The following is a 144179-nucleotide window of genomic DNA, read 5'->3' on the forward strand; positions in this document are numbered from 1 at the left end:
AGATCAAACTCATAGCTCCAAGCCCTTCTATAATCAGAATTAATCTAGTCACGAGGGTGGCACCTCATGACTTAAACACCTCCCAACATGACCCATCTCCCAACACTGTTGCATTGGAGATTAAGTTTCCAACACATGAACTTTGGGGGATACATTCAAACCATAGCAGAATCCCAGCTCTATCATCCACTAGTTGTGGGATCTTGTGCAAAGCACTTACCTTTGTACCTCAGTGGTAATCTATAAAATGGGCACAGCCAAAACCTTACAAGATTGGGAGGCCTAAATGAAGCGCTGTGCAAGTGCGGGGGTGAGCAGCAGATTCTATATGTGGACTTGCTCTCCTCTATTCCAAACCCACCCAAGTTCTACCTGTCCTTCTAGGACTAGGGGTAGCCTCTTCCTCCTCCTCCCTTTTCCCCAGAAGCTTTCTTTATAAAACTGTGGCAACCCAGAGCTTTCTCTGGCCCTTGCCCGTGCTCGCCTGGTATTACACTTGGTGACACCAGTTTTGCTCTGGAGATGCCTCCGGTCTGGTGGGAGGGGCCAGACCCATGTCCCACAGCCACTCTCCTCCTGGACCAGTGTGATCACTTATCTACATCCGCATGGGGCAGAGGCAGGAATCTTAGTCCCCTTGGAAAGTGATTAGAAGGATGCTCATACAAGCTCTGTCCTCAGCACTGCTGCAGGAGAGCCTCATTCACTGCCTCAGAGATAAACCTATCTTCACAGAGCACACTCAGTCCCCCCACCCCCAGGGAAGGAGCAGCCCCAGCATATATCCTCACCTGTTCTTTCCTGCAAGAGAAGGCCAGGGACAAAGAAGATGTCTCATGCCATCTAAGAAATGCTTTGTTCCCTGCATCTTTTCTAAATCGACTGTTGGAGCATCCCGGGCTGTGTGTGGGGAAGCCCGCATGGCCTAAGGTCAGGAAGCTCAGCCAGGTGAGCACACATTGTTCCTGCAGGTGAGCCAGAAATGCTAAGTCTGCAAGAGTCAAGTAACAGGCTGGTGAAACAACGCGGACACTGAGTGTCATGGGCTCCTCCACTGCACCACAGATAAGAGAAACTGAAGAAAAAACAGTTTGCTATCCTTCTCCTTTAGGTACTATTTTATAGAGCATTTGCCATATGCCTGGCAAGATGCTAAATGCTATATGCATGACTTCATTTTATCCCCATTAAAAACAAACAAAAAAATCCTCCTCAAATTCAAAAAAACTGAGGCGAGTGCCGAGAACATCCAAGTTACACAGATGACGAGCTGGGGCCCACGGAGGTGAAGTTTAACATCACAAACCCAATAAATGACAGATCTGGGATTTGAACCCAGGGCTCCATTTACAGCCTAAAAGAAGAAATTTACTTTCTGGAAAAGAAACAATGAGAGACTGATGCAGAAGGAGAGAGGATGATGGGGCTTATAAAAAATAATTAATTTTATAAATTCTAAAATCATCTCAAATTTCTAAAAAATTTGCAAGTATGAAGAACATTATTTTCCTTTGAACCATTTGAGAGTAAACTGACATGATGCCCCATCACCTCCGAGATAGTTCAGTGTGTCTTCAGTACAAGCAGGGACATTTTCCTGCTTCTCCACAGCACAACCACAGAAATCAGAAAATTAACATCGGTATCTTACTCCCAGCTAATCTTCAGGCCACATCTGAGTTGCGCAAATTGTCCCAACAATGTCTTTTATAACAAAAACATCCAATCCAGAATCAGGTTTTATGTTAAGTTGTCATGTGTCTTTGGTCTCCTTTAATCTGGAATTGCTTTTGTCTTACTATAGTAGGGTGAAGAAAAATCAAGGCTTTGGAGGTCACTGGCTCTTCAAGGGTTGCGTGGAGAAGCAGATGGAGGGAGGGCCCTGGTGGCCGTGGGCACCAGGTCACATGACCAGAGAGGGCCACCTCTGGAGATTCAGAATGGTCCAGAGCAGAGAACAGCGTGGGCATGGTTCGAGGTCCCTGCTTACACTTTCCCCTCAGCACTAGGTAACTCTGGAAGAAGTTAAATCTCTGACAAAGACCATCCATGTGGTTGACTGGGACACACAGGCAGAACTGCTTCTGGAAAATGAATTTCACCCACTGTTTATCGATTTTAGTCTTCTGTTTATTCCTACTGAAACAAAATGAACTTCCGTCTCTGAAATCTGATTCTTTTCTCTCTAAAAGAAGCAATGAGAAAGTAGCTTTTCACCTAAATAGAGAGACTTTGGGCTGAGTCTAACTCAGGAGAACTGCTTAAATTGTACCCTTTCTCCCCTCAACACAGAGATCAGGCCAGATACGGTCATAAGTGCTGGTAAAACATTTATTTCAAAAATTCATTTGGTGTTCAGGTGATAAACATGAATTAAGAGCCAATATCTTTTTTAAGCTTTAAAAGACAAAAGTGAGATACAATTTCATACATGCAGACTTCTGAAATACAGAATAATGTTGAAATACAGAGTAATGTTATAAAATAGCAGCTAAAAGAAAAGCTATGAATGTTACTCTTTATTCCAGTAGGTATGATTTCCCCCGTACTTGTTCATGTGCTTTTAGTACTACTGAGCATTTCGTGTACGCGAGGCACTCAGGGCCACGAGTTCTAGCTTCTCGCATTAGATCTCTAGAAGGCCTCCCGTGCAGATGCCAACAGGACTGTGTGCAGCCCTGTGCCCGTGGCCTGCGTATCTGTCGGCTCTTCCCTGTGGGCTAAGAGCACTCCTTGTCTGGAGCTTAGCTTCCCCCCTCCGAGAAGTCATTTGCCCTGATGCCAAAGGACAATACTCATTCAACTCATCACTGGGGCTGGTAGCATATCAGAGCTGAATCTTCCATCAAGTGGCTTTAGGTTTTAGGTTTTAGGTAACATCTCATTGTCCTTAAGGAATGATAATGCCATGAGGGATTTTCTCCAGGAGAAAATGGAATGTTTCTGATCGATCATCAACTGTCACTGCAGTCAGTGGGATTTATTGATTCCTAAGGTCTCAGGATTGAGTCAGTCTAAGTAAGGCAGCCATCCTGTCAGCCCGCTCTAGGCCAGAGAACATGGTTTTTCCCCACCAGAACTCAATGTGTCCAGAGAAGGTAAATTCACCTAACTTAATAGCTTGCTTTGGTTCATTAGCACAATAATTTCTTTCCAACAAATAAAGTTAATGCAAAAATGGAAAACTGATTTATGGTAATGCTCTCAGCAATTTAAAATGCCATTTCAAAAATTATATATGAGAAGATTTTCAGAAGAAAAGAATCATGAAGTAGCCGAGAACTCTATCCTCAATCGCTAGCACAGTACTTGGCTCATCGCTGGTCTTCAGTGGAGTTTTATTGCAAGAGTCACAGGAGCAACAGCCTGTTGGGACGTACAAGCCAAATTCAGGATAGCCCAGTGCTCCCCATCCTGGCTCTGGAGAAGAGGAGCCTGCAGGGAGCTCATAACCCAGCAGGCTAAGGCTCAGCACAGACCTTGCTGGCTGTCCTGTGGCAGGAGGCACAGTTGGGATCCTTCAACAACTATCTGGTTAGTTGACCAGAGTAACGTCTGGTGAACTTCGCTCTGTCTAATGCAAGTAGATCAGAAGCGACACTGATGATCTTAACCAAGACCTGTGCAAAGTCAGTCTGGGCTGATCTTCATCTTCTGTACTAGAGGAGACCCAAGTCCACTGCCAATACCCACTGCTCACCACTTCCTGCTACTGGAACATGAGTGTGTGCTTGCCATGATCTCATATACGTCACATGCCTAACTATACCCTTCACACTCACCCATCTCTTTCACATGTTCTAGTAGGTATTTCATCATTTCCCCTAGTTGAGCCTATTCAACAGTGTAACTCAATTAAAATCAATTAAATTTAGATTTTCTTTTATGTGCAGGGATCCTCCCTACCAAAATAAACCATATGGCACCACTGGGTTGCCTGTGCAAACACGAGACCCTGTTTAGATCACCGTGTTCCCTGAGTCTTGGAAAAATGTGTTGTTCAACCTATGGAATGATTCATCGAGTGTGTTTACATCAGACTGTAACATGGGGGCTTGGAGCTTGTAGTTTTTAAGTTGAGAGGTTCTCAGTTTTTCCTTTTCTATTATGAAATATCAAACGTTAGCATTTACGCACTAAATATAGTACACTACTGCCTCCATGTACTGGCAGTAGGTACCTGTTCCCTTGTGTTAGGATTTATATTTTGGACAGATCATCCTTTAGCCAGTCAGCAACCATGTCTGCCATTTCCTGGTAAAAATGGAGGATAAAATCATGAGGTATATTTTTCTCACAGAGTTGAATATCTCCTTCTGGAAAATCTTTCTTGATGTCTTCATAGTACTCTTTTGGACACCACAAATCTGTAGCACCATAGTAAAATATAAGCTGAAAGACAATACAGAAACATTTTATTAGAACACACCTTTCCCTCCCAACACGGCTATGACACCAGCAGCCAGCAGTGCTTTGAGGACAGCACCTGTGCCACCCTGTAAGCTACTCCCAAGGTTGTCTCCAGAGTATGACTCTCCCGAGGCAGCAAGCCTTCCTGGTGTCCCTCCTGTGCTAGCTCACCTATAATTCCCTCAAAGGACTCACTAGCAAAGTTGTGTGCACTGACGTTGGGATGGACACTGGACAGAAGGCAGGTGAGTGAGGATGAGGAAGAGAGTTATTGAGACATGGTCACTGAGTGACTAGTGACCATTTAAGAAACATAATAGTTTCCAAACAGGCATATGGTAAACATAGGAGACATGTCTGTTGAATGAATACAAAGGCGGATCAGACAGACTCAGGCTTTTCAATGTAGCTGATAAAATGTGATCAGTATCCCAAGGGAGTTCATGACATTTCTACGAAAAGGCTCCACGCAGCAGGAAAGTATGTTGATTCAGTGGGGAGGTGTTATAAGTAGACTTCAGGTGACAGCAAACAGACTGAATGGAGACAGAGCCTCTTTGAGGCATTACTAAGACCCTCACTGGATATCCACCTACACCTGCATGGAATGAATGTATATATCATCTAGCTCTAGGCTGCCGTGCTTCACCGAAAAACTGCTATGTGTTAGTTCTTCTGTATTTCTAAAGAAAAGAGCATCAAAGTGGCATCCTATATTCAGAAGGGTACATAGTGGTAATTTCTACAAAAAATAAGAACTAAATTTTAACACATCAACTGCCATGTGAGTGGTACTTAACTCACACTAGTTTTTAGCCTGGGGTCTCGTGAAGCTTTTGACTTTGCTTGGGGAACTGGCATGAAAAATGATGGGAATAATGGGTGGTGGGAGAGAAGACGGGAGAGGCAGACAGGGGTCGGGTCACAGACTGCTGTCTTCTGTGCATGCTAAGGAGGTTGCACTTCATGCTGAAGTCCACAGGAGCTAACAGGACACTTTACACAATGCAGTGATGTGATCAGGTCCCTAGGTTAGGAAAATTACTCTGGCTACAACAGGAAGAGAGATTGGAGGGGATCAAGTGGCGTGGGGAGGACGGTGCAGGAATAGGTGTTATTGCTCACCAGATAGTTTTACTGCATCAATCATTAAATCCATGATCTGAATACAGGTCAGGTGAGATTGTGCTTATAAAAACACTGGCCTTTATTATAATAACATTATGACTTAACTAATATCTAAAGAGATGGTTAGTTAAAAAAAACCTTTTAAAGAGGAAAATATTTAATGTAATATTCCAGAGAATAAATTATTAACAACTAAACCTTGGGTGGCAGATGTATTCTGAATCACTTCAGAGATTTTCCTGGTTGTTACCTGGGGTTCCAGTTTTGAATGCTACAGAAGATCTGCAGCTTACAGATTTATCACTTAATACATTCTTTCCTTTCTCCTATTTTTGCTCACTATAATCATTTCTGGGCACTCCAAAGCCCCTAAAACCAAAAATCATTTTGTCATGGATCTTAGCAGAGTAAGAACCATTTTTGCTTCCTGGAGAATGAGAGTGCCCAGCAGTTGCCTGGTTCTTCTTCCTGGTCTCAGCTCTTTCTACAGCTCTAAAATTCTGCGACCTCATAACCAGCGGCTGAATATTCTGGCCAGTTATGGAAAAATACATTTCCCAGGATCTCTCAGCAACTACCCTGCTAGAACTTCCCCTTGAAATACCGTTGAGAGTACAAGCTAATTACCTACCAATAGGGCTAATGAGTTTAGGCTCTCTCTAAACCACTCCCTATGCTGACCACAGGAATCCTTTAAACTATATTCAGTAAATAGCGTATGGAACAGTCACTGCGCACAGCTGTTCAGCACGGCCTCGCAGCACGAAAGGCCGTGGAGAAGTCTGGGAAGTGAGCCTTGGGTTCGTGCCCGTCAGGTCTGCTCCTCTGCCCCAGTGCCTGCTCTTGCCTCCAGACACTTGGATACTGTGAGAGCCACTCTGGGACCCTCACACTAGCACAAGCTATAGTGTGAAGTCTTGTGAAAACTACAATACAGGGACTCAGCTGGAAGGAAAGCAAGGCAGAAAAGACCTCCTCTAATAGTCTCCTTCACAAGAAGAACATCACTGTACGCACCTGCTGTTGCTTTCTGCCTGACATTTCAAAGACTATTTCCATGAAGAACTTGCCATTTCCTTTTTATTGAGGCAATTACAACTTGCAATATTTCCAAGAGAAGCCCAGCTTGATGAGCCCTTGACAGCAGGCCAATGCCATGAAGGTGACAGGCAGTTAGGTGAGCAGGGGTGATCAACACGGAGCACTGCCTGTCAGGTATCAGGGACCCTACATCCCCCTCTGGGTATCGAGGGAGAAATCACATCCAAGTGATTACAGGGCACACACTGTCCAAGGCATATACTAGGAACCCCAACAAAAAGTGTTGTCAGTGTTCAAGACAGTGCAGCAGTGAGGACTCTAGACTTCCCCTATGTTCATGAGATTTTGTTTCTCGATTATCCATGACCAATCACCATTTAGAGTGGGCTCCATTTGGCTAAACCCCTAATTGATGGTGAGGTCAGGTTTTTTATAATTTTGTTTTGTTTTAAAAGTTATTCTATCAGGCTATACTTAAGGGCTCTCTATGAAAATCCTGGCTAACAAATAGAACACGTGGTAATCTAATGCCTTCACATTTGCTGGCTTGAGATACTTCCTGTTCCCTATACATTATAAATCACAGGCAATAGATCTGACCAGGACCCTGCACCTGTAACCCTGAACAGGAAAATGAGAAAGTATGGGGTGTGTGGTGGCAGTGCTGGGGGATGGGGAGGACAGGTGAAGTAGAAAGAAAGAGAAACAACCAGACACGAACACGTAGTGTTAAGAGTGCCTACTATCATTATATTGGTACATAAAAATGAATCGCAATGAATAATGACGACCTGATGGAAACTGAGAACAATGTGCCAGGCTCTGTGCTAAGCACTTTCCATATATTATCTCGTTGCGTCCTTACAACAATACCTTCAAGAAAGGATTTTATCCTTATTTAACAGGGAAAAAAGAAAAAAAAAAAAACAAAAACTCAACACTGAGGCTTAGGGACATTAACTTGCTTAAATTAAAGCAATTAGTGAGTTGAAAGCTAGGTTATAAATCCAGAGACAACATTTCTAACCAGTACCTTTTATTACCATTTACAATTTGCAGTGAATGGACCCGTGTTATAAAAACACTAAACCTGAAGGTTGGGAGGTCTTAAACTGGATATGAAAATTAACAGAGTGTGATAATATTCGACAGCAGCAAACCCAACTACCTTTATTTAAAGCCTTCTCAAAGTCTGTGTAGTTCTTCTCAGGTGCTGTGTCAGGGGGGTGATGACTGCCGTGAAAATACTGGAATTGGTAACTAAGAATCCCACACCATTAGCAGGTTATTTACATTTGAAGAAAATTATTTCCTGTAGTTTATGTCTCCTTAGCACTTGTATTGATACTCATGAGAGCTGATAAAACGTACACATTACTAAGATGAAAATTTTTCTGTTTCCAAATTGTTGTCAGGTTAAGTCATCCTTTTTTTTCTATTAAACACAAAATTTAACTTTCTCAGGTCTAGAGTGTGATTCCCTAAGATTGAGCTTTGCTTTTTCTCCTGTGTTTTCTGCGGGAAGGTGTAATTACGCTTACTGCAGTCTCTGTGCTCGCAGACGAGCTTTCCTTCAACTCCTCAGTATGCTCCTGCGGAGACACCTCCCTCCTGAAATGTCCCTGTAAGTTGCTGCAGCTTGTCCCGATACAGAAGCCACACTTGTCTTTTCTCATGTATTTTTGCACTTTTTTTGGGGTCTGTAAACATGAAATTTTTGACAGTAAATTGCTGAAGTAAACAGATTCAAAGGAGTTCCACCTAAAATGACTCTGAACTGATCCCACATTTGGAACTGGGCTAAAGTGGCTGAAATTCAGAAGTGAGTAAGCAGGAGGCCTGTACAAACCGGCCCTCAGACGCCACAGGTGGACAGAGCTGGGGGCAAAGCACTGTGGGCGCCCAAAGCAGGAAAGCCTGAACTCTGCGCCGAGGGAGGCAACAAAGCTGTGCTTTGGTGTGCATTTTGAGTTGCTGGCTTTTATGCAGTACTAATAGAGCAGTTATTGTAAGAACAAAGAAATATTAGTTATCTTTTATGATTTCATTAATAACAAAAATCACTTTCAATAACATATCAATATCTCAAAGTATTAAAAATGAAAAAAGCCACACACACAATTCTCTGAATTATTTCTCTATTCAGCAGGCCAGTAGGACTGTAGACATTATAGGAGTAGAAGGTCTAATAAAATGAAAGTTTTGTGTAGTTTTAAGAATTATATATATATATTTTTTCTTTTGTTAACCTTATGGATAAACTGAATTTTTAGAAGCTCCTGAAATCCTAACTCACCATATAGTTGAGTTTGGGACAAACTATTATAGATCTTATTAGTACGTAACCAAGTTGAACTTTATTCCTTCAGGTATCAGTCTTTGGGTAGACTGTTTCATGATACGGTGTAGACCCGGGCAGAATGGTAAGTGGCATTTCTGGGGGTATCATGCTCAGAGTAAAAGGGCTTCTCATAATGCCTTTATATTATAGTACGGTAAAGTAATTTTATTTATATTATGGTAAAGTAATTTGTGAACTACTTAAGCTCCTTGGCAATACGGGGAGAGCATGGTGCAGCCAGTGCAGTGTTAAGAGCTGGGGCCCTCAGCCACATTCATCTGGACTGGAATCTTGGTTCTGCCATTTATTAGTATGGTGAGCTTGGATCAGTCACTTAGCCTCTCTATGCCTGCTTACTCATCTGTAAAGTGGGGACAGAAATAGCTACCTTGTGGGCTAGTGGTGAGGATTAGAAAACAAAGCACATCAAGTACTTTGCACATAGTAGGCACTCCTAAAGGGTAGCTGCATTACAGACGAGGACAAGGGGACATCCTGGACAGACTGTGCAAGGCTGAGCTGGGGGAATCTGTCTAGATTCTTCCCCACAGTGAGAGTTATGCCCAGGTCAGAGGAAAAAGAAGCCACATGACCTTAAATAGCCTTTGAGAAAATACATATTCTTCTGATAAGTTGCTTTTGGCATAAGTCAGGCTCAGAACATATATAAGTATCAAACATTTGCTTAAACCTAAAGCAAATGTGCTTTATTATGTACCTTGCTCATAATGTAATATGTATGTACGTCATATTCCTCATAAATGACTGTGGAGAAAGACAGATGGGATGGAAGACAAATCATATCAGTGAAGCACATCTCCTTTCCTCAAGCTGCCACTACCAGTCAGCTCATGGAGTGGATTCTCTAAATCCATTTTTATAATAAAACCTACTTTTCCTCCTAAGTGAGACCTGAAGCCTTATCTGCAGCACCATTTGGGTATCCTTGATCAAGCATCTTCCAAAATGAAGGAAGGCACCAGCATTCTGGGACTGCTACGTCTCTTCCTGGTGGGCTCCTAGGGCGAGCCCCTGGGTTCTTGCAGCAGCTAACATAATGTCCACTGCCCTCCCGAGCTGTGCGAGACTCTCTTTGCTAACATTTCATAAAGAGCTAAATTAATAGGCTTCCCAGCTAGGTTTGTGTGCTCATTTCTTTAGAAAGCGTGTCCTGAGCTGTCATGCTGTGTGGCAGGCACACAGCCAGCCAGCCCAGAGAGAGCAACCAAGAGGAATGTCGCAGATGCTCAGTGAGATCCTCTCTGCCCTACTCTGAGAGCTCTAAGAAAATGATGTCATTTCTACTTTCTTCACTTTTTCTTTCCTCCTCTGAAATAATTCCCACCAGACCGGGTTTTTTTGTGTGTTTGCTTGTGAAAGAAGTAAAAGGTTACATGTAAAGCAGTCGGTTGCTTACCAAGGGATCAAATTAGCTCCCACATACTTAGGCCCCCTACCTCCCAGCCAGATCCCCATGTCCTGCCTTCACCTCCCTGTTTTCATCCCCTCCCATCTTTCCCAGGCTCAGGGTACAAACTGTTAGCCCCTCCAAGGCATCTCCATCTCTGGGGAGAATCCAGAACAGCCTGGATGACAGCAACAGGCTTCTACTTCTCCCCTTTCCCCAGAATCAGACACCTAAGCCTCCACCCTGCAATGTTAAAGGAAACCTATTCTGTAATACAAGCATCTCCTTCCGGTTATTTAAAAATCCTATCCCTCTCGGGGATATAAGCAGCTACAAAGCTTTAAAATTTCACTGCAGCCCTTCTGAACAACTGTTTAGGAACTTGTGGAACTGCTCAAGAAAAGGATCTCCTTTGGATTTAGGACCTTTAATTTCCAATTTATCTTGTTTCCTTTCTTCCCTTTATCCCTAACTGGCTCAATTACCAATCTTGAGAAAAAGTGAATTAAAATCTCCAAAGATTAAAAAAAGTGGCTGAGGAAAGGTGAAAACACAGTAGTCGGGGCCACGGAACCCTGCTTCCCTCTGCAGGCTCCTAGGAGAGCAGCAGGAATGGAAGCACCAAAGCAGCAGGAATGGGTCCCAATGGGGCCCTGCCCGGCCCACTCTCCAATGGCTGGAACAACTAACTGTGCATCCAAAGGTGAGCACAGTGGGGCTCCCTCCTTTCTGTGCAGCTAGAATTCACTCCCTCCCCCGTGGAAGTCACAAGGCATCTAGGGACTAGCCTCGTCTCTTACTTGGGACCGCAGTGGGAAGCTGACCCAAGGCACCTACTTTCCTTTTGGGAGGCAGCTGCGTATGAGGTGCTGGGAGCCAATTTATCCTCTTGTGTTTCTGTTTGTCTCTGGCTATATGCCTCAGGAAGGTGCAGATGTGCTGGGATGGTCTTACTTAACTAACTGAGAGAAAGGCCAAGTCCAGCTCCTCAGAATTCTCTGCATTAAGGTACTGGGCCCAAGCCCTGTAAAAATTAAGTACTACTGTGTTTTCCTTCATCATGGCTCCTGTACTGCACTCCCCTTAGGCATCTTACGGGGAGTGGTGGCTATGATCTAAAATGGGATTGGGGCATTCCAGGATCTCTTGGCCACTTACTTCATATTACTAACACCCTTCATTAACAACATGAAAGTATCTGGGAAGGGAGATGTGTGGGGAGGATAAGTTAGGCAAATAGTCTTTTTAAAGTACTCAAAAGCATATCTAGGCTATAACTAACCTTTAATAGTAACAGTAAACATTTATTGAATGCTTAGTGCATGCCAGACACTCTTATAAGGTCTGAATTACAAGGTATGAATTATAGCATTATATTTTTGGAACAACTGTATGAGAATAAATACTATTATTAAAGCATTTTATTGATAAACGAAGGAGGAACAGTATGATCCAGCAACGTAAGCAAGGTCCCAGAACTAAAGCAAGAGGTGGAGCTCGAGTTTGAGGGTAGGCTGAGACTCTGAGAACTCTGCTCTCCAACTCACTCACCTCTCCATCATCACGCTCCACTGGAGAACTCAGGATATGTTAACGCAATTGCCTCAAATGAAGCTCTCAAGGTCAAAATGATTGAGATAAAAACAAACCTATCTGTTTCCAGGATGATTATGACATTCTGGGACAGGCTTCAAACTAAACAGGCAGAACTAACACAATCCGTTTCAGACGGAGGCTTGGCGGAAAGGCAGTCCGGGTGAGCTGGTCCAGGGAGCACTTCCTATGTTCCACCAAGCAGGACGTGTGCATGTCAGAAGGATTTGCATGCCCAAATCTGCAAACAACTGTACAAGGTTTGTTCCTAAAGGTAACATGCACCTCTGGGCTAAGGCAGGCTAAGAAAGAACAATAGAGAGCACCAGCAGAGGGGTTCCTGTCCCTGAGGACACTTTGCCCCTTTCCCAAGCCACACTGTAGCCTGGCCTGGCCTTCTGAGGTCAAGGGCAGCCCCACCTTGCAGGCAGCTCTTCCACTGCTGCCTGCCTTCATCTGAAAGCTGCACCCCATGTGTTCTCTCTGGAACAATTTCAGACTCCTATTGACTGATAGTGATGCTCAGATTCAGTCTGGCAGTAGCACACACCAGCTGTTTCCATATGTCTGGGCCAAAGATGGTCACGGCAGTTTAGAATTTCCCTCCTAAGTGAGTTTGAAATGAAAACTTCAAGTTTATAAACCAAACACTAATTCACTTTTCAATGAATGAGACACACATCCCCTTATGGCTCAGAACAATGACAGAACAAGGGAACACTGACCTCTTATTTGCCTCCAACACACCAGGTGCCTCATAAAGCAGAGCATACCCTAGAGGCTTCCAGACAAATTGGGATTGGGATGGCGAAAATATACAGTTGATTCTCTTCCCTTGGTTTATTCCACCGTGGTTCTCATTCCCACCCTCTGCCTTCCACTCCCATCTTAATCACTGGCTCCCTGTCTTCCTCCCAACCCTAAGGATCAATTGTTAGATGTCTTCTCTCCTATTCTGCATACTTCCCTAGGCTGCCATTATCCGTGCTCGTGGCTTCAACTCCAGCCTCATCACTTTTCATTCAAATTCAGCCCAGACTACCCTTCTAAGCTTCACACCCACATATCCAGAAACTGCCAGACACGTGTCCACTCTGATGTCCCACAGGTGTCTCAAACACAAGTGCCAAAATGAATAACTTGCTCAACCACCTCCCACAACTTGCTGCTTCTCTATCTTGTCACCAAATCCAGATACAGAGAAGTAACCTTAGATTCCTCCATCTCCATTCTCATATCCTGTTAGTACAAAGTGCCTTTGATTCTACCTCTTAAATCTTTCCATTCCCAATCCTACCACGTTAGTTCACATAAAAGCCTTGTAAATAGTCTCCCTGACTCAGATTACATCCTTTTCCAATATTCAACATTTCCACAAAAATAATCCCTCTCATTTGTTAATCTTGGCACATTCTTAGGGCTAACTGATATGAATTGGTACCTCTGAACTGGTTGCTCACAGCTGGCACACGTCCTGATTGGTCAGTGGCTATGTCATGTGGTTGTCAAATGTTTTATCACCCTGATTGTTACTCCCTTGCTTAAACCCTTCAATGGATCCCCAACAACTTAAAATCATCTCTTTGGTGCAGCATATCATGGCTTCTTATTCTTAAGCCACTGCCTAAGCCACAATATCATGCTACCCAGCTTTTTCCAGTTTCTCTAACGCAGGGCTTCTTCAGTCGTGGTTGATAGGCCCAGGCAGGTCTATGGGTAGGAAGGAGGTGTTATGTACACTTGGAAAAGAATTATTTATTTAGCTTCTAACTATAATTTAGCATTTCCTTCAATTGTAAATACAGGCAACAAACCATACTTTTTGTAATGCCTATATTTTGTCATCTATAAAAATTATGGATATTTTCAAATCATAGTAAACTTGCTATAGATAACTAAAAAATTATTTATACTCATTACAAATTTACAATAGAAATTCTGACTGAGATTATATCTCAATAGTCAATGTATAAATAAAGATGCATATATTACTATATCACAAATTTGTTTTTAAAATATTTTGATAACTATATTTCAATATAATTGGTTTCTTCTGTAATCTCATGTACTTATTTTATGCATTTAACATTATTCTGAGTATGGGTTCAGATACTTTAATGAGAAAGCCAGAAAGATCCATGGCACAGAAAAGGTTCAGAATCCATGCTCTAATTAATGGCTTCTCCATCTGTCTCTCTCTCTGCTCATCTATCTATCATAGATTCATTGATTGTTTACCAGGTATCATGAATTGTGCTAGGTCCATAGGATATCAAGATGAGGAAAACACAGTTCCTTACCTCAACGTGGGGGAGAGGGGAAGCCGGATCATTTAAATACTGTGTGGTAAATGAGGTATTATAACTTTACATAGGGAGCCACGGAGGCCAATGGGGGGACATCTGGCCAAACCAGAAGCTGAGGCCTCTTAGAGATGCCACTCAAGCCAAGTTTTAAAGGACAAGTAGGATTTAGTCAGGTGAAGAAATAACATAACCTATGATGTCATAAACCATGGTATACGCTTTTGGAAACAACTATGAGTCTGATATATTTGGTCCAGGAAAGGGAAATAAATTGATCCTATGTTGAAGCACCACAAAAAAACACAACTGTTCAATGCTGTATATAAAGTCTCTAGACCTTGGAAGGAAGACAATCAGCCCCGTAGACTTTTCAGAGTTAAAAAAAAAAAAGGCCTGGCCAGGTGCGGTGCCTCATACCTGTAATCCGAGCACTTTCGGAGGCTGAGGCGTGAGGATTGCATGAGGGGAGGAGTTTGAGACCAACCTGGGCAACATAGCAAAACCCTGTCTCTACATGAAATAAAAAAACTAGTGGGCACGGTGGTTATGATTGGGCCATTGCACTGCAGTCTTGGCAAGAGAACAAGACCCTGTCTTTAAAAAAAAAGCCTATTTTCCTCAAGAATATAAAAAGCCCTCTTCATGTGGGCAATGGAAATCAATAAGTAGAAACTTTGAATTTGGAACCAAAGCCTGCTGATAACAGCATGACAGTTTTCTAGGGGAGGAGAAAGAAGTAGAAAGCCATCTGCATGACACAGTAAAGACAGTATTTTCAGACTAGCTTTTCTGTGGCATCCTGGCTGGACAGCACAAAGATACATTTTTCAAAACTGTTTTAAGTTGAATAACTGAGATATATGGAACGATTTTTGCAAGAAAATGTGCAGCTCGAAAACTTTTCACATGGGACAGCCCTGGATAGGTATGGAGTTTCTGAATGACTTTGGGTGGAAATGGCACAGAGTATCCTTGATCAGAATATCTAAAATAGGGAGATTTCTAATCCTAGGAACTGGTTTTCCAGTTAGACTAGTTATCAGGGGTGTTTGGAAGGCAGGAGGCAATGCCCACTATCTTCCTAGAACTATGTGCACTTTTAAGTTTCCTTTTCCCAAGGAGACTGAGACATATTATGTTGATTCAACTTTTACCAATATTAAATTACAGCATGTTTCCTCTTTTTCATTACAGAAACAAAAAGTTGCAATAAACTTCCTGTCTCTTTGTACCTAGTTTCACTTAGGAATTAGAATTGTATTATTCTAGCAGAGAGCTCAAATTTAGCTGGTGGAACAGATAATCAATTAACTGCAAGGTAGCTTTATATCATTAAAGTAAACAATTCCTTGTTGCCACAATCCTACAGGCACATTTAACACCATCTTAAAAACAAAACTATTCCCTGGAGTTGGAAGTTTACTCGTATGACTGTGTGTTAATACTGACCTTGAAATGTCTGCCATCTACCATTATGCCCCCATATTTCTCCCATAAAAGTTTCAGTAAACTTACAGCCCTGACACAGTTACCATGAACAGACCCCTATCTGGGAATGATTACACGTGCATATGGATTTAACTTAGGACAGGAATAAGTTAGCACCTTTCTCTGACCTTTTCCTGAGCACAACATACAAGCAGAATCCAGAGATGATGAGTATTTTACAGCAGCTGGCTTCCACAGGTGGTAAGACGGGCTCTGACATATGATGGGTCTAGTCATTCAGAAGTGTGAATTTTGGAAGTGAGCATCTGCCAGTCTTATTATTAACTGAGAGCTGAGTTGTTTTTATGAACTTCCAAATCTGGAAAACCTAAATGCATTTTTGAAACAGATTCACTTATAATTTAACTGCAAAATAAAATAGCATTTTTCTTGTATTTTCATATCCCTCAATGACTAGAAGCAGCTGAAAGCCCTGGAGAGAGCATTTCCTAAGGCCCCAATATCCTCCATTCAGCTAGTGAGGGCTTCCTCCTGGTTTCGACAGTTCAATCTCTAGCCAATTGCTGTTTCAGAAATATGAGGACCACTAAACCCATAAGACAAAAACAGACTGGCATTTTCAAAAGTCCTTTCTGGGTGAATATTTACAATATTCTGAAAATATTTTTTAAGAACATACACACTTCTTGCTTTAAGATAATTGTATTAGGAGGTTATAGAAATATGGAAATATGAATTAACACTGTAGGCAAGTTTAAGTCAAATGTATCAACGTTTATAAGGGGATTCTAAGCCCAACAGGGTACCTAAGGTTTTACTTGCAGATTTTAGGTTCCCAGGCCCTGTAAGAGTTTGCCACTCAGCAGGGATTTTTCACTGCACCGAGCAGATATCATAGTTTAGCACCAGCTGGAAAGATCAAGAGTAGTACTGTCCAATAGAAGTATAAAGCAAGGCACATATGTAATTTAAAAATTTTCTAATAATAATGTTTTAAAAAATATAAAGGAATGGGTAAAATTACTTTCAATATATTTTATTTAACCCACTATATCTAAAATACTATTATTTCAATGTATAATCAATATAAAAATTAATGAAATATTTTACTATTTGGGGGAGTACTAAGCTTTTGAAATCCAATGTACATTTTACACTTATAGCACATCTCAATTCAGATAGCCACAAATAACCACATGTGACTTGTGGCTACAGTATAAGACAATACAGCTCCTTCCTACTCAGGATGGACAGAAAAATGATGCCGTGGGAGTATCACAGCCACCCAAATTCTAGGGTGCTTAGACATATTCTAAACCACAGTCCCCTGACAGTTCAGAGATTGGCCCTTTAAATGTGTTTGTGCATGATTCTAGTATTTTCAGGATAACTTACAAATGATAAGTATTTCAGAAAACTGATCTTGGTGTCAAAGTAGGACATTCCTACTCTAATGCATTGGAGAATAAGATAGACAGGCTCACTAGTTCTCAGGTCATATATAATGTTAGTTCTTTTCCACTGTTTTATTTATATTTCAGCATAACTCATTTATTCTATAAATAGCAAGTCTTCTCAGTACAAGGCCCAGAGAGGCTGAAATGGACTAACAAAATAGAAAAGTATTGATTCTAAAAATAGATTCAACAAAACCAGGTGGCAAAATATATTTAAGTAACTATGCAATAAGCTTTACTACTCTTTATGCAACTTTCAAGGATAACATTAATTTTAACTGTGTCTCAACCTATAAACCTTTGAGCTCTTACAGATTCTAACCAATTCTAGTCCTTTATCCTCAGTAAATATTTCTGCCCATCTACTTGTTACTTATCCCCTTGCAGCACCAAAGTGATTACCTTAGATAGATGTTCCTTTATGGTTTCGTTGTCTCTCTCTACCATCTTCATCATTTCTTGGGCTCCGAGGTAGGCAGAATTAGCTATGTTTAAAAAATAAAAAGTATTGGGAATGCAAACTAGTGCAACCCCTATGGAAAGCAATATGGAGATACCTTAAACAGATTCAAGTAGACCTACCATTTGATCCAGCAATCCCATTATTGGGCATATACCCAGAAGAACAAAAGTCATTCTTTAACAAAGACACCTGTACCCGAATGTTTATAGCAGCACAATTCACAATTGCAAAGATGTGGAAACAACCCAAGTGCCCATCAATCCACGAATGGATTAGTAAACTGTGGTATATGTATACCATGGAGTACTACTCAGCTATAAGAAATAATGATGATACGACATCTCTTTGGTTCTCCTGGAGAGAGCTGGAACCCATTATACTAAGTGAAGTATCCCAAGAATGGAAAAACAAGCATCACATGTACTCACCAGAAAACTGGTTTCCCTGATCATCACCTAAATGTACATCAGGGAAGGATACCAATTGGATATCAGACTGGGATGGGGGGTGGGGGGAGGGGATGGGTGTATGCCTACATGACGAGTGCGTTACGCACCCTCTGGGGAATGGTCATGCTTGAAGGTGCAGACCCGGGGAGGTGGGGGCGGGGAGGGGATGGAGGTATGACTACATGATGAGTGCCAGGCGCACTGTCTGGAGAATGAGAACGGACGCGCTTGGGACTCTGACTCGGGGGGATGGGCGGGACATGGACAATGTATATGACCTAAACTTATGTACCCCCATGATGAGCTGAAATAAAAAAAAAAAAATAAAAAAAAAATAAAAAGTAAAACACTTAGAATATACAGAATAAACACAAATGTCAAATTAACTTTAGTAAACTCATGTTCCTTCCTTTTCTTTTGGCAAGTGCTATCTGATTTAAGGTATTGGTGGGGCCAAGAAAGGCATGCGAGTCAGGTAACATGCATAGTGTCTGGAAGCAAGAGCATATCCTATAAAAGAACCTTCTCTCAACCTCACTTGGCTTCTTGATAGCAAAGTTTAGCAGTTCGATGGCCTAACATCAGATACCACAGCAGATGACATGTGTAACTGTACCTGACTAAAAGTATTATTATGATTTAAAGATTAGAAGCACAAATTATTATAGATAAATCATGTATACCAAGGAAATGCACACAGTTATTAACATGAAACTATACTGGCTTTTTTTTTTTTTTTAAAGGAAACAACTAAAAAGAATGTTTATTTTAAAAAATAGGTTTAAAGGATCTCTAAGCGTTTTCAATGAGAGTTAGTCCCATTATACTGGTTGCAAAATGAGCGAAGTGATGCTCACGTTCAAGATGTCAAACACCTGGGAAAGAAGAAGAAAGCCAGAGATAACATGAATTTATGTGGCTTTCTGGTAAGAAAATTGTCATTCAATGTTCTGTGCCTTGAGCTCCATTTTGGCTGATACTATTAATTTGCTTTCTTTTTTGTTAGTATTAGCCTGGTATATGTCCTTCCCTTTATTTTCAATCTTCTGTCACTTTAAGTACTACTCTTGAAATCACATAAGTGGACTTCTTTAAAAGCACAGTTTGAAAGTCTGTCTCTTACATAAAGGGACTAAAAGATATTCGTGTATATTGAGATCAAAGATGTTTGGTCTAACTCCAGTCATCTGTCTGTATATCCTATGCTTTGCTATTTTCGACTCTTCTTTAGTATGAATGATGAGTTTTCCTCCCCACGCTGGCTTTAAAAAACTTCTTTTTATTAATAGTCTCAAAGCATAAATTCCATTTTTATTCAAATAGTGGTTAAGCCTTACCCCTAAACATTGGAAAACTTATGTATTTTTTTCTTTTGCTATCTGGAATTACTCATCCAAACACAGCGGGCCCTGAGCATACTTGCACTTTCCCCATGCCTTCCTCCCACTCTGTCCCCACCCCATGGTTTAAATTAGAGGGAATTTTAGTTCCAGATTATTTTTTTACATTTTGCCTCTACTTTCCTTGCTTAAGGTTTTATCAAGGTAACACACACACACACACGCGCACGCACACGCACACACAGTTTATATATCAAACATCATAGAAATGCTTACAGTGAAAAACCATAGTTTCTTGTTCCATTGTTTCCCACCTCTAGACCCATTCCTCACAGAAAACTTCTCTTTAACTCTTTTAGCTGTTTGCCCACTAGGTATCTCCATACTGCTAAACATGTATGATCATCTTGTTATTTCTCAGTAACTTATTCATTACCTTTGCCAAGCTGCTATGACAGATGAGGATTTAGCTCACTATGGCCCTCACATTCCTCCTTGTGGTCTTTTCAATATGTTTATATCTTATTTTTACTTCCTCTATTATTACTTAAATAATACATTTACAGTTTTATTTCTAAATATTGTTCACCGTTGGGGCAAGTAGTGTATGAGACCACATTTCCATTCTTACAATAGCCCCCTCCTCAATATTTGTTTTTGTTATAGCTACCTTTTTTCCCCAGCTCTCCACCCCATCAATATCCTTTTGAGTCAGTTTTTCTTGGAGACCTCCTTTCCAGGACCCTCAGACCTGCTCTAACCTGGACTGCAATCAACTTAGAATTTCCTTTAGCTGCCTTCTTGGGTTGTTCCCATTGTTTTCTAAGTCCCAGTTAATTAACTCATTCATTTGTTTATTCATTCAAAGATGACTGAGCACCTACTATAGACAGATGTTGGCACTGGAGATAAAGCAATAAACAAGAAAGAAAAAGCGTCTGCCATTATTGAGCTTATAATTCAGTGCTGGCAGCAGGTGAGTAGACAAAATACATGATAGATAGTGAGAAAGTGCTATGGAGAAAAATAAAATAAGCTCAGGAGACAGACTGTGCAGTGACAATGGTGGCCTATTTTAAGTGCACTGAAAAGGCCTCTCTGATAAAAGGATGTGTGAACAGAGACCTGAATGAACTAAGGAAGTGGGCCATGCAGACTCCAGACAGAGAACAGACTGGGAAACGCTTGCTGTGTCTCAGGACAAGAAGAAGAGCACTGGGGCTGCCTAGGGTGGAGTGGGTGGGAAGGGCTGAGGGATAATGGGTGGGAGAGTAGCGAGGGGCCAAGGGCCCATTCCTCTTCTTGTCTGTTATTGCCTAGGCTGTTTTGGGGGTGTATCTTTAGATAACTTCTTAAGGGAAAGAGTACTAGAGGAGAAATTTCTGGAGCTTCTGCCTATCTGAAAAAGCCTATTTTTTACCTTCACACTTGACTGACAGTTGGCTAGTTAGAGAACTGCACATTGAAAATAATTTTCCTCAGAACCTAGAAGACACTGGCTCTACTATCTTTAAATATCTGCTATTTTTGATGAGAAGCTTAGACCACTTTGATTCTCATGCCTTTGAAGGCATTTGTGCATGTGCGCGCAATTCTGATATTTAATGATGATGTGCCTTGATGTGGGTCTTTTTCAATTGTTTCCAGTAACTAATAAAAAGGTACATTGGAATTAGATTTTATAAATGTTTACATATCTATTTTTTTTTCTGTTTACACATTGATTCATAGTTTGGCTGTGTATAGAATTCTAAGCTGGAAAATGGGATATCCTCCAAATTTATTTTCTTCCAGCACCCAAGGTTAACGATTCTGATTCCAGTTTCTTGGCATGTGACTACTTCCTTCCACCCTATCCCTATCCCCATTAAACCCAGGAGTTCTTAGTATCTTCATTTTATCTCTGGTATTCCAAAGTTTCACAGGAATATGCCTTACTATAAGTCTTTCTTTCATTAATTGGGCAGGACATCCAGTAGGCCCATTCATTACCTGGACTGATCAACTTTAGCTCTGGAAATTTTTCTTTTATTATTTCTTTGATAATTTCTTCCCCTCTTTTCTCTGTCCTCTCTTTCTGGAACTCCTACTAGTTGTTGGACCTCTTGGACTAAGCCTCTAAGTCATATTTTTCTTCTATAGCCCTTCTCTTTGCCTATTTATATTACTTTCTAGGAGATTTCTTCGACTTTCTCTTCTAACTCTGTATATTGAATTTTTATTTTGGCTGTGAAAATTTCAATTCCAAGAACATTTTCTTGTTTTCTTTCCTTTTTCACAGCATTCTATTCTTTATTTTATAGATGTTTTACTCATCATCTTTCTGAGATTACAGGGCCATTTTTAAATAAAGGGGTTTTCTTCCTTTATTTTTTTCTTAATTTTCTTGAGTCTTCCTCCTTCCTTTGTCTGTATTTCTGTTTTGGTTTCTCTCTTACGTTGAAGAAATGTCTCATGTACTTACATTCTATAAAGCAATGTGCTCTTAGTTATATCTCATGCCCTCATCTGTATTTGTTAGTTGTGGACTCATGAAGAAAGATTGTCTTGCTGATTTGAAAAGGTTTCAGTTAAGACAACTGTCAGGGGAAAGGCCATGTTTTCCTACTGGGATAGTTGTTTTACATTTTCTTTTTGACAAACTGTGTTTCTATATCCTATTATTTCCCCTACAAATATAAGCTATAAAGTTTAGGAAAAGCATTTATTCATGTCTCTTCCTCTAGCTTTGACTTTTTGAGAGTTCAGATCCTTTGTTCCCAGACATGAAATACTCTGTATTTCAGGGATACCATGTAGAAACATCCTTTTCCTTTTCCATGCAGTCAGAACGACCAGCTTCTTTCCTATTAGAGCAGGTCCTGCAGGACTTGATGGACAACCATCCACTTACCAGCTCTCTTGTGCAATGTGGCTACACTGAGTGTAACGTGGACAGGTTACCTCCAGCTAAGATTCTAATTTCTTGGCATAGTGTTCCAAAGGCCACTTTATCTGCAGTGTAGGCCCAGTTTAGCTGAGATGGGTAACAAGATTTGTTTCCTCACCTTCCCTGTAGACACAGTAGGTCTGAATTATCTGTTGCCTTGAGGCTGAGTGTTATACTCCGAAGAGTGAAAGCATAGTACCTTCTCATACATGACATAAGAATCCCAAGTAGCAGCCCTTGTTAGGTGCAAGGTGAGGTATGTAGTCATCATTTTCTCTTAGGTGGGATCTTTCTCAATCTAATTCAGGGCACTTGAAATTCGACAGAACACTATGACCATCAATAAAGCATTACTCTGTAATTGTAAACATCAAAAATTTCTTGAAACAAATGAAAATATAAACACAATATATCTGTGAGATACAGCAAAAACAGTACTAAGAGGGAAGTTTATAGCAATAAACACCTACATCAGAAAAAGAGAAAGACTTCAAATAAACAATCTAACAATGCACCTCAAGGGACCAGAAAAGCAAGAACACACCAAACCTCAAATTAGTGGAAGGAAAGAAAGAAAGATCAGAGCAAAAATAAGTGAAATTGAGATAAAAATTACAAAAGATTAATGAAACAAAGTTGGTTTTTTGGAAAGACAAATAAAATTGACACACCACAAAACCAAATAAATAAAATCAGAGACAATACAAGAAACATCACAAAGGATACCACAGAAATACAAAGGACCATTAGTTACTATTATGAAGAACTATACGCTAACGAATTGGAAAACCTGGAATGAATGGATAAATTCCTGGACACAAACATGAAGAAACAGAAAACCTGAAAAGAATGAGTAATAAGATCTAAGCAGTAACAAAAAATCTTCTATGAAAGAAAAGTCTAGGACCTGATGGATTCACTGCCGAATCCTACCAAACATTTAAAGAACTAATACCAGTTCTACTCAGACCATTTTTAAAAAATTGCAGAGGAAGAAATACTTCCAAACTCATTCTATGTGGCTAGCATTATCCTGACAAGAAAACCAGATCAGGACATAAAAAAACAAACAAATGAACAAACAAATGAAACTATATGCCCATATCCCTGATGAACATACATGCAAAAATCCTTAACAAAATACTAGCAAACTGAATTCAACAACACATTAAAAAGATCATTCACCATGATCAAGTGGGATTCATCCCAGGGATACAAGGATGGTTCAATATATGCAAATCAATAAATGTAATATATCACAGCAACAGAACCAGGGACAAAAACCATATGATCATTTCATTAGATGATGAAAAAACATTCAATAAAACTCAACATTCCTTCATGATAAAAACTCTCAACAAATTGGGTATAGAAGGAACATACCTCACAATGATAAAGGCTATATATATGACAAACCCACAGCTAATATCATACTGAATGGAAAAAATCTGAAAGCCTTCCACTAAGATCTGGAAGAAGACAAAGATGCCCATTCTGATCACTTGTATTCAACATAGTACTGGAAGTCCTAGCCAGAGCAATTAGGCAAGAGAGAGAAATAAAGGGCATCTAGGTTGTAAAAGAAGAAGTCAAATTACCCTTATTTGCATATTATATGATTTTACGTTTAAAAAAACCTGAAGACTCTACAAAAAAACTCTTAAAACTAATAAATAAATTCAGTTAAGTTGCAGGATACAAAATCAACATACAAAACTCAGTTTATATATGTTAACCAGGATCAATCTGAAAAAAAAAACTTAAGGCAAACATTATTTACAATAGCTACCAAAAAAAAAAAAAATACCTAGGAATAAATTTAACCAAACAAGTGAAAGATCGCTACAAGAAAAACTATAGAGCACTGAAATTGAAGAGGACACACACATAAAAATGGAAATATAACCCATACTCGTGGATTAGAATAACTGTAATAATATTGTTAAAATGTCCATGCTATACCCAACACAATCTACTAACTCAATGCAATTCCTATCAAAATATCCATGATATTCCTCACAGAAATAGAAAAAAATAATCCTAAACTTCCTGTGGAACCAATAAAGACCCTGAGTAGCTAAAGCAATCATCAGCAAAAAGAACAGAGCTGGAGGCATCATACCACCGGACTTCAAATTATCCTGCAAAGCTATAGTAACCCAAACAGTCAATTCATTTTCGACAAAAGTGCCAAGAACATACATTGGATAAAGGGTAGTCTCTTTAATAAATGGTGCTAGGTAAACAGGATATCCATATGCAGAAGAATGAAACTAGATCCCCATTTTCCACCATATACAAAAATCAACTCAAGATGGATTAAAAACTTAAGTGTAAGACCTGGAACTATGAAAACACTAAAAGAAAACATTGGGGAACCACTACAGGACATCGGTCTGGGCAAAGATTTTTTGGTAAGACTTCAAAAGCTAGGCAACAAAAGCAAAAATAGACAAATGAGATTACATCAAGCTAAAATGCTTCTGCACAGCAAAGGAAACAGTCAACAAAGTGAAGAGACAACCTTAGAATGTGGGAAAATATTTGCAAACTATCTATCCAATAAGGGATTGATAACCAGAATATATAAGGAACTCAAATAATAACTCAATAGCAAAAAAACCAAGTAATCTGATTAAAAAATGGGGAAAAGGCCTGAATAGTCATTTCTCAAAAGAAGACATACAAATGGCCAACAGTTATATTAAAAAAACTCGACATTACTAATCATCAGGGAAATGCAAATCAAAGCCACAATGAGCTATGATCTTACTCCAGTTAGAATGGCTATTACCAAAAAGGTAAAAAGTAACAAATGTTGGCAAGGATGCAGAGAAAGAGAAATGTTTGTGCACTATTGGTGGGAATGTAAAGTAGTACAGCTATTATGGAAAATAGTATAGAAGTTCCTTAAAAAACTAAAATAGAACTACCATATGATCCAAGAATTCTACTACCAGGTATATATCCAAAGGAAAAGAAATTAGTATATCAAAGAGATATTGACACACCCATGTTTATTGCAGCACTATTCATAACAGCCAAGGTATGGAATCAACCTAAGTGTCCATCAATGGATGAATAAAAAAAATGTGGTATATACATAATGGAATATTATTCAACCATAAAAAAGAATGCAGTCCTGCCATTTGCAGCAATATGGATGGGATGGGATGTCCTTATGGTAAGTGAAATAAGCTAGGCACAGAAGACAAATATATCACATGTCCTCACTCATATGTTAGAGCTAAAAAGCTAGCTCATGATGGTAGAGAGTAGAATGGTGGTTAACCAGAGGCTAGGAAGGAAAGTGGGAGGGATGGATAAAAAGAAGGTGGGTAAGGGGTACAAAAATAGAGTTAGATACAAGAAGTAAATTCTTGTATTCAATAGTACAGTAGGGAAATTTTGGCTGTGTATTTCAAAATAGCTAGAAGAGAAGAACTGTAATGTTCTCAATACAAAGAAAAGATAAATGTTTGAGGTGATGAATATCCCAATTACCGTGACTTGATCATTACACTTTGGAAATCATTGGTATTATCTCCTGAAGCTACACACACGCATATCATACAGACTCTGCATTTCCTCTTCTAGATAATGATCCAACAGAAACACGCGCACAAGTACAATGAGAGACAAGCATAAAAATGTTCTTGGCTGGGCACGGTGGCTCGTGCCTGTAATCCTAGCACTGTGGGAGGCCGAGGCGGGAGGATTGCTCGAGGTCAGGAGTTCAAGACCAGCCTGAGCAACAGCAAGACCCCGTCTCTACTAAAAATAGAAAGAAATTATATGGACAGCTAAAAATATATATATAGAAAAATTAGCTGGGCATGGTGGCACATGCCTGTAGTCCCAGCTACTCAGGAGGCTGAGGCAGGAGGATTGCTTGAGTCCAGGAGTTTGAGGTTGCTGTGAGCTGCGCTGACGCCACAGTACTCTAGCCCGGGCAACAGAGCAAGACTCTGTCTCAAAAAAAAAAAAAAAATGTTCTTGACAGTATTATTTTTAATAGTACCAAACTGGAAACAACCCAAATATCCAATAATAGTAAGATGAATAAATACACTGTAGCACATTCATCCAGTGGAAACACATAATGAAAGAATTGAAGCTGCATGCAACAACACAATGAACATCACAAACACAATGCTGAGTGAAAGAAGCCAGACACAAATGATTATATACTACATATTTCCAGGTGTGTAAAGTTCAAAACCAGGAAATTTTAATAAGTTTGGTAGAAGTCAAGATAGTAGTTAATTGGCGAGAATGGAATAAGAGAGACCAGCATGAGGGAGGCTTCTGAGATCTGGGCAATGGTGATTCTTGAGTGGATGGTAGTTTATGGAAGTTTGTTTTGTGATAATTCACGCAGGTATATGTTTATGTCTTAAGCACTTTTCTGTCATTCTGAAATTAGAAAAAAACTTAAAAATTCAAATAATTTGTGAGGAGTTTTGTACTTTTGAAAGTAAATTCTTCCTCAGAGAATGTACCCCAACCCACCTTTATTCCCACTCTTACTTTTCTCCTGGCAATTTCCCATCTAAGTACACTTTTTTTTTTTTAATAGAATACCAGTTTCTTTTCCAGTAATTGCTCTGAGGAAGCCATCTTTGTCATTCCTCAGAAATGCTCATAACACAACACAGTGGTCAGAAATAATAATACCAAACAGAAGTGTAATTTCCTAAGTGGAAAACACATTTCTCTTGGCAATGACTGTCAAAAGCATTCCTGGAAATCTAGCAGAATTCAGAGTTTTAAGCACCACGGTGAAGGAAATGTCTAGTTGCAGGAGTAATGGAAACAAAAACATGAAGGAAAGAGAATGATTTAGAAGAATGTTGATTGTTTACTTTTGCTTCATTACAAATGCAAATAGAAGTATATTAAAAAAAGACTCACAGAGGAGTCTAATATCCTATTTTATTTGCTACCATCATCTTCTGAAATCTGCTTAATGTCCAAATATTACTATAGGACTTCAACTTAGAGTGACTTCAAGGGCTGATATAGCTAAGTTAGGACTAAAGTCGGAAGACCAATAGGGCATTCATCTCACAAGTCAAATGTTATCACTGAATTCTCCAAGTACACATACTCTACAACAGAAGGCTGCCTTCTGTTCAACTCTTATTGACTATCTTGATGACATTTTGTCTGCCTAGAAAAATCCCAACTCATCTATCTTTTCCTCCATTACTTACCTAGGTAGAATGGATCTCTCCTTTCCTAGTACCACTGATACCCCATATCTGTTTTTATGATAGCCCTTACAACGATGTATTAAAATTCTTCATATTTGTCTGCCCTACCACACTGTAAGTAATTTAAAGGCAAGAGCTATATTTCATTCATTATTCTTTCTAGCGCTTATCTGAGCACTCCGTTCATGCCAGGTATCAGTCAGGAAAGCTTGTCAAATGAAGTAAATAGGAAGAGACTAAAGAAGAAGGTTGCTCAGCTAGTGTTTCAAGGAAGGAGTGGGGAGGAAAAGCCTGCTGGCTTATCTGAAGTGGCCCAGGAGCTGACAACAGCATGGAGGCTGAAGTACACTGACAATGGTAAGCCACGCTGGCAGATAAAGGCATAAAAGTAGGACGAATAGTTACAGACAAGAGGACAAGCTTCCACGTAAGCAGCAGTCATAGCAACCAGTGACAATGGAGAAGCAAGTAAAATCACAATTAATGATAAAATGGAAGTTTCTGAGGTGATGGATGAATAGCTTTCTGAGTAGAACTAGGGGGTGGGAAGCCAAGTTGTCCTGCTGTTTTGGGAGTAGGTGGCTTAGTACTACTAGTAAGATTCCACGGTAGAATTCCCTGGTTTGCTTGGCTTTATCATTATACTGGGGAGAGGGGATTATTGGTGCTGAAGCAAAGGGAATTATTAGAGGTGGGCATGGTTTAATTAGGACAGGTGAATTTTGGAGGTAGGAAATCTACCATATGTGGGTGCGTACACTGCAGTATAAAATGTGATTTTTTTATTCCTGGTCTGCTCCGGCTGAAGTAAGTACTACTTTAGTCAACATTAAATAATAATCATAGGAACTGAGATGGGCTCTACTATGGATAGGTACATTTAGACAAGATTTGAAGAAGATTTGCAACAATTAAGAAACAAACCCCAGTCTGAGATTATTTTGTCAAGGGCTTACAAAGTTCAAAGACATTCTGGAAGAATATGGCTATGGTGGCTCTTAATTACGGTGGACAGGGGTTGGAGTTAACTATCATAGCTAGGTGTTTGGTAGGTAGGGTAGAAAGATGAGTTCCAAGATCACCTTATAGTGGGGATGTAGTAGATAAAATGTAACTACCCAAAAGCCAGTTAAAAAATTCATTTCCCTTGATTTCCTCTATTGAGACATGGGAAAGTCAAAATATATGGTTTCTCTATATCCCTTACACTGAGGGATGTGGCACAGTTCTGGCTGCTAAACTAAAGGAAGAAGTTCCTGGGGGAAGACTTTCTTTCTGTGTAAGTCAAAACCTAATAAGAAATAAGCCTTTTGCTTTTCTCCCCTTTTCCTTTCTTTCTGTCTGAATGTCAGACATAAGGCCTAGAGCTGCAGGTGCCATCATGTGACCATGAGGTGACAAGCATAAGGCTAAAGATCTATGCATTAAGGACAACAGAGTAGGAATACAGAAAGAACCCACGTACCTGATGACATTGTTGAGATGTTATTTAGCTCTCAACTGCCTATACCCAGATTTCTCGGTGCATGAGAAAAGTAGATCCCTATCTGTTTAGGCCACTAAAATTTAGCTTTCTGTAATCTATAGTCAAAATCAATCCCAGCTGATAAAAGTGACTAAAGATAGGGCCTTTAAATTTTCTCACTGTTTTTGGTGATAGCCCAGGGGCTGACATTGTGCTTAACCTCCTATCAGATTCTGGTACTTCAGCGTGGGAGGAGGGTGACGTCATGCCATATCTATCTATATATATCTGGCGCTGCCTGAGTGGAGGCAGAGGCAGGAGCTGATTGAAAGAGAGCCTTTCCTAGGATAGCCCCTCCTAGCACATCTTCCAACTACCCTTGAGACTGGCAAGATTTGCTGATTATAAGGGAGTTAGGCAGGTTCAGGCCAAGCAGGGCTGCATGGTAGCAAAGTTTGGAGTTGAAGAGAGATTGTGAGACCAGAAAATTCCGGAGACATGAGCAGCCCACATTCCAACAGAACTTTATGCAGACAAAGCTGTAGGCAGACTAAGGCTGGATACTCAGAAAGGCATATACCCGCAAAGTTTGTCAAAAGATTAAGATGAAGCCTTCTTATAAGGGGAAATTCTTCAGCAGTTCTTCATTTTTTTTCTAGGTTGTTTTCCATCTTTCCTAATGGTGCCAAGTATAGCTTTTAACAATGTGAAAAGTAGACCTAAAAAAGTAATTCTCCCATTACAAAATTTTTGCATAATTTGGAGAAATGTTAATTATTCAACACAATTTATTATGTGTTTTTCTATAAGCCAGGATTTTGGTTATTATGACCATTAATTTAGTCTGAAAACAGACAATCTTACCTAAGTGACACTGAATTCACGAAAGTGAAAAACAACTGAAGGTGTTCTATGATTTAAAAAACAAATACAATTTTTCAGACTGGTAGATAATTTTAAAATATAAGTAAAAATTCCTTTAGAAAACACAATTCATAATTGCAAAGATGTGGAAACAACCCAAATGCCCATCAATTCACAAATGGATAAGTATATTGTGGTATATGTATACCATGGAGTATTACTCAGCTATAAGAAATAACGGTGATACAACATCTCTTTGGTTCTCCTGGAGAGAGTTGAAACCAATTATACTAAGGGAAGTATCCCAAGAATGGAAAAACAAGCATCACATGTACTCACCAGAAAACTGGTTTCCCTGATCACCTAAATGCACATTTGGAATGATACCAATTGGATACCAGACTGAGGCGGGGGGCGTGGGGGGAGGGGATGGGTGTATGCCTACATGATGAGTGCGTTGCGCACAGTCTGGGGAATGGTCATGCTTGAAGGTGCTGACTCGGGGAGGTGGGGGGTGGGGGGAGGGGATGGAGGTATAACTACATGGTGAGTGCCAGGCCCACTGTCTGGGGAATGGACACGCTTGAAGCTCTGACTCAGGGGGATGGGAGGGACATGGGCAATGTATATAACCTGAACTTTTGTACCCCCATAATAAGCTGAAATAAAAAAAAAAAAAAAGGAAAAAAAATTCCTTTAGAAAAAGTAGTAAGATATTAATTGGGCCATTTAACTCTAAACTAGATATGATATCCTAGTACCATATCTAATCACCTTTTGCCCTAAATCCTAATATTGACCCAAAAAAAAAAAAAATCTTTTCCTTCATTCCTGAATTTTAGGTTAACCTTCCATGAATCATGAAAAGCTACAGTTGGGTTTTATAAACAGATTTTCACAAGCTGTTCACATAAGTGACAGCATAGGTAACATGGGAATTCGATTTCATCTTATTCAAAAAAATTATTCTGGGGCCAGGTGCAGTGGCTCATGCTTATAATCCTAGCACTTTGGGAGGCCAAGGCAGGAGAATCGCTTGAGGCCAGGAGTTCAAGACCAGCCTGAGCAGGAGTAAGAACCAGTCTCTACAAAAAATAGAAAAATTAGCCAGGCGTGGCAGCACATGCCTGTAGTCCCAGCTACTTGGGAGGCTGAGGCAGGAGGATCGCTTGAGCCCAGGAGTCTGAGGTTGCAATGAGCTATGATGACATCATGGCACTCTAGCTCGGGGGACAAAGCAAGACCCCTGTTTCACCAAAAAAAAAAAAAAAAATTCTGGGATTGAGTTAAAAATATTTTGAGAAGAAATTTGTGATTCTTTAGTGAAGCTTATGATGTCAGCTAATTAAATAGTCCTTTCATTTTATATCATTTATTTTATAGCATTGTAAATGTTTTAAAAAGTTATTTTCATATTGATTAAGGAAAGGAAAGATAATGAAAGTTTCTTTTGCAAGAATGTATTCAACAAAGTAAAGTAATCCACCAGGAATTCCCTGTATCTCTGCGCTATGTTTTTCTAGTTAGGTAACCGAAAGGAATTAACCCATCAATTTGGCCTAACAAATGAAAAAACCTTGAAATATTTTAAAAAGTTAATTATTTTGACCTATTATACTGCTGAGCTAAAACGTATTTTCTTTTAGCTTTGATCAGAAAATCCAATTTAGCTGTCTCAGTGAAGTCTATTTTTCATGAGAAATATGTAGTACTAAACATTCCAGAATTAAAATAAAGAAAAAAATCCACATATGTTCTTTAAAAATAGTATTTAAAATAATCGAGTTACACAAATTATACTGATGAATACTTGTAAAGTTTACAATGTATGCTAATTGAATTAGTATGCTAGTCTTCTCTGAAGGCTGGATAGGAAATGATGTTTCACTAACATACTGGAGAAAAACGCTAATGCCACAGAACTCTAACCTACAGAAGGGATGTGCCACCTTTGCCAAAATAATTGACTATTTTGGTTCCCTGAATTTTTCAGAGCTTACAACAACAACAACAAAAAAATGTATGTATAAACTAAAGGATACAGAAAACCAGTTTCTATCTAGATAGGGCAGGATTTATTATCCACTAGTTGGACTAGCAAACTTCCTCCATTTGTTTCCGCAAGATTTCTACTGAAGCACAGACATTACATAATGTGCAAACACTGCAAGGCCTCCTAAAAGTCAAGCTGGCAAGTTAAAGGTCATTGTCTGGATGACAGTCAAGCCACAGAGAAGCAAATCTGCAGGGGGAATATCTGGCTGGGCCAGATTCCTGGTTGGGAATGATCTCTGACCTGATTTTCTTTTCCCTTGATAACCCTTTTCTTCATGTAACTTGAAAATCACGCCCCCAACCCAAGTGGTTGTTATGAATGTTGGTTACCTTCACCATTCATGGGCATAAACTCTGGTGAAGCCCACTAATCATCTGCAAGCATATGGGTCTTCTGCTAATGAGTGTTGCTCCCTCTTAGCTGGGACCTTCTTCCATTTGTACTTAAGTACTAGGATTCACCAAAGGACGGCCAGGGCAAGCCTGGGCAAAGGAATCTTCTTTGATGGTTATTGCAAGAGGAGGCAAGAGTGGCACTGGGGATCTAGAGAGAGCAGGTGGAAGTGGATGACTAGGATGTCTGAGCTGCTTCGTAAATGATGAGTGCAGGGTCACTACTATAGTGAACTAAGTACCCAAGTAGGGAATGAACCAAGAACCCAAAGAAGAAAGAAGACAGGTAATTTTTGCCTCCTTTCCTCTACCTAAGGTTATACAGACTGGGTGGGCAATGTGAAGAAAACAGAGACCACTGAAGCACTGGTTACTTGGACATCAGAAGTCTGGATTAGAGCCAAGGGATTAGAAAATGAGAGAAGGAAAGGATGTCAGAAATAAGAGAGCTGTGCTATAAAAGTTTGTAAGTTGGTTGATTCGAATAGAGATGAAGCAGTGTGGCTGAATGCTCAGTCTGGTTTACAAAGTGTTTTGCACAGTATTATAACACTACTATGTTTGTATGAGAGTGGAAGCCCAGTGTTCCTCAAGCAACAATGTGGCTGGAAGGCTCTGGTTGGTTTGCCTTAAGTCAGGGAGAAAAATATGTCTTATGCCCAAACTGACTTATTCCTTGCCACCTGTACTTACACGGCTGCTGGCAGATACAGTAGGAGGTGGATTACTACAACTAAAAGGAAGATTTCTTTCTTTCAAGTAGAGACTTTGGAGCCTACTTCTCCAAAAGAGTGCTTATAACTCTGGTACAGGAAAAATTAGAAAATATCTTTATATAACTACTGTTCTAAATAAAAACATTAAACACTTGATTGTATGTTCTGTGAGGACTGCTGGAAAGTATCCAGCTATGTAACCGTTCTTGTCGTATTAACAATGGCTGGATACTTTCTGGACAACCCTCGTATGTAAGGTGTTATATATTCACTAAATATATAATTAAGTATAATTTGTTATACCCAGAATTTTCCTAGAAACAGAAAAGCAAATAAAAGTTATATCTCATGTCCTGATTTGGGTTTAGAAAATATTTCTAAAGAGGCATAAAGAAAGGACAGGTACCTGCATATCTAATGGTGCCCTTAGTCCTGAGGCTCTGGGTCCTCAACCTTCTCAATGTCTCAAGGACAAGGAGCACCAAATTCAGGCAATCAGAATGAAGGGAGCATGTTTCCTAGGGAGGAAAATGGTGTCCCAAGCTGGAGAATGCCTTTGTTTTTAATTCAATTATTATATTAAGATAATTATAGATTTACACACAGGTGTAAGAAGCAATAAAGAGAAATGGCCAGGTGTAGTGGCTCAGGCCTGTAATCCTAGCACTCTGGGAGGCTGAGGTGGGAGGATTGCTTGAGGTCTGGAGTTCGAGACCATCCTGAGCAAAAGCGAGACCCCATCTCTACTAAAAATAGAAAAAATTAGCCAGGCGTGGTGGTGTGTGCCTGGAATCCCAGCTACTTGGGAGGCTGAGGCAGGAGGATCACTTGAGCCCAGGAGTTTGAGGTTGCTGTGAGCTAGGCTGATGCCACCGCATTCTAGCCCGGGCAACAGGGCGAAACTCTGTCTCAAAAAAAAAAAAAAAAAAGAATAAAGAGAAATCCGCGTACACTTTACCCATTTTCTCCCAAAGATAACATCTTATAAAACTATAGTACAATACTACAACTAGGATATTGACATTGATACAGTCAAGATACAAGAGAATTTCTTCAGCATAAGGATCTCTCTTCTTGTCCTTTTATAATTGCATTAACACCCACTTTCCTCCTTCATTTTTACCCCCTTGCAATCACTAATCTATTCTCCATTTCTGTAATTTTATCATTTCAAGAATGCCATATAAGTGGAATCATACGATATATAACATTTGGGGATTGATTTTTTTTCACTGAGCATAGTTCTTTGGAGATCCATATAAGTTATTGTTTATGTTAATAGTTTGTTTCTTTTTATTGTTGAGTAGGATTTCATGGTATGACTGTACCACCATTTGTTTAACCATTTATCAACTGAAAGACATCTGGGTTGTTTCCAGTTTTTGGCTATTATGAGTAAAACTGCTATGCACATTCATATACAGGTTTTTGTGTGAACATAAGTTTTCCTTTATCAGGAATGAATGCTTAGAAGGGTAATTGCTGGGTCATATGGTAGCTGCACATCTAGTTTTTTAAGAAACTGCCAAACTGTTTTCCAGAGTAGGTGTACCATCTTACATTACCAACAGCAATGTATGAGTGATCCAGCTTCTCTGCATCCGTACCAGCCTTCGCTATAGCTATTTTTTATTTTAGCCATTCTGACAGTTGTGTAAGGATATCTCCCTGTGATTTTAATTTGCATTTTCATAATGGCTAATGATGTTGTACATCTTTTCATGTGCTTTTTTGGCATCTGTACGTCCTCTTGGTGAAATGTCTGTTCATGACTTATTCCATTGTCTAATTTGACTGCTTGGATTTTTGCTATTGAGGTTTGGGAGGTTTTACATATTCTAGATACTAGTTCTTTATCAGTTCTTTATCAGTTGTTTGTAAATATTTTCACCTAGTCTGTAGCTTGTTCTTTGAAAAATCTTTATAGAGCAACACTTTTACTTTTGATGAAGTCCAATTTATCAATTTTTCCTTTTATGAATCATGCTTTTATTGCTAAGTCTAAGAACTCTTTGCCTAGTCTTAGATTTGAAGATTTTCTCCTATTTTTCTAAAAGGGTTATAGTTTTAAGTTTTATATTTAAATCCATAATCCATTTTAAGTTAATTTTTATATTAGGTGTTAGGTTTAGGTCAAGGTTCATTTGCTTTTTTTCTTTTCTTCTTGGCCTAGAGAGAGCCAAATGCTCCAGTAACATTTGTTGAAAAGGCAATCTCTCTTTCATCAAATTGCTTTTACATTCTGTTAAAAATCATTTGGACATACTTGTGTGGGTCTATTTTTAGGTTCTCTTCTCTGTTCCATTGATGTATGTGTCAGTTTCTCTACAAATATCACACGGTCTTGATTACTGTAGCTATATAACAAGTCTTGCAACCAGATAGGCTGACTCCTTCAACTTTATTTTTGTTTTACAAAAATTTTTTAGCTATTCTAGTTCCCTTTCCTTTCCATGTATTAATAAATTTTAGAATAATCTTGTCTGTACATACAAAAATCTTGCTTGGATTTTGATAGCAGTTATGTTAAACATGCATATCAATTTGGGAAAAATTGATATCTTCACTATGTTGAATCTTCCAATCCATGAACATGGTATGCCTTTCCATTTATTTAGGTCTTCTTTTGTTTCATTCATCAGTATTTATAGTTTACAGCATATAAATTCTATATGTTTTGCTAGATTTATGCGTAAGTATTTAATGTTTTAAATGGCATTATTTAAAAATTTTGGTTTCCGCTGCTAATATATACAAATAATATTGATTTTTGTACGTTTATCTTGTATCCTGTGACCTTGATGAACTCATTTAATTCTACACGTTTGTTTTTTTTGTAGATTCCTTGGGATTTTCCATATAGATAATCATGCCATTGACAAGTAGCAATAGTTTAATCTCTTCTTTTCTGGCATGTATATCTTTTATTTCCTTTCCTTGCCTTACTGGACAGCCAGCGGTATGTTGAGTAAGAGAGGTGAGAGCAGACATCTTTGTCTTGTTTCTGATCTCAGAAGAAAACATTTAAAATGTTTTTTTCTGCATCAGTTGATACAATCATGTGATTTTTCTTCATTAGCTTATTAATATGGTAGATTATATTAATGAATTTTTAAATATTGAGCTAACCTTGCATCCCTGAAATAGACCCCATTTGGTTGTGGCATATAATTCTTTTTATATATTCTATTTGCTAATATTTTATTGAGGATGTTTGTATCTAATCTATATTCATAGGGGATATCCATTTATAGGGGTTTTTTGGTATTGTTTTTGTCAGGTTTTGATATTAATACTAGCCTCAGTCTCCTGAGTAGCTGAAAACACAGACGTGCGCTACCACAGCTGGCTAATTTTTCTATTTTTAGTAGAGACAGGGTCTCACTCTTGCTCAGGCTGGTCTTGAACTCCTGACCTCAAATGGTCCTCCCACCTTGGCCTCCCAGAGTGCTAAGATTACAGGTATGAACCATCATGCCCAGCCAAGGTATAAATATTAATAAATTCATTTTTTCTCTTGGTTTTTTTTTTTGAGACAGACTCTCAACTCTGTTGCCTGGGCTAGAGTGCCATTGACATGAGCGTAGCTCACAGCAACCTCAAACTCCTGGGCTCAAGCAATCCTTCTGACTCAGCCTCCCGAGTAGCTGGGACTACAGGCATGCGCCACCATGCTCAGCTAATTTTTTCTCTATGTACTTTTAGATGTCCAGCTAATTTCTTTCTATTTTTTTTTTTTTACCACTATGCTAAGACTATAAGAAAGAATGGGAGTTGGGGAGAGAATGGAGGCAAAAAAATCCACAAATACAAAAATTACATTGAACTTATATTTGTGATGACTGCTTCTTGCTACATATTTGGCAAAATACCTCCCATACAAGCTGCAGCTTATACAACTGAGCAGACAGGGCTGTGACTTGTTTCTAGATTCATTATGCATGTGGTCTTATGACATTCTTAATACAGGTGAGCATGGAAAACTTTATTCAGGAATCCTGCTTTTAGCATTAATGAGGGCAAAAAGACAACAGCAGCAGCTATGGTAAAAGGAGGCTTATCATGGTGGCAGACTGTCTGGGTTTGAACACTACTCACTACTTGTGTGACTTTGGGCAAATCATGTAACTTCTTTGTACCTCGGCTTCTTCATTTGTAAAATGGGGACAGTAACAATACCTAAACCTCATTAGTTCTTCTGAGTACCACAGTGCCATTAGCTGTTGCTGCAACTATTGTTGTTAAATCATTTATTGGAAGCCTGTTATAAATAAAATGCTAGATAGAAACTTTGCCTATATTATCACATGTAACCAAAGAATAACCCATTGAAATATGGGGTATTATTATCCTCATTTCATAGATTAAGAAACTATGATTATTTTATTATGAAAGTCATTTATAAATACAGTATAAAATGACAGATTACATTTTAAAACAATTTTAGAAGCCAAAAAGTAAAGTAGCAAAAACATTCCCTGGCACATACAGAAAATACAATCAGCAAAGCACCCAGTATTAAAATGTATGACCATGATGATTATTTATTAATATTACTCTTATAATTTAACCTTCCCAAAAACATTTAAAGAAGGAAAATAAAAACATAGCCTTTTAACTCTATAAGAATACTGGGCCTTGTTTTCTTGTACTTTTTTTTTTTTGCAAAGTATTCCTACTGAGCTAACAGGGCACATCCTGGATTCCTGTAAGGACTCCATGTATACTATGTACTATGTACAGGAGAATTATTTCTTACCATACTAGTGCTAGAGTGGAGAATCAGAAACACAAGGTAAAATTAAAGCTTGATGAACCCTTTCTGTTTGTCACACAGAACGCCCCTCGGTCTATTTTCAATTTTATTTATTTCTAGTTTTAAACTTTTGGGAGGAAATAAACCCAACAAATAATTGCTTGCTTGATATTTGTTCACTCGAGGTTATTCTGTAAACACTTTCTGGTATAAGAATAAACATATAAGTATTAAAATGTGCTTACCAAGGCAGAATGGTTCTAGTACATTCATCAGTGAAAATTCACTCTCCACATTCATTGCTTGGAGGCCCATTCTGATCACCAAGGACTTGATTTTCTGAGGACACGGTTTAAATAATAAGTACAGACCAGCATAGAGAACATATCGAAACCAGCACAAAATTGGAGTGGCAATTCTGCCTTTGGGTGACTCAGATATTCGCTCAATTGTTGGAAAGAGCAGCACGGAGCGAATTACCTAAAATAAAGAAACATAATTTGATGAGAGGTTTTCTTAAGGTGTAGCCCATTGCTTTATTGCTTCTTTTATATAGTACTGACAAATCATTGGGTTTTACAATGACTAGAGATGTGTTCAGACTGTAAAGAACCATCACCCACTGCCCTCTCAGCCCATAACCGGTCTGGGTAGGATATAAGGATGCCCCTTGAGGTGTTAGAGTTAATTTTAAGGGTCAGAAGGAATCAGATTCCTAAATAACTCATAGATTGTGATAGCAATTCATAATTCCTTTGAAGGCTTGATGAAAGTAGGAACTAATATGCTATTTTAGTAGTTATACCAACTTCATTGACTAATGATACCAGAAGAAAGTGGAGCCATATAAGTGACTCTATTTCTATTCTGCATCTTTTATTAATTACATATGGAGACAGTTCACTTTTGAAAAGCTCTTCTATTGCTTAACCTTACCAGCCAAAGATAATCTTTAGCAGGACCAAATATATTTCTAACAACTGATTCAATCTTAAAGTGTGGGCCAGGTACAAGGGAAGCTGGGAATCTATTCTTACATAGGAAAATGTTTAAGGACAAAAATATCATCTCATTTCATCAGAATATCAGGAAATATATTTTAATGATACTGTAATAAGAAAAAAAAGCATCACTAAAACCATTTTAAAGTTAAACTTACCACTGTTTATCATATTATTATTACATATATATTTTTGAAATTAACATATAAAAATAATTTATGGTGGATCAGAAAAGTCAAAATAGTTAAGCTCAATCTCTATTAATAGAGTAATATAAGTGGAATAGATCAACAATGTTAAAGATTGTAGAATAGGAAATGAGAATGGAGACAATGGTTTTACTTTTTTCTTTTTAAACCATATGTAAATTGTTAAGCATAACACACATGCTGAGAGTATATAAAATAGAAACATACAATATAACAAATGAGTATAAAATGAACAGCTAGATGGGCCAAGAAACAAAACATTGCCAGAAGCCCTGCTTCTCATCTAACTGCAATTCCATCTGCTCACATTTTAGGCAAGCTTTCCGTTAGGATCAATACTTACCATCTCTCAATACTATAATCACTTCCTTATTTTGTTTTACATTAATACTTACCATCTCTTAATACCATAGCTTATTTTTGCCTGTTAATGAACTTCATATAAATGTAATCATACAGGATGCTTTTGTGGTTTTACTTGTTTCACTCAACATTATAAGATTCATCCATGTTGATATATGTTGCAATAGCTTATTCATTATCTTTGCTACATAGTCTTCCATTGTATGAATATACCATAATTTATTTATTTTACTCATAGACATTTGAGTTGTTTTCAATCCAGGGATATTATAAATATGCTGTTACTAATATTTTTTAATTTTTATTTTTCAGGGTTAAACATGGATTTGTGTTCATTGGTTCCATAGATATAATTCCTCAACTGACCAAGAACAATACATTAGACAGGATGTTTTGTAAAGTGGTTCATTTCCATATACTGTAACCATATTGAGATTAATGTGTCCCTCAAGGTTCATGTGTTGGAAACATAATCCCCAATGCAACAGTGTTGAGAGGTGGGACCTTTAAGAGGTGATTAGGTCATGAGGGCTCTGTCCTCAAGAATGGATTAATGCTGTTATCTTGAGAGTGTGCTAGTTATCATACGAGTGGGTTCCCGATAAAACTCCTAATAGGAGTCTAGTCCCCTGCAAGCCTCACGGTAACCTTTAATTAAATCTTTTGGGTAAAAACCCAGAAGTGAGATTGCTGGATCTTAACTGATTTTCAAATGTTGAATTTATCCTCCTTTGTACACCTGAGATAAATTCCACTTGGTCATGGTGTATAATTCTTATACACTGTAGATTCAATTTACTAATATTTTGTTGAGGATGTTTGCATCTATGTTCATCAGAGGTATTGGTCTGTAGTTTTCTTGTAATGTATTTGTCTGGTTTAATATAAAGGTAATGCTAGCCTCATAAAATGAGTTAAAAGTTATTACTTCTGCCCTATCCTCTGAAATAGATAGTAGAGAATTGGTATAGAATTCACCAGGGAACCCATTTGGGGCTGGTGCTTTCTGTTTTGAAAGATTATTAATCATTGATTCAACTTCTGTAATAGACATAGACCTATTCAGATTGTCTATTTCTTCTTGTGTGAGTTTTGGCAAATTGTGTCTTTCAAGGAATTGGTCCATTTCGTCTAGGTTATCAAATTTGTTGGCATAGAGTTGTTTATAGTATTCCTTTATTATCCTTTTAATGTCCATAGGATCTGTAATGATGTCTCCTCTTTCTTTTTGTAATCTGTGACCTATTTTTCTTAGCTGGCAAGTGGCTTATCAATTCTATTCAACTTTTCAAAGAACCAGCTGTTGGTTTCATTGATTTTTTTTTTGTTGAATTCCTATTTTCAATTTAATTGATTTCTGCCCTAATTTTTATTATTTATTTTCTTCTGCTTATTTTGGATTTAATTTGCTCTTTTTTCTAGTTTCCTAAGGTGGAAACATATTAATAGATTACTGATTTTAGTTCTTCCTTCTTTTCTAATATGTAAATGCTATAAATTTCCCTGTAAGCACTCCTTCTGCTGTATCCCACAAATTATAAAGTTATGTTTTCATTTTCATTTAGTTCACATTTATTTTTTCTTTAAAAAAACACCCATATGTTATTTAGAAGTTTGTTCTTTACATCCCCATGTATTTGGGGATTTTACAGTTATCTTTCTGTTATTGATTTCTAGTTTAATTCCACTGTGGTCTGAAAGCAGACATTGTATGATTTCTATTCTTCTAAATTTGTTTAAGTGTGTTTTATGGCCCATTATGTGGTCTATCTTCATTAATGTGCCATGTGAGCTTGAGAAGAATGTGTATGTTACTCTTGTTGAATGTAGTTTATAAATGTCAATTTTATCTAGTTGATTGATGGTGGTGTTGAGTTCAACTGCATCCTTACTCATTTACTGACCGCTAGATCTGTCCAAATCTGACAAAGGGATGTTGAAATCTTCAACAATGATAGATTTACCTATTTCTCCTGTGGTTCTATTGGTTTTTGCCTCACATAGTTTGATGCTCTGTTGTTAGGTGTATACATGGGAAGGATTTTTATGTCTTCTTGGAGGACTGATCTCTTTATCATTATGTAATGCCCTTGTTTATCCCTGTAACCTTTGCTTTGAAGTCTGCTTTGCCTGAAATTAATATATCTTTTTCTGCTTTCTTTTGGTTAGTCTAGTATATTATTCTCCAACCACTTACTTTTAATCTACATGTGTCTTTATATTTAAAGTGGGCTTCTTACAGACAACATATAGTTGGGTATTCTTTTTTGATCCACTTTGACAATCTCTGTCTTTTAGTCAGTGCATTTGGACCACTGATATTCAAAGTGATTATTGATATAGTTAGATTAATATCAACTGTATTATTGTCTCTTTGTTGCCCTTATTTTTGTCTTCCACAATTTTTCTGCCTTTTGTGGTTTTAACTGAACATTTTATATGATTCTATTCTCTCTCCTTTCTTAGCATATCAGTTATACTTTTTTTTAAAAAAACTTCTTTTAGTGGCTGCCATAGAGTTTGCAATATACATTTACAAATAGTACAAGTCCACTTTCAGATAACACTATACAACTTTACTAGTGTGTCTTATAAAAATAAAATAATCCTAATTCTTCCCTCTTATTCCTTGTCTCATTATTGTCATTCATTTCACTTATATATAAGCAAACATATATATAAACGTATGCAATAAAAAATATTGGTGCCATTATTATCTTGAATGAATCTGTTAGATTAAGAATCAGAAATATTCCTTCTTTGATGTTCTTCTTTTCTTTATGTAGATCTGAATTTCAGTATATTATTCTCTTTCTCTCTGAATTTCCTGGATCTGTGGTTTAGTGTCTGACATTAATTTGGGGAACTTCTCAGTCATTGTATGAAATATTTCTTCTGTTTCTTTCTCTCTTTCTTTTCTGTCTGATATTCCCCTTATATATATGTCACACCTTTTGTAGTTGTCCCATGTTCACTGTATATTCTATTTCTTTTTTTAATAAGTCTTTGTTCTTCGCTTTTCAGTTTTGGAGGTTTCTATTGAGATATCCTCAATCTCAGAGATTCTTTTCTTAGCCATATCCAGTCTATTAATAAGCCCATCCTAAGCATTCTTCATTTCTGTTCCAGTGTTTTTTGGTCTCTAGCATTTCTCTTTGTTTTTTCCTCAGGATTTCCATTTCTATGCTTATACTGCCCATCTGTTCTTGCATGTTGTCTATTTAATTTGTTAGAGTCTTTAGCATATTTAGTCATAGTCGATTTAAATTCTCCATCTGATAATTCTAACATCCCTGCATGTCTGGGTCTGATGCTTGCTCTATCTCCTCAAATTGTATTTTCTTGTCTTTTGGCATGCCTAATAATCTTTTCTTGATAGGTGGACATGATGTACCAGGTAAAAGGAACGGCTGTCAGTAGGCTTTTAGTAACGTGGGAGTACAGTGTGGGGCAAGGAGGGGAAACATTCTATCACCCTACGATTAGGTCTCAGTCTCTTAGTTAGCCTATGCCTCTGGTCTGTGAACAAGTGTTTCTCTGTATTTTTCTACCCACTTAGGTGGAACAGGATGGTTGGAGTGGGCTAGAATTGGGTATTTCTCTTCTCTGACATAGAAGGCTAGAGCTGATTAGAATTGGGTATTTCCTTTCCCTCAGCTCAGTCAGGCTCTGATCATACCTCATCAAGTAAAAACCTGGTTAACAAGTTTCTCCTGAGGGCAGGCCTGGTTAAGACAAGCACAGTGCTCTGGCATAATTCCAAATAGTTCCTTTCCCCTTCTTTTTGCCAGAAGCACAGGGGGATTTACTGTGAGAATCTAATTGAGCTGTTGGAGGTAAATCTAACAAAATTGTGCAGTTCCCCCATGAATGAGTCCTGGAATTTTTAACTTTCAGAGGTGTCCACACTCAGCCTCCAGAAATTCATCAATTACAGTTCAGGTTTTCTTACCCTGGCACCGGTTCCTGTGGGGGTTTCCATTCATGAATGAGTCTATGCTCTGATAAGCCAGGATTCCCTATATTTCCAGTCTATCTCTCCAACCTTTGAGGACAGTGGTTTTTCCTGTGTCCTCCCCTTTCCTGTGGATCCAAGAAGCGTTGATTTTTCAGTCTGTTCAGGTTTTTACCTGTAGGATGGAGTGGCAACTTCCAAGCTCCTTACATATGGAACTGGAAACCAGAAGTACTATTAACATTTTTGTACATGTCTCTGGGTACATGTGTGCATGTATTTCTGTTGGCTATATTACCTCAAAGCAGAAATACTAGGTCATACACATATGTTCAGCTTTAATAGACAGTTCCAAAGAGTTTTCCAAATTAGCTGTATCAATTTACCCCGCTATCAGCATTATGTGCCCACTAATAGTGTACAAAGTACAAGGATTTCAATTTCTTCACATCCTTGCCAACACTTACCTTTTGTTTTCTTCATAGTCATCCTAACAGGTATTAGTTGATATAACACTGTGGTTTTGATTTGGATTTCTCTGATGATTATTAGTGATGTTGAGTACTTTTTCACATACTGTTGGCTATTTGTATGTCTTCTTTGAAGAAACGTCTATTTAAGTCTTTAGCCCATTTTAAATTTGCATTCAGTCTTTTCTTTTATAGTTATTGCTCTTTGTGTCTTGTTTATGATATTTTTTTCTAGTCCCAAAATAAGAAAAATATTTTTTCAATCAAAATGATTTTTTCTAAATTAGATAATAATAGCTCTTATCTGTTCTACAATGTAGGTTCAAGCCCTTGGTTGTATGTAACTTCAGTTGTGAATCTGTTCCTTTAATTTCAGATTATCAGTGATTTGTTTTACCACTTCCTTTATGTATTTACACTCTTCCTTTTGAATGAACTGAATGTACCTTTTCTGGTAGGCCCTGAGAATAAATGTGGGTTTTTGCAAACTCAGTCTCTTTTTCATCTTCTCTTATGGACAGTCATTTTTCATAATGGGCCTGTTTGCTAGCATCATCCATATATAAAAATTGATCTGGTATCACCTGTAATTTTGCCTTCTAGGTAATTGTAATATTATGAGTCCTTTTATTCTTCAAAGTGTTATAGGTGTTCTGTTGGACTTAACAAACCTTGATAGATTTCAAACAAGGATGGAATTACGCGCAGCAATATCTGGTATTGAGAGAGAAAGGGTTTCTCGCTGTCCTACTGAAGCCTCTCAGGTGAAGGCCTAAGGTGCTACCTTCCCCATCCCACAGGAAAAGTTCTCCTTCCAAGCAGAAGAACAGGTTTCTTGGTAGCAGCTGAGGTGGAAGCAAAGACAATGATGAAGAATCTGACTTCTCAGCTTTGCCTGGGTTCTGGTTCATCAGTCCCACTTGGAGCTGCAGGAACACGATCTGGTAAGGAAGGCAGGTCAGCCACAATTCATAGTCACAGGAGGCTCCGTGGCAGCCATCATTCTTCAATAATATCTTGAAAAGTCTGATGGTTTTGTCTTTCACATTTAGGTCCATAATGTACTTAAAACTGATTTCCATGTATGCTGTGAAATATGGCTCTCATTTAATTTTTTTTTCTATGTGGAAACCCAACTGTCACAGCACTATTAAGTACAAATGCTGCCCTTCCCCTGCTTTTCTGAAATGACATTTCTGTTGTAAATCACGTATATATGTGAATAGATCTATTTCATGGCTTTCTTCTAATCTGTCACACTGGCATACTTTCCTAACTCTGCACCAAGAGCGTAATGTCTTATTTTAAAAAGCTTTATAATATATTTTGATATTTGGTAGAGTAAGTTAAACCCCATCTTCTTGTTCTTCAAGAATGCCTTGCATATTTTTGGCTCTCTACATTTGCCTAAACATTTTTGAACTGGCTACTCAAGTTTCATACACATATTGTTGAGATTCTGATTGGGACTGTGCTAAATTTAGTAATATCTTTATAATACTGAGTTTTCCAATCTACGAACAAAAAATTAGGTATAGCAAGAATGTATCTCAACACAATAAAGGCTATATATGATGATCCCACAGCTAATATTATACTCAATAGTAAAAAGTTGGAGAGAGCCAAGATGGCCAACTACAGACATCACTAGTTGAACTATGGAACTTCTGGAAGGCAAAGTATTGGACTGAGGAGAGTGAAGAAGAATTGCAGCTCAGGTGTGGATCACAGAGAGAGACAACAGAGACGTCTGGGGACCCCACAGAGAAAAACTGCAAAGCTGAGAAAGAAGACAGAGAGGAGAAGATAGCGATGTGGATCAGACCCAGAGAGGCTTGGCGCCCAGTCAAAGAGTAAGGAGGGATTTCCCCTCCCCGACCTAGATGCCTTCGGTGAACAGCGGGACACAAAGCATATTGAAGGTGCTTCCACCCTCTGTGGGGTGAATTAGCAAACCCCAGGTGTTTCAGTGTCCATAAGGGACACCCCACAGGAGAGTGTCACAAGAGACCAGACTGGCTGCTTTCTTACACCCAGACACTTCCTCCTCTGCACCCCTCCATTCATGGCATCACAGAAAGTAATTTGAGCTTGGGCTGACAGGTAGCCACAGCCCCCCCCCCAATGCTGGAGAACCACCATATTGGTTAGGGGCGTGGCACTCAGAAATAGACTAGCCCCTGATTCCCATGGCAACCAAATGCCTCAGATGCCAACTAAACAGCAACAGTGGCCCCTCCTGCTACTCATAACAATAGGGAAGGCAGCTCCAGCCAGGAAATTAGCAAGCAGCCACTTCTCTCCAGTGGGAGAATACCCCTGGATGAAGCCCCTGTGGATAGAGAGGCCTACTACTCTCCCCTTGGGGTCTTGTGGAACAGGGGTACTCAACTGGGGAACCCCCTACCTACCAGTGTTTCATGGAGATGCACACTAGTGAAGTTCAAGAGCTGGTCTCAGCAGTAAGGGAACTCAAGTGGACTGATCTGATGGGAGTGTGTTGTGGGGTTCCAGGAAGTGGCTCACCCCTCCCCACAGTGAAACTGCACTAGTGGACTAGGGCGGAAAGAGCCTGGCTCTGGACCTTAGCACTCAAGTGTCTAGACTCCTCCCTTGGGAATAGCCTTCCCGGTTTGGAGAGCCTGCCCTGAACCTCATACCAACGGCTCCCCCTAGAGGCCGGGAAAGCAATCTCTGAGCCCTGCTGAGGCTTTGCAAAGCCTTTCAGGCTTTTGCGATCCAGCTGCGACCTGGACCTGTCTTTCTCCCCACCCCCTTCAGTGGGAGTAGAGATCAAGTAACCCCCTAGGAGCTACAGGGTCCCTCCTAAACCTTAGAGCATTTGTGTGCCCCACCTGGGGGACGAGAGCATACCACGGCACAAAAGAACATCTCAGCAGCTGGCTTTTCCACACAAGCATCAACGAATGACAGGGGGAAAAACTCTAAGCATAGCACCTTCCAACTCAAGCAAATAGGGAGTGGCTGAATCATGCTCACAAGTCCCATCCGCCATCTTGGAGATTAAACTGGGGGACCTAACTCATTTCACACTGTTGGGAAGAGGAAAAGACAGCAAGTCAGAGGTAACCCAAGAGGACCATTAAACCTGCTAGAACACCCCTATGCAACTCAGGACCAGCACTCCTGTCACTGGCACAGTCAGAGATTGATCTTTAGGGACCCAGAGACAGGCCTGCAAGCCAGGCCTAGCACCTCCAGGTTTCAACTGAGAGGCCAGATGAGAAGGAATCAATGAAAGAACTTGGAAATATGAAAAATCAGAGCTAATGGACACCCTCAAAACAATAACTAATTACCAATGGATATGAACCAAAATGAAAATATTGAATGAAATTGAATATTGAATGAAAAATGATTGATAAAACATTCTAAGTATGGATTATAAGGAAGCTCAATGAAATATAAGAGAATGTAGAAACCCAACACAAAGGAACCACAAAAGCAATACAGGAAATGAATGAAAAATTCACTAAAGAAATTGAATTATTAAAAAAAATCAAACAGAACATTTAGAAATGAAAAACTCATTCAAGGAAATACAAAACACAGTGGAAAGCCTTACGAATAGGCTAGATCAGGCAGAAGAATCTCAGGGCTTGAAGACATCACCTTTGGATTAAATAAGTCAAAGACAAAGAACAGAGAAATGAGAGGAACGAACAAAGCCTACAGGACATGTGGGATTATGTAAAGAGGACTAATATAAGAATCATAGGCATCCCTGAGGGTGAAGAAGAAAATATACAAGGGTTGGAAAACCTATTTGAGGGAGTAATTGAGTAAAACTTCCCTGGTCTTGCTAGAAGTTTAGATATCCAGGTATAAGAAGCCCAACGGACTCCTGGGAGATTCATCCCAAAGAAGCAAACACCACCACACATAATCATCAGACTGGCCAATGTTAACATGAAAGAGGAACTCCTACAAGCCGTGAGGCAAAAACATCAGGCAACTTACAAAGGAAAACCCATCAGACTAATGGCAGACTTCTCAACTGAGACCTTACAAGCCAGAAGAAACTGGTGGCTCATTCTCAGTCTTCTCAAACAAAGTAATGGCTGGCCTAGAAGTTTGTACCCTGCAAAACTAAGTTTCTTATGTGAGGGAGAAATAAAGACTTTCTCAGACAAGCAAACACTGAGGGAATTTGTCAAGACCAGAACTGCTCTGCAGAAAATACTCAGATCTGAAGGATGACTTAATGCCTTTTGCAACAATATGAATGGAGCTGGATACCATTCTCCTACATGAAGTATTGCAAGATTGGAAAAACAAAGACTACATATACTATTTTTTTTTTTTTGAGGAGAAGGAAAGAGAAGTTTATTACTTTGCCAGCAAAGGAGGAGGATGGAGACTTCTGTCTGAAAAATGCCATCATCCTAATAATAAGCAGAAATACAGAACTTTTAAAGGGTGGGTTCTCAGCTTCAGCCAATCGATGTTCAACTACAATTGATGATTCTGATCGTCCCATCTCCACTGAAGACAATCCCATAACCTCCATCCAGGTGTACTCACTATTAAATTGGAACTAATTGATCAATACTCATGTGCACATATGGAAGTAAAACTCAATGGAAATCAAGCAGGTGGGAGGATAGGTAAAATCACATCTAACAGGTACAATGCACACTATCTGGTGATGGATACCCTTATACCTTTCACTCAAACTTTACAAAAGCAATTCATGTAGCCAAAACATTTGTACCCTTGTAATATTCTGTAAGAAAAAATAGTAAAAAGTTGAAAGCTTTTCTATTGAGATCAGGAACAAGGCAAGAGTACCTATTCTCACCACTTCTATTCAACACAGCACTGGAAGTCCTAGCCAGAGCAATTAGGTAAGAGAAAGCAAAAAAGGCATCCAAACTGGACAGGAAGAAGTAAAATTGTCCCCGTTTGTTGACAACATGATCATATGTATAGAAGAAAACCCTAAACACACCACGAAAACTATGAGAACTAATAAATTCAGTAAAGTTGCAGGATACAGAATCAACACACAAAAATCAGTAGCATTTCTATAAACTAACAATGAACTACCCAAAAAAGAAATCAAGAAAACAACCCCATTTACAGTAACTAGAAAAAACATACTTAAGAATAAATTTGAACAAGTAGGTGAAAAACCCATACACTTAAACTGTAAAACATTGATGAAAGAAATTCAAGAAGACACAAATAAATGGAAAGATAACCCACATTCATGGACTGAAAGAATTAATATTGTTAAAATGTCCATATCACCCAAAGTGATCTACCGATTCAATGCTATCCCTGTAAAAATTCTAATAACATTTTTCACAGAAAGAAAGAAAAAAAAATCCTAAAATGTCTATGGAATCACAAAAGACCACAAATGGCCAATGCAATCCTCACCAAAAAGAACAAAGCTGGAGGCACTGCACTACCTGACTTCAAATTATGTTACAAAGCTATGGTAATCAAAACAGTATGGTACTGGCATAAAATCCGACACATTAACTAATGGAACAGAATAGAAAGTCCAAAAATAAATCCGTGCATTTATAGTCAATTGATTTTCAACAAAGGTGTCAAGAACACACAATGGGAAAGGGGAAAGGACAGTCTCTGTAATAAATAGAGTTGGAATAACTGGCTATCCATATGCAGAAGCATAAAATTAGACCCTCGTTTCACAGCACATATAAAAATCAACTAAAAATAGATTAAAGACTTAAATATAAGCTCTAAAACTGTAAAACTGCTAGAAGAAAAAACAGGGGAAAATTTCCATGATATTGGTCTGGGCAATGATTTTTCAGATATGACCCCAAAAGCACAGGCAACAAAAGTGAAAATAGACAAATGGGATTACATCAAGCTAAAAAGCTTCTGCACAGCCCAGGAAACAATCAACAGAGTGAAGAGACAACCTATGGAATGGGAGAAAACATGTGCAAACCATACATCTGATAAGGGATTAATAGTTAAAGTATACAAGGAACTTAAAACACAACACAAGAAAACAAATAACTTGATTAAAAAAATGGGCAAAGGACTTGAGTAGATATTTCTCAAAAGAAGACATGCAAATGGCTAGGAGGCATAAGATAGAATGTTCAGCATCACTAATCACAGGGAAATGCAAGTCAAAACCACAGTGAGATATCACCTGACACCTGTTAGAATGGCTAGTATTAAAAAGACAAAAGATAACAAGTGGTGGTGAGATTGTAGAGAAACCAGAACTCCTGCACATTGGTTTTGTGAATGTAAATTAGCATAGCCATTATGGACAACAGTATGCAGGTTCCTCCAAAAGTTTAAAATAGAACTACCATATGATCCAGCAATCCCACTATGGGGTACATATCCAAAGGAAACAACATTAGTATGTTGAAGAGATATCTGCACTCCCATGTTCACTGCAGCAGTATCTACAATAGCCAAGACACAGAAACAATCTAGATGTCCATGAATAGATGAATGATTGGATAAATAAAATGTGGTTTGTCTGGCTATGTGTGTGTGTGTGTGTGTGTGTGTGTGTGTGTGCAGTGAAATACTACTCAGCCTTAAAAAAAGAAGGAAATCCTATCATTTTCAACAACGTGGGTGAACCTGGAGGACACGTTAAGTGAAATAAGTGAGGCACAGAAAGACAAATACCACATCATCTCATTTACATGTGGAATTAAAAAAAGATGAACTCAAAAGTAGAGAGTAGAATTGTATTTACCAGGGGCTAGGGGTTGGGAATGAGGTTGGAGAGATTTTAGCCAAAGAATATAAAATTTCAATTAGCTAGGAGGAATAAATTCAAGAGATCTATTGCACAACATGGTGACCACAGTTAATAAGACTGTATTGTGTTCTTGAAATTGCTAAGAAAGTAGAGATTTCAAGTGCTCTTATCACAAAAAAAGATAAGTATGTAAGCTAATGCATATGTTAGTTAGCTTGATTTAGCCATTCCACAGTGTATATATATTTCAAAACATCATGTTGTATACAATAAATCTATACAATTTTTGTCAATTTAAAATATACATTAAAAATTAAAACATAATTGGCAATAAATATGTAAGTGATTAAGTAAAATGTGTGTTAATTAGCCATAATAAATGAGGTATAATAAATGTTGATTATATAGCAATTTAAGCAATAAATAATAATTGAGTCAAATACGGATAATGTTAGTAAGTCACAGTCCATGGCGGGTAGGGGGGACAGATAAGATAATGAAAGACAAATGGGGATTGCTGAAGGTGATGGTATAGTTTTAAATAAGGTGTTTAGGCTTCAATGAAAGGTGACATTTGTGCAAAGGCAGTTAGGGAGTGAGCTGGGCCAAGATATTTGGATAAAGAGTTTTTCTGGGAGAGGGAAGAGCAAGTGCAAAGGCCATAACATAGAAAGCTAATTTGGTGTGTTTGAGTTAAGAGCCAAGCAAACAGTATTGCCAGAGCAGAATGTGTTAAGCAAAGAGCAGTTCAAGTGTGTTTATTAACACATTAACTGCCAGGTGAGTTGTATTTAACTCACACTAGTTTTGAGCCTGGGGCCTAGTGAAGCATATGTAACTCACATGTCTCTTCACCTTGGAAGCTATGTGAACCATATTTCAAGTTGCATGTAACTCATACACAGAAAACAATAAAAAATAAAAAATTTTTCACTAACTTATAAAGGATCGTTTTGTTTTTGAAGTTTTTATTCTATTTTTGTAATAAAACACCGTGGCTCCAAGGAAAAAGTTTTTTTTCTAGTGTGGGAGTCAATGTATTAAATTGTCCTCAAAGATTTAGAGAACATAAACAGTTAATTCAGTTAGTGTCAAACTAAAAAAAAATGTACCATACAGATTCCATACTCGTTATGTAACCCATAGTACATAAGGAACTTCAGACTGATCAAATCAGCTGGCAGAAACAGGAAGCAATCCATTACTTTTATAAATGATCCTTTACTGTGACCCACGTTAAATAAAACTGCATGCAAGGGAAACTCTAAAAATACACAAGCAACCACAGGGTTATATTTGCTTGATCTACATCAGTAACAAATTGAGAATTAAAATGTACTCTGAAATCACAGGAATGGACCAAAACAAGGAGGAAGTTCTAGTATGTACTCTGAATGCATCATTGCCTTGCAAAAATATACGACCAAAGATTGTTTATCATAACTAATATTTAGTTGATGAGACTGGTTTTTCCTCTCTTGCCTTTGGAGAACAATTATTATTCATTGGATGAAACTTTTCCTAGAATAATATAATGATAATTTCAATGAAATCTGTAAATGAAATTTGATAGGATAAGTCACAGTAATAAAAATTTCTTTTATTCTTCATATAGAAACCTATTGGCAAAAAAAAAAATCACACAGTTCAACAAAGTATACCTAATTTTATAACAGCTGTGCAGAGAAGGTTTCCAAATCTATGTACAAGACAAAACATTTTCTTATGTTACTATATCATTAAAGAAAGAACTCCAAGGTTGGCCAATTCATTCTACCCTAAGAAAACATTTTGACATATTTCACATTTTCATTTGAAATCTATCAGAATCAACTTTTGATAATGAAGCACAACCATGTTTTTTTGAACTGTACAGGAAAGTAAATATACATATTGAGACTTTTTATACTGGATATATTTGTGGGAGTTAGAGACAATATTTTGGGGTTTATTTTCTTGAATTTATTACTATTAATCATTTTTTAGAAAGGAAGTTAAGAAACAATCTAAACATAATGTAAGGTGTATGATGTTCACATGTGGTTTGTGTGCAATCTGTTTCATTAAAAAGCCTTTTTTTTTTTAACAAGGTGTAAATCTAAACAAAACTTCAAAATTACAAAAACTTTACCATTTAGATGGCTTATTACAGATGCATCCATTTTTTTGGGAGAGCAGTGATGATGCCTATGTGTTATGATTAAGTGAAGCCATGACAAATAGCACTTTGACATCTTCAAAAGAACAGCATCACCACTCCTATCCCTATTCGTTTATCAGTTTAGCCCACCTGCTGCAGTAACGGTAGGATGCTTCCCCACTGTATAAGTGGAAAACAAGAAAACACAGCACAGGGTTTTTATTTTCTATGACTGCCAGCATTGTCAAGGCACGTCTTAGTGAACATATAATATAAACCAGACAACCTTCAAAGATAAAGTCACTAGCAGTCAAAATGTAGATCTAGAAATAATCCCAATTTAGTCTATCTTTTCTCCCCATAAGGCCATGTTTTCTTCTCCTTAGGATCAGACTGGAAACACATGCCAGCTTACAAGTATGCAGTTTAGAAACTGCAAATGCCATTATATTTTAATCATTGAGAGCTTGCTTTTAGAGAACTTCTATTCTGTCTTAAAAATTTCATATATCAGTAAGACACAAATTATACCCCACAGTAAAGAAGTACTTAGAATAATAGTAGTAGTGATAGTTTACTATTTTCTAGGGACTACACTAATGCACTTTATATACATTATCTCATTTAATACACATAACAAGTCTATGAGTAAGTTTGTTCATTCCATTGATGAGAAAACTGAGGTTCAGCTACAATGTGACAAAGATGGGATATGAACCCAAGCAGAATGGTTTCAGAGCTCATGCCATTAACCATTATATATGCTATATTGTTATATACAATTTCTTTGTAATAAGTATTATTCGGAGATATAATTCCCTTATGGTTGAACCAATCACTATCATTATTGTTAGATATGGCCAATCTTTACAAGTGTCTCAAATCATTTAGCTTCAGAAATAACTAGCCCCACATCCTAAGAAGTATGAGATACTTCAACTACTGATTACTGAAACAAATTCATGCCATTTTAATATGTTTTGGTTAAGAAGAAAGAAGAAACTGACCACTTTTACCATTTCCCCATTCATGTGATTTAGACCTTTTGGGGCAGAGATTTTTCTACACTTTAATTACCTGAATGTAAATTTTAAAAAGGCCATTTCATGCATTTAATCTACATGTTAGGGTTGCTAATTGTAAGTAATGCTTGCATATTTGCAGAGATCTTTATATAATTTAATATTACAAAAACATCTGAAACTTTGTTTAAATATCTTTCGATAGCCCATTCTTCTCAAGCTTTTATTTTGTATACTCTGCATTTATTTTATTTTGAATGAAAAATGCTCTTATCAGCTTGAAATCTCTTGGAATCTACTTCCTTTTGAGTTGTTCAAATTCAGAATCACTAAGAACTCATTTAGAAAATAATGATACTCACTGCAGATTATTCTTTACAAGCTGCTCTATAGCATCGTTATCTCTTATGGAGCACCTGTTATTTTGAATTGAACAGTGATTTCCAGGTAGCCTCAGAATTCAGAATAGTGATAATGACAAACTACTTTCATGTCTACGGCTACAACATTCTTATACGACTACTATGGCCTTTGCCAATATCAAGACTGTTCTCATGGTTCCTAAAGGCAAAGCTACATAGAACATGAAGGAATGGCTTTGCTGACCAAGAAACTGCTATTTGGCAATTCCATAAACTTGGAGCAGGGGTATCATGTGTGGGTCAGGAAAACTCATTGCCAAAATTGTTTGGCAATGGCACCAGGACTGTGCTAAGTTGGAAAGCTCAGTCTTTAAAAGCTTAGGTAGGCCTAGGATGACAGAAGTCATTCATTAGGTCTGTTGGTTGTTCACTGGTTTGTTCATTCATTCATTCATACACTGAAGATATGTTGAGTACTCACAGTATGCCAGATGCTGTGCAGATGCAGACCGAGTGGTGAACAAGACAAAGTTTCTGCCTTCAGAGAACATAAAGTCTAGTGGGAGAGATATTTATAATAATGCACAATAGGTACCAGGGTATGGGAATGAAATAAAGTGTACAACAGAAACATAAAATGGGCACTAGAAATCTCTTGTCTATCAGGGCCTAGGAACCTTTGAAAAGAACTCCAGAAAGAAAATTTTCTGACACTCACTCACTGAGTCCCTACATGATCCAGTGCTGATGATAGAGCAGAGTTTTTCAGTGAAATCAGTAAAAAAAATTCTTCCCCATTTAACACTGTGAAAGATGTACACTTCAGTTCCATATACCATTTTTACAACAGCACTAAGATGAGGCAAAGGGTTTCAGACTAAGGGAGAGTGACACAATGGAAAGGCTCATAGCCAGAGGCATGTACTGGGCACATAGGATTTCTGCCATAGAAGCTGCGTTAGTATACTCCCAGTTTACCAGAAGTCAACTGCGAGTCATAAAGTGTGGCTTTCTTGTTCCATTTTATCTGGAAAAAAAGCAGATCCATCAGTCAGGGCAGCTAACCTCATTAGATAGAGACTAAACCTTGGGATTATAAGCAATTAACTCAAAGGTTAGGCTCAAATGACTGAAGGAAGTATGTCATCCCCAAACCAGCTTTGATAATGAAACAGGTAAGGATTTGTCCCGTTCAGTTCAGGAAAAAAGACAGATGTGTCAAAGATGTATTTTATGCTTATTTCTTCTTCACATGTCACTGAAGGGGGTGTTCTGCCTCCCACTGACTCCCAGACACACCAGCTTCATGAGGGCAGCATCCCTCCTGGTGATGCCATGGTATCTCCCAGGGACCCGAGTTAGTTCTTGATTTCTACCTCTGCCTCATGAAACTTCTCAGCTTCTACAGAGTTCAGAGAAAGGATAACTGCCTCTGGGAAGACTCTTACTTTCCCTAATAGGATTAGAGAACATTCCTGAGAGCCTTTATCAATCAAGAATGCACCCTGGCATCTGAAAATGCTATATAATAGAATTGGGAATCATATACTCTGTTACCAGCTCAAATTTTAGTCAGCAACTAAAAAATTCATTTAGCTCAATGGGCCTAGAAAGTTGTTCAGTAAATAAAGTTAATATTTCCAACTGATGTTTTTCAAATGTATGTAGCAAAAGTTAGCATTGAGTTATTAAGCACATTTGCCACCATCAAATCAAAGTAAACTGATATTGAAATAATTCTATAATATTCTCAATTAAGTTCCATCTTGCTTTTTAAAGGTAAAAAGCATTTCCCTTATTTTCAACACTGTATGACCTTTATGAAAAGCTTCCTTGGAAAATAGCTTCCACTGGTAGAATATAATTACTGCATTAAAGAGGTACATTCCGTTAGGGAAAGAACCCTGTGAGTGCTTCTAGTTAGTCTTTCTGTAGATCACTACAGAATGTATGGTTTCAGACTTTTATTGTGAGGTAATGTTTCCATTTCTCCTTTGCAAAATTACTCCAAGCCAATGAGACCACAAAACAACCATAACCTGCACCTTCAATAAATTTAAGAGACATCTATAACAACAAGCCACACTCCAGTCCCCCTCAGTCTTCTGATGGTAAATACCCCTGAAAGCCTCCTCATAGAGCATATTCTAATAAGAAAAAAACCATGTAATTACTATTCATCCACTGATGGGAAACTTACATGTTTTCTTGGGCCCCAAATTAATATAAATGTTTGCCAAAATAACAAATCCCACAAACCCAGACACAATGACTTCAGTGATTAACAATCCTTATAGCTGGATTGCAGCCTTTCTCTGAGTGGCTTGGGGAGTCATGGGCAACACCTCAGCATGTAAGAATTCACCCTGTTGCTATAAATGGAATTCCTGGCTCTGCCAGAGTTAAATATGTCCATAATCGTCTTCTTAAAACAAGCCTGACTGTGGCTTACCATACTAACATTTGGAGTCCTTGACAAAAAATCTGATTTGTATCTAATCACCCTAGAGTGAAGGCCACAAGTCCTCATATTGACAAGTCCAGCCAACACAAAGAGAGTCTCCCAATAACAAATTTAATATATAACTTTAATATGAATAAGAAACAACAGGTTGACAGATGTTGAGAGTAAATCCTCTAACATGGAAGACACAGAGCACAAAAAATATAAGAAACTCAAAGGAAAAGACAATGAAGGATCAGAAATTATAATTTGCTTATAGATAAGAGAAAATATTACATCAATGAAGAGTGGGATATAAAAAGAACACTCGATAAATATGATAGTATTCTTAAAAATTAAATCAATAACCTCAATTTAAAAATTATAGAAAAGGTTGAAAGATTAAGAGTATAAGAAATCCCACTGACAGCATAGAGATGAGCAGGTAGAAAGAAAATCAAAGACCAAATCCAGGAAAACTAATATTCTACTAAATGACTTCCAGAAAGAAAAGATGCAGGAAAAGGTGGGAATGGAACCTAACAGAAATAATGTATGAAAGTTTCCCCCAAACTGAAGAAGACAGATACAAAGGTCTTCATATCAAAATAGTGATCAAGTCCCAAAGACAATGCATTAGTTTATAATGGCCATTGTAACAAATCATCACAAGTTCGGTGGCTTCAGATAACAGAAATTTACTTTCTCACGGTTGTGGAAGCCAAATCAGTATCACTGGGCTCAAATTAAGATGTCAGAAGGGCTGCACTCTGCCAGGAAGCTCTGGGGGAGAATCTATTCCTTGCTTCTTCCAGCTTCTGATGGCTGTTGATATCCCTTGACTTATTGCCTAATTATGCCTAAAGAGTCTTACTTTCAGGTAATGCAGAATTTCACCAAGTTGATAGTTTCAGTTACATGAGTTAAGTTGTCTTACTCATTCTAAGCTGTGTTCTTTGGATAGCAAAGAAACAGGTACCTTCAATGTGAAACTCTCATAAACACTCAAATTCATCAGCTCAGTCTGGTTCTCCACCTCGAACACCTTCCCTATACAGTAATAATTGTGTTTCTAGGGTAATGTAATAACGTGATAAGCTAACAAGCACATGCCACTGTCTACTACTTCTCTGTGACTATTACTTCTGAGACATGTATAAATTAATGAAAGCTCCAATTTTATATTTTCTTATCTATTTTTAAAAGAAACATTTTCATCTTCACTGTGAAAACACAAAGAAATATCCAGACTTGTACTAGGTTGACTTAGCCACTGTCTCCCTTTTCTTAGTACAGTCAGATCCTGTATTATTGTCCAAATAAAGGTGACTGGAATAACTGCTATGGAAATAAAAATATCAGTGATCAAAGGGATATACTTTTTAAAAGCACACATCTGTATGTAGCTATATGGATTTTACAATATACAAAATAGATTCAAGAAGTTGGCTTAATGGTAGGTTTCACCCCTTCATTTGTCAGCAGGGTAGAAGGGTGTATTTAAATGTTTCTTCTGGACCACAGGATATAGAGGGAGAGTGTGGGGAAGGCAAAGAGGCGGCAAGAAGAAATATTACATAACACAATGAAAGTTTTCTGGTCTTACCTATCTATGGCCTTTTTAATAAATTCTAATTACAGAACATAATTGTTACTTTTTAAAGAATTATTCACACTTGTGGTTAACAAGGCAGACTGAACCTATTTATTTATCTCTGCTCCCTCTCAAAATCCAAGTATAATAAAAGAAAATAAATAAATAAAAAAGATATAAATCCATTAGCACAAAGAAAACAAGAGAATACCAACAGTAGATGAGAGATTTCAACAAATTTTTGGAAGTTGGGAAGCAGACAGAGGAACAAACACAATGATAGTTGAGTAACTAGTGCCTCTAGAGGTGAATACAAAAAAAAAAAACAATTCATTCAGAGAACCCTGAAGGTGGAAGATATACCCTGGGGCAAAAATAGAGGAATTGGCTGAAAATATTTCATTTCTCCCATGCTACTGAAAGTGCTCAAAGTCACCAATGACCTCGACATTGCTAAATCCAATGGTCAATTCTCAGTCCACATCTAATGTGAACTGTATGATGCCTTTCACAGGGTTGGTCACTCTAGTCTCCTTTATTCGCTTATTTTAGTTGGCTCCAAGGGTACCACATTCACTGATTTTTCCTCTCACTTCTCTGGTTTCTCCTTTTCAATCTCCTTTGACATCTGACACCCTAGACTTTCAACATCTAACTTCTTACTCTACATTTACACTTGAGATCTCTAAACAACATCCCAAACGTAGTATTCCAAAACTAAACTTCTGATCTTCCCCAAATCTAATCCATCTAGCCTTCCTTAATCCAGCTGATGGCAAGTCATCTTTCCTGTTGCTTGGCCCCAAAGTTTATAGACATCCTGAAGTCCTCCCTTTCTCTTACATTCCACATCTAGTCAGTTAGGAAATTCTCTGGCTTCCCCTTCAATATATTTGCAGAATCAGATCCCTTTTCATCATCTCAGCTGCTACCTCTGCGGTCTAATCCGTATGTACACCATCATCTCTCAACTGAATTATTACAATAGCCTTATAACTTGGCTCCCTGCTTCCATTCTGGTTCTTTTACAGTCTATTCCAAACACAGCCAGAATGTTCCTTTTAAAACCCAAGTCAGATGTCACTCCTCTGCTTATTCAGAATAAAGGTAAAGTCTTTCAGACAACTCTCTTGTTACTCCATACTTCATTCACTTTGCTCCAACTGCAGTGGCCTTCTTGCTGTTCCTCAAACACAGGCATACTCCTGGCCTTAAAGCCCTTGTAATAACTATTTCTGCTGAATCCTGTCTCCTAGATAGCCATGTAGCTAACTCCATATCCTGCAGGTCACTTCTCAATGAGGCCTAATGAATACCTTGCTTAAAACTGCAGTCTACAAAAGAAGCCAGATTGAAGGGGTTCTTAGCAGCCAAATATGGAACAATTTGATCACCAAAATAATTGTATACAGTAATGAATCATATACTTTTAGTAAATCAGAAATTCATAAGTCTATGCTGATAAATAAATACATATACATATACATATAAATACATAAATGAGAGAGAAAGAGGGTTCACGCTGCAGTAGAATGCTGAATCCTAAGTATCTATACAGGGAATGCTAGAGTTGGAAAATCATTTTGCAACCATCATGGTAAAGACAAGATCAGGTAAAGATAAATATTGGATGTTTAGTCTAGGGGAAAATTTTGGTAAAGAGCAATCATGGCATGATGTTAAAAGTGTCTCCCCAAAGACTGTTTATTAATTGCTAGGAAAAAAGTGCAGAAATTCTGGATAACATCCTGATTACGTGATAAAGTCAACATCACCAAAGAGGTGTGCCTACAGATGAGCTACCCTGAGAAGGACACAGCACCACCTATGAAATACTGTAGCCACGCATGTATAACCTTAAACTAGTCATAATAAAACAAGAGACAAACCCAAGATTAAGGATATTCTTTTTTTTTTAAAGGAACTGTATTCTTCAAAATGTCAGTTTTATGAAAAAATGAAGGAATGTTGTTGAGATATTTCAGACTAAAGGATAACAAAGAGACACGAAAATTAAATGCAATACCTTATTCCAGACTAGACCCTATACTGGAGGGGAGAAAATGCTACCAAAGACATTAGTGGGTCAAATGACAAAACTGAAATATACAAGGTAGATTAAAGTATTATATCAATATTACATTTACTGAAGTTGATAACTATACTGTGGTTAAGTAAGAATATCCTATTCTTAAGAACTACACACTTAAGGATGTATTTAGGGATAAAGGGCCATGGTATATTCAATTTACCCTCAAATGGCTCAGAAAGAAATATCGTGTGTGTGTGTGTGTGTGTGTGTGTGTGTGTGTGTGTGTGTGTGTGTGTGTGTCTGGGGGGACACAGAGAGAGAGAGAGAGAGAGTGCAAGCACGCGCAAGCACAAATAAAGCAAATGAGGTAAAATATTAACAAGAGGTAAATCTAGGCAAAGTGTATATTGTGTTTTTGTACTATTCTTATTATTACAACTCTTCTGTAAGTTTGAAGTTATTTCCAAATAAAATGTTTAGACAATTCACTTGCAGTCCACCACTGCCCTCTATCCCCCAGCACGGGCACTTCCCATCCCCTTTATCTTGCTCTACTCTACATCAGGGCAGTATCACTTTTGAACATATTACTTAACTCATTTTTATGCTTATTATCATCTCCCCTAGGTAGACTATAAATTCTGCAAAGGCAGAGGTGTTTTTTGTTTCTTTGTTTGTTTCTGTTTTGTTCACAGATACTCAGCATATTCAATCACATAGATGGAACGAATTAAAGTTTGGCTGAGAAGCAGCCAGTCCCCCAGGAGGGCTGTCTCATCTAATATCCTCAAGCAACTCCTCCACCATCCCAGCATGGCCTGGAGATTTATTCTGTATAGAAATTGGAGGAATTCCTTCCTTCCTGACCTGGACACACTGGGCATAGAAAAAGGCAGGGGAAAAGGGACATCATAAAAAAGGGAGTAAGTGGAAAGCCCCAATACTAACTTCTGCGACTCTCTTACTAACCTACACTGGCCTCTTGGGCCGTTCATTTCAAGGATATTGCCCACAAAGAGGTTTGGAGATGATTTTCCAGGGAAACTTAACAGCTCTAGAAAAAAAAATACATACAGATAGTATTTCTTAGCAAGCAGCACCTAAGAGGCTAAGAACCTAAGGAGAGTTTCTGAAAATCTTATGGGGCCTGATGGACAAAACTTGGGAGTTCTGTGCCCATTAAACCGTAGGTACTGTAGGCTTTCAGTGGAAACTACAAAAGGGGTATAGCCTAGAAGTAGTGGTGAACTGTAAACAGACCAGCCCCCACAAAGATACTTTGATTCAGCCCAATTCCTGATGGCATCAAAGTGATCTACCCTATCTACCCTAGTCAAAAGTAAAAGTAAACCCAGCCTGGAGGAAGACAAAAGCCTAACATTGTGAATAACTTTTCATAAATAATATTAGATACTCAATTGAAAAAACTTACCAAGCTATGATGGTTAATTTTATGTGTCAACTCGACTGAGGCATAGGGTGCCCAGATATTTGCTCAAATATTTTTGGGTGTGTCTGTGAGAGTGGTTCTGGATGATGAGACAAACATTTGAATTGGTACAATGAGCAAAGCATATTGCCCTCCCTAATGGGAGCGGGCTTCATCAAGGGAGTTGAAGGTCTGAGTAGATTCAAAAGGTTTAATATGAGAGAATTCCTTCTGCCTGACTGCCTTCAAGCTGGGACATCGGTTTTTTCTGCCTTTGGACTCAAACTGAAACACTGGCTCTTCCTGAGTCTTGAGCATATAGGCCTTCAGACTGGAAATACACCATCAGCTCTTCTGGGTCTACAGATTGCCAACTGCAAATCTTGGAATCTGTCAACCTCCATAATCATGTGAGCCAATTCCTTATAATAAATCTCTTTCTATATACATATAACCTATTGGTTCTGATTCTCTGGTGAACCTTGACTAATATATAAGCATAGAGATGGACAAGACAATATAACCAAACAAAGAAGGAAAAAGCAGAAGTAGAGACACAACCATATAAGACTAAGATATTGGAAGGATCAGATACAATCTTATGTATTTTCATTTCAAATATGTCATCTCTGAACTTTCAAGAATAAAAGTAATTGTATTTTAAAAAACTGTTGATGGTACAAAGGTGAATAAAGTCAGACAGTTTAAAATAACTCTTATTAATATAATATAATATGATCAAGATATTAAATGATAAGAGGGAGAATTTTAGAAATTTGTGACTATAAAAAAATGGAAATTCTAAAAATTGAGCATGCAACAGATGAGCTTAAAGGCATTTATACAGCTCAAGTGAGGATTAGTAACCTGGAACACAGGTAAAAAAATATATATATATATGTATAAACTAAAGCAGGGACAAGAAAAAAAAAAGTTGATTTTTTTTTCAATACAACCTGCAAGGAAGAAAAAAGAGTTCTTATTCATAAATTGTACCTCAATTTAAAAAAAAAGAAAAATTAAAAAACTCTAACAGGAAAAATCAAATAAATATGCAATGCCTATAATACAAGGTGGAATATACAAGAATTATGAGGAAAACATGTTACAAAGGTAGGACAGAATAAAAAAGACTGGGAAAAATCAGGAAAGCATTCACGTAGGAGCTCGTGTTTGAGATGATTTTAAAAGATGGACCAAAGGCATCAGTTAGGTGGTGTAAGACAAAGCAGAAAGGGAGTGGTTCAGCAAAGGCACGCAGACAGGAAAGGGCAAAGTATACCTGGACAAGAAATGACAATCATCAGGAGGGAGCCCTAGGCACAGGGACTATGACTGAATGGAAACAAACTGAGGCCATCTGTCCTCAGAGGACCTTAAGGAGAACTCCCCTGGCATCCAGATAACCAGAATCTGTCCCTAAGGTTTTATGAAATCTCTTCTGAATCGGTACCAGTCAACATTAATGTAATATTACCGAAGTTCTCAGAAACCTTCTCCTCTGTAAGAAGAAGAAAGGTCCTCACAAGAGGCTCCTCAGCATTTTCTTAAGGATAGCAGTTTAGGAAAGGGGAAAAGGCTGAATCTCTAACACTTGCTTTGGCTTTACTGCAGATGCTCCCACAACTATACTGGTGAGGAGCGAAATTAAAATTATTTGTTGAAATGGAGTTTCTGGACTGTCCCTGGCCTTCATACATGCATGTTCCCTCTGGTCTCTGTATGGCTGATACTGGAAAATGATAAGACTACCTGGTTTCCTAGGGACAAGTTGTCAGATATAATGCTGGTTTCAGTCTTTTATCCACTCATCAATACACCCTCCTGATACCTGACAATCTTGCTTCTGTCCAACCACATACAAGTAGTCTGAAATGGCCTGGAATGTGAGATCTCAAAGCAACCACATTTTATTCTTGTGAAGCATTTTTCATTTAGTGCCTGCTAGGCTTTTTCCACTTCAGAAAATTCTTTGTGGCCTGCATTGCATATTGTTCACAGATTTTCCATACAAGCAAGAAGTGAGTGTAACACAACCTCACACATAATGGCTAGCCATATTAGAGAGCCTTTTCCTTTCTTAAAGATCACAATCACACTTCTGATCTCCACAAACAGACCTAGAAAGAAGCTTCTGTCTGGACTAAACAAAAGTCAAAAAGAGGCAATTTCACAGAATTTTGTTCATTTGTTTCCACTCTCCTCCTTGTTACCTCGTCTCTGACAGTTAAGGTCCATCTACTGAGACTTTTATGAATTTGCTCTTCTATGAAAAAGGCTTAATGTGACAAGGTACAAGCTATAGTTTTCAGACCTGTATCCATCTAATTGCAAGGGTATTCAGAAAGACAGCACCTCTGCCTTAGCCTCGGCCAATCACTCATACCCCAGAGCACCTAAATGCCCTACTTCCATAAACCTCCCAGTAGGATGAAATTTGAATTTGTACTTTCAAATAAAGCCTGCTTCAACCTAGAGTAGGATGGATGATGCTAATCCCACTCTGTGACTTTATTCTTACCTCAAATAATCATCAGGCAAACCATCAAAAGGCATACTTATCAAACAATCCAAATTATTTGGGGGCAGTAGGTACGGTGGGGAAGGCAGTGTTGATAAAAAATTGCAAAGGAGGCCAAAAGCCTTGAGTGGAGTGGGAAAGTAGGTTGCATAGGGTAAGAGCAAGGAAGAGTGGCAGGACAAGAGGCTAGGCTAGCTGCTACAGCCAACGATGCTGATACTGACTTAGTGCTACTACTGGTCTTAGGGGTAGATTTTCCTGCAGAGAAACCATGTAGGTGACATTATATTTTTACTTTCTTCTTGATTTGTTATCTATTGCTGTGTAACAAATTACTAAACATTTTATAGCTTTTAACAATACATGTTTGTTATCTCACAGTTTCTGTGGGTCCAGGCCTGGCTTAGCTGGGTCCTCTGCTTGGGGTCTCACAAGGATTCAATCAAGGTGTCAGCTGGGGCTGTGGTCTCATCTGAGGTTTGATTGGGCAGGATCCAAGATCACTAAAGCTGTTGACAGCATTTGGTTTCTTGTGGGGTAGGACCAGGGGCTTCAGTTTATTGTTGAATATTGGTTGCGTGCTGCTTTCAGCTTCTAGTAGCCACTTGGAATTCCTTGCCATATGGGCCTCCCACCACAGACAACCCACAACGTGGCAGCTTGCTTTTAAAGACAGCAAGGAGAGAGAATTCAGCAAGACAGGCTGTACAATCTTATGTATGTAAATCACATATACATAATCATTTGTCTCCTGTCACCTTTACCATATTTTGTTGGTTAAACACAAGTCACAGGTCATAGCCACACCCATGGAGGAGACTACCTATAAGCATGAACATTAGGAGGTAGGGATCATGGCAGGCCACCCTAGAGTCTTCTGATATCTTCCCCTTATGTATAGCACTATTTCGTATAAAACTGTGCTATCCAATTTAAGAAATTATCAGCTACTCTGAAGTCATGATAATATTCTTCAATTCTATCTTCTAGAAGCTGAATTAGTATTGCTCCCTTGCATGCCCATAGCTTTCTCCTGGTGCTGATTTGTACCCTCTTTCACTGTCAAACAGGATACTCGTTTCCTTTAGGTCAATGCAGGTGGTCAGGGTAAACTACATGAACAGAAGTCAATGGCATTTATAAACCAAGTGAGAATTTTACCCAGCAGCAGCTGCTGAAGTTGTAACTGCCATATAGTTTAATTTCATTCAATGAAAAAAGGAATAGATGTTTTCCTTTTGGGATGTATAACACATGTGTGAGACCCTATGCTAGAACTTGCAGGGGTACAAAGAAGAAAAAGAGCCAGCTCTTGTCCTGTGGCTATAAGAAAAATTAAACTTAAACTACAAGCCACAACAGAAAAGCTAATCAGAGACAATATGATTAGCTCAAAAGCAGCAGAGGTCATATTAAATCAGAGCAATCAGCAAAGTTTTCATGCAGGAAGTGGCATTTGGCTTATTATTTAGTTATTGTTTTGTCTATTTATAAGCTATCTTATGCCCAAAAGGATTTAAGAAAGTTGGCATTTGATATGGGCCTTGTAGGTTAATTTGGCTGAGATGTAAGAGGGACTGCATTGGACTTGACAATATGTAAAGTGAACACGATTTATAGTAATTTCCCCTGGATCAACTTTCTCTAATAAAGTAATATAATCAAAAAAGAAAATGCATGACCATTAAATGACTGTAATAGTGAAAAAATATATCCTATTACAGGAAATTTAAAAAACTAAATATAAATAGAAAAAAATCACCCCCAAATTCACCACTCAAATACAACTAACTATATTCATTCTGAAAATTTTATTTTCAAGTTTTTCCATGTATTTTTATAAGTTGTACTCACATATTCTCTATATATTCTTACATCCTTAATATTCTATAATTAACTCATACATTACCATGTCTGTTGAAAATTTAATTGTTACACATCCCATACTCTACCTTTCCTTTAGAATTAGACATTAAGATGTTTCCAATTTTTTCTTATTATAAATAATATTTTTGCACATCATTTTCTCATCTTCAAGATTATTTTCTTAATATAGATTCCAAAGAAAAGAATTAGTAGGTTCAAAGGATATGAACACTTTCTATAGGAATTGTTTTTTTCTGATAAGACATAACCATTGCAAAATAAAAGGGAAACGATGTAGAGTTTATGGTCCAATACAACCTTTACCCCTAACTAGAGATAACTACAATACGCCACCTGGTGTTTACCTGTTCAGACTTTCTAAAAATGTATACAGAAACATATACACACACAAAACTTTTCTTTTAAATTCTGCAATAGTAGCAGTTAATTTTGATAACTGTTGAGGTACATTCATCAAACAAACACTAGTAAGTACAACTATACTGAATAAACAGATATTAAGTGCTACTGTACACTAAATAAGCATGTGTCACACTTTGTGCTAGAACATATTTTTTAATTTATTTTATTAGCTAGTTTAGTGAATTACCTGTTCATGTCCTTTGTATCTTTATCTGAGAACTTGCTGTTCTTTTTACAAATTCTTTATATTAAGAAATTAACCTTTTAGCCTAGTGGCTAAGAACATGGATTTTGAAGTCAAACACGTGTGGGTTCAAATCCTAGCACTGGGACTTACTAGCTGTCTAACCCTGAGCAAGTTATTTACGTCTTTTTTTTTTGAGACACAGTCTCGCTCTGTTGCCTGGGCTAGAGTGCGATGGCGTCAGCCTAGCTCACAGCAACCTCAAACTCCAGGGCTCATGCAATCCTCCTGCCTCAGCCTCCCAGGTAGCTGGGACTATAGGCATGCGCCACCATGCTCGGCTAATTTTTTCTATGTATTTTTAGTTGGCCAGATAATTTCTTTCTATTTTTAGTAGAGACAGGGTCTTGCTTTTGCTCAGGCTGGTCTCGAACTCCTGAGCTCAAACGATCCACCCTCCTCGGCCTCCCAAGTGCTAGGATTACAGGTGTGAGCCACTGCTCCGGCCTATTTAAGTCTTTTTTAAATCTCAGTTTCCTCACGTATAAAATGGCATAACAATAGCCCCCTTGAAGCATTACTGAAAGGATTAAATAACATTCATAAATTATATTTATAGCAATAAATAATAATTATAGCAAAGATACTTAAAAATTTATTCTTTAATTACTATAAATATCTGTGAGGAAATTATGTACCTTAAATAAATTTTTATATCTTAGTAAATAACAATGCAAAACAGCTCAAAATTTCATTTTTTTCTTATTAAGTAAAAAAAAATCAAGAGAGGGTGCTGCAGTATTTTCTCTGGTCTAAACATGGAAAACTCAAGGGACAAGCTAGTTAGCTACAATGTGATCTATATATAATCATGAACTCTTACACCAAATCTCTCTAAAACAAACTATAATGAGTCTATCTATCCCTTTCTTTAAGCCAATTTCACATTCTGTTTTAAAAATGACTTGTTAAATTATAAAAGCAATCTATGGCACACTTAGTATAAGTGTCTCTGGATACTACTTCTTACCAATCTTCAAAGGTACAATCACTTTTTAAGCTTTTTTTCCTACCTTTCTGACATTTGCAAATATATTTTTATAATTAGAAAAAAAAAACCTTTAAAGAAGGATCTTGCAAACCAATTGCAAAAAAACATTTGAGGACAAAGAAAATCTGAATATGGACTGTATTAGATACCAATAAAGTACCAGTAATTTTGGTAGGTGTGATAATGATATGGTAGTTATATAAGAAAATGTGCTTTGCTCAAGATGCACAATGAAGTATTTAAGGATGAAATATCCAGCCAGGTGCAGTGCCTCATACTGGCAATCCCATTACTTTGGGAGACTGAGGTGGGAGGATTACTTGAGGCCAAGAGTTTGAGACCAGCCAGGGCAACATAGCGAGACCCTGTCTCTACAAAAAATTTTTTTAAAAATTAGCCAGGGCATGGTGGTGTGCACCTGTGGTCCTAGCTACTTGGGAGGCTGAAGCAGGAGGATCACTTGAGCCCAAGAGTTCAAGGCTACTACAATCAGCCACTGCATTCCAGCCTGGGCATCAGACCAAGACCCTGTCTCTAAAAAAAAAACAAAAAAGAAAGGAAAAAAAAAAAGAAAGAAAAGAAGGCCATAATTTAACTGAAAGTATTTAAGAAATGAAGTAAAGATAACAAAATATTAGCGGCTATATTAAACTGAATAATGGGCATTTGGAGATTTATTATACAATTATTTTTGTTTCTGCTTGAAATTTTTCCTAATAAAATTTAAAATTTGTAATTTAAAAAAGATGTCTCTTTTTATTTTTCTTTTCCCTCTATATTAGCTTATATAGCTATATGTTTCACTAAGATGGACTAAAGCTGAATATACCTTTAAACTCCTTAAATCCCCTTAGGCTATGCCTAAATTTCCCATCCTTACAATAAGCTAGAGCACCAGCAATTAGCTAAAGACCCTCATGCAACAGACTTGCAACTTCTGTCACCAGGTTAATATTCTCAAAATCTATTACAATGCCACATGTACAACTGCTTCAGTGCCTGGAGACACAAAAATATAGACATTGAAGTTTGCTGGAATGCAGAGGGCCACTGCAATGCATGAGATTGAGGGCTTGAACACAAAAGAGCACAGTTTAAATTAGCTTCCACTGACAGACTTGATACCTTGCCACTTAAATCTTGGAACTTAAGACTTCAAAGAAATGAGCCTGAAATATATGGTCCCATCCCAGTTTTGACCCTGGTAACTCAAAGAAATGAGAATATACATCTTGGTAGTGCTGTTACCCTGAACAAGCTGGATATTAGCACCTTTACTCAAGGAGGTCTCCATGCTTGTGGACAAGGCTGTAGGTGGAAGGAGCTAGAGTGCTTTAATAAAGACCGTTCCTTAGTATTCCTCCGGCTTCCAAAGGATGAGAGGAGATGAGAAGACAGAGCTGACATATCACAGAAGAACCAAGGATAGATTTAATTGTCCACAGCATTTCAATGTGTTCTACGCTCTAAGTTTTTGGAAAGCTTAGGTAGGTGATTCTCAAACTTGAGCATGTGTCAGACCACCTGCAGCAGTAGTTAAAACACTGATTGGTGGGATCCCCCTAGAGTTTCCCATTCAGTAGGTCTGGGTAGGGTCCAAGAATTCACATTTCTTATAAGAATCCAGGTGATGTTGACACTGCTTAGAGAAGTACTGGCTTAGATATTTGAATCAGTGCTTAGCGTCATCTACTAGGTTATTAAGTACAAAATGTCCAAGTTCCTTAAGTACTAAGTTTGATGGTTGATATCTCTGACATTTCACTTTGACACTTCCTGTTTTATTTTGCTTGTGAAGGTACATCCTCAGTCTTTCAAACACATGGTTTGGCTTGGGATTATCTTTCAAATTTTTTTTTTTTTTAAGAGCAATTTCTGTGAAACCATGGATAAGTCAAAAATTTGTGTTATTTTCTAATATGAGTTCTGTCGTGGAACTCAGTGTAGTGCAGACAGCTCGAAATGTTTGGGAAGGACATGGCTAATGAACACACTGTACATCCATGGTTTGAGAAGTTCCATTCTGGTGATTTTAATCTTATCTTGAAAATGAGCCATGCGGGCGACCTGAGACCAAGGTGGATAATGATGTGCTGAAAACTGTAGCAGAATCGAATCCATCTCAATCTGTGTGTCAAGTAGCAGAAAGGTTTGACATTACTATTCCAACAATATTGGACCATTTGAAACAAATTGGCAAAGTAAAGAAGCTGGATAGAGGGGTTCCACATGAATTAAACGAGAGTCAGAAGAGAAATCATCTCGAAGCTTGCCTTTCTTTGCTGTCACGACATAAAGGCAAACCATTTCCACACTGTATTGTTACATGTGATGAAAATGGATTCTTTCTGACAATCACAAGTGTCTGGTGCAATGATTGGATAAAGATGAAGTCCCAAAACATAGTCCAAAACCAAATATTTATCAACAAAACCTGATGGCATCTGTTTGGTAATCCAGTGCTGGTATTATCCTCTATAGCCTCATGAAACCTGGTCCATCTATTACAGCAGATGTCTACTGCAACCAATTGGATGAAATGATGAGAATGTGTATGATTAAGCAGCCAAGAGTGGTCAATAGAGACAGGTCAATCCTCTTGCAAGATAATGCTCGACCACATGTTGCATAAACAATGCTGTTCAAACTACAGGGGCTGGACTTGGAAACTCTCTGTTATCCACTATATTCCCCAGACCTTCCACCAAGTGATTACCACTTCTTCCTGGCTTTGGACCACTTCTTGAAAGGAAAAATATTCAATTCTCAATAAGCTGTGGAAAATGCCTTTGGCGATTTCATCACCACTCCCTCTCCAGGCTTCTTCACTGCTGGCATAAACAAGCTACCGTTAAGATGACAAAACGGTGTTGAAACTTTGATTAATTGCACTGTTTCTTGTATGAGATATAATAAACTACACTTTTGATTCAAAACTTGACATTCCATATTTAATGACCTATTAATAATATATTCTTCTTCTAACTATAGTACTTTTGGGCCAGGAAGATGTGGTGATAAAATGTATTAGGCAGTAAGTGGAAGGCTTTCTCTGCCCACTAGCCACTTCACTTCACTTGCCCTACCTGTCACTCTAAACACACCTCACTAATTCTCAAGATATTGGACCTTTTAGAGGATGGGAGAAATTTTCTGTATTTGACAACATATCATGATACACAAATATTATTAAAATGGCTCAATATTTAAATCTAAAAAGTGTTCAGAAATTCTCAGATGAAATGCATTAGATAAAGTACTAAGTATTAACATGCACGAAAAATATTCTATTATAAACCCCTGTTTTAACCCTCTTACAGCTTTCCAAAAAATTAGCCCTTTGTGGTGAAATTTTCCATGCTTGGTTTCAGCCCAAAGGTGATTTTTTTCTGAAAAGTTTGAGAAAAACATATTAAGTAGTTTTTGAGTTATGAGAAGATGAAAAAAAGCCCACACAATTTTTCCACTTTGAAAGCAATTTTAGGATTTAAAAAAATATAACTAAAAATGACTGAGGTTGAAAAGTTGAAACTTTCCATGTGTCTAGTTTTCAGCAAGGTATTCTCCTGGGTATTTCAAAAAAGATAACTTGGGTGTACATACACATAAACAGATAAATATACATATTTAAATAAATGCATAAATGATTGTAAAAACATCATTTTATCACATTCAGTACAAACTTTTCTCAAAGTAGATTTATTGTTTTCTGAAATGGAGAGTCTTTCACAAATCATAGTTGTTGATTGCCTGATCTCAGTGGTTTTCACATACCAGGGTTTATTAATGAGTTACAAGGAGACAACTGTGAAACTACTATGCACTGTTTGCAGAATCCTCCAATATCCTTTGTGCTCTAATGTCCCCTTTGTCCCAGCTCAAGCCAAGGATTCTGATTCACTATCTTTTCAATTCAATATGTGCCCTTGGCCCATGCCTCAACACCAACTCCCTTTATCTCCTGTGCTCCAGAACATTTGCACATGCTCCCATTTCTCTCAACTCCCCGCAAAGCATCCACCTGCTTGCCACTAAAACCCTCCTTGTGTATTTGAAGACCTCAAATATTAAAAAAACAATAATAGAAATCTATAGTTTAGGCTAAATAGGTTTTGATGGTTTGTGAAAATAGTTTAACCATCTTTAATCATAACCTTTCTAATTAACTCACCTAGAAAACAGATAATGAGAAAGTTGGAAAACAGAATACAGAGGCCTAGTTCTCTGCCACTTACTATTAATTGACATATGTGTTAGACACATAACTCCTTGACAGTTCAGTCTCATCTGTAAGATGCGAAAAATTATGTTGTTAAACGACTTTGTTACATGTGAACATGTTTTATAAATTTTAAATGAATATTAGGTATAACTATTGTTAGTAATGACAATAACATCAATTTAAAAAATTGAATCAAGATTCCAGACTGAAAGTATAAGTCACATATATCCCACCACTCACCCCCAACCCTATAAGGAAAGAAAAAAACATTTTTGCAAGGATGCAAAGATTAAGGAAAATTCAATTTTCCAAGTTTTCAAGTGTGCAGGCTTAAAAGACAAATAGAAGGAGATATATTCCAACAAATGTTCCTATTTCTCTTTCATTTTCATCATCTCTGTCTGCATGGGCTATTTCTTTCAGAATATGTTAAATTCTCTTCCACATACAGGAAAAAAAATGTTCCCTTGAGCATCTTCTTCCTTAAATTATCTTCTGGTCTTCTCTCCTTCACTGACCAATTCCTGGCTCACTCCATTTATCACCTAACTTCCTGAAGCCTCCTTCTCCCATTAATTCACTAAAAATTTTCTCTTCAAGGTCATCAATAAGCCTCCAATTACTTATACCAAAAGCCTGAAGTCTTCAACCTTTGTTACACTCAACTCTGTTACCTGGGTTAAGTTTACTGCTAAATAACATACCAACCCCAGGCTTATGGTTTAAAACCACAATGATTATTCTTTCTCATGATTCTGTGGGTCAGGAATTTAAACAGGGCTCAGCTGGATGGTTCTTCTGCCCCATATGGTGTTGGCTGGGGTCAATCCTCTAGCTGCATTCAGTGGAGGATGGGATGGGCTGGGCTAGACTGGAAGGTCCCAGAAGGTTTCACTCACATGTATGCTGCCTCATGATCCTCTTATGTGGCCAGCTTGGACTTCTTTATAGGATGGTGGCCTTGGGGTAGTTGGACTTCTTACATGGATGGCAGCTGGCTTCTGAGAAGGAAGAAATAGAAGCTCCCAGTCCTCTTAAGGTCTGGGCTTGGAAGTACCAGAACATCACTTCCACTGTATCCTGTTGGTGAAAGCAAGTCACATGCCCAGCCTAAACTCAAAGGGGAAGGAAAACAGACTTCACCTCTTGAAAGAGGAATGGCAAAGAATCTGTGGATCTTTAATCCCCCATATAACTTCACCTTTTTTAACATTCTCATTTCTCTACTCTTAGCTTCTGTGGTATACTCTAGTCTAGATTAATGGTTTCAAACTTTTTTACTTTGACTCACAGTAAGATATACATTATATTATAATCTGAGATATCAACACACTCATAAAAAGTAAAACAAAAGCTTTATGATACATACATTTATTACAGCATAAATATTTTCTATTTTACCCTATTTTATTACAGATATTTTTTTAAAGGCTATTTTATTGTTCACAAATATATGCCTCCCTTCTCTGGGGAGGATTATACTTTACAGCCTCATTCAAGGCAGACTTGGTCATGTGACTTGCTCTGTCCAATGAAACGTCAGGAGCGAACAATGTCACATTCAGGAAGAGGTTTTAAAATGCAGTGTGTAGTTCACTATTTCCTTTTTATATTCTCCCATGAGACTAGAATATTCCAGAAAGAGGCTACTCCATCAATCTGGATTCTGGAATAAGACTGCATGAAGAAAACTACACAGGGACAGCCTTACCCTCAAAGGATTGGTATGATCAGCAAGAAACAAATCTTTGTTGTTAAAAGCCACTGCCATTGTGTTACTGTAGCATAGTTGACTCTATCTGGACTGATGCACTGGTTACAATCTACTGAAATGATTTTGGGATACATTAATGGACTACAGCCAATAGTTTGGAAAATCACTAAACCTTCTGCCTTTCTCTGTTTCCTCCTTTTCATCCTCCTTTATGCCAGATGAAGTCATTCCCCCAATATACATCTATGACTTCTTTCTTTTCTCAACAATCCCCCCAGGTAATTTCATCCTAGACATTGTCTTCATTATTTCTACTTGCCTGTCACCTGGTTGCTCACTTTTTGCACTACACACTCTCTCCTTTTCTCTGAGAAATTAATTTACCTGATGCATGACTGTTATCATCAGAGATCCTTCAATGGCTTCCTGCTGTCCAGAAAATAAGTCCAACCCCCCTAGCCCAGCTTTTTTGTCCCTCCACCTCTATCAGCCTCAGTTCTCACAGCTGACTGCTCCCTTCAGGCACACTATGCTGCAATCCAACCAGACCACCCACTGCTCTCTCCAGTGCCCAGTGACAAAACCCAGTTTTCTTTCTTAGTACTGTCCCCACTGCTTAGAATGCATAGCAACCCCACCACCACCACCACATCAAATCCCCTACTTCTAGTTACTACTCGTCCTTCAGTAATACGCTATTTTTGAAGAAATATTTTGTTCAAAAAAGCTCCTCCATGAAGCTTTTCCTGAGCTTCCTAGCTAGTAGACACCTCTCTCCTCAAAACATTCAGACTCTTACAGTAATACTTCATTTTGTCTTCCATTTCTTATCACTTAATCTAGGGACAGGACTCTGACATTTACTATGACAAATGAATTATCTCCTATTCTTCTCCCTCCCTCTAGATTATCTCTTAGTGATATCACATGAATGTTTCTTACAAGCATGTCCAACTTTGACTGTAGACATGAAGGTTCAGCAGAATAGTGTAAGTGAACCACAAACAGTCTCAACAATCTTACTGTTGGCAGAATATTTGAATATATTTTTTCCCTAGAATAGATGAGGTGTACTCCTGAATCAACACGTACAAGATCTAATATGCTATTCTAAGTCTTCTAGTAAAGTTTTCTAAGCTTCTCAGCTATAGTTATAAATTACTTTAAGTCTCTCAAATTTTGAGTATTTAAAACACCCAAAACATCCTTTTTGAGGATACCAAAGAAACAAAAGAAAAAAAAAAGCTGTCAGTGATAATGATACCCACACATTTAATTTTGTCAATTTTACTCTTGTATCTTTATTTAGGACTTCTTCATTCTTACTAAGAAAAATGACAACATGGTTATCTGTTTTCTCTACCCATAGCAAACTAGTAGCAATAAACTACAAGAGAAGAGAAATGGTACTTAAACACTGAGAGAGGAGATAGAAAAACTATAAAATAGACACATAAGAGAAATTTTTTTAAAAAACGAACAAGCACTATCACGTAAGAAATTTCAGGACATATGCAAAATCCCTCTGACTACTATATTTTATTCTAGCACATATCAAAATGATAGTGCTATTATCATTGCCCTTGAATCACTAAGAACAGATTCTTCTATTAGTCAGTATGCATTGTTGAAAAAGTGAGATAATAATATTTTAGACAAATTTTTATCCAATTGGACAAAATACTCTGGCGCTTGAAGGAGTGAGTTTAAGTAATCTGGAAATTTCATTTAGAGAGAAGATATTATTGCCAACCAGACAGACAAAGGAAGCTCTATGTTGTTGTGCATTTTCCCCAAGGAAGGCCAAATAATATAAAAAAAAAAAAGTTATGGAGATCTGATATCCTTGGAAGGAAAGGATGTGTTATCATTAAATGTTATATAAATCCTTGGAGGAAAATAAAAGTTAAAATACTGGAAGGTCACCCCACAACTCAGTGCAGACCCCCGGTTAGAATCAAGGGCTTTCAACTGCCAATCTTGAACTTTATGCAAACAATTTATTGGCAAAATCAGACAGTACATTTTTAACATAGAGAGGATTAATGATGAGAGAAAGAAGATTCTAGTAGTAGAGACTATAGCTTTTTTGTTTCCATGTCATTTGCCCCCCACCTCAGGTTGCTAGAGCATTCATGGGGTCTCCTACTTACTTCTGGAGCTGCGAGTCCTATGCATTTAGTAGTTGTGTACATTGCAGGGGCACATGGTAGTATCTGTAGGCTCTGCTATTATCCAAAGATTGAAAGAGCCACCAGACATCTTCTTAGATTCTCCTTATATCCACAGCTAATATAAGCGTATCCCACCCCAGGATTCAGACAGAGCCAAGGCTGAATGCTCGCAAAGTAACTTTGTCTCACTTCCCACCTACAAAATGAAAGATGGGGCTAGATTGTCTTTAAAGCCTATCTCAGTTGTAAGATCCTATGAGTCTAAAAACAATTATGTTTATTATTATAAGTCCATGACAGTTACTATTTAACAGTCTTCCAATTACATATTTTCTTAAGCTTCTTTTTAAATTCCCTATGCTGGACATTACTGTCAAAATATCTGAAGAATTTCTATAATTTTATGGATCAAACTTGTTTAAAGAAACAAAAAGTTTTAAATACCAGCTTTAAAAAGAAGCAATTATTTTTTTCATTATATTAAAATATATGTCAGAGAATATATCTCTTAAAATGATTTGAGACCAAAGGAATAATTAGTTACAAAAATATTACAAAGAACCAAACCAAAATAAAACCAAATAAACCAGCTACTAAACTACACGTAAGACCTCAAAATGTTATGGGAGTGAAATATTCTGGTAAAAATAAGACAAGAGATGGAAACATAAGTTTCTTATTATCACACTTCATATGTTATAAAACATAACAGCTAACTTATTTTTGGCAAATGATTAAGGATTGTAACACTCTGGCATATGCAAACTTACTTGATTGTCAAATGTATCTTAAATGAAGCATGTCATGCTAACTTCAGGCATGCAAGCACTGTGTTGTCTTAGAGTAGCCAAGAGACACTGATATTTCAACACTTTGGCAGGGATCACACCACCAATATTAACTGGCCCAGGTGTTTAAAGGGGTCGAGGGGAGGGAATTTCAACGATGTACTTAATTGAAACCAGATAAAGCTTCTGAATAATAATAAAAAAATCATACAGATGTTCATTGCTCCCCTCCTCCCAAACAAGAGGCAACTTTTTGGACAATTTATTGCACAGATTATTTTCTAGAACACACTCTTTTTAAGAAGATAAAACACAGTTTCATATGTCTCTCTGAAAACCCTATAATCACAGTTTGAGTTATGTCTCTGCAAATAAACTAGGCTAAGCTCATGTTTAATCTTTTTTCCCCTTTTCACCACTATTCCTGCAAAAGTAAAGACACCTGAAAGCAGAACAATAATTAGAAAGTTATGAAGCTGAAGAAGCTATAAGATATAATAACCTTAAGATGCATTGTATTTCCTTCCCAACATTGTGAATGCAAGCTCAAAAAAGGAGGATTCAAAACAAATGTGTTGAACAACTATTTTCAAATACACAAAAGATAAACCATGCATCACATGCCAAATAGGTCTGCAGCAAACAAACAAAAACCAAAAGAACCAATCATTTGTGATTAAGTTAATAGACTGTGAAGAATTCAGAAATGAATATTTTCTTCCCTATGTTTATAGACTAGTAATGCTATTATTATTTCAAATGTGCAAGTTTCCTTTGTAATGTTTTGAAAGCTTTTCAGACACCTAGAACAACTAACATATTTCATATCAGTTTCCTACATTTTATTTGACAGGACCAAGTCGTTGCCTATACCAGAAAATATATTCAGCATCTGAATTTTTATTTATGTCCACACCACACAAATGAATTCTTAACTCTGGAGTGGTGGGGTAGGGAGCTTCTTATATGGCTCCCAGTGACCTCCTAGTATTCATGCCCTTGTGTAATTCCCTCTCCTTAAGTGTAGGCTGGATCTAGTGACTTGATTCTAACAAAAAGAATATGGGAAAATGATGGGATGTCACTTCTGTAATTAGGTTACAGCCTATGACTTCCATCTTGCCAGCAGATTCTCTCTCTAGCTCTTCTCCCAGGCTTGCTCTGACGAAGGGAGCTAGAGAGGACATGCTGAGGAGGGTAGCCTCCTGCCACTAATGAACTACGTCCCTCAGTCCAACAACTCTCCAGGAACTAAATCTGCCAACAACCATGAGTGAGCTTGGAAGCAGATCCATCTCAAATTCAAGTCTTCAGATGAGACTACAGCCCTGGAAGACACCTTGACAACAATCTTGTGAGAGATCCTTAAGCAAAGAATCCACCTAAGCTATGGCCAGATTTCTGACCAGAAACTGTGAATGAATAAGGTATATCATTTTACATTGCTAAGTTTTGGGATAATTTGATACACAGCAGTAGATAACTAATGCAGTAGTTAACCTAATGACTGAGCCAATGATTCTAGTGTCATTTCCATAATAATAATAATCATAGCTAATACTTACGTGGAACTTTTAAATCCAGGTGCCATTCTTAATACTTTATATAATTCCTCACAAAAATGCTTTGAAGAACACATTATTTATACCCATTTTTGAGATGAGGAAACTGAGTAGAGACTCAATAACTTGTCCAAGGTCACATAGACAAAAAAATTACAGCAAGTACTGGAACCCAGGCATCCTGGCTCTAGAGCCAGAGCTCACAGCAACTGAGTTCACAGCAGAACCACTAAGAGAAAGGGCTGCACACCGTAAGGATGTAACCACATAACACAGTATCAGAGGAGATTTCAAAGGCACAAAAGAGATTAGAAGCCATGCAAAATGCCAAAAGCAAAAATAAAGCTTGCTTTCTGATTAAGATGCTTTATCTAAGGAAAAAAACCCAACAGAGTATTAACAGAAGCAATAATACAGTGAATAGAGTACAATCTTCAATTTATTGAATTCACATTTAAAATGAAAAATACATTTTCTTATACTCAGTAAGAGAAAATTAAAAGCCTGCACTTGGTATTATAAATCATAGCCAAGGAGGCTACAGTTGTATTTTTTCCAAGGGCAATTGTAAGAAGTAAGCATGTAAAGCTGGCGGGAAAAGGGGCAAACACCTAGTGAGCTCTAATATCCCATTAGAGATTTTTTATCATGTGGAGTGAGAGAAGTCAAAATCCTAGGATAGAGAGGCCATGGAAGGATCACTTCCTATCTTGACTTGATTACTAGAGATTACTCGATTAAACAGCACTCCACGCTCCCACACACCCTGTACTTACACAAGACAGCTGGTGTCATACCTACTGGTTAGTCTGTCTCCTCCACTAGACTCCAGGCTCTCTTACCTCAAACACTGTCTTATTCACTGGGACATCCTCAAAACATAGCACAGTGCCTAACACATGGCAAGGGCTTAATATATGTTTGCTGAATGAAGAAATAAATTATCCTGTGAATCACATCCATTCAATGGGTTATTTCAATGGTACATGTTAGTGAAAGCGTAAGTTTTTGCTTTGTTTTAAATCCCTTGTAGTTCACTCGCTTTCCTGGGCACTTTTAATAGGTCTCTGTGTCTCTAGTGCTTCATTTAATATCTGGCACACAGTGGCACCCAATAAGTATTTGTGAATAAATGAATAAATGTGTGTTTCAAAAAGGTAGCCAGGCTACAGAACAGGTAAGGATCCAAACTTATGACTTATGAATAAAGATTTAGTATTCCATAAACATAGCTATTTGCCTACCAACAATGATGATGATGATATAATACATTTCCTTCCTTTTGAAAGTAGGCATGAATATTTGTAAAATACTCTCCCAAAAAAGAAAGATTCCTGTCTAGGTCTTCAATATTCCTTTTTAAAAAAGACGGCAAGTTATATGTAACATAAGAACTCCAGATAACCTAAGATTCAAAGGCATTCATTTAGAAAATTCCTATCTCCTTCAGCATTACTCTTTGAAACATTATGGGAACTTCATGAACATGCACTCACACAAGCCCATGGTAATATGGACATAAGGACAAAGGCAGTTTCCAAATATCTCCTTCTCAGTTCTATTTATCAAGTAAACAAGAGACAAAAGAGTAAAGGCAAGCTGAGGAGGATCTGTGCAGGTACATAATCAAGCACCCATAGTCACCCCCTACGGCATACTTACTGGGAGCTCAGGGGTACGCTTCAACATCTTGAGAGAAATATAGCAGCCTACTGAATGGCCAATGAGCACAAGCTTCATTTCCTTTGGCACATGAGTTCTCAGGAAAGCTAGTTTGTGTTCTACTTGACCACTCAGTCCATAGATATCCGTAATTTCTTGAGCATTTGGATCTAAAAGCAAAGATATGAGCATATTTTCATTCAATAAGTGAAAGTAATCACACTGTAAAAATATCTTTAAAAATGAACACAAATGATGTAGTAGTTACCATTCTTCAAAAGCCTACAGTGTGCCAGCTATAGTATTAGGCACTCAAATTATATTAATCAATCCTCACATAATAACCTTGGAAAGAAAGTATTATTATCAATACCTTCATTTTATAGGAGAAAATCCCAATGCTCATAGACATTATGTTACAGACTAACAGTCACAGACCTATTAAGTGGGAGAGGTGATATTCAAATCCAGGTCTTTTTGTCCTCAAAGCTCAAGAGCTTTCCACTATTCAGTGAAGTAATGTTAGCTTAGGCCAGTGGTTCTCAAACTTGAGCATGCACCAGAATTCCCTGGAGGGCTTATTAAAACAGATTGTTGGGTCCCGCCACCAGAGTTTCTGATTCAGTTGGTCTGGGTTGAGGGCTGACAATTTGCATTTCTAAGTTTCCAGGAGATGTCGATGTGCTGATCCCAGGACCACACACTGAGAACCACTGGTTCAGGCTAACTTATATCATTAATAGACAACTAAGAAAGTCCATGACACTCCTTCATTATTTTAGATAATCTTTGTTTGCTTAAGAACTTAGACTGAAAAATTTAAGTAGAAATGTTATAAACGGTTCCTTTTAACCAGCACAGCCCTGACTTGAAACATCTTCTCTTAACTGTTACAAATAAATTGTTTTCTAGATTTTTTAAGATGTAATTAAAACTTTACCGGGCGAATACTCAAGAAAAATGAATGAGCCCTCCTCTGTACTTAAACAATACTTGACTCTTTCATCATAGCACTTTCATCAAACTTGTATATTGTCTATTTATATGTTTATTTCCTCTCTTAGGCTGTTAGTTCCTTGAAGGTAAGGTCCATCTTTTCATCTGTGTCCTCTGTGACTAGTACACAGTAAATATTATTGAGTGAAAACATGAACTGACGAGATGATTTCTAAGGATGCTGCCAGCTCTAATACTGTATAAGCATAGAAAACTTCAACAGGTTTTCCCCATGAACATACACACAACCCAATAACAGGATGAAATATTTCAAAACATCACAAGGTAGTCAACTGCTCTCTAAAATTTGAATCACTGGAACACTAAATTTCTTGCTCTCATGACTCCTGAAAGGTATTGATATAAGTTACAATCTGTGTGGCTCATTAAAAAGGCGCCCCAAACTCATTATGAAGGACTGCTCTTCAGTTTTGTCTGTACATATTTTTTCCTTCAGTGCTAATCTCCCCTGGTTAGTCTAAATCCTAATCATTCTTCATATTTGCAGCAAGTGTTATCTCCTCTGAGAAGCCTTTTTATGATTCATTACGTGGGGAGTAAAGTAGCCTTCCTCTCAGTTTCCACACATCTGTTTATCTCACACTACTACTCCTATTTGCTCCTACTTTACACTTCATGTCTTGCTTATCTCTGTTCCCCAAAGTCAGACAAAGTTATTGTAAAGCTTTTAATTGAGTCAATGAGGCTTACTTCTCATTTCTGAGGTACTAGTATCTCCCAGATAAGACATGTTCTGCCCTAACCCTTCTTCCCTGGTCAGCCCAGAATTCATTCTCCACTTAAGAAGGAAGTTCAGCATAAAACAGAATGGGGAAGAGACAGAATCTGAAACCTGACTTTGCTAGGGCTTCTGATGACTTGAAATTCACATTTTTATTCAATAAATATTACACTCAGGTTTGAATAGTTTATACCCTGCTTCTCAAATCACTCTATCCCAAAGTGATCAAATCATTCTATGATACCAATAATATTTGATTATTGAGTTCTTTTTCAAAATACATAGTGTTTCAAAATATCCAAGTCTTCCTTTCACTGGTATAGTAGGTGTAGAACAAAAATCAAGGGCATTGGAGATAAGATAAATCTGGATCTAAACCCCAGCTCAGCACTCCTCTAACTGTGTGACTTGGGCAAATCCTTTAACCTGGGCTTTAGTTTCCTCATATATAAAATAGAAATAATAATGCTAGCCTCTTAGAGCTCTTTTTTAAGTGTCTAGTATAAACTGATAAATAAAAGCTATGATTGCTATCGTTTCAATTCTTGTCATTTAAGTCCTCCCCTCAAAATATACCAAGAACATTTACATGGTTAGACCAAAGACAAGGAAAATGAGCTAAATGCAATAAACATTTTAAAATTTCACTGACACCATTAATAAGGTCCTAAAACATTATGTTTCAGATAAACTTTAATGAGCATTATAATTCAGAATATTTCAGAAGTAGATCTGACTTTACCTCTGGGAACTGCCTAGTAGATTTCCAAGATACACTATGTGTTAGTATTTACTAAAGTAATGAGATTAATGGAAAAAGTACTTTCTATAAATAAACAATGATAGCAATTTTAAATATGCTTTATCATTTTTTAATTTTACTAGCACATAAAATACTAGACATTATTTTACTAGCAAAACTGAAAGGTTAAGAGACTATATGCTTGACTATGTATTTTCACTCCTATTATTTTAATATACTCTGAAAAAATGCTAGTAATTATTAACTTACTTTCCATAAAATGTAGTAAAAATTACATTCAATTGTATCAAAATCAGGAGAATGATAATATGGAAATCATTTATACCATTCTTCTTATAGGGAAAATGTACTCCAAGTTACAATCAACTAAGCACATTTGGAAGACAATCTGTTTTGAAATTGAGAACTGTCTGAATTGACAGATAATCCAATTCACCATATCATTACCAATAAATGGTCCTAAATATGATAGTGACAATTCCCTCTGACAACCTGAGCCTATTTCTTAGACCCATCTCTATTGGATTCACTTCATAGCTCATCTCTCAATTCTAGAGTTTATTGCAAAAGGTATATAGAACCTGTTCTGAAGTAGTTCATAGAGAAATTAAATAATACTAGTACTTCACATTTACTTTTCATCTAATTGTTCAAATTCAATGCTCCACTTATTAAAATTGTTGTCAATTTTAAATCAAAATATTATGCATCCCTTATAGCCTCACGACATGGGTAAATCTGATAATTATTATTTTCTTTCATTTTATATGAACTAAATTGACTGCTCTGACAGAAAATAGTGACTAACTGGGCCTTGGGAATACTGAAAATACAGATAAAAATATAATATATATTATATATTATATTATATATAACTCTTGCTTTCAAGAAGGCCACAGTCTAGTAAGAGAAAATAGACATGGATAAAAACACAATTATAAAATACTGAAGTATCTCAAGCATTTTGCTTGAGAAAAGAACAAAGTTTTATTGGATCATAACAGAAAGGTAATGCCCCTTTGGATTCATAAGAAGTACTTTATCTTTCTCCAAACTACCCAAGATAAATAACTAGAGGATATTCTTTACTACATGCACATTACTATAAATGTATACATTTAACTACATATTTGAATCCATGCATACCAGTCTAAATTTAACCATGTATTTAACTATTATTCCTATATATGTATATGTAGCTACACATTGAATATAAATGCATAAGTTTAACTATTTTCACACAAACTATAATCACAAGTCAGTCTACAGAATGGACAAGACTGGAGATTGGCACTATATGAGCCTCTGAGTCTGCAGACAGTAACCCTTGACATCTCACACCAGAACCTGCTCAACCACTAAACTCTTTCATCCTGGGCTTCATCATTACTCCAAAGCTGTATCTTAATAATAATTTTAATTAAACAACTTACATGTGAAAATTAAAAAGCTAGAAACAATATTTCATAAAGAATGCTTTGAGCAAGATGAAAATATAGTTCACTCCTTAAATTTAAAACACACAAAACAAAATCATATGTTGTTCATCATACATACACATAACGAAAACCATAAAAAGAGACATGAAGTAAATTCATGATAGTAGCACTGGGAATGGGATACAAAGAAGACAAAAACTTTCCTGTATTGTCTCATTTCATTTATTCTTTTAACAAAAAATATCGAAGTAATTATGGCAGTGTTAACAGTCAATTGTGAGTAATAGAATCTTGGGCTATTATATAACTGTACTTTTCTAAGTTTTTAAAAATTTCTCAAAATAGAGTAAAAAACATAGGAATGCTTTTATATGCTGTTCCTAGATATCTTACATCTATTTTTATTGGGAAAGCCAGCATTCATTTCTTTATTACTCCATGGAATATAGAAGCCTCAAAGGACTTTCTAGGTTCATGCTAAACATCAGTGAAGCAGTTGGATGAGAACTGTGGTCCCTAATTCTTTATGCTTAACTCACTGATCCAAAAGGCCTTCCTTTCGCAACTGTCCCCTGAGTTTACTAAGTTGATGTGAAAGGACATTTTCATGGTTTAGGTTTCATCCAGCCCCAGCTTCCTAAGCATTTTGTAAGTTCCCTGTACCTAACAACTGGTGCAACTCTGTTAGCTCTCAAAGTAGGCATCACGCTGAGGGGATGGTTGATAAGCATTCTATTTAATATTGCTATCTTATTATACTTAAAAAAAATTTGGCCACGCATGGTGGCTCACATCTGTAATCCTAGCACTCTGGGAGGCTGAGGCAGGAGGATTGCTTGAGGTCAGGACTTCGAGAGCAGCCTGAGCAAGAGCGAGACCCTGTCTCTACCAAAAATAGAAAAATTACATGTGGCTATCCAATTTTCACAGCACCATTTATTGAATAGGGATTCTTTTCCCCAGTGTATATTATTGTCTGCTTTGTTAAAGATTCAAAAACAAAAAAAACAAAAACAAAAACTTAGGCGGGCATGGTGGAGGGCCCCTGAAGTCAGTCCTACCTACTTGGGAAGCTGAGGCAGAAGGATCTCTTGAGCCCAGAAATTTCAGGTTGCAGTGAGCTATGATGACGCCACTGCACTCTACCTAGGACAACAGAGCAAGACTTTGGAAAAAAAAACCCTTTGCAAACCCTAAGCATATGTCTTATAAAATAATTTTTAATTATTATTCTCCAAACAGATGGTGAAAACCAGGGTCATCAAATTATGCTTTCCACTTGACTAAAACCAATGATCTGCTAAGGACTTCAACAGGAGAAATATGGGAACAGGAGAGAGATTCAGCATGGAGAATATGTTATACACTTAGCAAACAATAAAAGCAAAAGGCATAAAAAGTGTAAGGCATTATTTTGGAAACAGCCTTAAGTTCTGTGGCTACTTGTGGTTATAGGAAGAAGTGAGCAATAAAGTTAGAAAGAAAGGTTGAGTCTAGATGAAGCAGGACACTGAACGACACACTGGACTCTGTTCTGTGATCAGTGAGAAGATACCTACTGATTGCAAAGAGAGGGGCAGCACAATCTGGTCTGTGTTATAGGCCAAGAACGTCAATGCTAGGCCTTCTGTCTGCCCTGGGACTTGCTTAATTCCTAACTTCTCTCTTGCCCTGTCCTTTGGTTTTCTGCTTCTTCCAACCTAGAGACTTAGCTGCTCTCATTTCTAGGGACTGTGAGCCCTAAGATTTGATTGCCTGGTTATCCCTGACTTGGGCTTATCTAGTCATCCCATCTTACCCCCATGTTCCTCTGCCATTCCCAGTCCTGACAAAAGAGAAAGTTCCACTGGTTTTTCTTTCTCTTTGGGGGACTGCAGTGCAAGTAGTTTATTATTTCTTTTGACAAGCATCATTCAAACTCATAATTTAGTTGAAAGATTGTATAACTTTTTTAGGTAATGTTTTTATCTGCTAAAACTAAACCAGCATGATTTGTAGCTTTTATTTTATACTTTTTGTATAAATGACTTGAAATAGTATTTCTCATCAAGTAAGCTGACTCTATAGTAAATCAAAGCCAGTTTATACTTCTAATTCCTTAAATTTTCTTTTCACACTGTTTTTTCTTGAATCATCCCCTCTGATATTGCTGAACATCTGTTCTCCCAATTATATTCAATTTATAATTGTGATAATGTGGTACAACTACAATATTATTTCCAACTGTTCATGTAATTTTAATGTGCTAATACAAAGCAAAACATACTTTCAACATTTGATGTGTGGTTATAGCTTATGGTTTTTTTCTCAATGATTACATATTTTTTCACATCATATTTTGCATGTCAGAAAACCAGTACCTTAGGACAATAATCTTGGTTGGCAAATAATAGATCTGTCCTGTCTATCCAAAGCAATCTATTACAGCATATATTTGCAAACATAACCTCCAATATGTAAAACAGATGAAAGTAGAACTGTTCTGGTTGAATGGGGGGCTAGGAAAGCCCAGAGCCCCACTTAGCCTTCATAGAACTTTTGGGCTACTCAGAACACAGATAGAAAGTCACTAACCTACAAGGTGAAGACTGGAATGTCTCTTTGGTACCCCTGCAGCACCACACATAATAACCTACTAGGCTGTCAATAAATTCTTGATGATGACAAGTTGCCCTTACCCCCTCCAGAAACCACAGCTTGCTTTGGCCTTGTGGTGACCCTTTGGGCTAGTGCCTCTAGATGGCACTGTTTTCATTAGGTAGCAGAAAACCCAGGCTCTAATTACTAAGTTATTAACTCAATAGTACACAGGCAGCCCAAACAGCAACAAGCATACTCAAAGTAAAGTTATAAATAATAAGGTGTTAATGTAAAACAAGAATTAAAGACATTTCCTAGAAATTCAGACACACACCAGATACTACTGGTTTTCCTCATCAGCATTTATTGATGAAGATCTAGGGCAGTGGTTCCAAAAATGTGGTCCCAGGACATCTATGTTTTAATAAATCCTCCAGGTGATTCTGATACATGCCAAAGTTTGAGAACCCTTGACCTAGGGTGATCCTTCGAGTCCATTTTCAACCTTCAGAGTTGCTATTCATGTTCTGTTCACTAAGCATGTTCTGTTTCCATCTTTAGTATGACTTCAGATAGCTCACTGTGATTGCTCAATCTTGTTCTGATTAAGTAATTCAATATATAGCTTCTGTCTACTGTGGATGGCTTTTCTCATCAAGGTAGGAATGTAAGGATAAGACATACTAGCTACTCACTATTAAGAAGTTTGAACACAACAGAAGAAGAGGGATCATCCTTCACTAGTATTTGACGGTGTTTGCGCCACTTCCTAGCTCCTTGTCTTTGGCTGTCTCTTCTCTTGCCAGAGTTCAGATTAACAGGCCAGGACAGCCAGAACTTTTGGAAGTTGAGCATGTTAAACGAGCTTGTTTTCTAGGAAGAATTCTTTCAGCAGCTCCGTTTTCCAAACATAAGATAGCAAAACCACATTCTAAACAGACATATAAACTTCCTAACGAAGGAAACTCTATCGTATTAAACTGCTAATTTGTGGCATATATAAAGAAATAACACAATAAAAAGGTCTCTTTAATAATATTTCACAGCACAGCAAGTATCTGTTATACATTTTATTCACTTTTAGTCACATTTCATTCAATATGACGGTTGTTGAAATAGATTTTTTTTTTTGGTGGTGGTTGTTTTGAGTAAAATCCAACCAAGAAATAGATGTTTTTAATCAAGGCAACACAATTTGTATGTTCAGTTTCATTTCATTAATGCTCTTAAAATCTTTCACCGCTAAGTAATCAATATTTGCTTACCTTTCAAAATACACCCTCACTCTAATGTAAAGTGTTCTTAATTTTAAATTCCAATTTTTCATTGCTGCTAAATAGAAAAGCAATTGACTTTTGTATATTAACCTTGTATCCTGTGATATTGCTGTAATTGCTTATTGATTCCAAAAGGTTTTATTTGTTGATTCTTTCGGATTTCCTACATAGACAATACTGTCACCTGTGAACTAAGATAGTTTTATTTCTTCCTTCCCAATCTGTATGCCTTTCAATTCCTTTTCTTGTCTTATTGCACTAGCTATGAATTCCAGTATGATGATGAAAAGGAGTGGTGAGGGGGCATTCTTGCCTGTTCCCTATCTTAGGAGGAAAGCATCCAATTTGTCACTATTAAGTACTATGTCAGTTGTAGGTTTTCTGCAGACATTCTATATCAAATTGAGGAAGTTCCCCTCTGAATTATATTTTGTCAAATGTATTTTCTGCCTCAATTGATGCAACATGGTTTTCTTCTTTGGCCTGTTGATGTGATGGATTATATTAAATGATTTTCAAATGCTAAACCAACTTCATATACCTGGAATAAATTCCACTTGGTTGTGGCTTATATTTCATTTTATACATTGTTGGATTCAATTTGCCAATATTTCGTGAGGATTTTTACATCTATATTCAGAAGAGGTTTTGTTCTATAGTTTTTCTCTCTTTCCCCTATTCCCCAGCCTCTGGCAATCATCATTCTACTCTGTTTCTATGAGTTCAACTTTATAAGACTCTACATATAATGGATAGGACATGGTATTTGTATTTTTAAATTTTTGATGCTGCTGTAAATGTGCTTTATTTTTAGTGTATAGAAATGCAACTGATTTTTATATGTTGATTTTGTATCCTGCAAGTTTACTGAATTCATTTATTAGTTCTCACAGATTTTTGGTGGAGTCATTAAGTCTTTTCTACATATTTAATACAAGATCATATCATCTGCAAACACAGACATTTTAACTTGTTCCTTTCTAGTTTAGATGCCTTTGATTTCTTTCTCTTGCCTAACCACTCTGGCTAGGACTTCCAGTACTATGTTGAATAAAAGTCGTGAGCATGGGCACCCTGATCTTAGAGGAAAAGCTTTCAAATTGTCACTGTTGAATATGATGTTAGTTGTGAGCTTGTCATATATGGCCTTTCTTATGTTGAAATACATTTCTTCCATACCAAACTCGTTGAAAGTTTTTAATAATGAAAAAATGTTAAATCTTGTCAACTGTTGTTTTGCATCTATTGAGAAGATTATATGATTTTTTTTCATTTATTCTGTTTAATGTGGTATGACATTTAGTGATTTGCATATGCTGATCATTCTTGCATCACAGGGATAAATCCCACTTGATTATGATCTTTTTAACACGATGTTGAACTCAGTCTGCTAGCAATCTATTGAGAACTTCTGCATCTGTGTTCATTAGGAATATTAGCCTGTAATTTCTTTTCTTGTATGATCCTCATCCAGCTTTCATGGTTCAATTTCTTTCATATATATATAGGCCTATACAGATTATTTTTCCTATATGACTTTTGGGAGTTTGTGTCTTTCAAGAAATTGGTCCATTTCATCTAAGTTTATTGTCCTTTTAATATCTATAAAATCAGTAGTGCTGACTCTTCTTTCATTTCTGATATTGGTAATTTGTGTCTTTTCTTTTATCCCCCTGTGTTACCCTGGCTATAAGTTTATTAACTTTATTGGTCTTTTCAAAGAAATAGCTTTTGGTTTTGTTGATTTTTTTCAACTGACTCCTTGTTCTCAACTTCATAGATTTGTGTTTTCATTTTTACCATTTCTTTTCTTTTGTTTGATTTAGGCTTAAATGGTCCTTCTTTATCTAGCTTCCTAAGGTGGAAGATTAGATTACTGATTTTGGATCTTCCTTCTTTTATAATATATGCAGTCAATGCTATAAATTTCCTTCTAAGCACTACTTTTGCTATATCTCACAAATTTTTATAAGTTGTTTTCACACTCTTTAGTTCAAAATATTTTTAAATTACTCTTGAACCTTCATTGACCCATGTGTTATTTAGAAGTGTGTTGTTTGATTTCTAAATATCTGAGATTTCTTAGGTATGTTTTTGTTGTTGATTTCTAGTTTAATTCCATTGTGGTCTAAGAGCATACTTTGTATGATTTATACTCTTTTAAGTTTGTTCAGGTGTGTTTTATGGCCCAGAATGTGGTCTATCTTGGTGAATGTTCCATGTAAGCTTGAGAAGAATATGTATTCTGCTGTTGTTGGATTAAGTCCTCTATAAATGTCAATTTGATCAAGTTGATTGACGGTACTATTCAGTTCAACTATATCATTATTGGCTTTCTGTTTGCTGGATCTATCAATTACAAAAAAAAGAGTGTTGAAATTTCCAGTTGTAATAGATTTGTCTATTTCACCTTACAGTCCATCAGTTTTGCCTCAGGCATTTTGACCTCTGTTGTTCGGTACATGTGGGACTGTTATATTTCCTTGTAGAACTGATCCTGTTAACATTATGTAATGTCCCTCTTTATCCCTGACATTTTCCTGGTTTTGAAGTCCACTTGGTCTAAAATTAAAATAGCTATTCTAGCTTTCTTTTGATTAGTGCTACTGTGATATATCTTTGGACAAACCTGTACTTGTCATCTATCCACATCTTTACATTTAAAGTGGGTTTCTTGTAGACAATGTACAGTTAGATCTTCTTTTAATCCACTCTAATAGTCTATGTCTTTTAATTGGTGTATTTACACTATTCACATTTAAAGGGATTACTGATATAGTTGAATTAATATCTATCATGTTTATAAATGTTTTCTATTTGTTACACTTGTTCTTTGTTTCTTTTTTATCTTTCTCTCTTCTACTTTTTTTAGCTTTAATTAAATATTTTATATGATCCTATTTTCTCTCTTCTTATTATTAATTATAGTTCTTAAATTTTTTTTTTTTTTAGTATTTTCCCTAAAATTTGCCACATATACTTAATCTAAATCCATTTTAAGTAATGTTACATCACTTCACCTTTAGTCCAGGTACATTATACTGAATATTCACAATTCCCCTCTTTCATTTCTTGTAACATTGCTGGCATTCATTTCACTTATCCAAATATTATAATCAGCCAGTACATTGTTACTTTTATTACTTTGAACAGCTATCAGATTAATTTAGAATAAGAAAACTAAACTTTTTTTTAATCTTTATTTATTCCTTCTCCCAAGCTTTTCCTTTCTTTATACAGAGTTGAATTTCTGACCTCTATCATTTTCTTTTTCCCTAAAGAACTTCTTTTAATATTTCTTGCATGGCAGGTCTACGGCAACAAATTTCCTCAGCATTTGTTTGTCTGAAAAAGTCTTTATTTTGCCTCTCCTTTCGAAGGATAATTTCACTAGATATAGAAATTTAGGTTGGTAGTATTTTTCTTTGAACACTAAATATTTCACTCCATTCTCTTCTTGCTTGAATGGTTTCTGACAAAAAGTTCCCTGTAATTTTCATCTTTGTTCTTCTCTAGATAAGGTGTTCTTTTTCCTGCCCTCTTTCAAGATTTTCTCTTTGTCTTTGGTTTCCTGCAATGTAAATATGACACACTTAGGTATAGACTTTTAGTATTTTCTTACCCTAGTATTCTCTGAGCTTCCAAGAGCTGTGTTTTGTGTCTGGCATTAAGTAATTCAGTAAGTACTTCAACTATTTCTGCTCCATTCTCTCTTTCTTCTCCATCTGGTATTCTAATTACACACATGTTATATCTTTTTAAATTGTCCCAGTTCTTGGATATTCTACTCTTTTCTACTATTATTTTTTTTTCCTCTTTGCATTTCAGTTTGAAAAATGTCTATTGATCTATTTTTAAACTCAATGATTCTTTTCTCAGCTGTGTCCAGACTACTGGTGAGCCTCTTGAAGGCATTTTTCATTTTTGTTACAGTATTTTCTACTATTTCCTTTTGCTTGTTTCTTAAGAGTTTCCGATTGTCTGCTTGCATTACCCATCTGTTCTTGCATGCTACTTTTTCCATTAGAGTCCTCCACATAATAATCACAGTTATTTTAAATTGCTATCTAATGATTCCAAAATCAGTAATAAGCATATATCTGAATCTGGCTCTAATGCTTGCTTTGTCTCTTTAGACTGTTTTTTCTTGCCTTTAACAATGCCTTATGATTTTTTTGTTTAAAGCTGAACGTGATGTTATTGGGTAATAGGAACTGAGGTAAACAGACCCTTAGTGTGAGGCTTTATGTTAATGTGGCTAGAAGCTGGGCTGTTTTTAATGTTTGCTGTACCTATAGGTGCTAGATGCTTCAGTTTCCTGTAGTGTCCTTGTTTTTTTCTTCCCTGTTATCTTTGGTTTTCCCTACAAAGTATTTAAGCAGGGTTTGTGTCTTGCAGCTCTTATAGTTGTGATCCACTTTTACTATACTGGAGACCTGTTGATATGGTACTAAATTATGGGGGAGGAAAGCTTCTTATAACCTTTTGATTAAATCTCAGTCTTTCAGTGGGCCTGAGTCTCAGTGCTGTCATCTTCTAAAGCTGCGGTCCCCAACCCCTGGGCCACAGACCAGCACTGGTCTGTGGCCTGTTAGGAACCAGGCCACACAGAAGGAAGTGGGCAGCAGATGAGCTAGCTAAGCTTCATCTGTATTTATAGCCACTCCCACCACTCGCATCCCTTCCCCCCCTCTCACCCCCACACCTGTCCCACGGAAAAATTATTTTACATGAAACCAGTCCCTGGTGCCAAAAAGGTTGAGGACCGCTGTTCTAAAGTGTTTGTCACCTTTTTTTCTTCCTCAAGTATGTGAGACTGGAAGGCTAGAAGGAGGCTGGAGTTGGCTAACTGCCCTTCCCCCAGGTTAGATAAGGCTCTGGTGGTCTTTTTCCCTTGAAAAGTAGGCCTTTGTTATTAAGAATGCTTCGGGTATACTACAAAATAGTTACTTTTCTTCTACCCCTGACAAAAACTCTAGGAGATTTTTCACAGATTTTCACAAAAGAACCTGATGGGGTTCCTGGAGGTAATACTGATGAAAATGGGGTAGTCCCCAAAACAAAGCTTGCAGAAGTTTCTCACTCTCAAAGTAGTCTGCACTTCACCTGCAGCAGTCCATCAAAACGACCATTTATGTATGCTACCGGCTATGGCTCTAGTGTCTTCTGCTTCAGGTAAGCTGATCCTCACTGTATTCCCCTTTCTCTCCAGATCTTGGGTGGCAGTTTGTCCTGCAACCTCAATTCTCTGATAGGTCTAAGAAAAACCATGATTTTCAGTTTGTTCAGTTTTTTCATGTTGTGTGGACAGAAGTGACGAATTCTAAGCTTTACATGTCAGAGCTAAAACTGGAAGTCCACATTTGCTTTTAAAATCATTCTATACTAAATATTTTCTTGGTGCATAACATATACCAACTAAAATTTCTGAATAGGTTGTAAGAAGAAAATAAATGTTGTGGGGAAAAAAACCTAAACATTCAAATGTAACTGTTTTACTATGGTTTAAGGTACACACTTCATCATGACATTGTCATAGGGGTAAAAAAACGCACAAAAATATACTCCTTCATGCTATAGTTCCAGATGCTTACTTCAGCCTGGAGAAAACCCCAGAGCTATTGCACAAAGTATTAAAGGCACTGGAAACTCTCATCTGCAGGGCCACGGTGTTAATGTTTGACTTGGGGTTGAAAATGTTTAAGCATAATTAAAACAAAACATTATGAAGTTTTAGCATTCCTTTTCAACTCTTAAATTATAGAACAATGAATTTTTTTACTTTTTTATTCACAGCTTTCCATATTGTCTTAATTTTTAGATACTAAGCATATATAACTTTTTAATATAAAAATACAATAAAGAAAGCCAATCCATTTTGAAAATAAATAAATTGTACATTACTCCCTGGTGCTAAAAAGTCAGCTCTAAAATATAAGGTTAAAAAGTAGATAAAACTAGATAAATTGATATTGTTTATCTGACATGGAACATTTACCCACATTAATAATAAATTAATAAACTAATCTTCTTTAGAGGGTGTTCAGAAGAGTTCACATATGAAATCATATTTACTGTCACTATATTCAAATTTTAAAATAGAAACAAAAACATTATATCCGATATGATGGCCAGAGGCTGAAGTCAGAATACACAGTTAAAAATAAACGTAATCAAAACTAGCCTTGAATATCATTTACTTAGATCATTCATAGAGTACAGGCTTTTGTATATTCAAACTTGTACATCAATGTCTAAAAGAATCATGAATATATAATAACAAAGCGTACAAATGTAACTTTATAATACTATATCTTTAAAACTTAGAAGGTCAGTAAGTATAAAAAGATGCTTACACTACAGGAGAAACATTCAAGAACCAGGAGCAAACTAGGCAATGAAGCCACAGCCACCCTCTCTCACCTCAGATTAACTAAGGGGGACCTCTTAGGATAGAATGCCCTTGAATAGAATGACTGTAGAGAATTTAAGTTATGTTTTTCTTTTTCTCTCTCATTTTTTATATTTTAGAAGTGTGAACATGCTAGAATTCCCATAAATTAAAATATGCATTACATCCACCATTTAAAAGCTATCCAGCAGTGTACCACACGGAGTCCTGGCTCTCTTCCCAGCTTTCAACGTCCTCTCAAACTGGCCCTGTAGAGCAGTAACATGCCCACCAAATCTCGCTCCCTTCTATGCTACTCCTTCTACCTGTTATACCTCTGTACTCTCCTCCACCCTACAAATCCAAATCCTACTCAACTGTCAAATCTCCCTGTTACGGCCTAAATGCCTGTAACCCCCTAAAATTCTTATGTTGAAATCCCACCTCCAAATGTGATGGTATTACGAGGTAGGGTCTTTGGGAGGTAATTAGAATTGGATGGGGTCATGAGGGTGCAGCCCTCATGAATGGTACTAATGCCCTTATAAGAGTCCCAAGAGAGCTTACTTCCTCTCTCCACCATGAGAGGACACGGAAAGAAGAATGCGACCGGGCGGGGTGGCTCACGCCTGTAATCCTAGCCCTCTGGGAGGCCGAGGCAGGTGGATCGCTCGAGGTCAGGAGTTTGAGACCAGCCTGAGCAAGACCTCATCTCTACTAAAAATAGAAATAAAAATTATCTGGACAACTAAAAATATGTGTAGAAAAAATTAGCCGGGCATGGTGGCGCATGCCTGTAGTCCCAGCTACTCGGGAGGCTGAGGCAGTCGGATTGCTTAAGCCCAGGAGTTTGAGGTTGCTGTGAGCTAGGCTGACGCCACGGCACTCACTCTAGCCCAGGCAACAAAGTGAGACTCTGTCTCAAAAAAAAAAAAAAAAGAAAGAAGAATGCCATGTATGAATTAGGTCCTTATCAGACACCAAATTTGCCAGTCCCTTGATATTGGACTTCCCAGTCTCGAGAAACCATGAGAAAGACATTTCTATTGTTTATAAGCTACTTAGTCTATGGTATTCTGCTATAGTGGCCCAAACTAAGAAACCCTACTCCACACAGTCTTTTCTAACCCACACTGTGTTTTCTCCTTTGTTTACTTCTTAGGTATCTACATGATCAGCAGGCCAGAGTCTGTCACTTAATTATTCCCTAAACATGAGAAAGAAAACTTCTTTAGAGTAAAGAGCATGTCTTACAATACTTTTTTTCCACCATTCCTCCTACTACAACTCTGGAAAAATAACGTGATCAAAAAACAAAAAGTTGATCCCTAATTGGTAAACAAAGAAGGTAAGTCATAGATTGTTTGATCTATCCAAATTCTATAGACAATCACCTGCAGAAGAGTTAAAATGTTTCTAAAAACCTTAAAATTACCAAAATATGGCACCATGTACCTAATGCCACAAGCAGAGGTTTCCACTGATGTAACTGTTAACCTTAGCAGGCTTTCTAGAAACATGAACATCCACTCACTGTAAAAGAAAGCAGATGTTAACAAGGACATACCCTCTGATGTTGTAAGAATCTTCTTGTCTTTGGGGGCCATGGCATGCCCAGCATGACTGATAATCCAAACTGGAAAGCGTCTGTTTGTCAAAGAATATAAAGCCTTTGCAAATGGCACATAGAAGGTGGGAAAACCTGGGTTACCTAAGAAAAGAAACACAGGCCTTAGATTAATCAAAGCAATAAACCCACATAAGATGATGTGCAGATTGGAAAAGGAAGGTCTATTTCTCCTCACACTCTCCTCTGAATTCTTCAGAGTATCCAGAGAGAGACAGCTTCAAACTTCAATTAGTCACTGAAGTACCCCATTTAAATACTCCTCAGTGGCTTCCCATTGTTATCCAGATAAAGCCTAAAATCATTAACACTGCCTAGAAGGGACCTCAAGATTTGATCATGCTCAGTTATCACACTGCATGAAAACTAAAACAGGCCAGCCAAAACAGTGTAAGAAGCACGCACAAAGAGAACTTTAAGGAGTCTACTGTTTTCTTGTCACTTATCACAAGTACTTATGTTGCAAACAGAGGTACAGTTTGATCTTTTGGGGGAGAAGACCACCAAAAAATACAGGCAGATTTATCTTGTGTGTATACAGAAGGTATTTTTGACATGGGTTTGCTTCAGAGAAAGAAAAAATAGATTATCTTTTCAAAAAGAGTCAATCTAATACATCTGTAGGGTAGAAATACAGTGAAATGCATAACCAAGTGAACATTGTAAATGATGTTAAAAGACAAACCAGGAACAATTCTTGCTATGTATGAGAGACAAAACAATTTTACTTTAAAATAAAAAGCTTTTACAAATCATTAAGAAAAACCTGGATAACAATTGAAAAATGGGCAAGAGTTTCAAACTGGGAGTTCACAGAAGAACCCCAAATGGATTATAAACATATATGTCCAACCTCACAACTTAAAAAGTAACTTCAAATCTGCAAACAAGCATCTACCCCAACATTCTACTGACAGTGATCTAGCAAAAGTCACAAGTGACCCAGTTGCCAACTCTCAGAATAAATAAATGTTCTAAAATAAACATATAGTCATCTTGAAATGAGGCAGAAAAAAGTTTAGGAAACTGTCAGAAACCTTGATAAAGTTCTAAATATTAAGAAATTTTATAAAAAGCACATTACAAAACTGTATATATGGTATACTTCCAATTGTGACATATACATATATATAACAGCCAACAAAATAAACATAATATAAATGCATAGAAGAAAAAAAAAGCCCAGCCATCAAAATATCAAAGGTGGTTGTTACCAATGGGTCATGTGATTTTTTTCCCTTTTATAAGGTTTTCTATATTTACCAAATTCTCTATAATTAACCCATAATAGTATTTTTAAAATCAGACATAGTTATAAGAATCTGTGTAAAGTCTCCTCATCCAGACTTTCATACTTACCAGGAAGAATAAAAATAAGCAATTTAGGCCTGTTGGCACTTTGATCATCAAAGAGGTTAGTCCAAGGCCCACATTTTAGCACCTGGGTTTCGCTTCCACCACACAAAATGAATTCCTCATGCACCGGAATGTCTTCCTTGAGTTGTGACTCCATTTCTAAATAAAGGGGGAAAAGCAGTATGAAGAGTCAGTAAAATGTAAAACTTGAGCCAAAGACAATAAAAAAGGGCAAATTTCAATATACCTTGAAGGAAATGCCACAAAGACATACGGGAGATATAACACTATTTGGCTATTCTGGACTAAAAGACTGAAAAACAAACTAAAACAAACCGTAATAGTAGTTAGAAACAGGGAGACACATCTTTAGCAAAATAAAAGACTATAGAGGGGTTTGAATCAAATCAGATTAGCCTTCTCCATAGTTCTCCTCTCCTGTCTAAATCAACAATGGCCGTGGATAACTTTTACTTTCCTTCTGCTGAAATTCTCTTTCAGCTCTGTGTGTTACTGAGACGGTTCTCCCTATCTTCACCTGGTGAAGACTGGTGGAAAAGTGCAGAGGTTATGGTCTGCCCCTGCATTCTCCCCAGCAGAACAGTAAGGGGGACAGTGACCTCCATATGGTCTTTTATTTCCTTCTTTTATTACTCCTCTCCTGTCCTAAATTCTATAAGCGTATTTTCATGTATTAGGTCATTAAATATGAAACGTCTGATTTTTGAATCAAAGGTTTAATTTATATAAGTTATCAATATCTCAAAGAAGCAGCAGCGCGATTGATCAAAGTATGTGCCTGAACTATCAACAGTTTTGCCATTTTAATGGTAGCCTGTTTAAGCCAGCAGCAAAGAAGCCTGGAGAGCAAGTGTCAATGAAATCATGAAAGACGTTTTGCACAGTTTGTTGAGAATTTAATATTTTTCCTTGCAGTAAGTGGTCCAAAGCCTGGAAGAAGTGGTAGTGACTTGATGCAAGGTCTGGTGAAATTGGTGGATGACAGAGAGTTTCCAAGTCCAGCCTCTGTAGTTTTGAGCAGTGTTGTCTGTGCGACATGTGGTTGAGCATTGTCTTGCAAGAGGATTGGCCTCAGCTACTTAATTGCAAGCATCCTCATCAGTTTGTCCAATTGGTTGCAGAAGACCTCCACTGTAATCGATTGATCAGGTTTCATGAAGCTGTAGTGGATAATACCAGTAACAGATTACCAAACAGACACCAATAGATTTTTGAGATGAATATTTGGTTTTGGGTGGTGTTTCAGCACTTCATCTTTATCCAATCATTGTGCCCAGTGCTTGCGACTGTCAAAAAGAATCCATTTTCATCACATGTAACAATATGGTATAGAAATGGTTCATTTTTTTCTGTTGTGACAGCAAAAAAAAGGCAAGCTTCCAGACAATTTCTCTTCTGATGCTCATTTAATTCATGTGGAACCCATCTATCCAGCTTCTTTACCTTGTCGATTTGTTTCCAATGGTCCAATATTGTTGGACTAGTAATGTCAAACCTTGCTGTTAATTCACACATAGGTTGAGATGGATTCACTTCCACTACGATGTTCAGCTCATCATTATCCACGCTGGTCTCAGGTCACTCGAGTGGCTCATTTGCAAGACTAAAATCACCAGAATGGAACTTCTCAAACCATTGATGTACTATCCATTCATTAGCTACATCCTTCCCAAACACTTTGTTGATATTTGGAGCTGTCTCTGCTGTATTCACTCCAAGACAGAATTCATATTCGAAAATAACATGAATTTTTGACTTATCCATGGTTTCACAAAAATTACTCTAAAAAAAGATTTCAAAGATAATCACAAGCCAAACCATGTCTGAAAGACTGAGGATGTACTTTCACAATAAAAATAAAAGAAGAAGTGTCAGAGTTATCAAGGGTTGAACAATACTTAAGGAAACTGGACATTTCAGACTTAACCTAATATTATTAAAGTACTGCATTATTAAATTATGAAAGGGGTAGATGGAAAAAAACCAGGATATGAGATAACATAATGAACAATTTTCAGAATAATCTAAGTATGTGCAAAAATGTTGGCCCAAACTATTTCTATCACTCCTCCCTCTGCCTCAGTCTTCCTGTCTATGGGCAGCACCAAATCTCAAACCTTCACTGTCTTTCCATCTTCCTCTTTTATTACCCTCCACTCACTCAAAGCCTAGGGTGAAGACTAGAAGTGCCCTTCTAGTTTTTCTCCTCTTATCACTTTACACTGACCTTGCACTCTAGTCTGTCTTGCCCTCGCATTTCCTTAGTGTCCCTATGCTTTTTTGCTCCTAAAATTTTGCTCATATTTTATCCCCCAATGACTTCCAGAATGCTTTCCCCCTTTGTGCAGTTATCAATTTATTGCCTCTCCATTCCAAACTCATCCTCCATTTGCTTCTCTGGAAAAGTGGATCTGGGAATTTAAAATATTTTGCCCTTACCAGCAGATGTAATATTAAGCTCTGTCAGTAGAGTACACTGAAGAGACTTTGCAGGAGAGAGTTTTCTCAGGAGGTTTCTGGAGCTTATATTCTCCCCACCTCCCCTGCCCCCTGCTCTGCTGCTGGGAGATTTCTTTATTGTAGTGATTTACAACTGGTGATGACTTCCCTGCAAAAGGACATATAATAATATCTGGAGCTATTTTTCATTGTCACAACTTCAGAGAACCACTGGCATAGAGTGACTAGAGGCCGAGGATGCAGCTAAGCATCCTACAATGCCCAGGACAGGCCCCCACAACAAATAATTATCCATCCCCAAAGGTCAATAATGCCAAGATAGAGAAACACTCCTCTAGTGCTAAGGGCCTACAGGGTATAGCTGTCTCCAGCATTTGGCTAGCTGCTGCATGCTTTCTTTCTCCAGCTTTCTGTTCAGGCGGCAGCAACATTGCAGCCAGGAGCCCCAGACCAAATGGCTACACCCTGTACCCTCTCCTCAGCCTACATGCACATGCCAGGCTAGCAAGCCAACTGGCCTTCGTCCCACACAGTGGCCTGGAACTCCCTTGCCCCAGGCTGTTCACAGCAGTGCTCTAGATTGCTGCATACTGAGGCCTCTCCAACTTCCAATTCCAGCAAGTATCTAAAGTGGTGCTCCAACTCCCTCTGTACTCACCTTCCAGCCTCAACTCACCTGCACCCCAAGGGCTGTTACTGGGCCCCCCCCCAACACAGACACTATGTGCTCCATCCAGGACTCCCCTGTACCTGTAGCAGTGCCCTGATTCCCTCCGCAAGCTCTTCCACCAGTCCTGGTTCACCTGCTGACACAGTGAGTGTACCAGCTTTGACCCAGGCAACTTGGCAAATTTCTCTATCATTCAATGGGCTGCAACCACACCTTCAATGAGGTCTGAACCCTCATATCAATTTTATCCTTCCTTGGGTACTTTACCTCAGCTCTAGGGTACCTTTTAGAGTTCTTTTTATATAGTAACTTTATAGTTTTTCTCATATCATAACCTGATAATTCTTTATGTTAAAATAATCATTTAAGTTACAGTGTGGTTTCTGTCTCCTGATTTGATGCAAACTGATAGAGCTCTCATGTATCTTATCTATGCAAGTTTTTGTCTATAAATCTTTCCCACCTTTAGAACTCAGCTCAAATTGTACTTCCTTCATGAAGCCTTCCTTGAGCACCCCAAGTAAATAAAGGAAATTATCTCTTCTTCTAAACTCATAGTACCTGTCTTTATCATAAGGTGGCAGTGGTAAAGGTAGCCAGCTAAGATTTACCAGGTAAAACTCAATATTCGTGTCATACCACATTCTCCCACAGCACCACAGCCAAGAAATTCACTGCAAGCACAACCTGTTCCTCCCCAGATTGAACATCTCAAGGCAAATGCAATGCTTGCTAGGATGTACTAAAACGACAAATTCCACACATTGACGGTAATAAGGAAAATGGTCTTTGGAAAGCAATCTGGCAGCATGGGTCAACTATCCACAAAAGGCATAAACTCTGATTTAGTCATTTTAGGGAATCAATTCTAAGAAAAAATCCAAAATTCTTCTTTTAAGACTGATACATGGAATGCTATTTATAACAGTGAAAAGCTGAGGAAACTAAATGGTTATTAATGGATGAGTGGTTAATGATACCAAACCATTATACAGACACTAAAAATTTTATATATGACTCAACAGTAGGGAATGATTAAATAAATTGTAGTTCAGTATAATGATCAAATATTATGTTCCAACAAAACTGCTCTGCTCTGCTAAGCTGGTTATAATTTATCCATTTGCTTTCTAACATTTCTAACATTTCACTTCACTAGTCTGATGTTATGCTGCCTCCTCTATTCTTCATTTATGCCTTTATTACTTATACTGTCAACTTAGTGAATTTAGGGAGGAAGAAGAAATAAACATATATATTGTAACCTCCATGTTTAACCAAAGTCCAAAACTGATTTTCTTAAATAAGAAAACTTAGAAAAATGAAAAATCCTCACTTAAAAAGTGGGGACCTCTCTCCTTTCAAAACATATTGACTAAATAAAGTATCACTTCTTATGTATTTTTAGTCCACTAATAAATGTCACTGTAGCACAGTCTCCAAAACTACCACAAAACACAATATATTTATAAAGGTTCTGACATTTATAACGTGTTAGAAACAATATTAGATTTAGCTGTTAAACACAATATTAGAGCACTGACCGAGAAGACATTGGTTAAACTTAATACTTTCACCAGAAGAGAATTCAAAGCTATTAACTATAAAATTATTAAATACTTTCAACTCATAAATACTTAACTTCAAGTAAATGGCATCTTGGGAGTTTGATTAGCAACAAAATTAATAAGAACTCAAATAGATACGAAACTCAAGCATGGTCTATAAAGATTGGAAAACAAAAAGTAACTGCAACTCTAACACCTCAGACAAAATACAACTGAGAAACATGGAGTTAACACACGTATTTAAAAAGCATCTTTTATTTTACTTCATTTTGTATTTCTGAATCTCACATAGCCATGTAAAAGAAGCAAAAGAAAACTTGGGGTACAAGAATTCAAACTCTTTCTTACCTAAAAATCCAAGGTAATTCAAGTTCTGCAAACAAGTGCCAGATTAACAAAAGACAACATGATGTAACTATATATTATGAAAAGGTGATGACACAACTTCAGCCCCGGCCTATAAGCAATCTTCAGTGAAATCATTTTTGACAAGCAGCAAGACTTAGACTGGATAGAAACCAAGTGTGGATATAATTTGTACAACTTAGGCAAATCTGTTTTCCTAAATATAGATGTTCATTGCTTACATTAATGGGTAAATTTTACTAAGTAAGAGATTTTTTCCATTTAAATCTAAACCTGGACCATATTTAAAACAGAAAGGAGCATTTGACCATTTTGGAGGTTCAAATTTAAAATATTTATTTATTATGAATTATTTATTATAGTATTTATAATATAAATATTTATGTGCTAGACACTGGCTGATTTATTTACTATATATTTACATATTTAAATTCATATACTTTATATTAAATAAATATTATATGTATATATTTAAATACTTATAATATTTATTTATTATAAAGCCAGCCAATAAGAACAATAAGGCTATACTGATGAGTAAAAATATGTTTTTGGATATATTTTTATAAATACATCTTATGTGTTTATAAATGGAGTTATAAATGCATCTTATTCAGCTTCAGCATCCAAATAATGTCTGCATTTTATTTTGTCTACTTAGAATTTTGCTTTATTCATGTAAGAACTGCAAATAAAAGTTTTTTAAAAGCTTATATCGCAATGTCCAGATAGTCTTCAATTAAACTACATTAAACTTGAAAAAAGGTAGTAAGATAGTTTCTTTCAAAGTTAAAGCACTATTCTTTCAAAGTTAAAGCACTAACAATATCTAATAATAACTTGCATTATTTATCACACACATAAGGTGAATAAGAAGAGTCTAAAACTTCCCCACATGCCAAACTTTATACATAATATTATCAAATGCGGACAACTTTGTGCACTGTGTACCTATGACACAGCAGAGCATATACTTTGCATGTGTCTGATCTTTGACTGGCAATTAATTAGTGCTATTCCTGGTATTACACCACTTTTAAAATATTTGGTGACTGGCCAAGTGCAGATTTAATTTTTAAAGGCCTAGGGAAGAGTACACAATGAGTAATTGATATCAAAACATAAGAAAAACAGACATATAAATAAAAATGTCAACATTAGATTTATTTCAAATCTTTTTTTATTACAGTGTTCTAGCAACAAACATTAACATGCTAGTGATCTGTATACATTAAATGGGTGGTTTGAAATGTACATTAGAATGAAGTTTCAATTTGCTTTAGCAACATCAGATTAGCTTGTTTCCATATAACCTTCCATAAAGAACAACTAGAAAAGCCAGAGAAATTTTTTTTAAAAATCTGTTTAAAAAGTCAGTAACTACTAAAATAATTGTATAAGAATGGTTAACAAGAAGTTAATAAAAGAGGAAATAAAAACATAATTAATATAAAAATGAGCAGAAAGCATAGAAGGAATAGAGAATAGAAAATACAACATATCAAAATGTATGGAATATAGATAGAAATGAATGCAGCAAAATTTAAAGTTCTGAAATGTATATATTAGGAAAAAAGACTGGGAATAAAGGATTTAACCATTTAGCTTAAGAAATTAGAAAAACATATGAAGATTTATAAAGAAAATAGAAAAAAGATAATAAAGAGTAGAAATTAATGGTATAGGATGAAAAATTTATATTAGAGAAGATTGCCAACAGTTTGCTCTTTGAAAAGACCTATAAATAAGTAACCCCCTGAAAAGACTCATGAAGGAGAGAGAGGGCACAAATAACTAATATCAGAAGTGAAAAAAAGATATCACTCCAGATTCTACAGACATCAAAAAATGATAAAAGAATAATATAAAGTAATTTATGTCAAGAAATTTGACATGGGCAAATTCTAAGAAAAACAGATACAAAAAGAGTAGAAGAATAGAACTATACCGATTAAAGACACTGAAGTCATAATTTCTGTCCAGATGAAGGAGTCAACATTTAAGGAAGAAACAATACCAATTTTAAAAGAGAGTTGTCCAGAGAATAGAAAAATAGGGGACCACTTCCCAACTTTATGTAGCCAGCAAATCCTGATATCAGTAACTGACAAAGATATCATAAGAAAGGAAAATTGCAGGCCAATTTCTCATGAACATAGATGCAAAAATCTATTCAAAATATTAGCAGACCAAGTGATATAGAAAATGGTAATACATGACAACAAAACTATGTGTATACCAGAAATGAAAGGTTGTTTAAATATTCAAAATTTAATCAATTTAACTTATGACATTAACAGAATAAAGGAGAGCTACTTGTGCTAGAAACCATCTTTTCTCCCACTGAATTAAAATACATTCTTTTTCATGTATTAACTTTTCAAATTTACTAGGAAAAAGCTTATTAATCACAATGCTACACTGTCAGTGAACCTGGCAATTGGGTCCATGGTTCATTTTTAATTATATGGAAGAGGAGGAATGAAATGGATAAACTCTAGAAGTCAATATTACCTAAATCGCAAGTGTGGTCACTGAAAGTTACCTGTCCTATTTAAAATCATCAGAATTATTCAAGGGAAAAAAGGGGAATGGAAAGGAGCTTTTTAAATCTGAAACTATTTCACAAAACTCCTTTAAAAGTTTTAATGAACAAATATAAATTTGTAATTTCATCTTTGATTCCTGGTTCCTTTTTTCCTAGAGTCTCAAAATTCTCACTGTACCTACTAGTGAGACACCACAATTTTCAATTTACCAAGGTCTAAATACTCTTCTTAATTTCCTTGCCCATTTCCCTTTTATTAGGGTCTCTAACAAGGAATTACCTGGAACAAGAAAGGAGAGAAAATTTCCGTCTGTTTATTCTGTATCTGCTAATTACAAAGATAACTTTGCAGAGGTTTAAAATCTTGAGTAACATGATTAGTTTACATATATAAATCATCTAAAACTGTCATTAATTTTACCCCCAAAATTGCATAGATATTTATAGTAGCTCTCCTTGAAGAATAAAATGCTTTAAAAAGTAAGAACCAAATACAAAGGTGAAAAAATAACAACTGAAACAAAAAACTTGCCACGTGGGCTTAATAGTAGAATAGAATTGACAGAGAACAGGATCAACGAACTTGAAGAATAGATCAATAGAAATTACTCAATCTGAACAACAGAGGGAAACAGATGAAAAAAATGAACAAGGCCTCAGGGACTTATAGGACAATAACAAATGATCTAGCAATTATACAGTCAGAGTTCCAGAGGAAGAAGAGAAAGTGGGAGCAGAAAAAAATATTTAAAGAAATAATAGCTGAAAACTTCTGAAATTTTCAAAAGACACAAATTTACATAGTCAAGAAGCTGAGAAAACCTCAAGTTGGAAATCCAAAGAAATACAAGAAACATAATCAAACTTCAGAAAACTAAAAACAAAGAAAAAAATCTTAAAAGCAGCCAGAGAGAAATCACATTATCTATAAAGGGAACAGTAATTTAAATGTCAGTGTATTTCTAATCGGAAATCATTGAGGCCAGACAGAAATGGCACATCATTTTTCAAAGGTTGAAGAAAAGAACTGTCAAGCCTAAATTTCATATCAGACAAAAACATCCTTCAGGAATGAAGGGGAAAAAAGACATCCTCAGATAAAGGAAAACTAAAATAATTTGTCACTAACAGACACATCTTTAGGAAGTTATCCTAAAGGAAGTTCTCCAAACAGAAAGGAAATGATGATCGAATGAGGTTTAACTTCAGTAAAGGAACAATGGAATGGATAAAAGTAGTGGTAAATATAAGGAACTATTCTTTACCTCATGAGTTTTTACAATGACAGTTATTGACTGAAATGAAAGTTATAACAACATCTGATATGGTGTTCAATGTATATAGAGGAAATAAGACAATTATATGGAAGAGGCAGAAAGGGTAAAAGGACCTACGTGGAAGTAAGGTTTCTACACTTCACCTGAAGTGGTAAAAGTCAATACAAGTAAGCTGGGGGATAAGTTATACATACTGTTATACCTAGAGCAACTACTAAAAAAGTATACTAAGCAGTATATACTCAAAAACACTATAATTAAGTCAAACAGAATTCTAAAAATATTCAAGTAACTTATGGGGAGGCAAGAAAAGAGAAATAGAAATGAAAAACAGAGGAAATAAAAAGAAAACCAATAATAAAATGGCTGACTTAAGCCCTAACATATCAGTAATTACTTTAAATGTAAATGATCTAAATATACCAGTTAAAATACAGGATAGGCAGAATAGTGTTATTTAAGACTCAAATATACATACTGTATACAGGAAATTCACTTCAAACATGACATTAGTAGGTTGAAAATAAAAGGATAGAAATGATATATCATGCAAACTTTTTTTTTAAAGTAGATATGACTATAATACCATCAGATAAACTAGACTGCGGAGCAAAGAAAATTACTGGACAAAGATAAAAGGATCAATTCATTAAGAAAACATCCTAAACATACATGCACCAAATAGATATTCAAAATACATAAAGTCAAAACCAAGAAAGCTAAAAGGAGAAACAGAAAAATCCCTAATTATAGCTGGAACTCTCAGCAACAAAAAGAACTACTAGACAGACAATCAACAAAATACAGAAGAACAGAACATCACCATCAATTAATAGGACATAATCAACAAGTATAGAATACTGTACCCAACAACAGCAGAAGACACATTCTTTTCAAGCATCCATGGAACATTTGTCAACATTACGCCATATTCTCAGTTATAAAACAAACTCAAATTTAAAAGAATTAAAAATCACACACTTTATGTTTTACAGTCAATACATAATATAGATTCATGAACAAAATCTCTTTTAGTCTGCTGTAACTATTAAATTTATATCCATCCTATCTTTCTCCAGAATAACATGTTGGAGCAAGTAATTGTTTTCTATATCTTGACTTGATGATCGTATTGCCACTCACAACAAAACCACCCTTTTCTGTAGTTCTTTTCATTTGCAAAGTACACTCCCATCCTTTCTCCTCTGACTATGACAAGGTCTTCAAAGTAGGCAGTGCAATTAATAGAATGAGAAATTGAAGGTCAAAGATTTTTACATTCTTTGTTCAAGGTAAAAAATTTAAATCATAAAATCAGTTCTATAGTCTTCTGACTCCTGTTCCATTATTTTTCCAGTCACATATTACTTTGAAATCATATGGAATACTAAAATATCCAAAGAATGAATTGCAAAATAGTGTAGGAGCAAGTTCACACAGAAATGAGTATGATGTGTTACATGAAGACTCTGTGCAGTTATCTTTGTTCCTGTTTGTTAAGTGGTCACAAAACTAGCAATTTTGCAAATTTTTTGCAACTTTTGCAATTCCTCTAGTTTTGCTATTTGGGTATTTGCTACTTGAATGACTACATTACTAATCCCAGTGAGATTCTTCTCAAACCTGTGCAACTGGGCCAGAAAATAGAGCTTACATGATGAACAGAAAATCCATCACTACTGCAGAGAAAATATAAAAACTAAAGCACACATACACCCATGATGAACTTCCTGACTTATGTTTACTTGAAAAAGGCAAAATTTTTTTTGACCACCCCTTTGCTGCCTCTAAGTTACCCACTGTTACATAAAACTTTACTGTAATTACACACACACACACACACACACACACACACACACACACACACAGTTTTAAATGTGCCAAAATGCAGCTTTCTGCTTCTGGACATCACAGGAATTTCACAAATTTGCACAGACTACCCTACTTACATATGTTAAACATCATTAAAAATAACATACTAACTTCCCTTTGATTAAAGTATACTTAAAGTAGACCTTGGAATTAAGTGCTTAATTCTAAATATTTTACGGTAATACTGCAAATGAGAAAATGCTGAAAGGGGATCAATCTTTTATCAAAGTCACCCAGTCTGACGGCTTTAATTATCAAAATGCAAAATATTAAAATATGAAATTTTAGAGGGGCACTTTGATTGTCCTCTAAAATCCCACATGCTGTCAAGAGAAGCCTTAGAAGGTGTGCAGGCTTTTCACGTTTAGGTGGAAAAATGGGGAAACACCCAATGGAGACACTCCTACTTACAGAAAGAAGTTTTAAAAGAGAAAAATTTGTGAATAAACATGCTGGAGATTTTTCTGGGTTTCTTTTAGTCATATATCTCTTTCTCCACAGGGATTTGCTCTTAGAACTAAAATGACTAAGAAATATGGGTTCAGATGGTGAACCATAGTCTCCCGGTGTTTGGCACACAGAACACGAAGCAGGTGTCTAGTAACAACTTGCGAAGTAAGACATTTGTAAATAAGAGTCCCACCTTAAAGGTGAATGAAAAGTGGAGTGCACTAGACGCCTGCTGTAAGGTACATTCCAAACCTGGACTTTGACCCATCTTAGTCACTTCTTCCCAGACGTTTGCCCAACGTTCTGGACCCTCCTCCCCAAAGGGACCGCCAGAAGACTCCCCAGAGGTGAGAGCAGCATTAGCGGGACAAATGGTGCGGCCCCGCGCTCAGGGGAGCGACTGCCCAGAGGCTCTCAACTCCCGAGCTGTCGCAGCACGGTTGTTTCTACGGCTAAGGGCCATCGGGCCAAGGGCAGCGGGGGCTCTACGGAGAGCCATAGAAAGGAATGGGCTCCAGATCCCGCGTGCCTGCCCGCCTGTCCTCCTCCGGCAGTCACCCAGGACGGGTTCATCAGTGCCTTATCTGTCTGCCTACTTACAGGCCGGCCTTTCTTGTGGATCCTGGGAAGGCGCCTCCGGGACCGGAAGTCCTGCCTCCTGGTGACGTCACCACACTGAGTCGCACGCTGCTCTGGGAAGCTGACGCGTTTAGGGTGCGCGGCGCGCTGGAGACTTGGAGATTTCTGACCCAGGCTTGAGACCTGTGGTCTGGATCCAGTGAGACCGCCCAGAGGATAGAGGGGTTCTCCTTTCTCTTTCATTTGAACTTTATTTGCCTCTTATTGTCATTCTTGATATGCGCCCAGCTTCCGTTTTCTTTCATTTATTCTCCGTTTCTCCCTCTTTTTTTCCTCTGCAGACTTTTCCTCTTCCTCCGTTATTGGTTGTGCCTCTTTCCTTCCCCACGTACACAGGAAGTGGATTCTCAGTTGACCTTGTTTATTAGCATTAGTATGGCCAACCTCTGGTACTTTAGGAAAATGCTAAAAGTGTCTATTACAGAGGTATATTTTGAACTTATCACACCCAAACTGGTGTGTTTGTGTCTATATATAATATAAAATAGGTGTATATCTGTCCGAAGATACACCGATGCACTATAGTGAATATGATAGTCTTATTGTCAGGGGAAACAGACAAGAAGACTGGCAAGTCATCAATGACTCGTTTCAGGTAGTAAAGAAGCCTTGGTCCTTTTGTATGCAACATCTCAGTGATAGGCACCGCTGTCTGACCAGTTGATGGAAGTAGACTGGTACCTCTTCATCTCCTCTCTTTGGTTAGTTCTACTTCCTAAATATAACAGGTAATGCTTAATGAGTTTTAAAGAAGCCACTGGCTGTGCTAACAGCTTTTAATGAGTGCATTTGTTTTTAATCCCCACAGAAATCCAGTGAAGTCAGTATTAACATAGAACCATATAATACATGATTGATTATATTACAGTGATGTTACAAGATACATCCTTGGTGTCATCCCTCATTACTAATGTACAGTTCAATTTGTGTATGCAAAATTCCAATGAGTGTGGTTCACTATGCAGCATTTCTTTCAATCCTTGCATATATCATCTGTGGTGCATTGCTTCAAGCTATTTATATGTCAGATTTCATTGAGCCTGTACCAGAAAAATTAGCCAAGGGGGTTCAATCTTTTTTTTTTTTTTAAAAATCTATCCTTCCAGACCTTATGGTCACTCAGTATTATTATCTTCATTTTATCCATAGTGTAAAATGAGGCACAGAGAAATTAAGTAACTTGCCCAGGGTCACTTGGCAGAGTCAGGCTCTACCCCACTTCCCCCTTCCTCCAACACATAATGCAAGATTTATTTTCAAATGGCTTTTTCTGATGCCTCAGGTGTGGTGAGGTGTCCTCCTTTATACTCCTGTATAATCATTTGCATTCTTCTATTAGGAGGCTCATTTGTCTTTCTCCAGTACCAGACTCTGAAATCCTGGAGGACAAATACCACTTCCTTCTCTCATCTTTGTATTCCCTAGATCTAGAATATGGTCTGATACATGGTAAACATGCTGTAAACCTGCATATCAATGACTCCACTGAAGTAGTGGAGTGGAGTGCCCTGTGCAGCCCACAGAATCCATTTGGCACATGTTCCAGGTAAAACTGCCTTGTGGACCTTGTGTATCCGCCTTTCTACATTGGTTTCCAGTTCCCAATAAGATAGGAATTGCCCTAAAAATTGTGTTCAATGCCAATCCTTAAATAAGGACTGTTAAAATCCTTACATATGTATTTACCACAGCATTCATTCATTCTTTTATTCCAAAAAACACGTGTCAAGTGCTTACTATGTGCTGGGCATTGTTTTGAGTGCTAACGACAAAACAGAAGGAAGGATCTTTGCTTTCTTGGAAGACAAGCAGATAATGAATATATGCAGTAAATAAGAAATAAAAAGAGTAAATAATAAATAAAAAGAGTAAATAATAAAATTAAATATCAATGTGAAAGAAAGTGGCTCAATCAAGTTGAGTTGACAGGGAGGCAACCGAGCTGAGTCTTGAATGACAATGAGTCAGCCAGAAGATCTAGTGAAAGAGAATTCTGTCATTCCTTCTCATTCGTTGTCTCCTTTAACCCTAGCTGCCTGGTATTCTAGAGCACTGTCCTTGACACTCTTTCCTATCTTTTCTTTTCTTTTTTTCCTTTTTTCAGACTCATAACTGGCACAGAAGACACACTTTTTTTTTTTTTTTTTGAGACAGAGTCTCGCTTTGTTGCCCAGGCTAGAGTGAGTGCCATGGCATCAGCCTAGCTCACAGCAACCTCAAACTCCTGGGGTCAAGTGATCCTACTGCCTCAGCCTCCCGAGTAGCTGGGACTACAAGCATGCGCCACCATGCCCGGCTAATTTTTTCTATATATATTTTTTAGTTGGCCAGATAATTACTTTCTATTTTTAGTAGAGACGGGGTCTCGCTTTTGCTCAGGCTGGTCTTGAACTCCTGACCTCGAGCGATCCACCTGCCTCGGCCTCCCAGAGTGCTAGGATTACAGGCGTGAGCCACTGCACCCAGCCAAGACACTCTTTTCTATCTAAACTTTTCCCCTAGGTGTTTGTGTCCAGTCACACAGCTTTAAATACTATTTGTAGACAGACAACTCTCAAATCCACATCTTTGGCCCAGACCTCTCCCATGAGTTCCAGACTTGTAGATCAAACAACCTACCCAACATCTCCACTTGAAAGTCAAATAGGCATCACAAAGTTCACATAGCCCACACAGAACTATTGATCTCCCACTCCAATGGCAGGAATTCATCCTGACCTCAGTACAAAGTAGAAATGGGATCTGTAAAACAGTTGGGAACCCAGGCAGAATTCTCTCTCCATCCCTTGACTTCACTTCTGTCTTGGCATCTGTTTCATCATTCATTTATCCACAGAACAGAATATGACTGTTTATGGCTCATGCAATTTATTCTGTAGATTGAGGAGTCATTAGTGCTGTTTAAATAGTTTCCACTTTCTACCTCCTAGTCACATGGTAGGAGGGACTTTCCCTACAGTTAGGTGAAGGGGTTGAGGAGGAGGGGATGTGAGCAGTTCTGGCCAATAAATTGTGAGGAAAAATGGTATGTCACTTCCAGGATGAGCAGATGATTACTTGTGGGAGATCCTCCAAAGCTTCACTTTTTTCTTTTAGCAAGATGATATCAACATTAAAGGTAGTATCAGTCCCAACAGGCTGTAGCTATCCTTGAGTAGCTGTCACTGCAGAATCTAATCTCTACTCTGTGGTAAACACATGTCTTGGTATGTTTGTGTTGCTATTACAGAATAATTGAGACTGGGTAATTTGTAAAGAAAAGAAGTTTATTTACATCATCTGCAGGCTGGGAAAATCAAGAGGCATGGTGCGGGCATCTGCTCAGCTTCTGGTGAGGGCTTTTGTGCTGCATCATAGTATGGTGGAGCAGGTCAAATGAGAAGCAGACACATGCAGAGAGTGACCAGACAGGAGGAAGAATGTCCCATTATAGTAACCTGCTCTTGTGGGAACTAGTCCAGGCTCTGAGAGCAGGAATTCACTCATTATCACAAAATGGCACCAACTTACTCATTCGGGATCTGCCTATGACCCAAACATCTCCCAATACCATCACATTGAGTATCAAATTTCAATGTGAATTTTTGTGGGGACAAACCATATATAAACCACAATAACACATATAATGAAAAAGAAACAAATCTTTGTTTTTTAAAGCTTCTGAAATTGTTGCTGTTGGTACTGAAGTACAATGTAGCCTTTCTAGATTGATACAGAGAGATAGCCACACAGAGACCCTTTGATTTTAATTCCAAATACCCAAGGTAGAATTTCTGATAGGCTCAGCTCGGGTCTGGTTTCCAGCAATTGTCCAGTCATCAATGGCAAATGCTTGTGGTCACAATGACACTCTGCCATGAGTAAGGGGATGGTAGTGAATGGGCAGACATTCCACAAAGATGTCTACCATAAGCACAAACAATAAAATTAGACCTTTTATAGACTGTTTTAAGACACCAAATAAAACATTTACCTTTCACATAAAAATTCTAGACTTTATTACTCGTTCATTTTATAGTGACTACCTATCACATTCCAAACATTCTTCCAAGCTGAGGACACAAAGGCAACCCAAAGGGAAATATCCTAGCTCTCACAGATACACAATAAAGAAATTAAAGTAATTAATACATAATGACAGTGCAAGGGGAGCTTGTGTTTGGCCTAGGATGGAAAAACCAATTACCAGGTCTACCACTCTCAGGAGGTGCCTTGGAAGGACACTTCCTAACCACCTCTTTCTGTCTTCACCCAGACCCAGGGACACATGGCTTTGGGGAAGATCTCTGGAGTGCGGTCTGGGTCACAACCTGGGGATTCTCACTTTCTGGCCAGATCACTAGGTTTCTAGGTTTTGGTCTGACACAGATCTTGGGGATGCCCGATGTCTGACCAGATCTTAGTCTGACTCAGTCTAGTCAGATCTAGTAGTCTGAGTCGGGGATGCCCCTCTTGGAATCTCTTCTTTTGATATGTGACCATCCTTGAAAAGTCCTTTACTTTTCTTTCTCCTGGTTATTGTCATGGACAACGTCCAATTGGCCCCACCTAAAGACTCCCCATTGGGATGTCTCCTTAAGAATTTGAAAATTTTGGGACTTACCAACCTCTGACCCAAACGTTTAGTCTTCTACTGCAATACAGCCTGGCCACAATATAAATTAGATGGCCAGGAGGTTTGGCTCAAGAATGGGTCTCTTAATCATAATACCATTCTTCATCTAGACCTTCATTGCTGCCAGCTTGGCAAGTGGTCTGAAGTTCCCTATGTTCAGGCTTTGTTTGAGCTTGCTTAACATCCAGACCTTCTCTCTGCTTGCTGCATGTTACTTTTTACCACTACATCTCTCCTACCATCTTCCTCTGGTCGGGACGATGTATCCCTTCCAGCTCCCCCTGTTCCCCCTCCATATTGCCTCCATCTTTTGGTGCTATTGTCTAATCCTTCAACCTTACAGTCTTCACTTTCCCTTACTTCTCTGCCTTCTTCTTCCTCTTCTCCTTCTCCACTACTCTTGTTCCGGCCATACTTGTTCCGGCCAGCTGTTCCAAAATTCCTCCCCACCTGTATACCAGTTCTACCTTTGGGAGGTTGCTGGGTTAGAAGACATTATAAATTACTCAGATCCAGTATGAAAATCCAGCCCTTTACCTTTCATGACTGAGGCCGTTCACCCCTTTATTAACTTATATCCTGACACAAGGGAGGGACAATCCATCTTAGCAATGCACTTCGTCTTCCAGTCGACCCCTGATATTTGGCTTAAACTCCAAAAACTTGAAAAGCTGCCTCAAACTCCACAAGCATAACTTTTAAACCTGACCTTCAATGTCTTTAATAACTGAGAGAGGAAAAGTGAGAATGGGACCAACAACAGGCCCAAGAGCAGAAGGAGGTTTTCCAAGTTGTGGCTACTATTATAGGAGGAGCTTTTCAGAGACTAGAGTTACCCAACGGCTCAGGCAAGAAGTCACCAGGACCACGCTCTTCTCTGAGAACTAAGCCCTGTTTTGACTGTAATCAACTCAGTTACTGGAGTAAGGAATGCCCCAGCAAGTAGACTCCATGGGACCAACTCCTTCAGGAATATTCTGATACCCACCTTCCTCAATAAAGGGACCTCAACATTCACACCCTGGAGACTGGGTTTTGCTTAAGGATCTCCCAGGACAAACTGGGCCCCTCCGACCTTTGTAGAAAGGTCTTTTTGAAATAATTCTCACTACACCCACTGCTATTAAACGTCTGGGAATTCCATTCCAGATTCATCTTTCCCAACTCAGGCCCACTGATCCTCCAGAGGAACCTACTACCCCCACCTCAAAACCCCCGAGAATCCACCGGCCTACACCTGCCAGTCCATCAACAATACCAGGCTTTGATTCACTTGACAGAAGCCCCCTAACCATGAGCTTTAACAATAAGCTGAGGTATATATGGCTTCTTGTTGTCCTTGTCCTCCTTATACTTCCATGAATGTCACCATAACCCAGCTTATATACCAGGCCTGCCCCTTTTGGCCCATGCTGGGAACCCTAATAATAACCCTCTTTCTGTATCACTGCACACAACTACCCCTTGTTTGCTTAACCACCTGTGGCTTAACTTGTTTTCTTTAAGAGCTTGTTTTACAGAAATGAATAGTACTGAGCAGACAGAACAGGGCGGGTAGTCCTCCTCCACATCTACCACACCACATTCTGAGAAGTCCAATGCAGCCAGCCTAGCAGAGAAGAAAAAAAAAAAAAAGCACAAAATGCCTCCTGTTATCATTTTGCAACAATAACCACTCTATCCTTTATCCCAGTAAAAATCCCAAATCCCTCATCCTTAGGGCTGGTATTCCTTCTGTCTTTCATGTTGTGCCCTTTCTTCCCTTGCAAAGTAAAATAAATTCCTTGCTTCAAAACCTGTCCTAATCATTGTGTTGAGAATTCATTCTCATCCTGAGCTATGAGCCCTCCTCCCTAACAATCATATTAATTTAACCTTAAATACTTCAGCATGAATCTCTAAACTGATAAGGACTTTTTAGAAAAGAATAATAATACCATTATCACACCTTGGAAAGGTAACAATAACTCCTTAATACCTTCTAATATTAAATACATATTCAACTCATCAAAAATGGATTTGGCTAACTGCATTCTCATGACTATAATCTGGGCTTCTAAGGCAATGGTCTTTACATTTTACTATTGGAGTACCTTAATATTATCATTTAATTTCATTGTAGAATCTCTGATGGGCTGTTTTAGACAGCATAGCAAAGACAAAATTGAAAATGGCAGACAGAATGGGTAATAAAATTTTAGCCTTGAGCACAGCATGGACTTAGTTTTATCAAGTAAAGGTATTCTTCTGAGCCAGTAAATAGCCTCTGGGGCAATGCCCCCCTTGCCCATAAGAGGTTCTTGAAGGACATCCAAAGGACATTTATTGGTGTAATAGCCTGCAGGACTCTCCTAAAGGGTCTGTCTCTTGAGGGATATAGACCATAGGCTAATAAAAATGAAAAACAAATCAATAAGCTGGAATATATTTTCCACTCCCAATGTTTCTTTCCGTGGTGAAGAATCTCAATTAGTGTAATATTCCTGACTCTCCCAATCCCTTCCTCACTCTGCCCCAGGGAAAGTGGAGTGAATTGTAAAGTTTGGAAGAATAAATTATGAATGCTTAAATCATTTGTTTTCTTCTTGGAGTTAGCTTCCCATGGAAAGTAGAAGTCTTTGCTCTTCCATGATATAAGAATAACCTGGGAAAGTCTCTATCCCATAGAACATTTCCTGCCACTGAGTGTTTAAGCCTGTCCAATTCTGGGGTTCACTTTGCAAGCCCTTTTGGCTCTGATTCTGGTTATGGGCTCTAATATTGACTTTATCAGAATAAAGATGACATTTTGGTCTCCAGATGCTTTATTCCTAGTCTCATTTCTCTGTTTTTTTCAGAACCCAAATGGAGATGAAGTGTACTACTTTGGGGGTCCTCTCAAAAATATTTTAAAAAATCATAAAATGTTATTTTAATATGCTGCTATATATTCTATTTGCTAATATTTCACATAGGATTTTGTACTGATATTCTTCAGTGAGATTAATTTTTGTGTTTCTTTTAGAGCTTTTGTTGTCAATATTATACTAGCTTCATAAAAAAGAATTCAGAGGTTTTCCCTTTTTAAAATTTTCTGTGCTTTGGAAAAATTTAAATTATATTTGAACTATTGGTAATTTATATTATGGTAAAAATCACTCTTTTAATTCAGGTTCTCAGATTTATTTGTTTAGAGTTGAACAAAGTAGTCACTTATGACTCTTTAAATTTTCTCTATATTTGTGGTTATTTCATTATCATTTACAATTTTTTTGTTTTTGTGCTATTCCCCATTTCCCACATGATCAGATAAGCTAATGGTTTATATTTACATATTTTTAAGGTTTTTTTTTTTTGGTAGGAGCAGTTCTTGTATTAACTTACTAGCTCTACAGTTTTTCTTTTAGTCATTTCATAAGCTAGCAGATTTTCTCAGTTGAGCAATTGTCCTATGAAGATCACCGAGTGGACTATCCTTTGGATAAATACGTTTTCAGGAAGCCTCTTAGACAATGAAGTTATTCCCAATATTTTCCTGCCCTTCTCAGTCAGAGATTATATTTTGGGCACCATTGACATCAAGCTTGGCCTCCTGGCTTGTTTTGGACAATGGAATGTCCACAGATGGTCCACTGTGAGATTCTGCCATTCCTCGTTTCTCTCTGCCCCAAGATCAGCATGTCTCAGATTGGGGTGTTCCTTTGTCCTGGGTCCCAGAATGAGGAAGAAGTGGAATTGAGTTATGACCAACCAGTTAAGGATACGTAGTTGGAGCAAGAAATAAATCTTTGTTGTCGTAAGCTGCTGAAATTTTGGGGATTGTTTTTTATGGTAGCAAAAGTAAGCAAAACTGGCTGATACAGCAAGTATTAAATATATAGGTATAGATCCTTTTGATGTATCTTTACATACTATATTATACATAACATATAACATAAAATATGTATTGTCCTAAATATAAGATAGTAATCTTTTGAATAAATAATGTATAAGTACATTTTATGGGACTTGAAACATAATTTTTGCTATTTAAATTATTATTATAAAATTTATAGTTGTGTCTTTGCTTTTATGATATGTTTGCAGACAGTCATGATTTGTTTGATGCCAAGTTTTTGCTCAAAAAAGTTCCCCTATTCCTTTGAGGAAATCCCATTGTTCTGTGCCCATCAGCTTTGGGACATGGTTCTAGAATTCACTAATATGAAAAAAGACATTGCTTCTACTTGTTGGCAATTTTTTTAAATTCTGATTTTATTACTCTTTAAAACCAGTGGAAATAACCTATAATCATAGTGACATAATGTATCTTTATAAATCTTGTTTTTTACAGAGGAGAAAAATAGTTTCTGTAACTATACACAAACAGTATGAGATATGAATATAATTTAAAAAATTATTCTAAATAGGGAAAAGAAAATATTCCAACTTTTTCTTGAGAGTATAGTCAAGAAGTCAGGTAATATTTAAAGATTCCAAAGTGAGCAACATATTTTGACACCAGAGATAAAAACATTGTACCTTTGGTGTAGCAAGTTACTCATACAGTTTTACAAATGTTTTAGCATTTATATCTCATAGGTAGATTTAAGCAAAAGTGTATCAAATGCCAAAAATATTTGAAGAATGTTTTTTGGTTTAATATCCCCTGCATTACATTGTCATTATTTTACATGGCAAAACTGGCATAAGTAAAAATTCAGTGAGTTGTCTAATTTTGTTCTTATAAACCCCAATTCTTTATTTGTTAGTACAAATTTGAGACTTAGTATGTTAATCTCTGAGGAATCAGATATGCCTAGGAAGAAATAATCCATAGGGAAACTGCAGCTATGGACCATATGATTTGCATTATTAGTACTTTCCATGTAATAATTCTACACATTGTTATCATTAGCAACACTATTTCAATCATGAATATCACCAAGTTCAGAAGAAATCATTCCTGAGTTGTCTCTATTAGACCATGATCAAGAGGAAAAAATACAAGACTGAATTTTCCTTTAGTGTTATATCTGACATTTTTAAATAGACTCATTTTCTGTGGTTTCATGTGACCTATTACATTTGTCACTGGATGGCAAGAAGGCCTGTCTCTCATTAGCACTTCCGCTAGTACTTGAGAAAAATATCCTGGAAGAAAAAAGATTCAATCTCCAACACCCCCCCTCCCAGATTTGGACGCATTTGATTTTTTGAGAATTTCAGCAAATATTGTCTCTAATTTTAGTTGAGTACTCCTTACCATATGATGTTATAAGTTATAACTAACATACTATCCGCCTAGAAATATGTTTCTCTTTGATCCTAGAAATGGCTTTTGATTAAAAAATTGGCTCTCCATTATGGTAAGGGTGAAATAGGATTTAAGTGTAGGGGGAAAGCTGATCTGAAAAAGACAGAACAAAAGAATAGATCAGAGTTAAATTTGTTACTTTTTTTTTATCCATCTCTTAATTTTTCCCTCCTTTCTGTTTAACCAATGTTAAAAGAAAAACTTTAGACAAATTGTGTTTAACAGAGTTTAATTAAGCAAAGAATGAGTCACAAATAGGGCAGTCTCCCCCTCCCCGCCCCCAACCAGAATAGGTTCAGAGGGGCTGCACACTGCCGCGTGATCAGAGAGGGTTTCAGAACAGAAAAAGGAAAGTGACACATACAAAATGGAAGTAAGGCACAGAAGCAGCTGGGCTGGGTATAGCTCCACATTGACCTTATTTGAACACAGTTTGAGCTGCCTTTGCTTGGTCAAAACTCAGTGATTGGTACAATTAGGTTACAGTCTGTCTACACATCCAGGTAGGTTACTATGTGTGGAGAAACTTTTAGGCTGAACTTAAAATATGTAAGGAGGCAGCTTTAGGTTACACTTAATTTACCACCGAGCTCCAGTATTTACTGTGAGATTTCTGCAGATCTGGAGTGTGTCTATACTGGGTTTGTTTGGTGTGTGTGTGTTGAGATATAAAAATAAAATCCTAAGCCCCCCAGCTGATTGAATGGACCCCCTCTTGGCCAAGGGGATCCCAGAAAAATCTTAAAATTGAGTTCCTGGATGTCAGGATGCTGCCATTAGGCTTTCTTGCCTGAGGGTTAAACAGAAACCACCCCTTTGGAAGGACTTTCTCCACCTCTGATTTCAATCAACCTCATGACTGCCCCTCCATTTTTGCAGTTTTGGCCCAAAAACTGACCAGCATTCCTTCCTGATAAGAGACCATGGAGTTGTTTTGACCAATCTATGGAGGATGCTGTGCACAGAGAGGCTTTGTGTACTCTGCCTCACCTTTTGACACCAGAGGGCTGAAAACTCCATGCTGGGATCACGCTAACGCTGCCATTTTGTGAACATGGGTCCCACGAAGGGGCATGAAGCTCAGTTGTGCATGAACATGTTCCTCCTTTCATAAAAGTTCATGATTCCTCCTACAGCTTGTTAAATATATATATTCTGCCACCCTGATCAGCATAAATTCCTGTTCTTGCTGGCGGCCTGCAGGCTGCAACCCCTTATAAGAAATAAAGCTCCCCTTTCCAATACAAACTTGTCATTCTTCAGTTGACCTTGTGTGTGTGTGTGTGTGTGTGTGTGTGTGTGTGTGTGTTGTCTTTGCAAGGAAGCCCCAGTTATTTGTCTTGCATCTTGCTCCTCTGTGCTCTTCTCCCATCGTCAGAGATGTTCTAAGCATCTGTTAGTGACTCTATTGGGGTGGACCATTAGGGATGAGACAGAATTCCTCTTGCACCACTCACTGATAGACATATCAGGGTAAAGTGTCGAAAGATCTTTCAATTGTGAAAATCAGGCTGGGTTACTCTCATGTTTAAAATTGCTAATTGGCTCCCTCTTATCTAGAAGATGAAAGTAACACTCCTCCATCCAGTTTATGAGAACTGCATGATCTGGCCCTAATCTCCCATTCTGCTCTCATCTCCCTGCTCCAGGAGTCTAAACTTCCTAGTTTCCCTACGAGATAAATTTTGACTCCTCTGTCTTTACACAACCTATTTGTAAATGTGGCCTGGGATGTTCTTTGCCAACCAGAAAGGCTAATTAATTTCTTTTGCTTTATGTTTTGTTTTGTTTTATTTTAGCTCAAATGTTCCCTTTTTAGTGAAGCCTTTCCTGCCTGCCCCAAGCACCCTCCAGAGCTCGCACTGTATTTTGTACATACCTGCTGAGGCAACATCCAACATCTACTTTCTCCTTCTTTCCCCATAAAAGACTCCTAAATTTATTTGGAGTGCCAGCATGCCCAATTCCCAACCTTGTGGCCAAGTGATCAAACTCTGGCCCATGAAACACAAGCAGATGCTGAATGGGATTTCCAAGAAATCTTCTCAAAAAGAGAACAGGACACTTGGCACTGCCCCTTTTTGTCTTTATCCCCTTTTTTCCTTCATGCTGCCTGGAATATGGATGTATTGGCTGGAGCTCCAGCATCTGTCTTGGACCATGAAGCTCCCTTGAGGATAAACACCATATATTAGAGATGGTAGGGCAGAATGATGGAGAAATCCTGAGACTGACACTGTGAAGCTGCCATACCAGCCTTGGACTATGTACCCTAAACTTTTTTTAATTGAGGGGTAGATGTTTACTTATTTTGTTTAACCTAAACTTTCAGTTTTCTCTTACATGCACCAACTCTAATCTTTTTTTTTTTTTTTTTTTTTTTGAGACAGGGTCTCACTCTGTCACTCTGGTGTCATCATAGCTCACTGGAACCTCAAACTCCTAGTCTCAAGTGATCCTCCTGCCTCAGCCTCCGGAGTATCTGGGACTATAGGCACTTGCCACCATGCTTAGCTAATTTCTCTCTTCTTTGTAGAGACTGGGACTCACTCACCAACTCTAATCTTGACAGATACATCTGAATTACAGCAATTATCAAAGTGTACAATATTGGTTTATTTTCTCATGCATCTTTTTCACTGTATCATTTCCTTGTAGGAGTGCTGGGGTTACTATGTTTTGTTCTAATATAACTGTTATGCTGTGTCCTGCCAGGGCATGACTTTTAAATTGATGAGGTTGGGAGTCACTGGCCCCTTAACTCAGCCTTCCCTCTTGAGTCCTCCCTTACTCTTATGATCCCTGGTTGATCCTTGCTGCTGCCATCATGATGACTTCAGAAGGCCTTTATATACCTCACGCCCAGGATGGACACAGGCCCTCACCTTGGCTCTTCTGAACAATGCTTAGACAAAGCTGAAATACTTAAAATGGAAATACACAAAGAGAGCAGCATGAATCTAGAATAAATTGACTTATAAACTATGACTCATTCTCACTTTGTAATTTGCTAGAGGGCCCCACTCAATCTAGGACCCATCTGTCTCCAGGGATAAAAATGTATCCTTGAACACTTCTCATCTGAAAGTTTCCCTATGGAAATCTAGACTTCTCAAATGTCAGGCTCAGAGAGGGTGGGAAAGGCCTAATTATTTATTTTATCAACTGAAGTTCCATCTTATGGTTGTCCTGGTTTCATCTGAAGACCTTGGTTTTTCTCAAGATGATCGACACCAAGAATGACCTTTTGGGAAATACGTCTGAAACAGTAGGTAGTGCTTGTGGGTGAGAATCAACCCCACTCTATATGATTGAGTCAGTAAACGCTGTAAGGGGCTGTGCAAATTGACCTCCCTGTCACTAGGTGGTGCCTATCAGAGGAACAGGCACCTGTGTTGTTTCTGGGACCTGTGACTGGCTCTTAGCCCATAGCAGGAGCACTTGGATACCCCAACCGGTGGCTGGGGCCCTGGAACTTCCAGGTGAGTCCTTACTGGCTGCCACACTGGAGGTGGGTAGGAGAGTGAGGCTGGGTCAGATGAGCCTGTCTTCAGGCTCCACAAAAGATGGTAAGGTAGCTGTCTCAGCAGGGGTCAAAGGTCCACTCCCAGGCCACCATGAAGGGGCTGAAGTGGCCCCACCAGCCAGAAAGTCTGCTTGTTGGGGAGGAGCCATCTGAAAGTCACAGTCTGGCTATCAGGAGTGGGTTTCACTCTTCTACCCACTTCCCTTCTCTGAAGTCTCCCTCCAGCATCTGGCATCAGGCAGGAGCTCCAACTAGCTGAGCTCCCCCATGAGTGTGCTGCTTCTGGGACCATGCTGCACTCTCTTTTCATTTCTGCCCACAAAGGCTCCATAGCCTCCTGATGTTAGTTCACAAATCTCCCCTCCATTCCCTCAAGCAACAGGATCAAGTCCTGGGGGTAAGGGATCTGACCCGTGGGCCTGTCCCCAGGTTCCTGAAGATCAATTACTGACTATGTCAGAGAGAAGCGTGCTGGTCCCAAGGTGCCTGTGGGGTGCTCAGGCAGGTTTGATGTCCCTTTGCTTTGGCTTGTGCCCTTCTCTGATGCAACAGCCAGAAAAGCAGCCCTGGGGAGGGCCAGTGAGCCTGGAGCTCACAGTCCGAGCACCGGTTAGTCCACTGCAGGTCTTTAAGAGGAAAAGTTTGAACCCCACTCTCTGTGGAAGCTCCAGTGTGGCGGATGTACCAACAGAGGGGAAGCACGGTTCCTGTGAGCCCCAGCTCAATCGTCTCTCTTTGCAGCCATGGGCAGAGGAACAGAAGTAGAGGAAAAGAGTCTGAATGGAAGAAAGCAAACACTCTGGTTGTCTCTGCCCCTCTCTGTAGAAGGCAGCCTGCCCGGAATATCCAGGCTCTGGGGTCATGCCTATCCCCCTGGACCCACCGGCCCCCTGTGGCTGCCACACTCTGGACCAGAGTTGAGAAATGTTTGTGTGGGAACGAGCAAGACAAAAACTGAGGGGCTGAAGTCCCCTGGGGAGGACAAAGGCACACAGTGGGTGAAGAAGCAATATGGCACCTGCTGTCTTGGCTTGGGTCTGCAGTGATGAATAGTGACCCCAAGGGTGCTGGCAGCCTGAAGCTTTGTCCTCAAGAAGCTTCCGGTTCACTGGCTGCAGCAGCTTTTGGGCTGGTGAGGGTAGAAGGATTCTCCAGCAGCTTGGGAGCCCACTGACAGCCAGAGATGTGGGGCAGGGAGAAATAGACAGCTCCACCTGCCCTTCTCGGTGCACTCCAGGCCTCTTTTTTTTATTTTTTATTTTTGAGACAGAGTCTCACTCTGTTGCCTGGGCTAGAGTGCGGTGGTATCAGCCCAGCTCACAGCAACCTCAAACTCCTGGGCTCAAGCAATCCTACTGCCTCAGCCTCCCGAGTAGCTGGGACTATGGGCATGCACCACCATGCCCGGCTAATTTTTTTCTATATATTTTTAATTGTCCAGCTAATCTCTTTCTATATTTTTAGTAGAGATGGGGTCTTGCTCTTGCTCAGGCTGGTCTCAAACTCTTGAGCTCAAACAATCTGCCTGCCTTGGCTTCCCAGAGTCACTCCAGGCCTCCTGAAGGTTGATCTCTGCTGATATCTGGCTCCTTCTTGTTCTGCTCCATGACTTCTTCCCATGGAATTTCTGGTACTTTTCCCTCAGAATTATACCCAATCTATGTTTGTTTGTTTGTTTTCTCTTTTTCTTCTAAAATTTTCCTTCTTTCTGAGACGATCTGGCAGCTGGTGTCTCTGGTCTGCCATTTTGTCTCAATCCCAGAAGCATTTGCTTTCCAAGTGCAGCAACAACTGGAGTCCGCTAAGATGCCACTCATGCCAACTGCACCATTGGTGTCTCAAATATGCCCCAGGATTTTGAAATGTTTGAGGTGTGATGCCTTTGAAATAACAGCGAATCCAGTTTTGTTGCTGGTGTGACCTGGCTCTTCTCCACCTTGGTGAAGTGGGGATTCCCCATGCCCTACAGCAGGATAGGAAAGACACAGCAGAAAACAGAAAGAAGACAATCCTTGCTTTTGTGTTTGAAACTCTAAGCTTCAGTGAAAGGGGAGGAAATTAAACGACTACTCTATAGATCTGGAAGACTGTATGGTAAGAGAAAACTTGAAGAAGTTTCTTAGGTTGGGGAGGCTGACAGAGAATGGGAGAAAATCTGACTGGCCAGGGGAGAGCTTGGCAGAACTGGGAGGGACCATGGGGAAGGGAAAAGAGATGGCATTGGAGAGCATCCAGCACCCCACCTGAACAAGAAGCTGAGATAGTCATGACCCACACGTCATAAAGGAGTTATGACAGTGCCCCTGGCTGTCTAGCTCCTTTTGAGTATTACCTGGGGTAAAGAGCTGTGTTACTTGTTCTTGGGTTTAGTTTCATAATGAGAAGTTTCTTGGGCAGGGTTCAGCATGCCTCCCGTACACCTCAGCAGTAGTGAGGACATTCTTCAGAGCTTTTGATTGGCTTCTGCCCTGCCTGCTCAGTGTGGGACTCTCACTCGATGTTGTAGGACGTTCATAATCCCTCTGAAATGGAAGGCAGCATCCTGGTCTGGAAGACTGGTGGTGAGTGAGAGCAAAAGTCTTACGACCTTAGGTTTAGGTTGAACTGAATAGAATCAGCTCAGAATCTCCATCACATCACACACTGTGGTAAAGCACCCCTCAATGTCTGACTGTGCTGGGAATTTGTTAGGGAGTTGCAAATAGGAGTCAGAGCAAATAGGAATTTGGCTGATTGCTGCAAGTACTAATTTTTTAAACATGGGACATTTTTTTCAATAAAATGGCTTTTACTGGTTTGGGCTTAGTACTGTAGGACAAGATGTACTTGTAAATCTAACAAGCAATTTGCCCAGATTCATGTGTACAGAAACACTGGACATTAGCAAATGTTGATGGAATTAGCTTTATTATGAGATCAGACAAAAACATCACTTCCTTCTTCTAATGATTATGCCTGAGCTGAGCCCTATAAACCACATTAGACTTTTTATTAGAATGGGCTAAAGCAAGAACTATCCAGGATAGAAAAATAGTATAAGGAAAGTATTGGAGGCTATGAGCATTGGAAATGATCTAAAGTGAGAGAACATTTTACTGCTTGCGCAGAAAATTCTAAAGTGGAGCAGTGGAAGGTAAGGTTGGACAAGTCAAATGGGCCTTTGAAATGTACCCTGCAGGAAAGTGAGGCAACAATGGTAACCCTGGAGTAGGGGAGTGGCATTCCAAACATAAATGGTTTAGGAGGAGCAGTATGACGTAATGTGTCTGGAAGGATTGGATTGGGAGGTGGGCGGCTGGGGGAGGGGTACAAACTAAAGACAGCCTTGAGAACATTCTGGATGGAAAGTAAGGAAAGGATATAGGAGACTTTTCAAAGGTTTAGTGACTTTTGGAGTAGAAAATGAAAATGAGTGTGATATCAGCCACGCACAGTGGCTCACGCCTGTAATCTTAGCACTCTGGGAGGCTGAGGTGGGAGGATGGCTTGAGCTCAGGAGTTCAAGACCAGCCTGAGCAAGAGCAAGACCCTTAACCAGATGTGGTGGCGCATGCCTGTAGTCCCAGCTACTTGGGAGGCTGAGGCAGGAGGATCACTTGAGCCCAGGAGTTTAAGGTTGCGGTGAGCTAGGCTGATGCCACTGCCCTCTACCCAGGGTGACAGAGTGAGACTCTGTCTCAAAGAAAAAAAAAATAGAGTGTGCTATTAAAGATGACTTTAAAAGTTTTAACCTTAGGAGTTTGGAACAGCGGATGGGTGATGTCACTGAAAGGGAGGACAAACAAAATTTCTGTTTTCTGATCCTTTTCAATATAAGGCAGATCTGACAAGATACTCTTTTATATTGTATTGTTTTCTCTCTCTCTCTCTCTTTTTTTCATTTTCAAAGCATTCCCCAAATTTGTCTCATTTGGAAGTCACAACAATCAGTCAGGCAGGCATGGCAGCTGTCATCTCACAACTGTCACTCTTACAGAATAAGAAACTGAAGCTCAGGGATGGTCCAATGATGAAATGATTTATTTGAACTTCAGGTAGGTGGTCCAACTTATATTGTGTGTGTGTGTGTGTGTGTGTGTGTGTGTGTGTGTGTGTGTTTATCAAAGAAGTAAATATAATGTACAAGCATCATAGGAATTCAGGATAGTGGGCAAGTACTCATTAGGGAAAGAGGTGAGAGGGTTCCACATAGAAGGTGATTAAGAAGAGGAAGGATCTGTGGATATGGTCAATACTCTTCTGCATGTGAGATGTGGGTTCCATGGGGATGAAATAATTATACATTAGGTGTCCAGGTATCTGGAACTTGACTCTTTAGTGTTAATACAAATTGAAAGTAGGGTCCTTCTTAGTAAAAATAGACATATTGTACAATGTAATGTATTTGTCACTCTCCACTATTTACTTATGTGGGGGTATTTTCTGGTGTATAGTGTCAGGAGCTCTCCTTTCCCTTTAATGAGGGGAATTTCATTTGTTTAAACAAGATGAGGTCTGGGGCCCAGCGTACGGCATAAAAGTAGGGAGGTGAGAGAGCTGTGGGAAGACCTCTTTGGAAGCAGGACACTCGTCCGCCCTCCGTCTGATTCAGAGATGCTCTTGTCATGACTGTCCCTTGTTTGCTGCCTTTCAGAATGCTGAGCAGCACTGCACATTTTCTTCTCTCCCTTCTCTGTAGGTCAGGTACTGAGGAAAATGGAATACTAATCAAATCTACCATCAATGTTCATCTCTAAACACTTTGGTCATTAGAATCCAATCATTAAAGCACATTTTTATCAAGGCTATAACTTGCCCTCCTCCCATAGTTCATGGAGTTCTGATGGAGATACCCGCCACTTGGGCTCATTTCTGTATGGCATGAAAGTGAGTTTTCAACTCTGTTCTGTCATCTAAGTGAATGTTACACCCCCCGGAGTTGTAATTTGCAAAAATGCCAACACAGGTTTAATTTGAAAATATGGTACTTGGATTCTTTATGGGATTAGCAAATATTAAGACAATTCAAATATTCCTCAAGAGATAAACCCAAACAGAATACTATTCAGGATTAGAGATATTTGTTTAACAGAGACACGAAATTCAAATGATTGTAATAGTTAATTAGAACATTTAAATAGTCCTTACCAATGCACAAGTGTACTTTATCAGGAGGTTATACACTACTATAGGGTGCCCACAATGCTTTCTCTGTTTTCTAGAGTTGACCAGGTGTACACATAGCCCATGCTCATCACACACATGGCTCTTTTATAACCACAACAGTGCCAGGATTTCACATAGTGACATTTCCATTTATCAGCAATATTATAGATGGAAACAAAACTCAGATATTTGGAAAATCCATCTTTCTACTTCCAGTATATGTTCCTGGATTTGATCCAGTGCAGTTGTTATTTCTGGCACTTGGAACTTGTGAAGTCAACTCCACAGACATTGCTCTGAGTAGGTCTACACATAAGTGCAAAGATTTCATGCAGGCTCTGTCCAAGAAAGGATTAGTGTTCTATCAGGTAATTTTGGGTCTATTACTATCCAAACTTCACTGTAAATTCTCTTATCTTCTGGATTTGGTAAATGGTTTTAGATGAGCTGTTGATTAAATGAGAAAGCTGATGGGACATTTACCAGACAAAACACAATCTCCACTGCCAAAGACACATTTTGAAAAATCATTGTAATTTTTAATGATTAAGTGTGGAAGCCTGAAAACATAGCTTTGCTTAAAAAAAAAAAAAAAGAAAGAAAAAAAACTTCCCACAAAATCCTCCTAAAATTCACAATCTATAAAGTGTATTCCTCCTTAATTTCCTTTTTAACTCACTTCCTAGTTTCTGGCTGCTTACATGGGTCTTTGTAGCTGGCACTCTGCAGAGTGTTTGCTTAATAAATATTTGTGCACTGAGACTAATCAAACTATAGCAGACAGCGTATGAGGACGTATTGGCAAATCTCTTAGATCTGAAATGGTTTAGACCTGTGGTCCCCAACCCCCAGGCCGAGGACTGGTACCAGTCCATGCATGCCTGTTAGGAACCAGCTACACAGCAGGAGGTGAGGGGCAGGAGAGCCAGTGAAGTTTTATTTGTATTTACAGCTACTCCCCATTGCTCACTATTGCCTCCCCCATCCCCCTGTCCATGGAAAAATTGTCTTCCATGAAACTGGTCCCTGGTGCCGAAAAGGTTGGGGACCACTGGCTTAGACTACAGTCTGATACCATATAATCTGTAATTTAAATAGACTTTAATATGGAGCAATAACCATTTAAATCTTTAGTTCTCAGGTGAAAAAGTTATTGTCTTCATAGTTGGCTATAAATATTGTAGGATGCATAGGCAGCAGTGCCAGATTGTTATTAAATTAATTCTAAGAATGTGAAATGTTTGAGGGCCAAAGCTATGGATAATATCAAAGGAAACTAAGTATATCGAAACTACATGATGTCTGGTATGAAATATCTATGGAGAATTTGAAACGCCCTTCATTTGCTCTGGCTCACAGTGGGTTTTAGATTGCATTCACGGATGTGGTTTCCGTCTGAAACTCACAATACTCTTATGGGGCAGCTCAGAAAGTTCCTGTCCCTTTGAGGGGTGAGGAATCTGCACCTTGGAAGGGTTAATTGATCTTCTAAGGTTTTCCAGCATTATTGGCAGGTCTTAGACTGAAACATAGACTTCTGAACCCTTCAGTGAGTACCCTTTCCCATTATAACATCTGGAGAAAAGAAAACTTAAAGGATAAGAAGAAAGGAAAAGGGAAAAAGCGTTCAATTTCATAGATTGTTACAAATGATAAGCATGTAGTAAATTTGGTGAACATTGGAATAGGCTTCCAGGGGGGGAAATGGCTTGATTTTTTAAAAAAGTTCAGATATGAGGTGAAAATAAGCTTTGTGGAATAATAAAGCCCTTTGTGGAAGTAAATGGTAACACTGACTCTGCTAGTTAATAGGTTGATTGGCACCTCTTTCTAGAAAGAAGCTTAGCATATGCTCCCATATGCAGTGAAATCACCAATGCTTTCAAACTCTGCGGGCAGTTTTCCTAGGGGAGGTACCTCTCTTCCTCCTTCTGCACCAGCTAGACTGATGGTAGTACTCTGGTTAACCAATGTGAGTTTGTGCTGTGACAGTTGTCAGAATCCAAATGGAGTCATTATGTCAACTCCTAACAATAACAAAAAAAGCCAGGAGGTTCTGAAAGAGGGCCCTTATGCACGTGTCTATGGTAGGAACTGTTACATTCTCTGAAGGGTTCTTACACAGTATGTCTGTAAGCAGAACTTTGCCAAGAGCTTTCCAAACTGCAGCTTGCCACTTGAGTCATAAGAACAGCTAGATCAATGTACAAAACTCTCGCCTGATAGATACGCTGTCTCCACTAATGAACTGACTCCTGTAATATGTCCCTGGAACCAGCATTCTCTTTGTCTTAAAACAACTTGAGTGTGTCCTTCCTTTTGCATTTGAAAGCTTCTCCTTGCCTCAACCTGCTTGAATGTGCTGTGATTGCCAAGGTATGTGTATTCCAGATTGCAATCCTCTCATTCCTGAATAAACTCATTGTCTTCAGACAGCCTCTCCCGGCTTGTTATGTATGTTGACGCTGTTTACTGGGAAATTTCAGAAATCTCCCCCTGTGCTTTAGTTGTAGACCAGGGGAGAGGAGATGCTCAGAATAAAGGCAGGCACAGATAGGATGGGAAGGCATACACTTGGCTGTCATTAGTACTTAGGAAATTCCTGATGCAGAGCCTGGCCCAACACCATCATCCACTGTGGGCTAGAAGTTACTTTCCAAGGCCCAGGTCGAGCAATGGAGCCTTAGAGAAAATTAACAAGTAGAAGAATTTTCCCAGGGCTGCAAATGACAGTCCTTTTCACGGCTGTGCTTCTGTCTGTCACCAACATGCTAGGGCTGTGCATCTTGAACTGTAGGATAAAATCCTTCATTCTTACTACTTGGCTCTTAAGAAATTACCCTAGAAATTCAGTCGGTTTCTAGTCCACTTAGGATCTACATGTGCAAAGTACTTTAATAAAAAATCATTTTGATTAGTGAAGACTCTTGAATCTTCATGGGGTGATTAACCCATATTCCAAGATACAATTTAGGGCCTGCATCAGGCCATATGAGTTCTTTGTAAAATCTACTTGAATTTCATAATGTGCTGGCCTATCTGTGTTAACAAAGTCGTTAAAATGTAAGTTACCTTTTTGTTTGTCCAGAGAGAGCTAGATTACATTTTAAAGACTCTGTCAAAAAAAAAAAAAGCAAGTTACTAGGATTAAAGCCTGGTGAGAGAAGCTATGCCAAGGGAAGGCACTCTTCCTTTAGGTTCCTCAAGGTTAAGAGAGCTTTGCATTTTCCCTGGGGCTGGGGCTGGGGCTAGGGCCAGGGCCAATGTTGACTCATAAAGTGAACTTCTTAGAACACAGAGGGGCTTTAGGAAGTTAAGTATAAACCTAATCATGATTGGAAGAAATTCTATTTGTGACAACTCAAGACTGTAAGTGTAAGTTAGCCCAATCTTCTAGCTACTATCTTGAGCAACCTGGCTTTTACAAACACCCCTTAAGCCCCATCTATACCCTCCCTGAATTCCGCTGGTTGCAAAGGAATTCATGTACATACACACTTAGGTCTACACCTTTTCTAATGGTTCAATCCATTTACACGCCAGTCTTCAAGATCTAGCCCTCCTGAGGCTGTTGTGAGGCAGACCAGGATGGATAGGAGGCACCTTGGCATAAAGCTTCCTGGTTAGGCATCTTTCCAGGTTGTATTCCAACGTCCACACTAGCTGCCAGACAGCCTTCCCAAAACACAAATCCAATCTTGTTGCACTCATTTAAAATTCATAAAATGCTGCTTAGCTTTATCTCCCACCTTTCAAATCGTGCACACTGAGGACCTCTTATGTTTCTACATCTCTGTTTATGTGGCCCCTTCTACCTGGACAAACAAAGAAACAAACGTACTGAGACTTCAAGCCTGTTTTCTTATCTTTTCTTCTGTGAAGACTTCCATGATTTTCTACCTTACCTCTACTTCTAAGGCAGAATTAGCTCACTCTTCTGTATGTGTCCACAGAACGTAGTGCTTACTTGCAGATTACATGGTGATTGTGATGCAAATGGATGTGCGCACACATTTTAACTATATTTTCACCTTTTTATAGGCTGAGCCATGTTTTCCTCCCATGTTGTATAGTACTAGCTCTTAGAAAATGATAAATTAATAAATTAAATGAACACATGCAACAGTCCCAGAAGAACCACAAGGTTCCTGGTTATCTGAGAGTTCTCTTTATGGAAGAGAATGTTAAGAGTGCCCTCAGTTCAAAGAAGTTTTATTTTGCCCTGACTCCTTAAGTGGAGATTAAACACAAAAATGTTGAGGGTAGGGAAGAGTCAATGGGAAGGCAGAGGGATTGCAGACATTGCAAAAACTGAGGTCACTATAAATCTGGACTTTTAAGCTTTGTAAAGCTTTGGACGACATCATTTTATTCTCCTAAAGGAGAAACCACAAGCAAGGGGAGTACCTGGCAAGTAGCTGATGCTCAGCAAAGGTAAGGTCCCACCTCTGTGCATTCCTCCGATGATGTGTAACCTACATTCTCCTTACACTTATTCATTCCATTACTCAACAAATGTTTATTTGGTATCTGCTCTTTGCCTAGCCTACACTAGGCTCTAGAGATACAATGGCAATAATAGTGGGCACAATGAGTTGCCTTTGCAAAGCTCCTGTCCAGCTGCAAACACTGACGTTTCCCAAGGATTCCCTCTTGCCTCTGTTCTCTTCTATACATTCTTCCTGGAGATCTTACTAAATTTTTTGGTTTCACCCATGCTTTCTAAACACTGATCATTTTATCTATGCCCCAGATCTCTCACCTGAACCCTAGATTTGTATATCCAATGCCAATTAGTCATCTCTCCCTAAATATGTCTCAAGCACCTCAAATGCAACATGCCCATGGCTTACGCCATTATTTTCCTCCTAATACTCAATTTTATTTTCTTTATCCCAGTAAATGTCATCATCAGTCACCTATATTCCAAATCCTGGAACCATCAACTGTAATGAATATTTGTTGAGTGCCTGTCTTTGACTTTGCACTGGGAGAATATTTTGATCTATGTTTTTGCTCTTTGGCTTTTTCTTCTTCTTTATACCAGTCCTTCACCCCCACTTCTCCATATCCAACCTGACTTGAATTTGATAAGTGTGATTCCTACAAAACTTCTCCCCATCCCCTCCTCTCCACAGCCAGTGTCTAGATTAAAGTTTTCAATGTCTCCCTTTTATCATTGGGCTATCTTCCTGTCCTCTATGCCTCTACAGCAGTGGTCCCCAATCTTTTTGGCACCAGGGACTGGTTTCGTGGAAAACAATTTTTCCAAGGATTAGAGTGGGGGCAGAGGGGGATGATTTTGGGATGATTCAAGAGCATTACATTTATTGTGCAGTCAAACCTCTCTGCCAATGATAATCTGTATTTGCAGCTGCTCACCAGTGCTGGCATCACTGCCTCAGCTCCACCTCAGATCATCAGGCATTAGATTCTCATAAGGAACACGCAACCTAGATCCCTCTCACATGCTCAGTTTATAGTAGGGTTCGTGCTTCTATGAAAATCTAATGCTGCTGCTGATCTGACAGGAAGTGAAGCTTATGCGGTGGTGCGAGTGAGGGGGAGTGGCTGTAAATACAGATGAAGCTTTGCTTGCTCGCCCTCCCGTTGCTCATCCTCCCATTGCTCACCTCCTGCTGTGCAGCCTAGTTCCTAACAGGCCACAGACCATATAGGTCCACCACCTGGGGGTTGGGAACCACAGCTTTAGAGTATTTTCTGAAGTCTCTGATGGCTCCTCTTTCTTACAGAGTAAATTCCACCCTCAGCTTACCATCCTCATGCACAGTCTGACTGTGACCCATCCACCTGGCTTTGTTTCCTTGTATGCTCTTCCCCACCCCAGAATCTTGATTTCTAGCAACATTGATTGATTCATTTTTTTAAAAAATAGGCCCCAGTGTTTTCTACAATGGTATCTTGCTTGAGGTGTTGATCTCCTTGGAGGGTCTTTCTTTTTCTTCTATACTTTTTGAAATCCTATCCAGCTCTATCTCCTTTCCTTCCAGTTTTCCCATATCGCCTTAGACTATAGTCATTTCTTCCTCCCCTACACTTCCAGAGGGCTTTGTTTGTATTGCGGTGCTCACGGCCACCCAAGAGAGCTTTGCATGAAGTGTTAGAGGAGGCAGGCTCTATCTAGAGTCTGTCTGTCTGGTTCCAGCTCTGTTTTTAATAGCACAATATACAATTGATCATAATCCCCAAGATCTTGGATTATTACACCCTAAATCTGTGAGTAGAGAATATCCCAAACCAATGAGCCTTTGGGAGATCTGCTGCTTGTCTTAGTTAAAAAAGAAAAAACTTATTTGGAACACATAAATGTCCTGTGAAAACAAAATAAAGCAAAACCTTGTACTAAATATGGTAGAATTGCTGTGGGCGTTTAAAGGGAAAGGGCAGGGAGTGGTTAGGGAGGATTAGCTGGAGAGAATGATAAAAAAAGATGGTTATAGCAGTGATAACATCAAGGCAGGTCCCTACATGATTTTCATGCCATTTGAAGGAGCGCATTAGGTAATCGTCCTACTTTGCCCCAGCTGTTGTGAAATGAAATAACTTGGCAACAATTACTGTGCACAAATATGATAACATGAAGGCAAGAACAGATGTAGGTAGGGTTAGATCTTTATTTGGAGTTGGATGAGGTTTACTCCAGGGTAAAAATCAACAGACTGAAAAAATATGGAAAGTAGAGCATAATTTGGGCCAAAACAACAACAAAAACTTTGTTTTCTCAATTATAGTTTACTTCTTGAATTATGTGGATAATAATTCCAAATTTTGATTTTCTGTTAAAGCAGTGAACGTTAAAAGTAATACTGACATTTGAAGTCATTCATACGATGGCAAATAAAACCATACGTTGAACTTGTTGCACCATTGAAACAAGCAAATGTTTCTCACCTGAAGGTGTTATTTAGTTATGAGGTCGAGCATTACCTGCTCTGTGCAGGTGTCCCTACCTCCCCTGCCACGTACCTAGGTAGTCTCTCCCTTCTCTGGGCTACCGCAGCCTTATGGGCATATATCAATTACAGTATTTTCCAGACTACATCTAATCATGTTTTTTGTTTTCCCTCTAGACTAAGCATTCCTTAGGGATCCTCAGGCCACTTCTCAAATATTTTTGTATTTTTCCCAACAATGAAGTTCCAAGGCTTGTTTGCCTTTTTATAATTACCTTTATTTAATGAGGAAAGAAAGTAGAGTGAGAACTTGGAGGAAGAGTGTGAGCTGTTTCAACTGGAGTCCTCTCATGCCAGGAAGGAAAGAGAGGAAACGTAAACATCAAACAAATGACAGCCTGACAGTCCTTTATAGAGGGACAGCATCTGCCGAGGATCTTTCCTAGGAAGGAAGGCGCCGACTGGGTGATGGTAAGTTAGGGTTTCACAAGAGAGCTGCTCAGAACTCAGAACTGCATCAAACCACATAGCTGCCAAGGCCAGGAGACTGGAGGGGAAATAAAGCGATGCCTTCCCCAAAGCAGGTAACAGGATTCCTCTTCCGGGTCACTGGGCTGGCTGCCTTTTGGTGCAAGAAGAGGGGCTGCACTGGTAAGGAAGAGTCTGAGGGGTACTGCAAGGGTTCTATACTCCCCCACCAGGCAAGATGTCTTTACGGAAGAGGCTGGGGGTCCACACCAGGCCATCCAAAATTCTGATACTCCTCACAAGAGTCAGCACACTTTTTCTCTCAAGGTCTAGACAGCAAATATTTTTGGTTTTGCATTGCAATTACTCAACTCTGCCGTTGGAGTACAAAAGCAGCCATAGACAATATATAATCAAATGAGCATGGCTGCATTTCAATGAAACTTTGTTTATGGACGTTGAATTTTGAATATCATGTAATTTTTATGTGTCACAAAATGTTATTCTTCTTTTGATTTTTTTCCCCCCAAATATTAAAAAATGTGAAAACCATTCTTAACTCTTGGGCCATATAACAACAGGCAGTGGGCTGGATTTGGCCCATGGCTGCAGTTTGCTGGCCCCTGCTCTGCAGTTTCTCCCCACTGCCCTTAAAGAAAGGCTTCCCTAGAGGTAGTGGTCAGTGTCCTCGGTCCAGTGTTGGAGAGCAGGTGGAGGTGGGCAGGGCCAGGAGCCAGACCTGCAGTAGTTGCTGATCCTGAAGGCTTCTGAGAGGGGTTTGAGTGTGTTTTGGGTGATCTGACTCACATTGGAGAGGATGAATTGAGAGAGACATAGGCAAGAGACAGAAAGATGGTTTGTGTGGCTACTAATATGGTGGTGGCCAGGTGAAAGGTGGGAAAGTCTGACCTACGTTGAGACCACATGGATGGGATCAGATTTGAGAGCTACCATTCATCACTGCAAATGCATAAGTTATCTGCAGTGCTCTCTTCTGGAGCCTTACTGTACGAACTTGTTTCCCAAATACCTGATGTCTGTCTTTCTTTTGTGTCACCTACAGAATTTACAAGAATGCTGGGCACTTCAGCAGCAGTAATGCTATTATGGTGCTATCTGGTATACTGTATGTTGGCTTTTTAAAACAATTTTTGGAATATATATATATAACACATAAAATTTACCATTTAAAACACTTTAGATGTATAACTCAGTGACATTAATTACATTCACAATGTTGCAACTATCACCACTATCTATTTCCTATTTTTTTTATAACCCCAAACAGAAACTGTATCCATTAAGCAATAACTACCCCAGGCCCTGGTAAACTTTAATCTACTTTCTGTCTCTATGAATTTGCCTATTCTAGATATTTCATGTAAGTGTAATCATATAATAGTTGTCCTTTTGTGTCTGGCTAGTTTCACTTAGCATAATGTTTTAAGGGTTCATCCATGTTATAGCAGGTATCAGAACTTCATTCTTTCTTATGGCTGAATAATATTCCATTGTAAGTATAAACTACATTTGTTTATCCATTTATCTGTTGATAGACACTTGGGTTGTTTTTACCTTTTAACTACTGTGAATAATGCTACCATGGACATTGGCAAGCAAATATCTGTTTGAGTCCCCGTTTTCAATTCTTTTGGGGTACATAGCTGTGAGTGGAATTGCTGGATCAATATGGCAATTGTGTGTTTAATTTTTTTCAATGAATCACCAAACTGTTTTCTGGAGTGGTGGTACCATCTTACATTCCTACCAGCAATGCACAGGGTTCCAATCTCTCCACACCCTCACAAATGCTTGTTATTTTCTTTTTCCTTTTTAAAAAAATTGTAAACTTCACCTAGTGTGTGTGAAGTGGTATTTCACTGCGATTGGGATTTGCATTGCCCTGATGACTAATGATGCTCAGCATCTTTTCAAATGCTTATTGGCCACTTGTATATCTTCTTTGTAGAAATGTCTATTCGAGTCCTTTGGTGATTTTTAAACTGGAATGTTTGTCCTTTTTTGATTAAGTTATAGTTTTTTTGTTTATTCAGGATATTAACCTCTTATCAGATATATAAGTTACAAATATTTTCTACCATTCTGTATGCTGCCTTTTCACTCCCTTGATAGTGTCCTTGGATGCATAAAGTTTTTAATTTTAATGAAGTCCAAAATTATCTATTTTTCCTTTTGTTGCCTATGTGAGTGTTGGTTTTGATCTTTAGAGTGACTATTTGTAGATGTTAGATAAAAAGGGTGGGTTTTGTGTTGCTGAATGTTTAGGTGTTTGAGTAACTCTGTCCCCCTGACCAGACTAGAAGAACTTGTTTTAGGGAGCTGGATCCAGGGCACAAACACCCACTTTCGGTGGCAGAAGAGTCTGAGGAAAGAGCTGGGATGTCTCCTAGGTCTCATTAAGGAATACTCCTCGGGGTGTTATTGTTATTATTATTATTTTTCCTATATTTATATGTCACAGAAAGGCCATTTTTAAAAATCAGAGTCCCAGGTTCTCTGGGTGGCTGACCAGGTTATCGGGGAGTTATCTTCAGCCTGTTTTAAATCCCTGTTTCTACTCTCTTACCCTGTGCTCTTCGCCTTCTCAGATGCCCGGGCCCGTAGAGAATGAACAATGGCTAGTGGCTGCCTTCTATCTTACTCTCCGCCAGTTAAATTTAATCTTCTAAGCACCTTATCAACGTCAGTTCAAACTATTGTTTTCTGTAACATCAAGAGGGCATCACCTGAATTGTATAATCAGTGATGTCTTCAGCTGAATTGTCCTCAGGCTTCTAATGTCTATAAGACGCATAACATCACCAGTTTTACAGCTAGCTTTTTCTTCCCAGAGATAACCTTAGCGTTTCTTTTATTTTTTCACCTCTGAAGAAGACAATACATTTGGATAATAAACCACAAAACTCGTGTGCTTGTATGTATGTGTGTGCATTCAGATGAAAGCATTTTAACTTTGTGGGTGCAAGTGGATTCTTCAAGCACCCTAGAAATACCAAAAGTCATCTTTGCCCTTTCCGGACTTCAAATACAATTTCTTGCAATGTCTAGGAAGCAAAAGCACACTCCCAGAGAACATCCAAACACCTATGGAAAGATTTGGGGGTCCAATTCCAGGTACTATGTCTTTCAGAGTAGATTAAAGTTTGTGGAAACTGCCAGTGTAGTGCTAAAGTTTAAAGGCAAACTTGATAGGATCCTCATAATTACATTACATTCATGTTCCCATACAAATGATATCAACATAGAAGAAGTGGCCTGAAAGAGCAGAGTTGGGAACATATCTAAGTAAGCCACTAGTCTTGACAGTTCAACACCAGGCCATCTTGACCGCACATTTGGAACAACAAGAAACAAGTCCAAAGCCTTTGAATTCTGGGACTGAGGACAGCTGGCATGAGAAGAGGCAGGGCGGAACCCACCAAGCCACCATGGCTGATCCCTGGGGTGTGTTTCCAGCCTCTCTGGGAGGAGAATAAACAGAGCTTAAGGAGCCGGTGCAGACATTTATCCACAGGCAGGGGACAGCAAGGGTCACATGAAAGGGCAAGAGAAAATGGGGAAAGATGGTTACAGGAGTAAAATGCTACCAAGGACAGCTCTGTACAAGGTGGAGTCTGAGGAAGAAGGAGAAAAAAGTAGGAAGAATAGAGCTTTTCTTCCTAGAGCCACCCAGCTAAAAATGAACATGGCTGTGAATAACTGGAGCAGGAGAATCCACAAATTTTGCTCTGAAAGTTGGTATGTCTCCACTTTGATGTGCTCAGAAATAACCCGGGGATCTCGTTGAAAGTGCAGATTCTGACGAGGTCCATCTGAGCTGGGACTGAGATTCTACAATCCTAACAAGCTCCCAGGTGATACCATTCTGCTGGACCCCCTTCAAGCATCAAAGCTATGAACTAAAGATAAGGTAGAAAAAGAATGAAGGAGGAAATGAGGGAGGGCAGAGGGTCCTACGCCCTAGTACTTTCCCTGCCTGTCATGTCCTGGGACCACTTCCAGGGGAGCTCCTCTGGATTCTTTGGCAACTAAATCTCCTTAAGTGGAGACCACGACAGATTTCCCTCTTATACGAATTGTAGCCATTTTCTTCTCTTGAATTGTGTAACAGTGAGTGACACAGAGTGTTGTAGGGGCTTATTCTCCCCCTTTTGTGGAGGGAAACACCATGGCTTCAGGGTTGTGGAACACTCTAAGCAGGGACATTAGCATTCCTGTCCCAAAGGGCTGGAACAGGAGAAGCCACATGGAATCTAAGTAGGTAACTGAGCATACATGAGACATATTTGGGAAAGCCTAGAAAAACATACATTTTTTGGTGAACCTGATGAGTTAGAGAAGTATGTGGCCTTCTAAGGAACCACATGTGTGCTGCTTAGAAGAGACAGCACTGAGTCGCCTGTTTGACTCAACAACAGAGGGGAGTTGCAGTGTCCCTCTGCCTGTCCCCCTCCCTCTTCCCATCCCAGCGCTGGAGGAGCCAGAAGAGGGGCACTATCTGAAAGCCAGACTAGCCTCTCATTCCCCTTCTCTCTCTTCAATCTTTACATACTCACTTCTTTTAAAACATGTTTTCATGTATATTTCTTTTGCTGTGAATTTGTATGTTCATAACTTTTGCCAATTTTTCTATTGTGCTTATGTTTCCCTATTGATTTATGAGAGCTCTTTATGTATATATGTATATATAAAGTGATACAATTGGACCTTTCTTGAACGTATGTGTTTAAAGTTTTATTAACTAGACGGCTTTCAAAGACGCAGATACCTCTTCTCTTTGGGCATCGGTTCTGCAGAGCATTTCTGTCCTGTGGCTCACAGTGTCGCATCAATACTATTGCTGCATAACAAAGCACCCCAAACTGAGTGGTGGGTTGAAAAAAAGTGGAGGTTAAATGGATACCAACTGGCCAATTAAAGATCTCATGAATATTTAGTGCCTCATGCAAATCTGCTGCATCACATATGCTATGAATGTTGGGTGCTCCTTGGTCCTTCTGTCCATTCCAATCCATGTTTAGCACACAGTGCTCTTCTTTTTTGTTTAATGTTTCTTACGTGATACTTCTGTGCTTAGTTTCATCTATCTGTATTTATTTGTTTCTTAAATATTTTGTTATAGAATTGAATAATCTTTTAAAAAAATCACATTCATTGCTTTCCCCAAGGCCATTTTTAAAACATTTGAGAAGCAACCTAGGAGGCACACTAGGTGCAGTCAAAAGGCTCCTTTCTTAAACTGAGGTTTCTCTCCCAATCATGACTAGGTTATGATTTGGGGCCCCAGAAAGCATGGCAGGGAAAACCAGCGACATTCTTTCCCGTCAAGGCCCGGTTAAAACCCACATGTCGAACTGCTGGGAAAGTCTGCACGTTTTGACAGCAAGTGGGGGCTCCTTGGAGGCCATTTCTGGCACAGGCCTCACTAGAGGCACGATTGCTCTGGAATTGTGGCACAGTTGTGGAGGGCACCAGACTCTTACGGAACACACCTGTACCCTTGAGTGTGGTAGAGCGGCGGATGGTGGCACCTCCTACTCGGTCATGTGCTAATTCTGTACAAAGTGATAACTGCAATTGAGATCAAAATTGGAAACAAACAAATCCCATCTGCCAACGTTTGTAACATCCCCATGTAATTAATGGACAAAAGTGAAAACTTAAATTGCCCTCATAAAATGAAAATAGTTATTGGGGTAAACTTTATCCCTTCCATTTAATAGGAATAATTAGGCTTTTATTTTACATCGAGAAGGGAGATCAAAGGCTTTAAAGGCCAATTATTTAAAAACAAAACAACGTTTTATTGGGTTTTCAGGAATTAAAATAGATCAAGGACTTTTCAAAGCTCAGAAACAAAGTGAATAAATTTAAGAGGATGGAGCATAGAAGGGAAGAAAGTTAAAATACTGGAAGTTTTATACCTAAATAATAGTTCTTTACCCTCTCCAACTCTTGTGTTTGATAGAAAAACAGAGATGAATTGTTTTCATTAGCTAAGCATATTCTAATGTTCTATTAGCTAAATGAAAATCATTATAGTCCCTGGTGGAAAAATTTAAGCTAGTATTCTTTATGTGGCTCTGCATATAAACATCTAACTTCAGAGTTTTAACCAAGATCCAAATCAAACAAAATTTGTTAATTTCATCTTTCAGTAAGACATTGTTCAACTAATGCACAGGTGTACTCTTTGGAAAGAAGCCAGCCAGAAAATACTTGAAACTGAATACAGAGAAATTATCAGAATTCACTAAAGACCATAGGTTACAGTCTTAATTACTTAAGGAGCAATTTATTAAAATAGCCAGGAGGAGTTTTAGTCTCAGCTGAAATGTTTGGGTAGGTTCCATTTTACTTTCTCCTTATTCTGGAATTTAAATCATTTTGTGTTTTATTCCCCTGCCCCTGCAAAGTACCACATTGCTTTTTGCATCATGCCAATAAACACAAAGTTCTTATTAGTTGAAATATGGACAAACAAGAAATACTCACTCACTGTCTAGGTACTCTTGATTCACATGTCTAAGGCACTTAGGATAAATGATACCCATGCCTCTTTGTTCTGCAAAGAGAGCTGAAAATCTCCAAAGATTAGATTTTCTTGCAGAGCTTCCAATAATAATACTTGATTACACAAAGAATTGATGTAATAATAGTTTCAGATGATAATAATGCTTAGCACTTAAGCATTTGTCACCTTCCAAGTGCTTTAACTGTTTAATTCTCGTAAAGCCTCTGTGTAGCTGAGGAAGTCAGCAAGCAGCACATTATTCTCACTTCATCATCTTCAGCTCTAACCACAGAAGCTTGTTTGTCTCCTCCTGCACCACTTGGATCCAGCTGGGATTTCATTTTGTCTCGTGTGAACCGTGAAGCTGGCAGAGAGCTGCTCAGTTTTTAAAATTATTATTATTATTATTTTATGTTATAAACATTAGCTCAATTATCTTAACTTTACACAAATATCTAGTGAGTTCCTTCTGTAACACAGTGAAACACAACTCCAGGGGCCTCTACCTCCTAATTCTGGAACACTAAATTTGGGATGTTCTTATTAGTTATCACAGAAAGTGCCTTTGCTTGGAAGATAGTCTAGAAATAAGAGGAATGTTGAAAGATTTAAAAGCATTTCAAATCTTATCCAGATTAAAGAGTTCGGAATTTAAAAAAAAACAAAACATTTTTTCCCATAGAGTTAAGAGAGTAATACATAAAGTATCTTTAATACAATTGAAAATTGTTACTTGATTTTAAAAACCAATTTTAAGAAAAGATTAAAGAAAATAATGATAAATGCAATCGTTGCTACTAAAGCTTATTACTCTTGACTCTGAATTTAAAGCTCTAGTTGAGGTTTGGTTTAGAGAATTCCAAGGAATAGTTACTATATCAGCCAGGATAGGATAGATCTTGCTGTGATAACAAATTAATTGCAACATCCCAGTGGCTTCACACAGCAAAGGTTTAGCCCTGTGCGGCCTGTCCATTCAGCAAAGGGGTGGGGTGGAAAAGGGATCCAGCTGATGGATGCTCCACTATCTTGTAGCTATGTCCATTTAGAAACTGCACATTCACTGATGCAGGAGAGGAGCATAGGGAAATTAGATCTGCTCTTCTATGATTGGGTCCAAAAGCCACAAGTATCATTTCCGACCAGAGTCTATCGGGCAGAAGTTGGCCAGAGGAAGAGCAAATGGACCATGTGGTCAGTATTATTGCCTCTGCCACAGTTACTATGTGATTTTTGTAATATTTTATATATACATAATAATTCATATATCATGTATATTATATATTTATGTATAAAGCACATTATGTATATAATATAGTGGTTTTTATATACATGGCATATATTATATGTATATTGACTTTATTTTACTGATATTTGTTAAAAAAAAATTGAATGCAAAGTAAAAATGTGCATTTCCCTTCTAATTTCCACGATCATTTCAGCAGGGCAATCCCACTGGGAACCTATTTGCTCCAGTAGAAAATACGAAGAACAGTGGAGAACTGATTTTAATGTGTGCTCCATGGAACACTTTGTCTTCATCACTGTTTGTTTGTATATAACTTCATCCCTTTATATAGTTATTGTTGTAGATTTCATCTTTATACATTGTATGCTCATTAACACAGATTTATAATTATTATTTTATGCACTTGTCATTTAAATCACGTAGAAAAAAAGAGGAGTTTCAAACCAAAAGTACAATAATACTAGCTTTTATATTTATCTATGTAACTACTATGTAACCTTTACTAGTGTTCTTTATTTCTTCATATAGCTTTGAATTACTATGTCCTTTCATTTTAGCTTGAAGGACTCCTTTTAGCATTTATTATAGGTCAGGACTCCTAGTAACAAACTCCTTTAGATTTTGTTTATCTGGGAATATCTTAATTTTCCTTCATTCTTAAGTTTAATTTTGTTAGATGTAGAATTCTTGGTTGACATTTTTTTTTTTCTTTCAGCACTTCCAATAGTTCATTCCACTTTCTGGCTTCCATGATTTTGGATGAGAAATCAGCTGTTAATCTTTTTGAAGATCCCTTGTACTGACGAGTCACTTTTCTCTTGGTGCTTACAAAATTCTCTCTTTGTCTTTGGTTTTTGACAATTTGACTATAATGTGTCGCAGTGTGGATTTCTTTGAGTTTATCATGCTTGGAATTCATCAAGTTTCTTCAATATGTAGATTTATGTTTTTCATCAAACTGGGAAGTTTTTAGCTATTATTTCTTTCAAATATTTTTTTCTGCCCATATCAAGTGTATTTTGGTATGCTTGATAGTGTTTCCCATGTCTTTGAAGATATGTTCATCTTTCTGTTTCTCAGACTGAGTAATCTCAATCATCCTATCTTAAAGGTTGAGGATTCTCTCTTCTGCTTATTCAAATCTGCTATTGAACTCCTCTAGTGAATTTTTCATTTCAGTTACTATACTTTTTACTTCCATAATTTTCTAATTTTTAACAATTTCTATTTCTATCTATATTATTTCTTTCAGGAATCATCCTTTTCATAGTCTTTTGGTTCTTAAGACATGATTTCCTTTAGTTCTTTTAACTTATTTATAATAATTGTTTTAAAGTATTTGTCTAGTAAGTACTAATACAATGCCTGAGCTTTCTTTATGGCTGCTTTCCTACCCTATGTATGGGCCACACTTTCTTATTTCTTTGCATCTCTCATAATATTTTGTTAAAACTTGGACAAATTAAATAATATAATGTGGAAACTCTGGAAATTAGGTTCTTTCCCTTTTCCATGGTTTGTTGTTGTTGCTGTTTCTTTTTGTGGTTTTTAAAATTTCTTTAGGGACTTTTCTGAACTATTAATAGTTATGTAAAGTCTGTATTCTTTGTTGTATGTAGACACTGCAGTCTCTTCCTGATTAGCTTAAATGTCAGCTAATAACTGGACAGAGATCTTAAATGTCTGGAACTGATAATTCTCCTAGTCT

The 144179-nt window shown here is 38.1% G+C and overlaps 1 protein-coding gene across 1 annotated transcript; it reads right to left on the bottom strand.

Moving 5' to 3' along the window:
- Positions 1 to 2313: 2313 nt before the first annotated feature.
- LDAH (lipid droplet associated hydrolase) lies at positions 2314 to 108760 on the bottom strand. The gene is made up of 7 exons (XM_045549122.1): positions 108706 to 108760; positions 96877 to 97032; positions 95458 to 95601; positions 79703 to 79872; positions 38025 to 38259; positions 17536 to 17618; positions 2314 to 4392 (listed from the first exon to the last, which is right to left on the bottom strand). The coding sequence occupies exons 2-7, from the start codon at positions 97028 to 97030 to the stop codon at positions 4201 to 4203; spliced, it is 978 nt and encodes a 325-aa protein (XP_045405078.1). The 5' UTR covers positions 97031 to 97032; positions 108706 to 108760; the 3' UTR covers positions 2314 to 4200.
- Positions 108761 to 144179: the final 35419 nt, after the last annotated feature.

Source organism: Lemur catta, chromosome 4 (assembly GCF_020740605.2).
Source record: "Lemur catta isolate mLemCat1 chromosome 4, mLemCat1.pri, whole genome shotgun sequence".
Taxonomy (NCBI): Eukaryota; Metazoa; Chordata; class Mammalia; order Primates; family Lemuridae; genus Lemur; species Lemur catta.

Bases quoted from the DNA above. Each gene is read 5' to 3' on its own strand.
- LDAH (XM_045549122.1), bottom strand. From the start codon at position 97,030: ATGGAGTCACAACTCAAGGAAGACATTCCGGTGCATGAGGAATTCATT. The intron at 95,602-96,876 runs GTAAGTATGAAA...TTCTTTTCTTAG, and splicing joins GCTTATTTTTATTCTTCCTG to GTAACCCAGGTTTTCCCACC. The intron at 4,393-17,535 runs GTAATCACTTTG...ATTGTCTTTCAG, and splicing joins TAAAGGAACATCTATCTAAG to CTTATATTTTACTATGGTGC.